The 144,179-nt window shown below is 36.8% G+C and overlaps 1 long non-coding RNA gene across 1 annotated transcript; it reads right to left on the reverse strand.

Moving 5' to 3' along the window:
- Nucleotides 1-8,131: 8,131 nt before the first annotated feature.
- Nucleotides 8,132-73,228, reverse strand: LOC147349342 (uncharacterized). The gene is made up of 3 exons (XR_015150382.1): nt 73,068-73,228; nt 58,640-58,737; nt 8,132-8,716 (listed from the first exon to the last, which is right to left on the reverse strand). It is a non-coding gene; the product is annotated as an uncharacterized LOC147349342 (long non-coding RNA).
- Between the last annotated feature and the right edge of the window lie 70,951 nt (nt 73,229-144,179).

Here is a 144,179-nt window from a genome sequence, read left to right on the forward strand (position 1 = left end):
ACTGAAGCCAGGTCTTTACTCTCCATGAAAAATATTTGAAGAGTCTTCTATCAGGAATTTTAGCAATCTAAGAGAAGGGAAGAGATGGAACAGTACTGGACAGAAAGGAAAGGAGAAAAAGGAGAAGAAAAGAAGGAACATGATAGTGCATCCTCAATTAAAATATCGTTAGATCACTCCAGACGAAAGCTTGTATCTGCATTTTCCACTCACAAGCTCAGCACTTTCACAGGCTGTATAGTGCTACAGTCTTAAATATGAGAAAGCAACAATGAATACTAGAAAGATTTGAAAGCTACTGATAGGCAATATGCTAATCAAAAAAAGATGAAAAGAAAGAAAACATAAAAAAAAAACTACATACAGAGGAAAGAAAATGTAAAAATAATATACACCAGAAATATATAAGATAAAGGAACTATGAACAAGAAAGAAATCCTTTGGTAAAGAAACATTCAGCAAATGTAAAAGGAATTTTTTACATTAACATTTTGATGTTAGTGCTAAAATACGCAATAATATGTTCTAAGTAAATGCTAAAGATATCTCCTAGATATTATGGGAAAGAGCGAAAGAGATGGATTAAAGGAGAGAAAAGAGCACAATATTAGGTCTTTCCAAAAGGCTCAAATAATGCCCCCAAACTGGACTTCTGGGTAGGAAAAAAAAAAAAGGAAGGGAATATTTTATTGGCTTCCCTGATAGCTCAGTTGGTAAAGAATCAGCTTGTAATGCAGGAGACCCCGGGTTGATTCCTGGATGGGGAAGATCGCCTGGAGAAGAGATAGTCTACCCACTCCAGTATTCTTGAGCTTTCCTTGTGGCTCAGCTGGTAAAGAATCTGCCCACAATCTGGGAGACCTGGATTCGATCCCTGGGTTGGGAAGATCCCCTATAGATGGGACAGGCTACCCACTCCAGTATTCTGGCCTGGAGAATTCCATGGACTGTATAGTCCATGGGGTTGCAAAGAGTTGGACACAACTGAGTGACTCACACTTTCACTTTTCACTTTCAGGGAAGACAGACCCAAACATCATGCAGAAATTATTGAAAACTGGGGGCAAAAAGAAGCTTCTAAAAGACTCTAGAGAAAGAAAATGAGTCCTAAGCGAAAGATCAGGAATCAAATTGCATTTACTTCTTTACAGTTCTAAAAATGATTTATGAAAGATGGTATTTCCTACCTAAAATTCTATAATGACCTAATATATCAATTCAGCATTTCTGGAGAATAAAGATATTTTAATTTGTACAAAGTTCCAAAAATTTACCTATAAACATCTTTTCTCAGAAGGAGTCAGAGAACTACTTGGGAAACAAGAGTTAATTACTAATATTATACTTCAGACTATTTAGGGGGAAAAAGGTAAATATGTAAGATATAGTACCATTCTCTTTAATGCAAACTTATATCTAGCTTTGGGATTTTGATTTTGATTTCATGGATACTTGAAGGTGAAGACAATATTAATGGCACCTTTGCTTTTTTGTGTTTTTCTTTTCCTATTTAATTTTATTGGTATTTTTTTCCCTTCAGTACATATAAAACAAAATTATTTAAATAAATACATGTTTTCCATGGTCCTCAAAGTTCACATAACTCATTTTTAGTCACTAGAAAAGTTCATTAATACTTTTTTGTAGAAAAATCTTACTGAAGCTTCCAAAGTTTCTGAAAGAGATTTCACCTTTAGGGCCTCCCAAACACTATTGGGACAGTAGAGTAAACTCTAGAATGGACTAGTAAAGATGAAAAGTAAGGAAATTCTGTTGGATTTCTCAGATTGTTTTCTCAAACAGAACATGATAAACTCTGATCATGTATTTATCTACCAAATACCATGAGTCTCTATTTTTTTCTTGTACTTGGTATTAGGCATCCACATAGAAGCGGAGATTATTGCAGGTTATTCCCTTTTGACTGAAAGATTGAATCTGGGAAAGATTGAACGTGGGAAGAGAAGGGGATGACAGAGGATGAGATGGCTGGGTGGCATCACCGACTCAATGGACATGAGTTTGAGTGAGCTCTGGGAGTTGGTAATGGACAGAGAAGTCTGGTGTGCTTGCAGTCCATGGGGTCACAAAGAGTCGGACATGACTGAGTGACTGAACTGAACTGATCATATAATGCCAATGAGAGCGATGAATTTTGTTGCCTCCCCCTACCCCAGTATACAGTGCCTTCCAAATTGCTTACACAGTCAATAAATGTGAATACATGAAATAATGGATGGATAAATGAAAGAAACAAAGCAGTATGTTAAGAAGCCCTCTAATGATGTGCAAAGGAGATTCCAGGATGACAGATACATGGGGCAGCCCATCCAGATTGTAACATAGGTGAGATGATTCTGAAAGAGACTTCCTCATAAAGATTAAGTCTTCAGAAGACCTGTTGCACCAAAAGGCCTTGAGAGATGATATAGGCAATTGGCAAAAGTTTGGGCTGAATTAGAGACATGCACATATGAAAACTGAACAAACAAAGCAAAATTAACTCCAGAAGAAAAATCAGAGTAAATAGGGAAGAAACTGCTAAGCCCTTATTCTCAATAGTGAGAAGTCAAAAGGTAATGTTCCAAAACTAAAAATAAATGAACAAAAACCCAAAACAACAATAAAATACCAAAAAGAACTAATAATAGAGGGCCATTATCTGGATACACTGAGTCAATTTTCAAACTAATCAGCTAAAAGAAATAGAAGCAATTGCTGCTGAGAAAGAATGGCAGTGGGATGCTGTTTCTCAAAATTAACCTGTTGAAACACTTGACACTTTTTACTATGTGCAAGGATAACTGATAAAAGTAAAAACTTCTAAACAAATAAACAAAAGAGTATTAATGTGTTTGAGGATGGCCTCTGTTTGCCAGGCACATGCCCTCAAACTTAATTCCACTGCAGGAAAGTGTCTACATCCATTTTCCTTTGGAACCATCACTGCTAGTTACCTTTTCCTTCTGAGGTTAACACCATTTTTTTCAACCTTCTCCTGACTGCAGAATCTCATTATTGTTCCATTAGATGTTGAAGGGCTAGTTCTTCTTTATTTTGAAAATGTTTTATAATTTGTGATGAAACTATATTAATCCTTGACTCTTTTGTTTCCATTTTTTCTCATGGTTTTTCATCTGCCAAGCTGCTGAGAATTATCATGGACTTTTTAAACATAGCATTCTTTCTGTATTTCATCCTGAATTACTTTTGCATCCAGTGGCGCTAAGAATCTGCCTGCCAATGCAGGAGACACAGGAGACACAAGTTCGATCCCTGGTTTGGGAAGATCCCCTGGAATAGGAAATGGCAACCCACTTTAGTATTCTTGCCTGGAAAATTTCATAGACAGAGGAATCTTGCTGGCTATAGTCCATGGAGTTGTAAAGAGTCGGACACAACTGAGCATGGGCACACCTGTGCGTATGCACACCAGGAACTTTACTTGTTACCTTTTACATTTGTTTTACATCAAAACAAGCTTTGTTCCAAATCTACTAATTGATAACAATTCAAGTAGGAATAAAAACATAGCACCTACATTTCAAGTTATTGAAGTGAATAGATTTATGCATATTTTCTTGTGCTTTTTTCACACCTTTCTTTCCAAGATGGCCACAACCTATCGAGACATATTCTTGTCTTTTCTCCATATCCACTCCTTTCCATTCCTAGAGCAGTCTTGAGAAAGACATCCCAGTTCTGTACCAACTAGTGGAATACTTGAGCAATTTGTTCAATCTCTTTAAGCCTTGGTTCTTTATCTGTAAATTGGAGATAATAATAGCATTTAAATCATAGAATTAAATGTTAATTGATGTAATACATGTAAATGGTTTTAGCCTATTTTCTGACACTGATGCATACTACTTTTATTCTTAAGGAGGTAGAAGACTAGAAAATATATTTCCAAAGTGAAAAAGAAAAGTAAAAATAGGTAAAATGACAAAGAAAAGAAAAAAAAATTAGTATGTTAGAAATGGTGCAAACTCAAGATTTATAGAACATTTGCTTTTATCACTTCATCATGCCTCTGTGACTGTGATCAGATTCATTCTTTCACATGATATTTATGATTTTTTTTCCTCTCTTTGAGGAAACTTTTCAAAAATTACTTTCTTGCAGGTAGGTTACATTTAGTAATATTTTCAAATATTGTTGTAGTAACTTTTAAAACAGTTGCAATTCTACAGGCTAGACTAGAAAGTGAATTTCTGTCAAACAAATCAGGTTTTTGGATAGAATTCTAATTTAATTCAGGGATGTGTTTCCACCTTGCTGATGACAACGTGCAGTAGAAGATGCCAAGATCTCAGCTTCAGCTATCATCAGCACAAATCAGGAAGAGTCAGCGATGCAAGCGTCAGCTCTTCACATAATGTTTTCTTTTTTTTTTTTTCCAGGATGCAACAGATGTGAACAGCAGGGAAACAACTTTTATGTCTCTAGCAGAATTCCATTAATTTAAGTCTTCAGAGACCACTTTTCAACTTTGTCATTGATTTTCTAATTCCTTTTTGGCAAGTATCTATAATGTGTATTGCCAAATAATAGGTTTACTCAGGTATATAGTCCACTAAAAAGTACATGCTGTGCAAAGTTATATCTTTATACTCCTTCACAGTAAAGAAATCAATTTAGACATAGGCAAAGCGGCATTTATAAAACATCATGTTGTCCTAAGTATCATATTTTAATTTCAAATGTGGACAGAAAGGCTTTATTGTTCAGTCTTGTGCATTTTCATGTTAGTTATTCACTGGAAAGAAAACAATGCTAAAATGTACACACTCTAAATATGTTCATGCACATTTCGATTTGGCTTAATTTTTATCTCATTTTGGGCTTTTTAATTGAAATTGATTCATCCTTCTAAAAATATTAATGGAAAGGGTTACAACTGAACTCAGAAAAGAGTGCTTTGAGGCTTTATAACCTTATAACCTTTAGCACTCCCTAGAACATTTTAAGATACTCTTTAAAAAAAGAAGAAATACGGAATGTTCTGCCCACACATAAGCATATGGGCCTCCCCAGTGACTGAAATCATGGGAAATTTTTCATTTTCCCCCCACAGCTTCAGTTAATACATGTAATAGAAATGGATATTAGAAATCTATTCTCATTTATTGTAATATGAATGCAAGCAGAGAAAACACTAAAAATCTGCAGTGTCTGCACATTTCCTAGCACTCTGGCTTTTGGGAGAGTAGGAATTATTTATGGACATTCTTGCACAGCTTTGATATTTAAAGGGCTCCATGTTTTTCTCCATCAGGAATTGCAAGTTTTAAAGTGTCCTATAGAGATTTCCATGAATTAACCTTCTTAAAAGTAAAGGGAAGACAAATCTGCTTTTTCATGGATTAAAAAGGACTTAGATCTGTGATGTTGGTGTAAGTGTTCTATTTGCATTTCTTTATACAAACTTACCATGTGATTTTATTAAAGAGAAATAGAGGTAGTTATCTTTAGTAGGAAAGATTAGTGAGAAACAAAACTATTCTGGCATTCAAGATTCCCTAAAATCTCTTGTTTATGCCTGTAGTTCTGTGTTATTTGTCTGCCACATACACTGAAAAGCAGAAAAGCAGTACTTTTTTCCAAAGAACTAGCTTACCTTTTAAAAAACATGCTAAAAATAGTGGAATTAATACTCTCTTAAATAAGGAGTATCTTCCCTGGCCTATTAGAATAAAAGGTAGTTTAATTGATATTCTGCTTTTTAACTGATTATAAAGTGTGTCAATTTCTACACGCACATTCCAATCACCAATGGTGACTCACATGTGCATTTTCTTTTTTTCTTTTTTTTTTCATATTGAACTCTAGGACTATAGAATAGTATCTTAAATAAATCTGCCAAGTCATCTGACCTTAGGGACAGAGCCAAGTGTTACTATCAGAATAAAGATGAACAAACAAAGAAAACACAAAGACTTGAGCAAGCAGGTGAGCCTTCCCATCTTAATTCATACAACTGAACATATAGCAATACAATTTTCATTGGGAATAAACTAGAAATCTATGTAGAACAGAATATGAAAAAATGGGACAGGTAAGTAAAATATTTAACATTACTATAACATGTGTCTGGTCCCATCGCTTCATGGGAAATAGATGGGGAAACAGTGGAAACAGTGTCAGACTTTATTTTGGGGGGCTCCAAAATCACTGCAGGTGGTGATTACAGCAATGAAATTAAAAGATGCTTACTCTTTGGGAGGAAAGTTATGACCTACCTAGATGGCATATTCAAAAGCAGAGATATTACTTTGCCAACAAAGGTCCGTCTAGTCAAGGCTCTGGTTTTTCCAGTAGTCATGTATGGATGTGAGAGCTGGACTGTGAAGAAAGCTGAGCGCTGAAGAATTGATGCTTTTGAACTGTGGTGTTGGAGAAGACTCTTGAGAGTCCCTTGGACTGCAAGGAGATCCAACCAGTTCATTCTAAAGGAGATCAGTCCTGGGTATTCTTTGGAAGGAATGATGCTGAAGCTGAAACTCCAGTACTTTGGTCACCTCATGCGAAGAGTTGGCTCATTGGAAAAGACTCTGATGCTGGGAGGGATTGAGGGCAGGAGGAGAAGGGGATGACAGAGGATGAGATGGCTGGATGGCATCACAACTCGATGGACGTGAGTTTAAGTGAACTCCGGGAGTTAGTGATGGACAGGGAGGCCTGGCGTGCTGCAATTCATGGGGTCGCAAAGAGTTGGACATGACTGAGCAACTGAACTGAACTGAACTGATAACATGTGTAGTTGGGAAGAAGCAGCTATTTTGCTGAAGAAGGAGATTCTTTATCTAGATAGTAGAAACCTTTGTTGATTGACAATACCTTTAAAGATATCTGAAGAGGGGTTTGGGAGTGGACAGGTATCTATACAATTAAAATCTCAGTTTTCCATTGCCTTTGACAAAGAATAATTACTTTCATTGTCAATATCAACCTTCAGAGGAATCTCCCTGATATTAGAATAAAAGGAAGACTTCCAATCATATTCTTTTTTACCTGTATATACTTTATATTATACAGCATAGGCTTTTTACTTGGTATATGCAATACAGGTATGAAACACAGATTTAAACTTATTCAAGATATTGTCTGAGGAAAAAAAATAAACAAATTTAGAAGAGTAACAAAAATACTGTGTGAAGCATTTTTGGTGCTTTTGCTTACCAAATTCTTTTCCTCTTTTGCAAAACTCAACCCACAGAATAAATCTTGTATGAAAATATAAGGTATTTAAAAAAAAAAGAAAATATAAGATATTCTCTCCAACTCTTACTGCTCCCATATTGTCAGTTACCCTAAATGGCCCTACTTCAAACTGGCAGTGTGTCTAGACAGTTATCTAAGGAGATTTTTGTCTTTCTTTGGTTATACTATAAGGCAAATTCTCTATTACTTTCCAGTAAAATACTACCTGAAGAGTGATACAGGCTTAGTATGTGATCTTCAAATTAGATTTACCTGTTTTGAAGGCAAATTACTCACCCACACTATCTATCTTTTCCCTTCTGTGTAGTCATGTCCTTATTTAATAAGACAATGGAAATATTTGGAGATTGCCTTTAGCGTAAGGCAAATAAACAAATACTACATTGTTAGAAAGAGGTGTGCAATATAAGCTTGAAACAGAATTATATATATTTAATGGACAAATAAACATATATTTGAAGAGTGTTTGAAATCATATTTGACATTTGCAGAATTAAACACAGGGGAAGTATCAGTGTGTGTTTGCCTCTAGAATGAATACATTTGATTTGATAAATCATAGTACAATTTCAGCTTTACTTTTCTGTAATTCTCTGATTATGTACTTTCAAAAATTGATAAACAAGGAGTAATTTGCAAAGTCCCAAATTATCATAAATTGTAGTTAATCTTTTGAATTCAAAGTTCCAGGAGATAGAGCTTACCACTGGACATTTTAGCTCTTAATTCCATACTACTGATTTCAGTCATTACAACCAAGAAATTGACCTTTATAAACTATGATTCCACTTCTCATCTGGAGTCCAGAGCCTCGCATTTTTTTCCCCCAACTAATACTTGTATTGATTATAGTCAATGTTGCAAATGGAAAACCTTCTAAGTCAAACAAGTTCTGTTAAATGATTTATTGTGTACCTTTATTATGAGAAAGTGAAATTGTTTGTTGCTCAGTCATGTCCAACTCTTTACAACCTCATGGACTATAGCCCTCTAGGCTCCATGGAATTCTCCAGGTGAGAATACTGGAGTGAGTTGCCATTCCTTTCTCCAGGGCATCTTCCCGACCCAGGGATTGAACCTGCATCTCTTGCATTGGCAGGTAGATTCTTTATTACTGAGTCACCAAGGAAGCCCTGACTTTTTCGCTAAGCTAGTTTCTTCCTGGAGAGTCATGCATTCGTGTTGTCTTGGCATTGATGCTTTATTACCTTACTGAGATAAGTTATGTTTTCAGTCATAACAAAATAAAGTAACTCCAAGTAAAATTCATTCATATATGGAGCTTTAAAGAATTTCAAGTAACAAATCAAAAGTAATAGAATTACTTATCTGAGAGAGAGGAAGAAAATAATAAAGAACTTTTCCTTGTTTCCATCCTTGTTCTTTCTGTTTTGGTCACTACTGTTTCCTCTGCTCAATGAATTTAACATAATCAGATATCGTAAGGATGTGATCTGTGCAAACTTCATTTTGCCTCTCATATAAATGAAACCTGTAATAAGTAAAATATTGTTAAAAAGATGGAGGCATAGGCAGGATAATATAAAATATTGTAAAACCTGAATATCCATTGAAGTCATAGAGTTAATAATAGCTGCATCTTTCTAGAAATCAAGCAGACATCTTTAGCACAAATCTACAGAAAAAAAGGCACTGGAACTGAAATCATCTTCAGATGATGTCACCACCCTTCAATAAAACTTTAGAAGCAGGCAGATAAGTTAAATAGTCCATAAAAAATGTTCATCGTATTGCTTTGGCCATTTTCAGAGCTCTTTGAAATAACTGAAAACAATATCATATGGTGCAATGGCTAAATTAGAGAAAACTCAGTCACAAAAGGCAAATGTTGACAAACAGGAGGTCTGGAATAAGAAAATACATGAGAAACTCATTCTGAAAACATATCTCAGGTTAGAACAGTAGTTTTTGTTTTAATTCTTCTGAGTTCTTTGGTCTCTCTCTCTCTCTCTCTCTCTCTCTCTATATATATATATATATATATATAATTCTTCACACATCCCAGCAGCAGACTTTGGCCTTGGGTCTGTCTCAGCGGAGTACAGAATGAGAGTGATTAGAGTGGTTGAAGATGGGGTGGATGACTGATGAGGCAATTTGCCCTTTCTATATCCGCACAAGCTTTCTGGAATCTAACCTTCTGTCCTGAAAAGAAAGGCAGCAAAATCCCTGAAATGTGACCTGAAAAACCCAATTATAATCGCATTCACTCATTCTTTCTTTCTACTACCCTCCTTCACCGTAACTAAAATCAGAGGTGTAGTTATACTCTCTCCATAGGACAGTCAGTTTCTAATTGCATCCATTTTCAATTAATGTTTGATGAAGCAGCTTTCTTCAAATTTCCATCCAGTCTATGTAAAAACCAGTTGCATTTGATCTCCACATTCAAATGATAACATTCTGTCTTGTGCTCAATTTTAGAGGTAAATGCTACAGCAAAAGAGAATAGTTTGTGGTCAGAGAGTTTGCAGGATGAATATAATTTGCCCTGAGTGAAACAGGAATGAATATCCATGAGATACTCATCAGTCCTCTTTTTAGCTCAGTTTCTGACAAAGGCAGATAGAATAGTGTGAACACATTTATTTTCCATGTGACCTGGTCAGTTACTTGGTAATGGCAGTGGCTGACATTTCTCAGGGAAAAAAATCTAACAACTTAACTTTAATTGAGTGCACTGTAAGATAGCCACCAACATGATTTTATTTTTTGAAGATTTCCCAGGATGGGAGAAATGTTCATAGATAGACCTGACAAGCATAGTGATTGCTTTTCCTTTGGGTAATAAAACCAGCTACATTTTTCTTGCTTTTGCCTGTAGTTCCTAAATGCAAAAGAAAAGCAATTATCACATGAAATATATGCCTAAGGTTACCCTCCCTGCATTAGTCAATAAGCATCTATTTCTCTTTCCATTCCAAGTTTCCCTTTGAAAGGACAGTAAAATTCCAGGCTATGTAATATATGTCTCTCAAATAAAATATTTGTGAGACTCAGTGGGTTTCTTTTTAATCTGTTTTAGTGACTCTAATCTAGACTGAAGTCAGTTTTTCTCTAATTATAACAAGAGAGATTACCATAAGCCTATTATTTTAAAGGAAAAGGACGTAGAAACAAAAATTCTCACAATCACCTTCTAACAGTTATTCTCTTTCATTTTTGAAGCTTAAATATAAAACAAGCATCTGAGACAGATAATTAACTGATTCAAGATTTATGTAAAAAATCCTTATCCTCTGTTTAAAATTTGAATTTCTTACTTACAGATTTTTCGTAGATGTTTCCTCTTTGCTTCAAACAGGAAATTTAACTTAATATGCCACTGTTTCCTACTTAATATCCATAAGAGATAAAAACAAAGTTATATTATGACTTAGGTTTTAACTATTTATACTAAATCTCAGGTTGAGAAGAAAAAGTGAAGTCACTCAGCTGTGTCTGACTCTGCGACCCTGTGGACTGTAAACTACCAGGCTTCTCCGTCCATGAGATTTTCCAGGCGAGAGTACTGAAGTGGATTGCCATTTCCTTCTCCAGGAGATCTTCCTGACTCAGGGATTGAACTTAATATCCATAAACGATAAAAAACAAAGTTAAATTATGATCTGCTGCTGCTGCTGCTGCTAAGTCACTTCAGTCGTGTCCAACTCTGTGCAACCCCATAGACGGCAGCTCACCAGGCTCCCCCGTCCCTGGGATTCTCCAGGCAAGAACACTAGAGTGGGTTGCCATTTCCTTCTCCAATGCATGAAAGGGAAAAGTGAAAGGGAAGTCGCTCAGTCGTGTCCGACTCTTCGAGACCCATGGACTGCAGCCTTCCAGGCAAGAGTGCTGGAGTGGGGTCCCATCGCCTTCCAAAATTATGATCTAGATTTTAACTATTTATACTAAATTTCAGACTGAGAAGAAAAAATATACCTCAAATGCCTTTGAGAAAAAGTAATGAGTTTGATTAGGTAGTAAATATTCAGTTTCTATTTTGGCATATCGATCAGTAACTCCATTTCTCAATCTTATATGAAAGGCCACCCTACCTGGATCTAGTGGATTTTTTAAATTTAGAGAGTCTTCAATAAACATGTGTTTAATAAATAAGTGAAAAGATTAATTTGTGGAGTATATGCCACACAGTACCTTTCCGAGTATTCACATATACTGAAACACACTTCTGCACATACATGAGGAACTGTATGCTAAAATGCAGAGAATCCAATGATGAATGAGACAAAAATTATCTTAGCTATGTCATTCCCAGTGAGGATGAGAAATCATAAACATATTTTTTAAAAGACAAAAAAATTACAACTTTTGATAAATTCAATAATATCAAATTAGTACAGAACTGGAGTGGGAGTGATCACATATTTCCTTTAGAGATAGGGAAAGTCTTCCTGAGGAAGTGAATCTCTAAGTTGAAATCTCAAAGAAAAAAGGAGCTAGCCAATCTCAAGGAAAAAAGGAACTAGCAAATTCTGGAACATTCATACTCTAGAATTACTCTTCTCCAGCAATGTTCTTCCTATGCAAGGCTCTTGAGCAGAGAACTGGAAAGGAGTCCAAAAGGAAGGTGAGAAAAAGTCCTGGCTTTCACAAATAAAAATATATTCAATTCTGAAAACTAAAGATGAATAAATATTACATGGATCCTAATAAAACTTATGCAGTACATTTTAAAATATATTGAATTTCACTTAAAAGAAAAATTAATCACTTGCAATTAGCATCTGTTCATTAATAACAAGTGTAGCCAAATTCAACTAAGTTTCTATATTGATCATGCTGTAAAATTGCCAAGGACAATTTCTGAACTTCCACAGGGCATTTGAAATCCTATAGTGTGCATAACTGAGGGAAACATATCTCAGGGAATAATAAAGTTATGTAGATATATAATTGACAATTGGTAATAATGCTAAATTAAGAAGTTTTCTCCAGTGACATGCTGTAGAAGCCCACCTCCCTATTTTAAGTATTAAATAATAAACCCAGATAATGACACAGGCATTACTGGTAGCATCTGTGACCTCTGGAAGGAACTAGAGCATTACCAGCTAGAAAGAATGTTTACCAACAGGTCTTTCTGTAGCTTTTACCTCTGCACTCCAGTTTGATCATCTGGAAAGGTACAGAATACTTTCAATCCTTCTTCAATGTAACATCCCCCTGAACATTTGAGGGAAAATATCAAATTGACACCCATTTTTTTTTTTTTGTGGTTAATGATTCCTTATATCTTTGCCTCTTTCTCTTATTTTTTACCATTTTGGTTAAGCTTCTCTACACACATTTCAGTTTACCTATATGCAACTTAAGGTGTGGTTCCAGGCAGTGAGAACAGTATGCCCCAAAGATGGTCGATCAGTTCTCTAATATTTCAAACTAGGAGCTAGATAATGGCAAGGAGCTCAGTCACCAGTAAATTGGCTTCATAGCTTTTAAGGTCTCTAGCATGGTAAACTGGAGAAGGCAATGGCACCCCACTCCAGTACTCTTGCCTGGAAAATCCCATGGACGGAGGAGCCTCATAGGCTGCAGACCGTGGGGTTGCTGAGAGTCGGACACGACTGAGCAACTTCCCTTTCACTTTTCATTTTCATGCATTGGAGAAGGAAATGGCAACCCACTCCAGTGTTCTTGCCTGGAGAATCCCAGGGACGGGGGAGCCTGGTGGGCTGCCATCTCTGGGGTCGCACAGAGTTGGACACGACTGAAGCGACTTAGCAGCAGCAGCAGCATGCTAAACATCATCCATTAACAAAATTCAATGAACATTAAGATTATGTGAACATAAGAATGAATTAAGTACTGTATAATTTGTTATCAGTAATTCTGAATCCACAGATACAGAGAAATATCAGGAAAGGAATATCAGATTAAACAAAAAAAATTTCAATTAAAAAATTCTACCAGTAATATGATATAGTGAAGCCTTTTTCACGGAAGTTGCTCTGTTCTTAATTAGTAAAGCAGTTTCCTATATACTATTCTATGCTTTGGGTTAATGCTTTACCTCTATCGAAGCATCTACATTTGCTCATTGATCAGGATAACTGAACCTGGTTTATGGGTGTGACATAGCAATTAAAAACATTTTTAAATGTCACTGAGGTATTTCTAGGTGGGCTGAATTAATTTATCTTTAATGTGTATTATACTAAATACAACTGTGACAACTTTTCAAAAACATATTGGCACTGAGAAAATGTGATATTTATATCAAAATAGATCACATATCTTGAGTTTAGGCTCTCAATTCTTTTCTACCTTGATTTTCTCATCTTAGAAATATATTTTGAATCTATTACCATACTCTTCCCAGTGTAGTTTTGCAATTATTCCTTATCTTTTGTGAAGAAATAAAGATCTGAATGACAAAATGAGTGATTATATAAATAACTGATTGGATAAATGCAATGAGTATTTGTTGAGCACTTGGTTTCTGTGAGAGATAAAGCTCAAGAAAAACAGAGCCTTGAGATTTCACTAAGCAATTGTTACAAATTGGATACAGTTGAAGTCAATTGAATTTGTAATAGTTAACATATATTCCTTGAAGTGTATATTAAGGTTGCCAGTGGGAATCAGGAGGTCAAAGGGTCAGAATAGATGCATGATTATTCTCCAGTATGGCTCAGCACACACTCTCATAACTGTAGATTTTATAAATTCCTAAAGTCCTGAGAAAGGGATGGTTCTAATAATCATCTAATAATCATCTTATGAATTACCAAAGAATTTAGTACTGTGGGCATTTGAGAATAATTGTGAATTGTTTGAATAGCAAACTGATTATAAGATTGTCCTCATCATAACAATAATTGAGCATGACAGCTTGATAATAATGCATCTGTGAATTTGAAAGGCAAAAATATATGCCATGTATTTCACAGATGTAATTGCCTTTGTTCATACAAATACTGAAAGCAAGATTTGTTTATCTCCATTTTTAAGAAGTACAAAATTGGTGATTTTTTAATTATTATTATTATTTGAAAATGAACCCCTCCCATACACACAGATATGAATCCAAGAGTAAAAATTACCCATTGTAAATAAAAGGAGCAAATGAAATTTGCCTTGGTGTTTGTCCACCAAAGGAATAAGTTTTACGTTTTTGATATATATTATTTCATATTTCTCTCTAGGCCTGCAAAATTCATAGTTTTGGTATATTTTAAATAAAGTCAGATATACATGAATATGCAGTATATATATTACAATACATATATTTTTCAATGTTTTTCAACACAATAGAATCAAATTCTTCCTTAATGCTTTAAAAAAATATTTTTATGTATTTATTTTTGGCTACACTGAGTCTGTTGCTGTGAGGGCTATTCACCAGTTGCAGCGAGCAGGGGCTACTCTCTGGTTGCAGTATGCACGCTTCTCATTGTGGTGGCTTCTCTTTTGTGGAGCATGGGTCTAGGGCATATGGGCTTCAGTAGTTGTAGCACATGGGCTCAGTATTGCAGCTCATGAGCTCTAGAACATAGGGTCAATGGCTGTGGCACAAGAGACTAGTTGCTCCGCGGAATGTAGAATCTTCTTGGACCAGGAGTTGAACTTGTGCTTCTTGTTTTGGCAAGTGGATTCTTTACCACTGAGCCACCAGGGAAGCCCTTTTTAAATTCTTGTTTTCATTTTTTAATCTATTTGGCTGTGCTGGGTGCTGCAAGTCTTAACTGAGGCACACAGGACCTTCGATCTTTGTTGAGGGCATGTTGGATCTTCAGCTGCAGCATGCAAACTCTTAGTTATGGTAGTTCCCTGACCAGGGATCAAACCCAGCCCCCTGCATTGGGAGCTTGGAATATTGACCACTGGACCACGAGGTGTCTCCTCGATGCTTTTTAAAGCTAAAACGTTTTGTGTACGCCTTTTCAGGAAAGTGTATATATAAAGATTCATTCCTTTTTAATTGACATAGTATGTGGCATTTATGTTCATACTTCATTCAGCCAATTTCCTACTAAAGTCAATTTAGACAGATTCTAATGTTTATTAAAAACAAGACTGAAACAAATACTATGCACATATTTTTCTACTTTAAAAAAATTTTTCAAGTTATTATTTTTGTAGAACCATTTCTTAGGATTGTTGGGTCAAAAAGTTTGGGAAATTTGTATAAAAACTGACTTGAAGTGTAAAGTGTAAGTCATTCAGTTGTATCTGACTCCTTGTGACCACATGGACTGTACCCCACAAGGTTCCTCTGTCCATGGGATTCTCCAGGCAGGAAAACTGGAGTGAGTAGCCATTCCCTTCTCCAGGGAATCTTCCCAACCCAGGGATTGAACTCAGATCTCCTGCATTGCAGGCAGATTCTTTACCTTCTAAGCCACCAGGGAAGCCTGTTCTAAGATATACACCTATCAAAATTATTACCCCCCATTCTTTCAAAAATAAATGTCCTTAAACTTTAATTTATAAAATTTCTACTTTACTAGAAAAACAAAATTGATAACCCGTCACTGTTTTTATTTCATGTTCAGAGAGACAATTTGTATTTAAAGTCAACATACAGGTAGTGAACAACTAGATTTGTCCTCAGGAGATGATTTTTGACTGATCTTTCAGACACAGACAGTGGGATTAGCAAACAGCAGTGAATAATGAAATAATGACAGTTTATTTGACTTTTGATTTCTCAGAACCTTTCAGTACCCTTTCATTTACTTCCTCTGTTGAGGGTGAGACTTAGGTCTTAAAAACCAAGGTTTGTGGATAAAAATGTTACTCACCCCTCTTACATCAAAAACAATCATTTTTACCCTTGAGATGTTTATAGTTTAGTGATGAGTCTCATATGTAAACCAAATAAAAATTTTAAATGTAAAACCATAGGGATGGCATTGTATAGAATTCACAGATACAGAAGTAAAGTAGGAGAAAATTAATTGCAAAGCCCTCAGTTAACAGGACAGCTAAAGATTTGCTTTTGGTTTTAAATCAGAGAATGCACCTTTAGATCTTCATGTTTATCCGTGTTATCAAAGAGAGCATTATAGGAAGTCAGAAAATTGTGCAGTCATCAGCAAGTAAGCTAAACTCATTGTGGCTAGTAAATTAGAAAGATAAGAAAGCAAAGTTTAGCCCACAAATAGAAACTGATAAAAGAAAGAAAGCAATCACTTTCCCTCAACACTGGTCACCAACAAAGAGTGCAAAGGGCAGCATTTAAGATCTGTGCAGTTTTAGGTTTGCAGCTATATTTACCATGCACTCTATCTCTGTTGTTGTTCTGCTGGCAGAATTTGACCTTCAGAACCACCTTTTAGAGATAATAATAATGATTTATACACACTTAAAAATCAGAGGAAAATAAGAGTTTTACACAAATAGTTTGTATCTTCAGAAAATTAAGCTCATGTCCAAATACAACACTATCAAGTAAGTAGGCAAAATGTAAATATCTTTGAAAAATACACCTCTAGCAGCCAAACTGAATATTTGGTGGGGAGTAGAAGCCGTCAACGGAGAAGGCAATGGCAACCCACTCCAGTACTCTTGCCTGGAGGGTCCCATGGGCGGAAGAGCCTGGTAGGTTGCAGTCCATGGGGTCACTAAGAGTTGGACATGACTGAGAGACTTCACTTTCACTTTTCCCTTTCATGCATTGGAGAAGGCAATGGCAACCCACTCCAGTGTTCTTGCCTGGAGAATCCCAGGGACGGAGGAGCCTGGTGGGCTGCTGTCTCTGGGGTCGTACAGAGTCGGACACAACTGAAACGACTTAGCAGCAGCAGCAGCAGAAGCCGTCAAAAGCCTAAGCATGTACAATAATTCAACACATGGAGATAGACATACACATATACATACTTAGTTTTAGCCACTGAATCTCTCATCACATTGATCTCAAACATATATTCACACATCAGGTCATGTTTATAATATGGATGAATTTCTTTAGCTCTGTTTCAAAACTGAAAGACTGTCTCCTTGGAGCTAATCTGACCCTGACTTAAAGCTCCGGACACACACTGAAAAAAACCCTCTTCTGATGTGTCAAGTTCTTTTACCTGAATATCTGACTTGATAACCCACCAAATACCAAGGCTTTCTGGGACGGAGTATTTGTTTTCTGATTGAGTTGCTGCTTCAAGTGGGATGTGGGATCTTTTCTTGTAGCATGTGGGCTCCAGAGAGCAGCGGACCCAGTAGTTGCCACACATGGGCTTAGTTGCTCCATGGCATATGGGATCTTAGTTCTCCAAGCAGGGATCAAACGCACATTCCCTGTATTGCAAGGTGAATTCATAACCACTGGACCACCTGGAAAGATCTGCTATAAGATTTTTAATGACCTCTTACTGATTACCAAAGGCCAAGGTAAAGAGTAAAATCACATGGACCTTCGGATATTTTAAATTTAGGAAGTGTAATTAGCCTAATGGAGAAGGAAATGGCAACCCACTCCAGTATTCTTGCCTGGAGAATCCCATGGACAGAGGGGCCTGGTGGGCTGCTGTCCATAGGGTCGCACAGAGTTGGACACGACTGAAGCAACTTAGCATGCATGCATGCATTGGAGAAGGAAATGGCAACCCACTCCAGTGTTCTTGCCTGGAGAATCTCAGGGACAGAAGAGCCTGGTGGGCTGCCGTCTATGGGGTCGCACAGAGTCTGGCATGACTGAAGCAACTTAGGAGCAGCAGCAGGGTCAATTAGCCTAAAGATGTCTTTATTTCTTAAATTCATACTCTTTACTGTATCAATATGAGCTTTTCTTTTTTAATTATGGAGGAGCAGATTGCTTTAAAAGGGGTACAGTTTAAACTCTGAAGTAATAGATGAAAGATTCACTGATTCAAAGCAAGATGCATGTTGTATGTGCTAAGGCACTTAAGTCATGTCTGACTCTTTATGACCCCACGGACTGTAGCATGCCAGGATCCTCTGTCCATGAAATTTTCCAGACAGGAACACTGGAGTGGGTTGCCATGCCGTCCTCCAGGGGATCTTCCAACCCAGGGGTCAAGCCCACATCTCTAGCATCTCCCGCACTGGCAGGCGGCTTCTTTACCACTTGCACACTACCTGGGAAGCCCATCGACTTTAGAGCATGGGCCTAATCCACCTCAAACATAAAAGGTGAGCGGAGATGGGGGTGTAGGGAAGGGATATTGAGTTGGCGTTCACAGGGGATTAATCAGGAAACCAGGTAAGGCCCAAGCAGTGTGATGCACACTTATGCTAGCACTGCATAGACTTTAGACAACTCTCTTCCAACAAGAGCAGGCATGTACTTTGGAAAATTAAGAGGAATGAATGGAAAGAACACATTCTGAAAAAATAAAAATAATAAAAAAAAAAGAACACATTTCAAACTTGCACAATAGAAAGCACATAAAACAGTAAGTGCCTATATAAACTGTAAAGATTTTCTTAGGACAGAAGCGACTCCACATTCTCCAAACAACTTCATTTCAAATGGTTGGTGAAGGTACATTCTTTATCTTCAATACTAGTTCATTTATTATAGGCAGTGTAACAATTGTCAGATATTTTAGAAATAGTGCTAATATGGGCACACACTAGAAAATCTTTAATGCTTAACAAGAGGAAAACTTTATAGAGTGTGAAAAAATCCTATTGCAATCATATCTTCATTTTTCCCTTGGTGATTTTTATGTTAGAATGACTGCTGTGATTTTAATACTAACACAATCTGTTCACCCAGACCTAGGAGAGAGTGATTAGAGTTTTATAATAATACACAAGATTCTTTATTAGAAAGATTTAACATTGTCAGAAAAACTTGAAGTTGCAGCTGTTTCACTCTACACAGGTTTATCCTCTAGGTATCCCTTTGCTGTGCTATGCTTAGTTGCTCAGTCATGTCCGACTCTCTGTGATCCCATGAACTGTAGCCAGCCAGGATCCTCTGTCCATGGGGATTTTCCTTGCAAAAATACTGGAGTGGATTGCCTTGCCCTCTTCCAGGGGATCTTCCCAACCCAGGAATCAAACGGGGTCTCCTGCTTTACAGCAGATTCTTTACCAGCTGAGCTACCAGGGAAGCCCAGGTATCCCTTTATTCAAATATAACTGATTGAGGATAGAAGTGTAAACAAACATGTTAATTTATTCATTTTGCATTATGTTTTTCCTGACTTTGGGCAATGACCAGATTTAAAGGTTAAGTTTTTTTCAACTTAATTAATAATTCCTCACAAAATTCCAATATGATGACAATAAATGGGAAAAGAAGTAATTGAGCACAAAAGTTTTGTTTTTATTTAATTATCTGCTATGCATTTTGGAGTAAGACTGTCCCCAATAAAGGATACAGCTAAAGGATAAATTTCTTTTAAAAATAAATTTAGGATAAATATCATTAAGCATTAATCACTGAATCAATTAAAATTTCACGTATGTATATATATGCATATATATCCAAAGCCTCTTTTGAGTACTTATGATGAACAAGTGGTACTGACGGAAAAGAAAAGTAGCGAATAGATTTGGATGTAAAATTTGCCTCTGCCTTTCAGGAATTTATATTCTATTACATTTTGGAGTAGTCCCAGACCTTAAAGAATGTACAGTCTAGCAGAGTGTTAAACTTAACACAAGTGAACAAAATTACAGGACAAATAACAGTTTAATGTAGTGTAGTAGAAAATACATGTGCTGCAGAAATTCAAAGACTGGTTGGTTTGTTAGAGGAAGCTTCTCAGAAAAGGTAAGACTTGGGTCAGTAGCATTTATCAGTGTATTATTTATGTTTGGTTGTATGAAACAGAGACTTGATGGCAGTATAGCTTAACCAAAAGAGAGATTATTTTTCCCATGAAACAAGGAATATAGAGGTAGACAGCTTAGGGAAGTAGAAAGGCTCCAAGACATTGTTACATCCTGGATACTTCTCTCACTCTGCCAGTCTTACCATCTTTAGCCTGCTGGTTATAACTAAGTCTGGCATTGCCAGCAGAGCATCTCTGTTCCAGACAGATGATAGGCAAAGGGAAGCCTGTTACTACTAATGTTAGTCACTCATTCATGTCTAACTCTTTGCAACTCCATGGACTGTAGGCCACCAGGCTCCTCTGTCCATAGAGTTCTCCAGGCAAGAATACTAGAATTGGTAGCCATTTCCTTATCCAGGGGATCTTCCCAACCCAGGGATTGAAGCTGGGTCTCTTGCATTGCAGGCAGATGCTCTACCATCTGAGCTGCCAGGGAAGCCCAGAGAAAAGCCTACCTTTTCTGAAAGCTTCTAGTGAATTCAGCTCTCATTATCGAATCATGTCATACAGTCATCTCTACATACAAGGGATCAGGGAAAACGTGTTCTATTTTAACTATCTACAGTGGCATACTTATGCAACAGAAAAAAAGGAATAAGGGTGAAATGTATATTCAGAAAGCAACATGCATTATCACTTAAGACATGTCCAAAAGTTTCAAAAAACAAAATGTAATGTGATGGTGAAATCAAACAGGGACCTGTGGGGCTCCTGGGCATGAAAGGCTTTCCATGTCCCCCCCTTCCTTTTAGGAAACAGATTCTAGCCTCCATGACCTTCCTTGAGTTCCAAAGGGCAGATGTGAACAGTTACTAGTCCAGGAAGGAAAGGGATAGAGAGTCAAGAGAGGAACAGCCAAGAAACATTAGTCTACCCTTGGGGAGGGTCCTGGTTCCCCCTCTAGGGATATACATAATAATATCTTTAAGTTCTTCATTAATGTCCTTTCTTTATAGGGAACTGGAATGCAAAATTATTTTTTCATTCCAATCCCAAAGAAAGGCAATGCCAAAGAATGTTCAAACTATCTCACAAATGCACTCATCTCACACACTAGTAAAGTAATGCTTAAAATTCTTCAAGCCAGGCTTCAACAGTACATGAACCATGAACTTCCAGATGTTCAAGCTGGTTTTAGAAAAGGCAGAGGAACCTGAGATCAAATTGCCAACATCTCTTGGATCATTGAAAAAGCAAGAGAGTTCCAGAAAAACATCTAATACTGCTTTATTGAATACTAAAGACTTTGACTGTGTAGATTACAACAAACTGTGGAAAATTTTTAAAGAGATGGCCGTACCAGACCACCTTATCTGCCTCCTGAGAAATCTGTATGCAGGTCAGGAAACAACAGTTAGAACTGGACATGGAACAACAGACTGGTTCCAAATAGGAAAAGGAGTACATCAAGGCTGTATATTGTCATCCTGCTTATTTAGCTTATATGCAGAGTACAACATGCAAAATGAGGGCTGGATGAAGCAGAAGCTGGAATCAAGATTGCTGGAAGAAATATCAATAACCTCAGACATGCAGATGACACCACCTTTATGGCAGAAAGCAAAGAACTAAAGAGCCCCTTGATGAAAGTGAAAGAGGAGAGTAAAAAAGTTGGCTTAAAACTCAACATTCAGAAAACGAAGATCATGGCATCTGGTCCCATCACTTCATGGAGAATAGATGGAAACAGTGGCAGACTATTTTTGGGGGCTCCAAAATCACTGCAGATGGTGACTGCAGCCATGAAATTAAAAGACACTTGTTCCTTGGAAGAAAAGTTATGACCATCCTAGACAGCTTATTAAAAAGCAGAAACATTACTTTGCCAACAAGGGTCCATCTAGTCAAAACTATGGTTTTTCCAATAGTCATGTTTGGATGTGACAGTTGGACTATAAAGAAAGATGAGTACTGAAGAATTGATGCTGTTGAACTGTGGTGTTGGAGAAGATTTTGAGAGTCTCTTGGACTGCAAGGAGATTCAACATGTCCATCCTAAAGAAAATCAGTCCTGAATATTCATTGGAAGGACTGATGCTGAAGCTGAAACTCCAATACTTTGGCCACCTGATGCGAAGAACTGACTCATTGGGAAAGACCCTGATTCTGGGAAAGATCAAAGGTGGGAGGAGAAGGGGAAGACAGAGGATGAGAATGAATCACCAACTTGATGAATATGAGTTTGAGTGAGCTCCGGAAGCTGGTGATGGACAGGGAAGCCTGGCATGGTGCAGTCCATGGGGTTGCAAAGAGAGGCTGAACTGAACTGAAGCTCTTCATGGGCTTCCCTGGTGGCTCAGAGGTTAAAGCGTCTGCCTGGAATGTGGGAGACCGGGGTTCGATCCCTGGGTCAGGAAGATCCCTTGGAGAAGGAAATTGCAACCCACTCCAGTACTCTTGCCTGGAGAATCCCATGAAGGGAGGAGCCCGGTGGGCTACAGTCCATGGAGTCACAAAGAATCAGACAGGACTGAGCAAGCAACTTCACTTTCAAGCTCTTCATATAATTAAACCCATCAAAGGAAGATGTCAGCATTCATCATACCAGAGATTACCTGAGGTTAGACTAAAGGAATGGAGAAGCTTATCAAAAGATTATCTGAGACCAGATTAAAAGGATTGGAGCACTTTAATTTATCAGCAACCCCACCTTTGAACTATCCCTATAAAGCGAAAATGTTGGTTGCTCAGTGTGTCTGACTCTTTGCGACCCCAAGGACTGTAGCTGGCCAGTCCATGGAGCTCTTCTGTCCACGGAATTATCCAGGCTGGAGTGGGTAACCATTCCCTTCTTCAAGGGATCTTCCTGACCCAGGGATCAAACCTGGGTCTCCCACATTGCAGGCAGATTCTTTATCATCTAAGCCACCAGGGAAGCCCATCCCTACAAAATGTCTCACTAAGTCCTCCCAGGCTAGGACACACAGTTTTTGAGGCCAGGAGACTGCTGCATCCCCCTTTGCCTGTCAAGGCAATAAAGCTATTCTTTTCTACTTCACTCAAAACTCTGTTTCCTGGATTTGATTCAGCAACAGTGCAGAGGCATCAATAAGTAGTAATGAACTATTAGAAGTTCCTTAACAAGGCAATTTGGCAGAGAACCAGTGCTTCATAAAACTGAGTTTGGCAGCAGTGATATGGAAAACAGAGAGGCAATCATGGAAGGATGCAGGAGAATGACCTAGAACAATGCTGCAGTCTCATATAAAATGTTAAGGAGAGTCTGTTTGTATACTGATAGAAATAAGGAAACAGTAGAGGAGATATTTCCATATCTGAACAGGATGCCATTTTACACAGGTGTTGAAGGACAGAGAAAAGTAAAGAGTACACATTTTCCAATCTGTGAAAGTTTTAAAGTATTAATAAGATTGGTCTGCTGATTTGAAAACTAAAACATAGGAAAGGTCAGATATGCGTCCAACTTTACAAAGCATCAGTGATACAAACTTGACCAAACTCATTTTCCAACTCAGTCTAGTACTACACCATTTTCATGTATCATTTTCATGATATATTATATTTTACATATATGTATTTTTAATAAGAATTTACATTTTATAGATATATAAATTCTTTTGACTTGCATGATGATTAGGAATCTAGAATCTAGTAAGTTTTAGATTATTTTTATGACTATTTCTTATCTTACAAAATATTTATAGTATATTTATGCTACTATAGTATAAGAATTTTGCTGGAAATTACATTCCTAGCCTGCAGGAACAAGAAGTAAACAAGATATATGGGCCTCCTGTAAAAGATTAGAGAGTGAAGAGAATTATCCTGTACTGATAGAGACTGAGAATACTTTATTTGCATACTTATCATAGAAAAGTTGCTACAAGCAAAGAAATTATTATAGAGGAGTTATTTAAAAAGTTCCGGTGTTGACTTTTTGATAAAATGCCATTCAGTGTTATAGTAGTTACGTTATGAAAGTTTTACCTCTGTTTCCCAGCCCTGTAGTGCTCTCTGTATCCCTACAATTCTCAAGACCAATTTACTCTAAAGAGAGAAGACATTTCACAGAAGACATACCTTGCTCTCAAGGTTTTCCTATTACAGATTCTGACCAAAGTAGCAAAAACCACTGATTTCTCATCTGCTTCTCCCACTTCACACTCATTAAAATTAACCTCTGCTATCTTCATTTTTTTAGGTCTTCACTTTTTTCTTAAGAATGGGTCAATAAATTTGGGTTGATATGTTTACTTTCAATAATGACATATTATTTCCTCCCTGATTATGTTTCTTTTTAATCATGCACCTTAATGGAATAAATAAAATGGTATTTCAGACTTAATAGGAAAATAGGAATTGTACATCTCTTCAGGTGCAATCACAACACATCATTCATTTATGCAATTAACAAATATATCTGAGTTATCTACTACATGTTAAACACCAAAGATACAAGTTCAAGAAAACTAGTCAAGATTCCTTCCCTCATGACGCTTAAAGTAGGGTGGAGACTAGACATTAACCACATAAACAAATGTAACATTCCAAACTGTGATAAATTCTATAAATACAAAGCACAAGCTTCCGTGAAAAATGATAAAGGTGAGACTTCTGAGGGACAGAACAGGGAGAGAGATTTACTTATGAATATTTCTGCACTTATATGATTTTTAACCCCAAATTTCACTAAATGGTCTTTTCTGTTTCTTATTCTGGAATTATTATGACACTTATAATTTGATATAAATACCTTAAATTTGGTATTTATAAGGAGGCAATGGCACCCCACTCCAGCACTCTTGCCTGGAAAATCCCATGGATGGAAGAGCCTGGTGGGCTGCAGTCCATGGGGTCGCTAAAAGTCGGACACGACTGAGCGACTTCGCTTTCACTTTTCACTTTCATGCATTGGAGAAGGAAATGGCAACCCACTCCAGTGTTCTTGCCTGGAGAATCCCAGGGACGGGGCAGCCTGGTGGGCTGCCGTCTCTGGGTTCGCACAGAGTCGGACACGACTGAAGTGACTTAGCAGCAGCACCTTAAATTTATAGCTAAAACAGTTTCTCCTCTATGTGTGTTTGAAGACAGTGCATCGATTGCAGTTTACAAATAATACAGTAGTTTTTTTTTTTTTTTTTTTAAGTTCATGCTGAAAAGAATTATCCTAAAAGTGATATAGCATATTTTAGGTCACAGTCTGAATTTTTCCAGTATATAAACTCTGGAAAGCATAATTTCTCCACTTGTTCATGAACGATGTTTAGCATTTTCAGAAAATCCTAAAAGTTTCTAATTTTGAGTGAGTTTAGAGAAGTAAACAGAGGCTATATACATGCCACACAAATGATTAAGGAGTTGGCAAATAGGTCTTTTGAGTAATGCTAAGATGAAAGAAACTGAAATAATTTAGCTTACAGTAGAGAAAATTTTGTGGTATATATTAATAGTTTTCAAATGTGTAAAAGATTAGGAAGGAAGAGATGGTAACCAGATGTTCCTGATCTCTACAGTGGAAAGAACAAGATTAAATCAGCTTAAAGTTTAACTGAAGAGATCAAGGACAGATATAACTTTCAGAAAATAAGGTACTATAAGCACAACAGCAGACCACCAAAGGCAATTACACAGTCTCTGACATCTGCCTGATACTGTTTATATACAGATCTGCTTAAGGGTTCCTCTTGCCTTATTTTTGCTCTGATTATTTGCATACAATATTGGGAACAAGATTTCCTGAGAGGAGTCAACTAAAAACCAAACTACTCGTAAGATTTACATAGTCAGAGAAAGAAGAAAAGCAACAGATTTCAAAATCATTACAATGACTTCATATTTGCCCTCAGGAAGCAGAACAGGAGTGAAGTCCAAAATGAACTGAGATCATGTCTTTAAACTCATTTATTTTTCCACCATGGAATCCAAGATTATTTGGAGGTTAATTCCTTTTGAGGCACCAGTATGGAAGAAATTTGACTCATGAACTCAAGGAGGCAAGAATATACAATGGATTAAAGACAATCTCTTTAACAAGTGGTGCTGGGAAAACTGGTCAACCACTTGTAAAAGAATGAAACTAGAACACTTTCTAACACCATACACAAAAATAAACTCAAAATGGATTAAGGATCTAAATGTAAGACCAGAAACTATAAAACTCCTAGAGGAGAACATAAGCAAAACACTCTCCGACATACATCACAGCAGGATCCTCTATGACCCACCTCCCAGAATATTGGAAATAAAAGCAAAAATAAACAAATGGGACCTAATTAAACTTAAAAGCTTCTGCACAACAAAGGAAACTATAAGCAAGGTGAAAAGACAGCCTTCAGAATGGGAAAAAATGATAGCAAATGAAGCAACTGACAAACAACTAATCTCAAAAATATACAAGCAACTCCTACAGCTCAACTCCAGAAAAATAAATGACCCAATCAAAAAATGGGCCAAAGAACTAAATAGACATTTCTCCAAAGAAGACATACAGATGGCTAACAAACACATGAAAGGATGCTCAACATCACTCATTATCAGAGAAATGCAAATCAAAACCACTATGAGGTACCATTTCACGCCAATCAGAATGGCTGCGATCCAAAAGTCTACAAGCAATAAATGCTGGAGAGGGTGTGGAGAAAAGGGAACTCTCTTACACTGTTGGTGGGAATGCAAACTAGTACAGCCACTATGGAGAACAGTGTGGAAATTCCTTACAAAACTGGAAATACAACTGCCTTATGATCCAGCAATCCCACTGCTGGGCATACACACCAAGGAAATCAGAATTGAAAGAGACACATGTACCCCAGTGTTCATCGCAGCACTGTTTATAATAGCCAGGACATGGAAGCAACCTAGATGTCCATCAGCAGATGAATGGATAAGAAAGCTGTGGTACATATACATGATGGAGTATTACTCAGCCATTAAAAAGAATACATTTGAATCAGTTCTAATGAGGTGGATGAAACTGGAACCTATTATACAGAGTGAAGTAAGCCAGAAAGAAAAACACCAATACAGTATACTAACACATATATATGGAATTTAGAAAGATGGTAACAAATAACCCTGTATGCTGCTGCTGCTGCTAAGTCGCTTCAGTCGTGTCTGACTCTGTGTGACCCCATAGGCGGCAGCCCACCAGGCTCCCCTGTCCCTGGGATTCTCCAGGCAAGAACACTGGAGTGGGTTGCCATTGCCTTCTCCAATGCATGAAAGTGAAGAGTGAACGTGAAGTCGTTCAGTCGTGCCCAACTTTTAGCGACCCCATGGACTGCAGCCTACCAGGCTCCTCCATCCATGGGATTTTCCAGGCAAGAGTACTGGAGTGGGTTGCACGAGACAGCAAAAGAGACACTGATGTATAGAGCAGTCTTTTGGACTCTGTGGGAGAGGGAGAGGTTGGGATGATTTGGGAGAATGGCATTGAAACATGTATAATATCATATAAGAAACGAGTCGCCAGTCCAGGTTCGATGCATGATACTGGATGCTTGGGACTGGTGCACTGGGAGGACCCAGAGGGATGGTACGGGGAGGGAGGAGGGAGGAGGGTTCAGGACGGGGAACACGTGTAGATATTAAAGAAGAAGGAAAATTTAAAAAAATAAAAAAATAAAAAAAATAAAATAAAATTGAGCAATTCTTCAACAGTTCTTGGATCTTGATAACACATAATAGAGCCTTTGAGAAACAAACTTAGTAATACAAAACTAATTTATTTTTCACGCCTTTATAAGTTAGTGATTAAGAATTAAAGTAAATGGAGCAAAATAGAGCCATGAACAATACAGGAGCAACAAATGGTGAGTATCTACCATGTTTTGAAGCTTGATATTTATGATAATAATAGCAGTTATACTATCGTGTACATGGGTACCAGTAAATGTGATACATAGTTTATTTAATCTTCACAACATCCTTGTAAATTGAGTACTGATTACCTCTAAATTACAGATAAGTAAACTAACTTAAATGAAAGGGTAAATTTGCCAAGTAAATGACAGTGCTTGAATGAAATATAGGTCCTTTTGATTTCAGAGGATAAATTCTCAACTGCTATAAAATACATTTACCAAAATTCAATGACGTTTACACTACTCTGTTGTAGAGAAACTTCCAGAAGAAATTCCTCTTGCCATTCAGATGCTAAAAATGACTTTCTCTTGAAGAAATGAAAGTAAAATTATAATTTATTATGATCTATTTCCTACTTTAATATGTGTCCTAAATTAAAGTCTGTGAAATTCAGTTTTTCAATTAATAGGATTATTACTGCCAATCTTTGAAAGACTTTATGTAAATTGATTGAGATGAAGGTTTTAATTACTTTAATCCACAGCACCAGAGAGGGATGGCAAGAGTTTCAGGTGTGACCAAATAGTTTATAAAATATAAGCAGTAAGCAAAAGGAATTGGATTAAAAAAATAGACTAATAATTAAACACAAAAGTTCATGATACTTCAGATTAAAAGAAATTTTCTCCATGATTTAATATTATGTCTATAATCTTCCCCATATCCAAATTGTCACTATCCTTAATTGAGCCTTTAAAAAATATCTAGAATATGTATTTTTTTTATAAAACTGTGCTCCCTCTTCCTATATCTTCACTGTTTAGTTGCATTTATATACTATTCTTGGATTAATTTTCTTGAAATATGGCTATAGTCATACTCACTGCTCAAAATTTCTTGATGATTTCCCATTGCCACCATAAAATATCATAATGTCATCATTATTGATTTCAACTTTCTTTTCTTTTACTTACCACATTCTATGTGCCAAAAACTATAATAAACACACTGAACATTCTGTCTCACTTTATTCTCATAAATATGTTGAAATCTATAGGTTACTATCATTATCTTATAGATGAGAAACTGAGGCTCTAGAGATGTTTCTGTAGATTGGCTGAAGCCATAAGACAGAACTAGGATTCAAATAAGCTTTTGCTCTGCTCCTACCAGAATAAACTCCAACTTCTTTCTCCTGGAATCTTAGATTTTAACTAATACATCCTAATGTCCTGGGTTTCATATAACTCTTCTTCAAGCATCAACATATCTCCAACTCAGCTCTTCTCAAGAGTGTGTTCTTGTTCCTCCAACTGAAAAAAACTGAACATTTCTGTGAACAGTAATACCACTATGTGCAATTTTTTTGTCATTAATTCCATAGCTGTTTAATTATGTAGTTTATTTCTTTTAAAGGCTAAACTATTTTATAATGACAAGATCTGTGTCTGACTGAAATACTCATACTTTATTCCACTGTGACCTGTTGGGAATATATTTGATTTGGAATGAAGAAATGAAATAGATGTCAATTATTATCAAGATTTTAGCTAGGCCTTAGACAGTACTACAAGAAATGAGAGATGTAGAATAAATGTTAAAGAAGGAAGTAGACTTTTCACTTCTGAGAATCTTAAGAAACAGGACAGATTTTTACCTTCCATGACAATTTCCAAGTGGTTCTATCTGAAGAATGGGGATGGGATGTAAAAGCACTGAAAACTTCTTTCCAATTATTTAACTTTCTAAATGAGTGAAGAAAGTTGAGTCCATTGAAATTAACTAAGCAGAAAATTTAGAAGAAATATAGCTATTAAGAATATATCTCAGCTTTTTTTGGGTGAATGATGAGTTTGGAGGGCTTTCCTGGTGACTCAGTGGTAAAAAAATACACCTGCCAATGCAGGAGACATGGGTTCAATCTCTGGATTGGGGAGATCCCCTGGAGAATGAGATGGCAACCCACTCTAGTATTCTTGCCTGGGAAATCCCATGGACAAAGGAGCCTGGTGAGTTACAGTCCATGGGGTCACAAAAGAGTTGGACATGACTTAGCAACTCAACAACAACAATGATGCGTTTGGAAAGAAAACTGCTCAAATCACTTCATTGCTTATCTCTTTCTGTTCATGGCAAAAACACAAACATAAAATATAAGACACAGGAAATAAATTAAATGTGTTAATATAGATTGTAGTAGTCTAAAATAATTTGCAGTAAAGCTGAGGCTATAAAGGAAAAAGGAGTTATTTCTTTAACTATTTAACCCAGAGACTCCGTGCCTCAGATTGAGTAAAGAAATTGCAGAGAATGTAGTTCTGAATGATGGTGAAGTAATACTAAGTGCAAACCTCTGATGGGTTCCTGATGAGAAAACATGCCTTAGTCACAAGTAATAAAGTCAATACAGAAGCTGTAAAAATCCATCACCAGAGGAAAACAATAATTTAAATGAGTGATAAAAAAGGCATTTCGTCTATGCATGATAAGAAACCACTGAACAAAACAAATTATACACCACTCCAGAATGGCTCAGTGCCCAAAGAAATTGCAAACAGCTTATGAAGACAGAGAAGAGAAAACCACAGAGACTCAGAAATGAAAGAAGAGTGTTCCTCATATCAATAATACAAATATTCTGTTCCTGAAAACCCCACCCAGAGTATACTGCTCAGTTGCCAAAATTGTATGTAAGGAATGCATGGCCATTAGTGATGAATATTTTGGATGAGAGAGCAGTACCATTAACAAGGCATAATCTGTCATACACATCTTGCACAGTACCTATATCACAGCAGTATCTCCAAGTTAGCATTTCCTTCTGGTAAAATTCAAATAGTTAGACAAAATATGACATGGCCTTTGCTGTTTAGAATAATATTTGTTTTTGATAGCCATTTTTGCAGGTGTTTTGTGCTTCTTAATGCCTTAAATAAAAGCAGTTTTCAGTTACTCAGATCTCATGAACTCCTCAGACATTAACGGCTATAACATCAGTTATACTTTTTATTACCAGTATTTTACATGTTTTTATTTCAGGTGTTTATTTTATTTTATTACAGTATTTACATATTACATGTTTTTATTACAGGTATTTTGTTTTTATTGCTTTGTAATTAGTATTTAGAGAGAAATTCTCACAAACTCAGAATCTAACATAAGAAGTTTAGAAATCACAAAGTTGTCAAGTGGTCATATATTTAAGAGAAATTCACAAGATTAATGGATAATAATTTACAGTATATAACTGAGTGGAAAATGTACTAGATAATAAGATCTAGGTTTATATGGTAATTCATTTATATTGAGAAAATCATCACAACTAGTTTTTAAATATGGACAATGATGACCCATTGAATAAGACTCTGGGGAATTTTGATCACTTATTAACATGGAGAAAAATGGTGAGAAAAACTTCTAAGAAAAAATTAGGTGGTTCAGAAGAGTTTTCTCACTTTGTGTCATTTGACTATCATCATTCCTTTATTCCCCTGAGCCACAGGTCCTGGAAATAACCATTATGTTTTCTGCTTGTACGAACTTGACTTTTTAAGACTGTATGTATAAATGAGAACATATGATATTTGACTCTCTGTGTCTGGCTTATTTCACTTAACATAATATTCTCCATGTCTATCCACATTGCTACAAATGGCAGGATTTTCTTTCTTTCTTTTAAGGCTAATATTCTCTGGTATATATCACATCTTTATCCATTCATCCGCTGATGGAAATGTAGGTTGTTTTTCCTATCTTGGCTATCTTGAATAATGCTGCAATGAACACAGAAGTGCAGATATTTCTTCAGGATCCTGATTTCATTTCCTTTATATACAGACCCTGAAGTGAGGTTGCTGGATCATATGACAGTTCTAATTTTCATTTTTGAGGAAACTTCATACTGTCTTTCATAATAGCTGTACCAATTTATCTTCCTATCAACAGGATACAATAATTCTTTTACTCCATTTCATCTCTAGCACTGACGACTGTAGTTGTATTTTTAATGAGTCATGTAAAAAGTATGTGGCAATATCTCATTGTGGTTTTGCTTTTTATTTCTTAATAATTACTGATATTAAACATATTTTCGTATACCTATTGATCATTTTTATGTCTTCCTTGGAGAGATGTCTATTTATGATCTTTGCCCAATTTTTATCAGATTCATTTTTGCTGTTGAGTTGTAGAAGTTTCTTAGGTATTTTAGATAGTAACTCCTCATCAGATACATGGTTTTAAAATATTTTCTCCCATTATATAGTTTGCCTATTCATTTTGTTGATTGTTTGAGTTTGATATAATTCCAATCGCTATTTTTGTGCTTGTTATCTATGCTTTTGGTGTCATATCCAAAAAATCTTTGCCAAAACCAATGTCAAGGAGTTTTTTACCCACATTTTCTTCTAGGAGTTTTGTGGGTCAGGTCTTACATTTAAGTCTTTAATCTATTTGAGTTGATTTTTGTATAGTATAAGATAGGGGTCCAATTTCATTCTTTTGTAAATGGATATCCAGTTTTCCCAACATTATTTCTCAAAGAAACTATCCTTTCCTAAGCTTGTATTCTTGGATCCCTTGTGAAAGTTAGTGAACTATAAATGTGTGGATTTATTCTTGTGTTCTCTATTCTGTTCTACTAGTCTGTGTGTCAATTTTATGCCAGTACCATAGATTTGTAGTATAATAGGAATTGGGAATTGTGATACCTCAAGTTTTTATTTTGCTTGCTTTCACTACTCAGGGTCTTTTGTGGTTTCACATGATTTTGGAGACTTTTTTTTCTATACCTCTGAAAAAAATGCCATTGGAATTTTGATAAGGATTCAATCTGTACATCACTTTGGTTAGTATGTTTATTTCAACAATATTAATTCTTGAAATCCATGACCTTGGAGTGAGTTTCCATTTATTTCTGGCTTCTAAAATTTCTTTCCTCATAGTTTTATAGTTTTCAGTACACTGATATTTCAAATTCTTGGTTAAGTTTGCTCCTAGATATTTTATTTTATTTTTTTGATGCTATTGTAAATGGGATTCTTTCCTTAGTATTTTCTTCAGGTAGTTCATTGTTAGGATTGCAACTGATTTTGTATGTTGATTGTATCTTCTGACTTCACTAAATTCATTTATCAGTTCAAATATGAGATTTTAGTGGAATATTTAGGATTCTCTATAGGAAACAGTATCAGACTTTATTTTTCTGGGCTCCAAAATCACTGCAGATAGTATTTGCAGCCAGGAAATTAAAAGACACTTACTCCTTGGAAGAAAAGTTATGACCAACCTAGATAGCATATGGAAAAGCAGAGACATTACTTTGCCAAAAAAGGTCCATCTAGTCAAGGCTATGGTTTTTCCAGTGGTCATGTATAGATGCAAGAGTTGGACTGGGAATAAAGCTGAGCACCGAAGAATTGATGCTTTTGAACTGTGGTGTTGGAGAAGACTCTTAAGAGTCCCTTGGACTGCAAGGAGATTCAACCAGTCCATTCTAAAGGAGATCAGTCCTGGGTGTTCATTGGAAGGACTGATGCTAAGGCTGAAACTCCAATACTTTGGCCACCAGATGCGAAGAGCTGACTCATTGGAAAAGACTCTGATGCTGGGAGGGATTGGGGGCAGGAGGAGAAGGGGATGACAGAGGATGAGATGGCTGGATGGCATCACTGACTCGATAGCCGTGAGTTTGAGTGAACTCCGGGGGTTGGTAATAGACAGGGATCACAGGAATGTGCTGTGATTCATGGGGTCGCAAAGAGTTGTACACGACTGAGCGACTGAATTGAACTGATATATGACTATGTCAACTACAAAGAAGGGACAATTTTATATCTTCTCTTTTGATTTGGAGAGTTTCAGTTATGCAAATATGTAAAACTTCAAGTGTAAATATCTAGTGGATAGCATGGTGCCTACAGCCAACAATACTGTATCATGTATTTAAAATTTTACAAGAAGGTAGACCTCATACAAAGTGTTATTGACACAGGAAAAAAATAATAAAAGAGAGTAGAAGGGAATTTTGGGAGTTGATGGATATGTTTACAGCCCTCATGGTTGTGTTGTTTTCATGGGTGTTTGCATGCATGTGTGCTAAGTTGCTTCAGTCATGTCCAACTCTGTGCAACCCTTGAACTGTAGCCTGCCAGGCTCCTCTGTCCATGGAATTCTCCAGGCAAGAATACTGGAGTAGATTGCCAGGCCCTTCTCCATGGGATCTTCCAGACCCAAGGATCAAACCAGCTCTCTTGCATCTCCTGAATTGGCAGGTGTGTTCTTTACCACGAGCACCACCTGGGTATACACCCATGAAGCCCTTCATGGGTATATACTTATTCCCAAACTCATTGAGTTGTATATAGTAAATAGATCCCTGGTGGTTCAGATGGTAAAGAATACACCTGCAATTCATACAATCTGGGTTTGATCCCTGGGTTGGGAAGATACTCCAGAGAAGGGAATGGACTTTCACTCCAGTATTCTTGCCTGGAGAATTACAAGGACAAAGGAGCCGAGCAGGCTACAGTCCAAGAGGTTTGCAAAGAGTCAGATATGACTGAGCAACTAACACACAACACATAGTAAGTAAGTTCAGCTTTTTACGTGACAAAAAAAAAAAAAGTAAAATAAAAATTACTTGAAGGCAAAAAAGAGAGAGATAATTGCATGATAAGTGAAGTAAAACATATAAACTAACCAACTAAAAAAAGAATTAGAGGAGGTGAATTCAAAAGTCACATGAGTCAAAAAAAGGAAATAAGGGGTAAAGAAGTTTTACAAATTAGGAGACAATTTAAGAGGACTTAGCATCAGCAAAATCAATTTTGTTAAAGAAAAAAAGGGTTTTTAATTATCCTTAGTGATATTGTGATGAAAAACACCATAAAGAATAGATTAAAATGGCAAAATGGCTACAAAAGCATAACTCATGGTCTAAAATCTCTAGCTTCAAAAGTACATAGAGTTTTTGTAAAAGGTAAAATGATCTGTAATAACACTGAAATACAAATAAGCAAAATACTATCAGAAGACTATAAAGCTTTAGAAAGCCCTATCCGCCATATAGGGTGATGGATCGCACGGCAGAAGCACGCCGGCTGCGACGGACCACGAGTCCGAGGTCGGGGCAGCAGCCGAGAGGAGCTACCCCACATCCGAGGTCAGGGGCGGGGGCGAGAGGAGCAACCCCACGTCCAAGGAGCAGTGGCTGTGCAGACACAGAAGGGCAGAAAGGAGCTACTCCACATTCAAGGTCAGGAGGGGCGGCTGTGAGGAGATACCCCTCATCCAAGGTAAGAAGGCGGCTGCGCTTTGCTGGAGCAGCCGTGAAGAGATACCCCACGTCCAAGGTAAGAGAAACCCAAGTAAGATGGTAGGTGTTGCGAGAGGCATCAGAGGGCAGACATACTAACCATAATCACAGAAAACTAGTCAATCTACTCATAAGGACCACAGCCTTGTCTAACTCAATGAAACTAAGCCATGCCATGTGGGGCCACCCAAGATGGGCGGGTATTGGTGGAAAGTTCTGACAGAATGTGGTCCACTAGAGAAGGGAATGGCAAACCACTTCATTATTCTTACCTTGAGAGCCCCATGAACAGTATGAGAAGGCAAAATGATAGGATACTGAAAGAGGAACTACCTAGGTTGGTAGGTGCATAATATGCTACTGGAGATCAGTGGAGAAATAACTCCAGAAAGAATGAAGCGATGGAGCCAAAGCAACAACAATACCTAGTTGTGGATGTGACTGGTGATAGAAGCAAGGTCCGATGCTGTAAAAAGCAATATTACATAGGAACCTGGAATGTTAGGTCCATGAATCAAGGCAAATTGGAAGGGGTCAAACAGAAGATGCCAAGAGTGAACATCGACATTCTGGGAATCAGCGAACTAAAATGGACTGGAATGGGTGAATTTAACTTAGATGACCATTATATCTACTACTGCGGGTAGGAATCCCTCAGAAGAAATGGAATAGCCATCATGGTCAACAAAAGAGTCCGAAATGCAGTACTTGGATGCAATCTCAAAATAACTATGATCTCTGTTCATTTCCAAGGCAAACCATTCAATATCACAGTAATCCAAGTCTATGCCCCAAACAGTAATCCTGAAGAAACTGAAGTTGAATGGTTCTATGAAGATCTACAAGATCTTTTAGAACTAACACCCAAAAAAGATATCCTTTTCATTATAGGTGACTGGAATGCAAAAGTAGGAACTCAAGAAACACCTGGAGTAACAGGAAAATTTGGCCTTGGAATACGGAAAGACAGGGCAAAGGCTAATAGAGTTTTGCCAAGAAAATGCACTGGTCATAGCAAACACCCTCTTCCAATAACACAAGAGAAGACTCTACACATGGACATCACCAGATGGTCAACACCAAAATCAGATTGATTATATTGTTTGCAGCCAAAGATGGAGAAGCTCTATATAGTCAGCAAAAACAAGACTGGGAGCTGACTGTGGCTCAGATCATGAACTCCTTATTGCCAAATTCAGACTGAAATTGAAGAAAGTAGGGAAAACCACTAGAGCATTCAGGTATGACCTAAATCAAATTCCTTATGATTATGCAGTGGAAGTGAGAAATAGATGTAAAGGACTAGATATGATAGATAGAGTGCCTGAAGAACTATGGATGGAGGTTCATGACATTATACAGGAGACAGGGATCAAGACCATCCCCATGGAAAACAAATGCAAAAACCCAAAATAGCTGTCTGGGGAGGCCTTACAAATAGCTGTGAAAAGAAGAGAAGCAAAAAGCAAAGGCGAAAAGGAAAGATATAAGCATCTGAATGCAGAGTTCCAAAGAATAGCAAGGAGTGATAAGAAAGCCTTCCTCAGCGATCAATGCAAAGAAATAGAGGAAAACAACAGAATGTGAAAGACTAGAGATCTCTTCAAGAAAATTAGAGATACCAAGGGAACATTTTATTCAAAGAAGGGCTTGATAAAGGACAGAAATGGTATGGACCTAACAGAAGCAGAAGGTATCAAGAAGAGGTGGCAAGAATACACAGAAGAACTGTACAAAAAAGATCTTCATGACCTGAAAATCACAATGGTGTGATCACTCACCTAGAGCCAGACATGCTGGAATGTGAAATCAAGTGGGCCTTAGAAAGAATCACTACAAACAAAGCTAGTGGAGGTGATGGAATTTCAGTGGAGCTATTTCAAATCCTGAAAGATGATGCTGTGAAAGTGCTGCACTCAATATGCCAGCAAATTTGGAAAACTCAGCAGTGGCCACAGGACTGGAAAAGGTCAGTTTTCATTCCAATTCCAAAGAAAGGCAATACCAAAGAGTGCTCAAACTACCGCACAATTGCACTCATCTCACATGCTAGTAAAATAATGCTCAAAATCCTCCAAGCCAGGCTTCATCAATACGTGAACTGTGAACTTCCAAATGTTCAAGGTGGTTTTGGAAAAGGCAGAGGAACCAGAGCTCAAATTGCCAACATCCGCTGGATCATGGAAAAAGCAAGAGAGTTCCAGAAACACATCTATTTCTGCTTTATTGACTATGCCAAAGCCTTTGACTGTGTGGATCACAATAAACCGTGGAAAATTCTGAAAGAGATGGGAATACCAGACCACCTGACCTGCCTCTTGAGAAACCTATATGCAGGTCAGGAAGCAACAGCTAGAACTGGACATGGAACAATAGCCTGGTTCCAAATAGGAAAAGGAGTTCATCAAGGCTGTATATGGTCACCCTGCTTATTTCACTTATATGCAGAGTACATCATGAGAAATGTTGGTCTGGAAGAAGCACAAGCTGGAATCAAGATTGCCAGGAGAAATATCAATAACCTCAGATATGCAGATGACACCACCCTTATGGCAGAAAGTGAAGAGGAACTCAAAAGCCTCTTGATGAAAGTGAAAGAGGAGAGTGAAAAAGTTGGCTTAAAGCTCAACATGCAGAAAACAAAGATCATGGCATCTGGTCCCATCACTTCATGGGAAATAGATGGGGAAACTGTAGAAACAGTGTCAGACTTTATTTTTTGGCTCCAAAATCACTGCAGATGGTGATTGCAGCCATGAAATTAAAAGACTCTTACTCCTTGGAAGGAAAGTTATGACCAACCTAGACAGCATATTGAAAAGCAACAAAGGTCCGTCTAGTCAAGGCTATGGTTTTTCCAGTGGTCATGTATGGATGTGAGAGTTGGACTGTGAAGAAAGCTGAACACCAAAGAATTGATGCTTCTGAACTGTGGTGTTGGAGAAGACTCTTGAGAGTCCCTTGGACTGCAAGGAGATCCAACCAGTCCATTCTAAAAGAAATCAGCCCTGGGATTTCTTTGGAAGGACTGATGCTAAAGCTGAAACTCCAGTACTTTGGCCACCTCGTGCGAAGAGTGGACTCATTGGAAAAGACTCTGATGCAGGGAGGGATTGGGGGCAGGAGGAGAAGGGGACGACAGAGGATGAGATGTCTGGATGGCATCACCGACTCGATGGATGTGAGTTTGGGTGAACTCCGGGAGTTGGTGATGGACAGGGAGGCTTGGCGTGCTGCAGTTCATGGGGTCACAAAGAGTCGGTCATGACTGTGCGACTGCACTGATCAGCCATATAAATCAGCCAGTCGCTTTCTGAACATGATACCAAGTGTTGGCAAGAGAATCGCTTGTCCTTGCACTGCAGCAACACATATTTATAGCAATTCTCATTGAAGGGACAGGCCAGTGGCAAGAATTTGGAAAAGAAATGAGGTTTATACCCCAAATTCAGAATTCTAGTGTCTGGTAGCACGTGTCACTGTTACTCATAAGCCTCTGAATAAGAATTTCTGAGACTAGTAGAGCAACAGAAAATAATCAGGGGAAAACTCAAAAACAAAGATGAGCATATAGGAAACTTTAAAAAATAGTATTAGAGGAACACCAAACTTAATAGTCAGAAGAGTAAATAGAGAAAACATTTAATTGGACAATAACAAAAATTTAAATATACTAGGGTAAAAATAATATTAAACCCATGATACTGCAGTTATTAAAAAAGATTATGGGCTTTAGAACTCAAACCAAAGTCATTTACCTACAAATACCTTTAGGTATAGCTGAAAAAGATTAGTAACTTAGAACATTTAAAGGGCTGTCTCTGGAAAAATAAGATGAAAAAAACCAAATTGATTAACATAACTAAAAAAAAAAATTGAGATGCACCGAGATTAGTTTTAGAAATCACATCTACCATCTATGATGTGGAGAGTACAAGTAAGAAAATAATTAGTTATATAAGGCTTTAAAAAATAAAGTTGTATTTCACCAAATCAAGAAAGTTCATGGTTTAGAGCAGGAAGACAAGGAGATAGAGTACCTTCAGTCTTAGACTTTTCAGAAATGAAATAAACATCTAAACAGGAGAAACTCTGCTTTAAAATTTTCAAAATAGATATCTGGGCAAAATAGTAGATTAGAGATAACTAAAAATAAAAAGAAAATGTCCAGACTCTAACATTAAGATATATACTTACCAAATTAAAGAGAGACTAGGAAACATAAAAGCAGAATAAGATCTAAAGAGAGATTCTGGAAAACAAAAAGATGATATTAAAAAAAATTATTTGTAGACATGATGGCTAAAAAATCTTCCATAATTGAAGAAACACATGAATTTTTAGATTTGAGACACAAACGTATGGCAAGGATAGATGGACAGATAGTAATACAACTGTAGAAATCAAAGACAATGAAAAATTCGAAATTAGCTGAAGGGAAAAGACAGATTATCCATAAACAAATGAAATTCTACAGCGAAAACAGGTATTTACCAGAAGAATTCATGAATAAAAGAGTTTATAACTAAGCGACTTTTCATTTCAAAAAAAAGAGAGATATCCTAAATGTCTACCACCAGTAAATTGAGTAAATAAGTATTTGAATACATGTCTAATCTTATACTATATAGGTGTAAAAATTAAAAAAAAAAAACTAATGTTTAAAGTGTCAACATAATAATTTTTATGCAGAATTATAGGTACGTACAAATTAAAATAAGTAATTATCTATAAATATGAGTCTGGGCATTTAAATACCCAAGTGAGTTTAGTGAGGTTTCAAACTATGCAGGCTTATGCTATCCGAAACAAGGGTGGGGTTATAAAAGGTTCAGCCAAAAAGTAAAGGCTACTCTGTTTTCCTCTAGCATTGCCCAGGGGAGGTGGGTGCTCGCCAGTGGACACGAGTTTCTGATCAGCCTGACAGACCCCACCCTAAAGTGACCACAGAATCACCTGGCATAGCCTCAAGCATTAAGGTCATTCAATAAACACTCCTCCCAATTACATTCAGTTTGAAGGAGAAATGAAGAAGGAAAAAGAAAAAAATCAAGTAGGAATAAATGTTGAGAATTTCATTGTCATTATTATTTATGTTTCCAGAGTAGTATAAGCATGAGTACTTGCTTAGAAAACAGAGTTACAGAGTGGATGGGGAAAGGATACTTAAAGTAAACCAAAGGAAGGACAATACTGCCTCTAAAATGTGCAGGGCAGGCAGAACAAAGGAAATGAGAAGTAATTTAAAATGCCATAGATATCAAGACCACATCACTGAGAATGATTGTGTATCTAGTTTTTTGTTTAGTGTTGTTTTCGTTTGTTTGTTGTTCTTGTTCAAGTGAAGTAAGAAAATCATGTTACTTTGAGGAGCAGGGGTAAAGGATATGAGAAAAGCAATTATGTTGTTCATATAAGGGAACAAGGAACAAAGACATATCAGAGACAAATACAAAGACAGTTGAGAAATCTGACCTACAGCCAGACATCCTGGAATGTGAAGTCAAGTGGGCCTTAGAAAGCATCACAGCAAACAAAGCTAGTGGAGGTGATGGAATTCCAGTTCACCTATTTCAAATCCTGAAAGATGATGCCGTGAAAGTGCTGCAGTCAATATGCCAGCAAACTTGGAAAACTCAGCAGTGGCCACAGGACTGGAAAAGGTCAGTTTTCATTCCAATCCCAAAGAAAGGCAATGCCAAAGAATGCTCAAACTACCGCACAATTGCACACATCTCACATGCTGGTAAAGTAATGCTCAAAATGCTCCATGCCAGGCTTCAGCAATATGTGAACTGTGAACTTCCTGATGTTCAAGCTGGTTTTAGAAAAGGCAGAGGAACCAGAGCTCAAATTGCCAACATCCGCTGGATCATCAAAAAAGCAAGAGAGTTCCAGAAAAACATCTATTTCTGCTTTATTGACTATGCCAAAGCCTTTGACTGTGTGGATCACAATAAACTGTGGACAATTCTGAAAAAGATGGGAATACCAGACCACGTGACCTGCCTCTTGAGAAATCTGTATGCAGGTCAGGAAGCAACAGTTAGAACTGGACATGGAACAACAGACTGGTTCCAAATAGGAAAAGCAGTACGTCAAGGCTGTATATTGTCACCCTGTTTATTTAACTTATATGCAGAGTACATCATGAGAAACGCTGGACTAGAAGAAGCACAAGCTGGAATCAAGATTGCCAGGAGATATATCAATAACCTCAGATATGCAGATGACACCACCCTTATGGCAGAAACTGAAAAGGAACTCAAAAGCCTCTTGATGCAAGTGAAAGTGGAGAGTGAAAAAGTTGGCTTAAAGTTCAACATTTAGAAAACGAAGATCGTGGCATCTGGTCCCATCACTTCATGGGAAATAGATGGGGAAACAGTGGAAACAGTGTCAGACTTTATTTTTTGGGGCTCCAAAATCACTACAGATGGTGACTGCAGCCATGAGATTAAAAGACGCTTACTCTTTGGAAGGAAAGTTATGACCAACCTAGATGGCATATTCAAAAACAGAGACATTACTTTGCCAACAAAGGTCCGTCTAGTCAAGGCTATGGTTTTTCCTGTGGTCATGTATGGATGTGAGAGTTGGACTGTGAAGAAGGCTGAGTGCCGAAGAATTGATGCTTTTGAACTGTGGTGTTGGAGAAGACTATTGAGAGTCCCTTGGACTGCAAGGAGATCCAACCAGTCCATTCTGAAGGAGATCAGCCCTGGGATTTCTTTGGAAGGACTGATGCTAAAGCTGAAACTCCAGTACTTTGGCCACCTCATGCGAAGAGTTGACTCATTGGAAAAGACTCTGATGCTGGGAGGGATTGGGGGCAGGAGGAGAAGGGGATGACAGAGGATGAGATGGCTGGATGGCATCACTGACTTGATGGATGAGAGTCTGGGTGAACTCCGGGAGTTGGTGATGGACAGGGAGGCCTGGCGTGCTGCGATTCATGGGGTCGCAAAGAGTCGGACACGACTGAGCAACTGAACTGAACTGAACTGAAAGGTCTAAGTGAAGATAGAGAGAATACATTTTATTGGGTCAGTCTGCATGGTATAATTCTTCTCTAGAAAGTCAGTGCAGTTCAGTCAGTTCAGTCGCTCAGTCGTGTCCAACTCTTTACAACCCCATGAATCGAAGCATGCTAGGCCTCCCTGTCCATCACCATCTCCCGGAGTTCACTCAGACTCATGTCCATTGAGTCGGTGATGCCATCCAACCATCTCATCCTCTGTCGTCCCCTTCTCCTCCTGCTTCCAATCCCTCCCAGCATCAGAGTCTTTTCCAATGACTTAACTCTTCGCATGAGGTGGCCAAAGTATTGGAGTTTCAGCTTTAGCATCAGTCCTTCCAAAGAAATCCCAGGGCTGATCTCCTTCAGAATGGACTGGTTGGATCTCCTTGCAGTCCAAGGGACTCTCAAGAGTCTTCTCCAACATCATAGTCCAATAGCATCAATTCTTCGGCACTCAGCTTTGTTCACCGTCCAACTCTCACATCCATACATGACCACAGGAAAAACCATAGCCTTGACTAGATGGACCTTTGTTGGCAAAGTAATGTCTCTGCTCTAGAAAGTGGCTGATAGCTTTAACCCAAGGTTGGTTATAAGTAGGGAAGAAAAAATTTTTAAATGTATGGAAAACGAAAAAGTTAGTTAGAAAGTAGTTGAGATATTAAATTACAGAGCTTTAGTATATAAGAAAATAAATGAAACTGGATCAAGTGTGCAAGTGCTACTGATATGAGACTGAAAATATCTAGGAAATGAAAATTCTGATGTGATCAAAGTGATAGAAATAAAGAAATGAGAAGTTTGCAAGAATAGGATAATATGATGAGAAATTAACTTCTCTCACACAGATATTCTCTATCTCACCACTGTGTTGGTTTTATCACCTATTAATATTTGGTAGGCTCTTCTTTCTTGAAGACTAGGATCTTATTTCTTGCATTTACTAAACATATCTCCAACCACCTAGAGTGCTTACTCATCAAGAGTATTCAATAATTATTTTTGAATATCTGAATAGTTACTGGAATTAAGATCTCATAGATACTATGAATCTTGGTATAGGTGATGAGCTAGATGAAAAGGTTTGCAAAAGTAAGATGACTTCATCTGAGAGAATTACATGGGAAACAGTGGAGACAGGGTTGAATGGAGTATCTCATTCTTATAAGAAACAGCATGGTATATTAGTTTACATGTAGCCTCTGGAATAGATTTTAAAAACAATGGATTTGGCACTGGCTCCACAATGCCTAATCAGTAGGATATTGTACAATGAACTTGATAATTGTGAGTCCTCATTTTCTTATTCATAGAAAAGATATATCACCTTCATAACATTTTTTGAGGATAAATTAGATCATATGCCTTGTGCCTGGCATATAGGAATGCACACTAGGTATTTTCAAATGCTCCTCAAATCACTGTGATGTAATCTATATCCTCTTTTCATACAATAATATTATTTTGCCAAGATATTAAAGAATTTAAGTTTAATAATATGCCAGCTCGCAAAGTCAAAAAATTGCACCTATTGAGCATTACTAATGTTTCTTTTAGTATTTTTCTCAAGAAGAACATCACCGTGGCGATGATATTGACAGACTCAACTGTGTATTGTATGTAAAGATGTATTTTGCACTACAGAGCTGGTGCTGACACTGTTGGTTTCAGTGCTTAGTAAAACCAACAAGTTCACAAAACACTTCTGAAGTGATAACTCTGGGTCTTTAAACTGGATCTCATCACATTGGAGGTTTTCCTTGATGGCTCAGATGGTAAAGAATCTGCCTGCAATGCAGGAGAACTGGGTTCAGTCCCTGGGTCTGGAAGACCCCTGGAGAAGGAAATGGCAACCCACTCCAGTATTCTTGGCTTCAGAATTCTGTGAATGGAGGAGCCTGGTGAGCTACAGTAGTCCGTAGGGTTGCAGAGTCAGGTACGACTGAGTAATTCACACTTTTACTTTCACGCTTACCTGGTGGTCTGTGGTGGCAGTGAATGCACTTAGTCATGTTTGACTCTTGCAACGTCATGAACTGTAGCCCACCAGGCTCCTGTGTCCATGGGATTTTTCAGGCAAGGATACTGGAGTGGGTTGCCATTTCCTCTAGGGATTGAACCCACATCTGAATCCATTTCCTGCATTGCAGGTGGCTTTTTTTTTTTTTTACTTGTTAAGCCAGCCCTAGTGGTGTAGTGGTTAAGAATCCACCTGCCAATGCAGGAGACACAGGTATGATCCCTGGGGTCTGGGAAGATATCACATGCTGCAGAACAACTAAGCATGCGTGCCACAACTATGGAGCCTGTGCTCTAGAGCCCAGGGGCCACAGCTACTGAACCTCGCGTGCCTGGAGCCTGTGCTCTGCAACAAGAGAAGGCACCACAAGACGGCCATGCACCACGAGGAAGAGGAGCCTCTGCTCACCACAACTAGAGAAAGCCTGCACGCAGCAATGAAGACCCAAAGCAGCCAAAAATAAACACATTTTAAAAAGAATGCACATTTTACCTAAAAGTTATGCAAGATAAATGTCTTGTTCTTAAGTAAAAAAGATAGTAGTTGCAGAGAAGATATGAGAAGCAGTTGTTTTTTAGCTGGTGCATTCTTTTATTGCACTATTTTCATCACCAATTTTTCACCCTCTCTATGGCTCATGGTTGTCCTGTACCCAAACATCACTTAATACATTTAGAGCCAAACAGAAAAACCAAACAAACAAACAAAAAAAAACACTTTGAAATACATGGAAATTGTTCATGTGCACAAGAGATGCATGAATAAACAAAAGATGCTATTTCTTCATCCATTTTCCTGGCATACATACAAAAGAAAGCATTTTAGCTTCATCCAGACATAGGACACAATTCAATTATTTTTTTCTATTATTTTTCTAGGAACTGTTTTGTCAAGTAAATTATTGTGTCTTTGCCTGAAATTAAAATGTCAAAGTATTACTTTTTAGAGCACATTAATTTACTGTGCCTTTAACTGAAAAATCATCATACTGGAACAAAAAGAGATTTTGGTAAAAACATAGTAACAATATTCAAGAGCTATTGCAGTAAGTAGTTGTTAACTGAACAGTTATTATGTTCATAGGCTTGGTTTTCTTTGTTTTTAGCTTTGTATATTTTACTGAAATGTAAAACTGAGTCATAGACATTAATAAAATACCTGTGATATTTTAAGGGAGTACAGATTTCAAAATACTGAGCTCTCTGAAAACAATGCACAGTAACTTTTTCTTAAGAGGGCCACACCGCTGTTCCTGGTGGAAAAGGAACAGTTTATCACATGCTTATCATATCTGTTGACATCAGAATTGGAGAAGTCAAAGATTTCTTTGCTTTCACTAAGGACTCAGAAACTAGTGAGAAAGGGCTGAAAGTTTTGTTTGAGGACTACTGCTGCTGCTGCTGCTGCTGCTTCAGTCGTGTCCGACTCTGTGCAACCCCAGAGACGGCAGCCCACCAGGCTCCCCCATCCCTGGGATTCTCCAGGCAAGAACACTGGAGTGGGCTGCCATTTCCTTCTCCAATGCATGAAAGTAAAGAGTGAAAGTGAAGTCACTCAGTCGAGTCCTACCCTCAGCGACCCCATGGACTGCAGCCTATGAGGCTCCTCCATCCATGGGATTTTCCAGGCAAGAGTACTGGAGTGGGGTGCCATTGCCTTCTCCGAGGACTACTGCTAGCTAGGTACAATTACTTTTTGTTAAGTTTATCTGAAGATTAAATAATATGTTGCTTCCTGATCCTACACTGCTTATATGACACACTTAGTCACAACAGCTGTCAGGAAGGAGCTCATGTCCTCTTTATCAATTTATTATCAAGAAGATCAATAGGATTAGAGTAGAGATTTTATCCACTTCAGGCTTAGGAACGTTGTGCACAGTGTTGCTATAGGCAGGGCATAGTCGTCACTGACCTATGAGATGAATATACTGTTTTTCCTTGCGATCAGAATACTTTCAGCATCATTACGAAAGCACAAAATTTGCATGTCAAATTAATTTATGCTCTCTTCACCTCACACTGATTAAGACAAATTAAGTTTCACACTCATCACCTAGAGCAATTAATAAGTAGTAGTATCAAATCCAATGACTTTCCTCCACTATAATTCTTTAAACTGTTCTTTCCACAATGCCTTCTTAATAGAAGCCTATAGTATTCATTGTAAAGCAATCATGTGAAATGAAAGTGCTCACAGCATGTCTCAGATTTTCTCAGTGTTGGAAGATACAGTCTGGGAACACATATGTATTTTATAGCTAACTGGGTTTCAAAGATGGATTCAATAATTAAACAAGTGTGGTCTTAAACATCTTAAATATTCTATAAATTTGCATCAAGGAAACCCAGAGGCATATCATCAATCCCTGAATTCTATTCATTTACATAAAAAAAAAATAAGTAGAGGAAGCACATCAAAGCAAATCCTAATATGAACAAAACATTAGGTTTTAAACTGCTCTACTTAAAAATATTATGTTTTCTATTGCCTTGAAAGGGAGTTAATGAAGGAAGAATTTTGCTGAGAGTCTATATTTTAAGTGTTCTTATAAAATTCCCTTTATGTTAAGGTTTCATAAACATAAATACATGGAGAGATACCATGAGAGACCTATAATAAAGCATATGTTAAATATCATAGGGGAAATACATTTTATTAATATACAAATACGGTTTTTATATTTTATGATATTATTAAAGAACATGAGGATGATATGGTAATAAAAAGTCAAATTAAACTGTTTTATAAAGTTATAAACAAAAATTATTAAAACCTACATAAAATAAGACTGCAAATAAACACTCTTTAGCTTTGTTATTTGGAAAGCATTTGCTAATTCATTAAGATAATATGTTCTCCTGTAAGCACAGAAATTTGTTTATAAGAGAGGGAGTATGGGGGGAGGGGAGAGTAATTAGAAAGGATTCCATCAAAATATCAAAGGCAAACTCCAAAAATGGTCTCCAGTATATCCACACCATAAGCATAACGATATTGTGGAATGTTATGATACTTTGTGGTTTTCTATCTTTCCATCTGGACACTAATCTGGAAACTAAACTTGAGGATCAAATCAATAATTTTCATTCCTTTGTCTGATTATCTTCTACCCTCGATGCTTGTAAAATGTTAAACCTCAAGAAATATCCTCTTTATTCAGTTACTAAAACTAGATGTTCATTTACATTGTGCCTTGTTATGAACCAAATGCTTGTGTCTCCCAAAATTCATATTTTGAAGCCCTAACTTCCCACTATGATGGTATTTGGAGATGGATCCCTTGGGGGGTAATTAGGTTTAGATGAGGTCATGAATCCACTGAGGAATTAGTGTCCTTATAAGAAAAAAATTACAAATAAATGAAGAAAAATATTTACCTCTGCCCTGTGAGGATACAGCTGGATGGTGGTCATCTATAAACAAGGAAAAAAGCTCTTACAAGGAATTGAATCTGTCAGCAGCCTCTCAGCTATCTATGGTACGTTGTTATAGCTATCTGAACTAAGACATGTTTGATCCTTAAACATAAAAATCTTACTTTTTTATTTAGTCATTATGTGTGTACTCAGCCACATCTGACCCTTTGCGACCCTATGGTCACCCCATGGACTACAGCCCTCCAGGCTCCTCTGTTTCTGGGATTGTCCTGACAATAATACTGGAGTGGGCTGGCTTCCTCCAGGGGATCTTCTAGGCTTAGGCATTGAACTGAGTCTCCTGCAGCTCCTGCATTGGCAAGTGGATTGTTTACCACTGAGCCATCCTGGAAGCACAGTCACTGTGCTTTCCTTCAAATGACATCCATTTCATGTACTCAATTACACTTCCATTTTTTAGCCAACAGGGAAGGGATCTAGAATATTCCTATTATCATCAAATATTAATACTAATTCTGATACTATATTCTATACCCTAGTCTTACAGAAGAGGCCCAATGTCAGTTAAAATTTTCATAACATTTTCTGTCTTTTTCAACTGCAGAACATAGTAATCTACCTATAAGTTAGAATATTTTTAATAACAAGTGTTTGGAAGACACCAAAATATTTTTCTTAATTTATATTTTCTTGGCATGTTATTCTCTTTATTTATATTTAGTTTTTTATACTACTTCAATATTGAAAGGATTCAACCATTATTATTGATGAACTTGCAAATTAGCTGGATCATTTCAGCTTAGTAATAATTTCAATCCCTTGAGCTTGTATCTCTATGGATCTCTATGCAATTTTCTTTTTGTATTTTTATATAAATCACTTCATAATTTTACTTTATGTTTTAAATGTTTATTTATATATTTGTTAAATCTTCTCACTTGAAAAATTTATTTATTTGGCTGCACTGGGTCTTCATTGCTGGGGGTGGGCTTTCTCTAGTTGTGGTAAGTGGGGGCCACTTTCTAGTTACGGTGTGGGCTTCTCATCGTGGTGGCTCCTCGTTGTGGAGGACAGGTGTTGTGGTGTGCACACTTCAGTAGTCATGGCATGTGGACTTAGCAGTGGTGCTGCATGGGCTTAGTCACCTCTCAACACGTGGGATCCTTCCGGACCAGGGATCAGACCCGTGTTCTCCGAATCAGCAGGCACTCTCAACCAGGGGACCACCAGGAAGCCCTGATTTTTTGAATGTATTTTGACCATGCTGTATCTTTCTCATTCTTTGTTGCGGTATGTGAACTTTCTCTAATTGTGGTGCACAGGCTTCTCCTCTTGGGAAACAGGGGCTCTAGGGTGTGCAAGCTCAGTAGTTGTGGTACACAGGCTCTCCAATTGTGGTTGCTGGTTGAGTTGCTCTATGGCATCTGGGATCTTAGTCCCTGACCCACAGCCCATGCATTGGTCCATCTTAACCACTGGACCACCAGGGAAATCCCCTGCAATTTTCATAGACATACAAATTAAGCACACTGTAATGCTTTATTGTCAATGTTCTATTAAGGTCTCATCTGTTCTCTTTCGTACTAAGATGCAGGAAAATTTAAACACATAAGAATATATTGTGCTAAGGATACAAATGAAGAATATTCATTAAATTTCTAGGAGAAATAAGGGCTTCAAGAGTACACTTTTTTCCATCTTTTATCTCTGGTATAAGTAACAGTAACTGATATATACTAGGTTCTTAATATATTTTCTAAATTGAGTAAGTAACAAAAAGTACAAGACACTTTACAAGATGTGATATATTAATAACTGAACACACTGAAGACTCAATCTTCAAAGAATTTATAGTCTAAGAAAAGATTTCATAGATACTTAGAGCTAATTACACTAATTAATACTGAGAATAAAATACAAATCTATGAAATTTAGATAAACACAAGTCCATATTTTAAAGCATTAAAATGATAGGCCTAAAATATACTACTGAAAAATCAGAACTATTCTTTATAACTTTGAGTAGTCAATGCAGGTCTGAAATTGTACTGTGGAGCTGTGAAGTCATGGAGCAACTACAGTGATCCTGAACTAGACCAGAGCGTAAGTAGATATGTCCTGCTATCCAACACTGGGAATAAGGTTTACTCTGAATCATTTACCAAGTTGTTTTCTATTAATGCAATTCAAATGACAATATCAAATTGCTACATGTAGTAGGTCTTTCCTGGTGGCTTAGTTGGTAAAGAATTGCCCTACAATGCAGGAGACCCAGTTTTGATCCCTGGATTGGAAAGATCCCCTGGAGAAAGAAATGGCAACCCACTCCAGTATTCTTGCATGGAAAATCCCATGGACAGAGGAGCCTGATAGTGATAATATCAAATTCCGACATGTAGTGAGAGATTTAATATTCCTTGCTTTAGAATTAGGTTAAGAAGAAGAAAGCATTTCTGAAATGGCAGAGTAAGGATCTCTGAAAAACTGTTCCTTTGTAGAAACCAAGCAGAAGACAAAAAAAAAAAAAAGTTTGTCAAAATCAGCTCTTTCAAAATTCTGGAAATCAAAAGAAGCTTTAAAAATCCATGAAGGGTTTATACCAAAAACCAAAAAAACAATAGCAAAAAAAAAAAACACCTAAAAAACAGCTAAATCTCAGTAAGAACAATAAATATGATGTTTTAACTTGCCCTATCATATTTTCCTCTTGCCAGCTCTGTGGTAGCCTTAAAAACCAGCCGTCTAATGGACATGGAGCTGCCATAAAAGACACAGAGAATTGTCACCAGTTTATCTATCTAGTATTGGGTTTTCCCTGGTGGCTCAGGTGGTAAAGAATCAGCTGCAATGCAAGAGACCCAGGTTTGATCCCAGAGTTAGGAATATCCCCTGGAAAAGGGAATTAGCTACCCACTCCAGTATTCTAGCCTGGAGAATTCCATGGACAGAGGAGCCTGGCAGGCTACAGTCCACAGGTCACAAAGAATCAAAATCAACTGAGTCTCTTTCACTTTGCAGTATTTATCTAGTAGATCTCAGGAAAAGTTCCCCTCACAAAGCTTTTCATCTGATCTGAATTGGAGCTTTCTAGTGGGAAAACTCTACCCTAGAGTGTTTGCCAAAAACAACCAGCATCAACTGTTTACTCTTGAAGTTGCCAGACAAAGTGACACTGGTTTAATCAAATAAGAGTGTAGCCAAAGAACTTAAAAGGAAAATATGTATTATGAGATGTCTATATGGGGCTTTGATAGGCTCCAAATTATTCCTGGGTATGTGTTTATGTCCCAGAATACCTAAGTGTTTCCTAACCTCTCACCTCTAGTTGAGGATCTACACAATCTAGAAATGAAGGATAAGGCATAAAATTCAGCAGGAGACTTAAAATCACACCCCATCAAACACAGAAAGCCTCTCTGCAAAGGTTGGGAGACTTACCGGTTCAAGGCATTTAATAAAATCTCTATTCCATCATTAGTTGACAACTAAGTTAGCTGAAACTTCAGTGGCCACACATGACAAAAAATATAAGCTTCATAGAATTAATCTAGGAAAATCACTGACAAATAACAACAACAAACTCTGATGATGAATAGAAATCTCATTTCCAGAGTATCCATATTATTTCAAGTATTCAGTTTCCTATTTAAAAATATGTAATATACAAAGGGGAAAAAAATGTATGGCCCATACAAAGAAAGAAAAAAAATTAATCCAACAACAAAAAAAATTATCTTTTAGGAAAACCAGGTGTTGGACTTACTAGAAAAATTGTATAAATATGCTATTATAAATACTTTCAAAAAGTAAAGGAAGTCATGTCTGAAGAATTAAAGAAAAGTATGAGAACAATATCTGACTGTATACAAAATATCAGGAGGTAAAAACAATTAAATATTGAAATAAAAATCCATTAGAAATACTCAAAAACAGATTTGAGCTGACAGGAGATTAACACTGCTGCTAAGTCACTTCAGTCGTGTCCGACTCTGTGCGACCCCATAGATGGCAGCCCACCAGGCTCCCCCGTCCCTGGGATTCTCCAGGCAAGAACACTGGAGTGGGTTGCCATTTCCTTCTCCAATGCAGGCAAGTGAAAAGTGAAAGGGAAGTCACTCAGTCACGTCCGACTCTAGCGACCCCATGGACTGCAGTGAATCGGGCTCCTCCGTCCATGGGATTTTCCAGGCAAAAGTACTGGAGTGGGGTGCCATTGCCTTCTCCAGATTAACACTGAAGGTAGGTCAATTAAGATTTTTTCAATTATTTCTGAGGAAGAGAAAGAGGAAAGAATACATAAAATTAACCAACTTCAAAGAACTCTTGAACACCTTGAAATGTACCAACATGTGCATAATAGTAGTCAAGAAGTGGAGTCCAGAAAAGAGGAACAGAAAGAACATTAGAAACATGATGTTTCTAATCATGGGAAAGTGAAAATTTTCCCAATTTGATAAAAGATATTCATCTGCATTATCTGAGAACCTCAATCAACTTCAAATAGGTTAAACTCAAGATATCCATACCCAAATACATCCTAGTCAAGTTGTGAAAGGTAAAAAATACAGAAGGGATCTTGAAGTCAGCAAGAGGGGAAAAAATCATATACAAGGTATCTTCAATAAGATTAAGAGTTGACTTTGCATCAGAAAGAGTGGAAGCCAGAAGGCAAAGTCTGAAAGGGGATATTAACCAAGAATTCTATATCTAGCTTCTGGGCACAGAATTTGTGTGTAGTATTGAAATTAAGTTGACATTAAACTAGACTATTATAAATTAAGATGTTACTTGTAATCCTCAGACAACAATTTTAAAAGATATATCAAACTACAATAAATCAACAACAAAGAAATGAATATAGTACCCAAGAAAAATATCTATTTAGCATCAAAGAAGGCAGTAATGAAGGAATAGAGGACTGATGAAGATATAAGGCACATAGAAACAAATTACAAAAGAGCAGATCTAAACTTTATCATATTAGTAATTACACTAAATGTAAGTAGATTAAGCATTCCAAACAAAAGATAAGAATTGGCTGAATTTTTTAAAAAGGATCCAATTTTGACCTGCCTATAAGAGACACCCTTTATATACAAAGACACAGACTGAAGATAAAAGAACGGAAAAAGATATATCATGCAAACAATAAACCAAAGAGAGTTGAAGTGGCTATATTATTGATAATTTCAGATTCAATAAACTTTCAGGCAAAAATTGTTACTAGGAAAAAAAAAAAACATTTTACAGTGAAAAGGGGACCAATCATCAAGAAGACATAACAATTATAAACACATATGTACTTAGTAACAGAACCCACAAAATGCATGAATTGAAAACTGACATAAATGAAGGGATAGATGGACAATTAAACAGTAGTTGGAGAAACTTCAATACTCCACTTTGAATAATAGAGAGCAAGACTCAGCGTAAGATTAACAAGGAAACAGAAGACTTGAACAACACAATGAACGAAGCAGATCTAAGATACAACTATAAAACACTGACCCAACAACAGAAGTAAACATTTTTAAACACATATAGCACATTCCCAAATATAGATCATATATTAGGCCATAAAGGAAGCCTTACTAAATGTAAAGTGCTATTTATTACAAAATTAAGATGGCATAAATCATGAAAAATGTGTTCTCTTATTACAGTGAAATGACATTAGAAAGAACACATACAAACTAGAGAATTTCAGAAATGTGTAGAAACTGAACAATGTAGTCAAATTCCCAGTGGGTTAAAGAAAAATAAAAAATACTTTGAGATGCATGAAGATGAATATACAACATGACAAAAATTAAGGAATTCACTTAAAACTATGTGTGGAGAGAATTATTATTTATGAATACCGAGAGGCCTCCCTGGTGCCTCACTGGTAAAGAATCCACTGGCAATGCAGGAGATGCTGGAGACACGGGTTTAATTTCTGGATTGGGAAGATTCCCTGGAGGAAGAAATGGTAACCCACTCCAGTATTCTTGCCTGGATAATCCCTTGGACAGAGGAACCTGGTGGGCTGTACAGTCCATGGGGTCACAAAGAGTCAGACACAATGGAGCACACACATGAATAAAACAGAAAGATATCTAATCAACTTCACCTTCCACATTAATAAATTAGTAAAAAAGCAATGTAAGCCCAAAGTAAGTACAAGGAAGGAAATAATAGAAATTAGAATGGAAATAAACCAGAAAATAGAAAAAAAAAATTCACTGGAATCAAAAGTTGGTTCACTAATCTTTCATTATTGAACCAAAGAATGAGAGACAGAATGTGGGAGAGAGTAATCAAACTACTAAAATAAGTACTTAGAAAGTAGTTGTTACTACTAACTTTATAGAGGTAAAAATTATAAGAATACTATAATCAACTGTATGTCGACAAAGTAGAAAGGAAATTTTCCTAGAAACAGACTACTGAAAGTGACTCAATATACAATATGAAACCTGAAATAAATTGTAACAAACAAAGAAATTAAATTTGTAATTTAGAAACTTTCCACAGAGAAAAACCCACATCAAGATGGTTCACTGGTGAATCTTACTAAACATTTAAAGAATCAACACCAATTTTTCAAGTAATCTTCACGTTATCATCCAAATAAAAGAAGAGGAAGAACTATTTCCCAACTCATTCTATTAGGTCAATCAGTTCAGTTCAATTCATTCGTTCAGTCATGTCTGACTCTTTGTGACCCCATGAATCGCAGCACACCAGGCCTCCCTGTCCATCACCAACTCCCGGAGTTCATTCAGACTCACGTCCATCAAGTCAGTGATGCCATCCAGCCATCTCATCCTCTGGCGTCCCCTTCTCCTCCTGCCCCCAATCCCTCCCAGCATCAGAGTCTTTTCCAATGAGTCAACTCTTCGCATGAGGTGGCCAAAGTACTAGAGTTTCAGCTTTAGCATCATTCCTTCCAAAGAAATCCCAGGTCTGATCTCCTTCAGAATGGACTGGTTGGATCTCCTTGCAGTCCAAGGGAGTCTCAAGAGTCTTCTCCAACACCACAGTTCAAAAGCATCAATTCTTCGGCACTCAGCCTTCTTCACAGTCCAACTCTCACATCCATGCATGACCACAGGAAAAACCATAGCCTTGACTAGACGGACCTTTGTTGGCAAAGTAATATCTCTGTGTTTGAATATGCTGTCTAGGTTGGTCATAACTTTCCTTCCAAGGAGTAAGCATCTTTTGATTTCATTGCTGCAGTCACCAACTGCAGTGATTTTGGAGCCCAAAAAAATAAAGTCAGTAAATAATATTAGATCAATATGACCATACTAAAACCAGACCAAGAAATCATAAGAAAAGAAAGCTATACACCAATATTCCTGTGAACATATATGCAGAAATTCTCAAAAAATACTAGCAAACAAAATTTGATAGCATATTAAACTAATTATGACACTGACTGTAAACGATGCTGCTGACATCTTACTTAGTGGTAAGAGGTTTTCTCTTCTAGAGAACAATTCAATAGTCACCTCTCTATCCATTCCTATTCAGTAGTATGTGAGAAGTTGTAGCTATTACAGTAAGACTACAAATGTAATTTTAATATATGCAGATTGAAAAGGAAGAAATAAAACAGTCTTTATTTGCATACAACATGACTGTCTATGTAGAAAATTCCAAAGAATCTTCAAACAAACCTTGAAACTATGTAAGTATAGCAAGGTCCCAGGATGCATGGTCATTCTACAAAGCTCTATTGCTTTTATATATGCCAGCAATGAGGAACTGGAACTTGAAATTCAAAAAAAATCAACCAAAGAATGAAACACTTAAGGGTAAATTTAAAAAGTATGCATGGTATCAGTATGCAGAAAACAACAACACACTGAGCAAAGAAATCAATATATAAATAAATGAGATAATCCATGTTCATGAATTAAATAACCCAACATTGATCATTCTTCATCTATACATTCAAAGCTATCCTTATCAAAATTTCAGTTGCATTTCTGCAAAAATTGGCAAAGTGATCCTAATATTTATATGGAAATTCAAGAGACCCAGAATAGCCCAAATCATTTGGAAAAACAAAACTGAAAGAGTCATTCTATCTGACTTTAAAACTTACTACAAAGGTAGAGTGATCAAGAGAGTGTGGTATATATATAAATGTACATATAAGTGGTCAGTTCAGAAAGGGGAACATATAGATTAATTCGTGGTTAATTGATTTTTGACATAGGTACCGAGACAACCAAACCAGGGAAAGAAAAACCTTCTGAACTATGGAATTGTGTGAGGACAACTGCATAGCAACATAAAAATAATGAATCTGGACTACCCACCTCACACCATAAAAAGTATTAACTACAAATGGCTCACAGGCCTAAATGAAAGAGCTAAAACTATAAAACTCAGAAGAAACCATGATCTTTGTGATTTTAGATTAGACGATGATTTCTGATCATCGTCTAATCTAATATAATCATTAGACAATGATTTCCTAGATTATAATACCAAAAGCACAAGTAACAAAAGAAAATATAAATAAGTTCGTTTCAATCAAAATAAAATTTCTTTTTCATATCATATATCGACTATTTTTTTTAAGATTCTTTTCCCATATAGGACAATAGAGTATTGAGTAGAATTACCTGTGTTATACAGCAGGTTCTTATTAGTGATCTATTTTATATATAGTAGTGTATATATGTCAATCCCAATCTCCCAATTTTTTCCTCCCCACTCCTCATACCCTGGTAACCATAAATTTGTTTTCTGTATTTGTGAGTCTACTTCTGTTTTGTAAACAAATTCATCCATACCCATGTTTTTTGATTCCACATGTGAAATCATACGTTATTTGTCTTTCTGTGTCTGAGTTACTTCACTTAGTGTAACTGATTCACTTTGCTGTATACCTGAAACTAACACAACACTGTATATAAACTATACTCCAATAAAAATTAAAAAAGAAATAAAACTCTTAGAAGAAAATATAGGGCATAAAGTTCATGATATTGGATTTGGCAATGATCTCCTGGGTATGACACAAAGGATGCAGAAAAAAAAAAAGTAGACAAATTGGGCTTCAATAAAATGAAAAACTCCTGTATCAAAGGGCACAATTAACAGAGTAAAAAGGCCATCCATGGAATGGGAGAAAATACTTATTTATGTATATCTGGTAAGGGATTACTATGCAGAATGTATAGAAACTCCAACAAAAAAATCAAGCAATTCAATTCAAAAATTGGCAAAGGACTTGACTAGATTATTCTCCAAAGAAGACATACAAATGGTCAACAAACACATGCAAAAATGCTCAACAATTTTATTCATTAGGAAGATGCAAATCGAAATCACATTGATGTACCACTTCACATCTGTTAGGATAACTGCATCAACAGTGTTGGCAAGGATGCAGACCTATATGAGGTATCTAGAGTAATAATCATGGAGACAAAAAGTAAAATGATGCTTGCCAGGAGTTAGAAGGAGGGGGGAGTGGGGAGTTTATCAATGAATGAATATGGAGTTTTAGTCTTAGCAAGATGAGAAGAGTTCTGAAGAGATGGTGATGGTTGCACAATATGAATGCACTTAATACCACTAAACTGTATACTTTAAAATGGTTAAGGTGGTACATTTTATGTTATGTGTATTTTACCACAATAAAAAAAAACTGAGGAAATGAAATTTCTTTTTCGGATTCAAAGGACACCACCAAGAATGTGATAAGACAAGGCATTTATATCCAGAATATAAAAAGAACTCATACAATCCAATAATACAAAACAAACCAATTAAAAAAAATAGGCAAAGATTTTGAACAGGTTCTATTTCAAAGAAGACAGACAAACGGCTAATAACTGCACCAAAGATGTTCAATATCATTAGTCACTGCTGCTGCTGCTGCTACTGCTGCTGCTAAGTTGCTTCAGTCGTGTCCGACTCTGTGCAACCCCATAGACAGCATCCCACCAGGCTCCCCCGTCCCTGGGATTCTCCAGGCAAGAATACTGGAGTGGGTTGCCATTTCCTTCTCCAATCATTAGTCGTTAGGGAGTTGCAAATGAAACCAACAATGAGATACCCACTAAGATGGTTAAAATTAAAAAGAGAGGCAATAACAAGTGTAAACAAGAATGTGGAGAAATTATAAACCTCATATATTGATCATGAGAGTGTAAAATGGTTTAGCTGCTTTGGGAGACAGTTTGGCATTTCCTCAAAATATTAGATATAAGTTACAGTATAAACCAGAAAATTCACTCCTAGAAATATATCAAAGACAAATTTAAAAAAATGTATACATTAAAGACCATGTACTTGATTGCTCATAAAGTCCTTGTTTATAATGATTCAAAAGTGGAAACAAACTGTAGTTCATAAAATAATGAATGGGTAAACAAAATGTGGTATACTCATACAATGTAATATTATTTTGCTACAAAAACGAATGAAGTATTGATACATGCTACAATATAAATAAACCTTGAAAACATCCTAAGTGAAATAAGCCAGTCACAACAGAGCACATATTATATGATTCAACATATACGAAATTTCCAGAAAAATAAAATCCATAAGGACAGTAAGTAGATTATATGTCAGAGGCTGGGAAGATAGAAAGCGAATAATATACATGTGATTTATTTTAGGGGTAATTTTAAAAAGTTCTAAAATTAGACAGTAGTGATAACTGCAGAACTCTGTGAATATACCAAAAACCAATGAGTTGTGCACTTTGAAAGGGTAATCTTTATGGTATGTGAATCCTAGCTAGCAAGTTAGCTAACTACCTGTTTAAAAGGAATAGAGAAGATGAGAGGAAGGCAGCTACAGTTCTCTTGTACTTGAGGTTAGATCCTCCTATAATTGCTCGAGTTTCCATAATGACAAAACAACCACTACCATGTTCATTTTCTGATCATGTGCAGCCAAAACATTGCATATTTATAACAAAGCACATACACGATTTGCTATGTTTGAAGAATGTTATGTCAAAAAAAATTAAGTTAACAATAAGTCAAAAGCAACTTCTGAATAAGAAGTACAGGTAACAAATTTAATTACAACAGTACATGAGATGATACTGTCAGCTCCCTGCTTTGATCCACCAGGGAGAAAAGGGAGCCAAAAACAAGGAAGACTAGAAACACTGACCTGTATACTCGAACCTTGGCTGATGATTTTAAACATTTCCAAAGACGAGCTCTCATATCTTTCCAGCATCAGAGCTTCTAAGGTAAGGAGGAGAATTTCTGGATAGGAGATAAGGAGAAGACATGTTTTGCTATGGACACAAAATAACCTCCAGGGCAAGAATCAATAAAAATACATCAAATGAGAAAGGAAAATAAAGTGTTAGGAAAGATTGCTTAAACTGTTTTCATTTGCAATTGCTTTTTCATATAATCTATACCAGAATGATTGCTTTCCCTATCATGTAGCTTATGGTGAATTGCAGACCATTGTTGTTTAGTCACTAAGTCCTTTTTGACTCTTTGCAGTCCCATGGACCACAGCACTCCAGGCTTCCCTGTCTTTCAATATCTCCCAGAGTTTGGTCAAACTCATGTCCATTGAGTTGGTGATGCCAGCAAACTATCTCATCCTCAGTTGCCCCCCTCACCTCCTGCCCTGAATTTTCCCCAGCATCAGGGTCTTTTCCAATGAGCTGGCTCTTTGCATCAAATGGCTGAGGTATTGGAGCTTCAGCTTCAGCATCAGTCCTTCCAATGAATATTCAGGGTAGATTTCCTTTAGGATTGACTGGCTTGAATTCCTTGCTGTCCAAGAGAATCTCAAGAGTCTTCTCCAGCACCACAATTCAAAAGCATCAATTCTTTGGCACTCGGCCTTTTTTATGGTCCAAACACTCACATTCTTACATGACTACTGGAAAAACCATGGGTTTAACTATAAGGACGTTTGACGGCAAAAGAGAAGTCTCTGCTTTGTTAATATACTGTGTAGGTTTGTCATAGCGTTTCTTCCAAGGAGCAAGCATCTTTTAATTTCATGGCTGCAGTTACTGTCCACAGTGATTTTAGAGCCCAAGAAAATAAAATGTGTCACTGTTTCCACTTTTCCCCCTTCTATTTACCACGAAGTGATGGGACCAGATGCCAAGATCTTAGTTTTCTGAATGTTGAGCTTGAAACCAGCTTTTTCACTCTCCTCTTTCACCTTCATGATGAGGCTCTTTAGTTCCTCTTTGCTTTCTGCCATTAGACTGGTAACAATTGGATATCTCATGTTGTGGGTATTTCTCCCAGCAGTCTTGATTCCAGCTTGTGCTTCATCCAGCCCAGTGTTTCTCATGATGTGCTCTGCATATAAGTTAAATAAGCAGGGTGACAACATATAGCCTTGACATACTCCTTTCCCTATTTGGAACCAGTCTATTGTTCCATGTCCAGTTCTAACTATTGTTTCTTGACCTGCATACAGGTTTCTCAGGAAACAGATAAGATGGTCTGGTATTTCCATCTCTTTAAGAATTTTCCAAAGTTGGTTGTGATCCACACAGTCAAAGGCTTTAACATAGTGAATGAAGCAGAAGTTTTAGTATTTTTTTTTTTTTTGGACTTCCTTTTCTTTTTCTATGATCCAGTGGGTATTGGCAATTTGATTTCAGTTTCCTCTGCCTTTTTAAAATATAGCTTGCATCTGGAAGTTCTCCATTCCTATACCATTGAAACCTATCTTGAAGGATTTTGAGCATCACCTTGATAGCATGTGAAATGAGCACAATTGTATGGTAGTTTGAACATTCTTTGACATCACCTTTCTTTGGAATTGGAGAGAAAGCTGACCTTTTCCAGTCCTGTGGGAATTACTGAGTTTTCCAAATTTGCTGCCATATTGAGTGTAGCACTTTCACAGCATCATCTTTTAGGATTTGGAGTAGCTCAGCTAAAATTCTATCACTTCTGCTGGTTTTGTTCATGCTAATGCTTTCTAAGGCCCACTTGACTTCACACTCAATGTTTGGCTCTAGGTGAGTGACCACACCATCATGGTCATCCTGGTCATTAGGACCTTCTTTGTACAGTTCTTTGTATTCTTGCCACCTCTTCTTAATGTCTTCTCCTCTGTTATATCCTTACAATTTCTGTCCTTTATTGTACCCATCTTTGCATGAAATGTTCCCTTGGTATCTAGTTTTCTTGAAATCTCTAGTCTTTCCCATTCTATTGTTTTCCTCTACTTCTTTGCATTGTTCACTTATGAGGACTTTCTTATCTCTCCTCGCTATTCTTTGGAACTCTACATTCTGTTAAATATATCTTTCCCTTTCTCCTTTCACTTTTCTTCCTTTTTCAGTTATTTGTAAGGCCTCCTCAGATAACCATTTTGATTCTTGTATTGCTTTTTCTTTGGGATGGTTTTGGTCACCACCTCCTGTACAAAGAATCTCCATCTATAGCTCTTCAGGCACTGTCTATTAGATCTAATCCCTTGAATCTATTTGTCACCTCCCCTATATAATCACAAGGGATTTGATTTAGATCATACTGGTGACTGCAGCCATGAAATTAAAAGATGCTTACTCCTTGGAAGGAAGGTTATGACCAACCTAGATAGCATATTCAAAAGCAGAGACATTACTTTGCCAACAAAGGTCTGTCTAGTCAAGGCTATGGGTTTTCCTCTGGTCATGTATGGATGTGAGAGTTGGACTGTGAAGAAGGCTGAGCGCCGAAGAATTGATGCTTTTGAACTGTGGTGTTGGAGAAGACTCTTGAGAGTCCCTTGGACTGCAAGGAGATCTAACCAGTCCATTCTGAAGGAGATCAGTCCTGGGATTTCTTTGGAAGAAATGATGCTAAAGCTGAAAGTCCAGTACTTTGGCCACCTCATGCGAAGAGTTGACTCTTTGGAAAAGACTCTGATGCTGGGAGGGATTGGGGACAGGAGGAGAAGGGGACGACAGAGGATGAGAAGGATGGATGGCATCACTGACTCGATGGACGTGAGTCTGAGTGAACTCTGGGAGTTGGTGATGGACAGGGAGGCCTGGCATGCTGCGATTCATGGGGTCGCAAAGAGTAGACACGACTGAGCGACTGATCTGATCTGATCTGAATGGTCTAGTGGTTTTCCCTGTCTTCTTCATTTTAAGCCTGAATTTTATGATAAGGAGCTCATGATCTGTTCCATAGTCAGCTCCAGGTCTTGTTTCTGCTGATTGTATAGAGCTTCTCCAACTTCACAGGATGTAATCAATCTGATTTCAGTATTGACCATCCGGTGACGTCTGTGTGCAAAGCCGTCTGTTGTGTTGTTGGGAGAGTGTGTTTGCTATGACCAGCATGTTCTCTTGGAAAAATTCTGTTAGCCTTCGCTATGCTTCATTTTCTACTTCAAGGCCAAACTTGCCTGTTACTGCAGGTATCTCTTGACTTCCTACTTTTGCATTCCAATCTCCTTTGATGAGAAGGACATCTTTTTTTGGCATTAGTTTTATAAGGTCTTGTAGGTTATAATAGAACCTTAATCTTCGTCAGTATTAGTGGTTGGCACACTGACTTGAATTTCTCTCATATTGAATGGTTTGCCTTGAAAATGAACTGAGACATTCTGTTGTTTCTAAGATTGTACCCAAGGACTGCACTTCAGACTCTTTTGTTGACTATGAGGGCTACTCTGTTTCTTCTAAGGGATTCTTACCCAGAGTAATAGATATAATGGTCATCTGAATTAAATTCACCTATTCCTGTACACTTTAATTCTCTGATTTGATTCCTAAGATGTCGATGTTCAATCTTGCCATCTCCTGCTAGAACATGTCCAGTTTACCTTGATTCATGAACCTTACATTCCAGGTCCCTACACAATACTCTTCTTTACAGCATCATACTTACTTTCATCAGCAGACACATTCATAACTGAACATCATTTGGCTTTGGCTCAGCCTCTTCATTCTTCCTGGAGGTATTTCTCTGTTTTTCCCCACAGCATATTGGACAACTCCTAATCTTGGGGGGGGGGTGGCGCTCATCTACTGGTGTCATATCTCTTTGCCTTTTTGTACTGTAACATGGCGTTCTTGAGGCAAGAATACTGGAGTGGTTGGCTATTCCCTTCTCCGGTGGATCACGTTCTGTCAGAACTCTCTAACATGACCTGTCCATCTTGGGTGGCCCTGCATGGCATGGCTCATAGCTTCATGAGTTACACAAGGCTTTGATCCATGTGATAATTTTGGTTAGCTTTCTATGATTGTGGTGTTTGTTCTGGAAGCTGTGGAATTGTACTTTTGCATCTTCTATCTGCCTTCCAATGGATGAGATGATACAGACTATTACAGTATTATATATGTACAAATGAAATATCTAAATTGTTTCCCAATCGAGTTGGTCAGAATAATCTGTAAAGTTATTGCAACACAGATTCCATAACCGCATCCCAAATTTACAGAATCATAATATCCAGAGATGATAACTAGTTGATGATAATGATGAAAATAATAACATCAACAATAATAATAAGAGTAATAATACACATTGAGTATGATTTTTGTGATCAGCCAGGTTTGAAAATCACCAGGTACCATTATGAACGATAAAACACTCACAAATCATAAAGTGCTTATATCTATAAGACATAGCTTGAAATCGGAATTGTGTAAATTAAGGGTATAGAGACAAGAAGTAGCTTCTGTAATATATGGCCAGTGGCAGCAATACTGGATAAGAATCTAACTTTCTTAAAATATTCTTCTACTGACTGGGCTCATTGCTTCCCTTTTTTTTTTTTCAGATCACAGATTGTCCATGAAATTTAAGACATAACATTACAGAGTACAGTAGTTGCTTGCATTAGCTTTCAAATCTGTCTAAAACCAAGGATCAATAAACATTTTCTTTTTGTACATGACAAATATTAGAAAAAAGTTTAAAATAATTTTAAATCTCCATATAGATTTATGAATTTGGAAGACTATTTTACCAGAGGTAAAAATGTGAAGCAGTAAATGGTGACTGCCTCTGGGGAGTGTGATGAAGCTGATATATGTATGTAGAGTGATACATTATATAAAGCTTTGTGATTTTAACAGTTTCTAAAAGTTCATATTCATAAATTTGTTTTCATATGTTTTAAAGAAATACAAAACAAGGAAAAAAATGGAACTTAGACAAGGGAATTTATTAGATCAGTTTTTCTATTGCTGCATAACAAATTAGCATAAATTTAGCAGCTTATAAGACATAAATGTATTATTCCATTGTGTTTGTGATTCTGGAATCTAGTTATATCTTAACTGGGGTCTTGGGAAGAATGCTATTAATATAATGGCCAAGTCTGGATCCTCTGTGGAGGAGAGAATAGGGAAGATTCTGCCTCAGAGTCACTAGAACGGACAGAGAACTTCATTTTCTTGTGATTATAAACTAAGGGCACTGACTTCTTGCTCCCTGTTGGTTTGAAGGTGCCTTCACCTCCGAAAGGCGTCCCTCAGGTCCTTGCCAACTAAGCCCTCTAAAATGGTTATTTACTTCTTCACAACCAGCAAGGGAGTCTTATATAACACAGTCACTGAATGAGCTCATTACTTTTCCCATATTTTATTGATTAAAAGAAAGTCACAGGGTGAATTTTGACTCAGTTTTTCTGGATCTTGTTGACAGAGTACATTTTGAAAGGAAAGAAAAAATTTATTGAGACTCAATTTTGTACTCTGCTAAGCACTAGAAAATATTTACATATAGTATTTCTTACAACATCCCTATAAAATAGGTACTGCCAATGCTATTTTCTGATGATTATTTTTCTCGCATGAAACAAGTAGCAAGTGTTAGAACATGAAATTTAACCAAAGACTTCTTCAAGTCAAGGTTTTTCTCTTTTCATTCTACTACATTATTATATTAGAAGGCTAGAGGCTAATAACTTGTTTCATTTGCTTGTCACTTTTGAACAAGATGGTATATGTTAAAAGGGCAGAAGTGAAAAGAAAGGGAGGTAAACACCACAGAAGCATTATTAAATTAACTCTTAAGATTTCATGTATATGAATCCACTTTGTATTATTTTTAACTACTTAATTGCAAATACACAACTTTGATATTGAAGACATTCCTTAGAAATGATCATTGTGGTTTAAGTAGCTCAATTGCTAAATCTGGGTTTTCTAAAAAACAGCTGAAGAACTTACAGCTTTCTCCAAATGGAGCTTTCTTTGACAATTAAATAGTAATAAAATCCACTTAGAAGTTTCAAATGTTTTCATAATTGGCAACAGTCTACATTTTATTTTTATTTTTTTTTTTTATTTTTTATTTTTTTTGTTCACAAAAATTTAACTCCAAATGGTCACAGGCTTAAATGTATTACACACGAAACTATACCTAGAAGATAACATAGGAGAAAACCTAGATCTTAGGAAAGATACAACCCTAAAGTCATGATCCATGAAAGGAAGAATGGATAAGTTGGGTTTCATTACAATTTCAATCTTCAGCTCTGTGAAAGATACTGTCAAGAGAATGAGAAGTCAAGCCACAGACTGGGGAAAAAAATATTTGCAAAAGACATACCTGGTAAGGACTGTAATCCAAAGAACAAAACGAACCAATAAACTGTGGTCAGAGATCAGATCAGATCAGTCGCTCAGTCGTGTCTGACTCTTTGCGACCCCATGAATCTCAGCACTCCAGGCCTCCCCGTCCATCACCAACTCCCGGAGTTCACCGAGACTCACGTCCATCGAGTCAGTGATGCCACTCAGCCACCCCATCCTCTGTCGTCCCCTTTTGTCCTCCTGCCCCCAATCCCTCCCAGCATCAGAGTCCCTTCCAATGAGTCAACTCTTTGCATGAGGTGGCCAAAGCACTGGAGTTTCAGCTTTAACACCATTCCCCCCAAAGAAATCCCAGGGCTGATCTCCTTCAGAATGGACTGGTTGGATCTCCTTGCAGTCCAAGGGACTCTCAAGAGTCTTCTCCAACACCACAGTTCAAAAGCATCAATTCTTTGGTGGTCAGCCTTCTTCACAGTCCAACTCCCACATGCATACATGACCACAGGAAAAACCATAGCCTTGACTAGACGAACCTTTGTTGGCAAAGTAATGTCTCTGCTTTTGAATATGCTATCTAGGTTGGTCATAACTTTCCTTCCAAGGAATAAGCGTCTTCATTTCATGGCTGCAGTCACCATCTGCAGTGACCCCGGAGCCCCCCAAAATAAAGTCTGACACTGTTTCCACTGTTTCCCCATCTATTTCCCATGAAGTGGTGGGACCGGATGCCATAATCTTCGTTTTCTGAATGTTGAGCTTAAGCCAACTTTTTCACTCTCCACTTTCACTTTCATCAAGAGGCTTTTTAGTTCCTCTTCACTTTCTGCCATAAGGGTGGTGTCATCTGCATATCTGAGGTTATTGATATTTCTCCCGGCAATCTTGATTCCAGTTTGTGTTTCTTCCAGTCCAGCGTTGCTCATGATGTACTCTGCATATAAGTTAAATAAACAGGGTGACAATATACAGCCTTGACAAACTCCTTTTCCTATTTGGAACCAGTCTGTTGTTCCATGTCCAGTTCTAACTGTTGCCTTTTTAGACTAATTGCTAAGAAGTTTAATTTCCCATGGGTGGCAACACAAACTTCAACAGAATATTTACTATTAGTTATAGTTTTAATCTTCTATCATAATGGCAGCAAAGTACTATTTTGAGGGTTTTCTGATTTCATTGAGTTCATTTTTTGAATCTATTTAAATGCTTAAAGAAGTAAATGAGTAATTTATCTTGTTAAAGTACAATAGTAAGTGAAAGTATAATTCTGTGTCATTTTTTGAGAAAGCTTTTAGCCTTACTATTTAACAATGAATAAATGAAAATAAAAAGCTAAGAAAAAATAAAAAATTAATAATTGTTTTAATTGGTATGTTTGGGAAGTCAATACACCACTGTCATAATGGACAACATAAGGAATGTAAGGTAATACTATAATGATCAATGAATTCTCATCATGTATTGAATTCTCCTCTTTGTATATGTACAAGAATGCATGTATATGTAATATTGCATGCAATATTTTCTGATTGAACCTGCTCTCTCAAACTTTTATTTATTTATTTTTAAAATTTTATTTTATTTTTAAACTTTACATAATTGTATTAGTTTTGCCAAATATCAAAATGAATCTACCACAGGTATACATGTGTTCCCCATCCTGAACCTTCCTCCTTCCTCCCTCCCCATCTCTCAAACTTTTAAAAGTTTGTTCATTTCTTTGAATTTCTGAGTAGTCAGAGAAAGGTTTCACATTTGCATTTTAAGGAATGCCAAAGATTCAATCAACTGTAAGCTGATTTTTACATACCCTTTGAAACAGTGGAAAAAGTTTCACTCTCCCAGGTGTAATATTTAAATTCTACTTAAATTCTAAAAAAAGAAAAAAATGACTTCAATTGCAGTTAACCTTAGGTTAATGTTCAATTGGAAAGATGTTTTACCTTAAAGTGTCTCTGAATTTGTTTTCAATTTGTTTTTTTTTATTTTTTTAGATCCCCTTTCTTCTCTCTTTTGTATTACATCAGCTCTTGAGACTCCACAGTATTCTGGAGAAATGGAATAATTCCAAGAAAGCATCTTGTATTTTAAGATGGGAATATTTGAATATATTTGCCTTCCTTTAGGTATCCTGCTTTATGTTTCAAATGCATGGTAGCAGTTCAACACTCAAATATCTGCCTTTTATAACCTATCTCCTAGGATATGTTCCAAAACAATGAGGTATATTGTTGACAAAGAATTAAATGTAATAATCAGGCAATTAACCAAGGGTATTTGCAGCACTACATAAAAAGACAAATTAAGAAGACTACCGTGGTATCCAGAAGCCATCTGTTAACCAATGTCAAATTGATGATAAAGAAAATTGAGTTCCCTTGGCAGTTGGTTTTTCTCCAGCTGCATGCAGCTATAAAAGAGCCATCAAACACAAATCTGCATTTGTTGTTAATTCAGAAATGCAGTAGAAAGGCACTGGGAAACCTCTAGTGACAACTTTTTATTCTGAAAGTTGACTCTAAGATTCTCAGAAAAGTTATACATTGGACTTTGGATCAGCATTTAAGACCATCTTGAGAGGATGAAACTAAGATGATCAGAACAATTCTCATATGTGTGTGCAAACACACAAATACACTAAAATATGTTCAAAGCATGAAATAATGAGTGAATTGCTTCTAATCAACCATAACGGTTAGTTAATAAACTTATATACGCACCCTATTTATCCCATTTATTATTGCACATATCCTAATGTCAGCCTCACTTTAAGGAAAGAGTCACAATAGAGCAGTACCAGAAAATAACCATAAATTTGGATAAATTTGGATTATTACTAAGCCCTGATAAAGACCAATTTGAAAGATATACTAAGGTGCCCTTCAGAACAATTATTATACTAATGTTCAATGGAAACTTGAAGAAGTTAACTTAATGCCTTGAAAGTGGTTAGGATCTGGAGTCAGGCAAAAGTGATGCTTCAAATTCATACTTCATTCCTTATTAGTTATATAACCTTGGGCATAATACTTAATCTGTTCTAATGTGTGTATAAAAATGAGAATGATAATAACCTTCAGGGATGTTTAAAGGATAAATGAATTAATGTGTGTCAAAATTTATTTCTGTCAAATAAAGAATTAAATGTCTTATCAATGGATTATTGAACCAATACTAATTGCTAAGGACTTTAAGCTTATTGTGGAAAGGTCACTGGGCTGGAGATCAGGAAATCTAGCTTGTTCTTCCAACTTTGCCATAAATTAGCTATGTGACACTATACAAACGATTTACATTCTCTGGACCACAATTTACTGTTTCCAAAATTAAGCTTGGGATGGCATGGAATTAAAATGCTCCTATTAATCCTAAAATCCTCTAATTCCAAGGACTTGAACTAGATTTCCAAAACGAATGCCAAATAAAAACTCAGAAATTTGTAGGAAATTCAAATCATTAGAATCACTTGTGTTTATTACTGATTTACCTTTAAAAGAAAAAATAGTGGAAAAAATTGAAGTTTAAATTTATTACACATATTTTTATTAAAAGCATGTAGTTTTAAGGGAACACATATTTAAATTAGTCACTAAAGCTGCTGAGTTGAACTAGATTAACCCAAAATTATGGTTGACTTGTACTAGAAGTTTAGAATTTTAAAAGCCGAAGACCAAACACACACACACGCACACACACACAACTACTTATTCACTCTCCAATTTATGTTGAATAAAACAGATACTTTTAAGTGACAGCAACATGGTTCTAGAACCTGTCTGTTGACTCTTATACAACCTTTTCCACATCATATTTCACTATTTTTACTTTTATTTTTAACAGTCTTGTAAATACATTCTCTCTGACACTTTCTCTGTTCCCAACACCATATCTGGAATTGTTAACTTTGACTGAAATTGCCACATTTAGTTTACTAGTGCAGTGTCGAACAAGCATTTCATAGCAAATGATATCAAAATATAATTTATGGTTCCTCTTACACTGCCAGTTTAAAATGCATGCAGAGAAGAGGCTTACCTCCACCCCCACTACCATGGTATGAAAACTCAATGATCCTCATCATTTTTAAGTTCATTCCTCAGTATCAAACATTCAACATTTTCAGGTTTTTTGTAGTTTCAGCTCAGAAATACTAATTGCTTCTTCAAAACAGTGATCAATATTTGCATCTTTACTAAAACAGGAGAACTTTTCTCCTTTTAGGCATAGTAAGCTTCTATTTCCATTAGTTAGATGCTATCAGTTCAGTTCAGTTGCTCAGTCATGTCTGACTCTCTGCGACCCCGTGAAATGCAGCACGCCAGGCCTCCCTATCCATCACCAACTCCCGGACTTCACTCAAACTCATGTCCATCGAGTCAGTGATGCCATTCAGCCATCTCATCCTCTGTCGTCCCCTTCTCCTCCTTCCCCCAATCCGTCCCAGCATCAGAGTCTTTTCCAATGAGTCAGCTCTTCGCATGAGGTGGCCAAAGTACTGGAGTTTCAGCTTTTGCATCAGTCCTTCCAAAGCAATCCCAGGGCTGATCTCTTTTAGAATGGGCTGGTTGGATCTCCTTGCAGTCCAAGGGACTCTCAAGAGTCTTCTCCAACACCACAGTTCAAAAGCATCAATTTTTCGGCACTCAGCTTTCTTCACAGTCCAACTCTCACATCCATACGTGACTACTGGAAAAAACATAGCATTGACTAGATGGACCTTTGTTGGCAAAGTAATGTCTCTGCTTTTGAAATGCTATCTAGGTTGGTCATAACTTTCCTTCCAAGGAGTACTGCTGCTACTGCTAAGTCACTTCAGTCGTGTGTGACTCTGTGCGACCCCATGACGGCAGCCCATCAGGCTCCCCCGTCCCTGGGATTTTCCAGGCAAGAACACTGGAGTGGGTTGCCATTTCCTTCTCCAATGCATGAAAGTGAAAAGGGAAAGTGAAGTCACTCAGTCGTGTCCAACTCTTAGAGACCACATGGACTACAGCCTACCAGGCTCCTCCGTCCATAGGATTTTCCAGGGAGTAAGCATCTTTTAATTTCATGACTGTAATCACCATATGCAGTGACTTTGGAGCCAAAAAATAAAGTCTGACACTGTTTCCCCATCTATTTGCCATGAAGTGATGGGGCCAGATGCCATTATCTTAGTTTTCTGAATGTTGAGCTTTAAGCCAACTTTATCACTTTCACTTTCATCAAGAGGCTTTTCAGTTCCTCTTCCCTTTCTGCCATAAGGGTGGTGTCATCTGCATATCTGAGGTTATTGATATTTCTCCCAGCAATCTTGATTCCAGCTTGTGCTTCTTCCAGACCAGCATTTCTCATGATGTACTCTGCATAGAAGTTAAATAAGCAGGGTGACAATATACAGCCTTGACAAACTCCTTTTCCTATTTGGAACCAGTCTGTTGTTCCATGTCCAGTTCTAACTGTTGCTTCCTGACCTGCATATAGGTTTCTCAAGAGGCAGGTCAGGTGGTCTGGTATTCCCATCTCTTTCAGAATTTTCCACAGTTTATTGTCATCCACATAGTCAAAGGCTTTGGCCTAGTCAATAAAGCAGAAATAGACATTTCTCTGGAACTCTCTTGGTTTTTCGATGATCCAGAGGATGTTGGCAATTTGATCTCAGGTTCCTCTGCTTTTTCTAAAACCCGCTTGAACATCTGGAAGTTCATGGTTCACGTACTGCTGAAGCCTGGCTTGGAGAATTTTGAGCATTATTTTACTAGCATGTGAGATGAGTGCAATTGTGTGGTAGTTTGAGCATTCTTTGACATTGCCTTTCTTTGGGATTGGAATGAAAACTGACCTTTCCCAGTCGTGTGGCCACTGCTGAGTTTTCCAAGTTTGCTGGCATATTGAGTGCAGCACTTTCACAGCATCACCTTTTAGGATTTGAAATAGCTCAGCTGGAATTCCATCACCTCCACTAGCTTCATTTGTAGTGATACTTTCTAAGTCCCACTTGATTTCACATTCTAGGATGTCTGGCTCTAGGTGAGTGATCACACCATCATGATTATCTTGGTCGTGAAGATCTTTTTTGTACAGTTCTTCTTTGTATTCTTGCCACCTCTTCTTAATTTCTTCTACTTCAGTTAGGTCCATACCATTTCTGTCCTTTATCGAGCCCATCTTTGCATAAGATATTCCCTTGGTATCTCTAATTTTCTTGAAGAGATCTCTAGTCTTTCCCATTCTGTTGTTTTCCTCTATTTCTTTGCATTGATCGCTGAGGAAGTCTTTCTTATCTCTCCTTGCTATTCTTTGGAACTCTGCATTCAGATGCTTATATCTTTCTTTTTCTCCTTTGCTTTTCACTTCTCTTCTTTTCACAGCTATTTGTAAGGCCTCCCCAGACAGCCATTTTGCTTTTTTGCATTTCTTTTCCATGGGGATGGTCTTGATCCCTGTCTCCTGTACAATTCATGAACCTCCATCCATAGTTCATCAGACACTCTATTTATCATATCTAGTCCCTTAAATCTATTTCTCACTTCCACTGTATGGTGGAGAAGTCTGACAGAATGTGGTACACTGGAGATGGGAATGGCAAACCACTTCATTATTCTTGCCTTGAGAACCCCATGAACAGTATGAAAAGGCAAAATTATAGGATTCTGAAAGAGGAACTCCCCAGTTCATTAGGTGCCCAATATGCTACTGGAGATCAGTGGAGAAATAACTCCAGAAAGAATGAAGGTATGGAGCCAAAGAAAAAACAATACCCAGTTGTGGATGTGACTGGTGATAGAAGCAAGGTCTGATGCTGTAAAGAGCAATATTGCATAGGAACCTGGAATGTTAGGTCCATGAATCAAGGCAAATTGGAAGTAGTCAAACAGGAGACGGCAAGAGGGAACGTTGACATACTAGGAATCAGTGAACTAAAATGGACTGGAATGGGTAAATTTAACTCAGATGACCATTATATCTACTACTGTGGGCAGTAATCCCTTAGAAGAAATGGAGTAGCCATCATGGTCAACAAGAGTCCGAAATGCAGTACTTGGATGCAATCTCAAAAATGACAGAATGATCTCTGTTCATTTCCAAGGCAAACCATTCAATATCACAGTAATTCAAGTCTATGCCCCAACCAGTAATGCTGAAGAAGCTGAAGTTGAGCAGTTCTATGAAGACCTACAAGACGTTTTAGAACTAACACCCCCAAAAGATGTCCTTTTCATTACAGGGGACTGGAATGCAAAAGTAGGAAGTCAAGAAACACCTGAAGTAACAGGCAAATTTGGCCTTGGAATACAGAATGAAGCAGGGAAAAGGCTGATAGAGTTTTGCCAAGAGATCACACTGGTCATAGCAAACACCCTCTTCCAACAAGAGAAGACTCTACACATGGACATCACCAGATGGTCAACACCGAAATCAGATTGATTATATTCTTTGCAGCCAAAGATGGAGAAGCTCTATACAGTCAGCAAAAACAAGACCAGGAGCTGACTGTGGCTCAGACCATGAACTCCTTATTGCCAAATTCAGACTGAAATTGAAGAAAGTAGGGAAAACCACTAGACCATACAGGTATGACCTAAATCAAATCCCTTATGATTATACAGTGGAAGTGAGAAATAGATTTAAGGGACTAGATCTGATAGATACATGCTATACTGAACCTAAAAGATCCATGAATTTAGAAGGAAATTCTAAAAAGCTAGTAAGCAGAATCGTTTCTTTTTGGTTAGTTACTGTTAATGCAGTAGCAAGTTTAAACTAAGTTTAGACCATTAAAAAAATGCATGCAAGACATAATATTATTTTGAATATAAAAAACAAATAACAAGAAACAATAAAAATTATGTTAACAAACCAGGTTGATTTTGTCCAATGCACAGCAAGTTGAACACAGCAAGTTAAAACACTGAGGTTTACAGCAAAGAGGGTTTATCTCCAAGGTCAAGGAGACCAGAGAACTAGTCTCGAATCTGCTTCCCTAAAAGCAAGGAGTCAGGGCTCTTATAGATAATAAATAAAGAAGCAGGGTGAGCTGAGGTGTGGGAAAAGGTATAGGAATCATTCCACACACAGACATACCTGAGTTACAGGTCTCTGCATTTCAAAAGGTCACCAAGCATGCCCAGTTGAAGGGTCAGTGGTCTGTGGTCCTATCCAGTCTCAATCAACTCATCTTGAACTAGATGCAGCTGACTCCAAGCTTCTGGAAAACAATTTGGGCAAATGGCTTATTGCTTAGGCTAGTTGCTGCTTGGCACACATGCAAGTCTTAAAATGACCTTGATTAGTGAAGGCAGGTGAAATGGACCAATCATTACACTATTTCAAGTAAAACACTGATCTTTGACAAAGGAGGAAACACAATACGATGGAGAAAACATGGTCTTTTTAACAAATGGTGCTGAAAGATGTAAATAGCCACATGGTAAAAAATGAATTTAGACAGACTTTATACCATTCACAACATAGATCTGAATATAAAACACAAAACTACCAGAAGATAAGATAGTAGGAAATATAGATGACCTTGGGTTGAGTACAGATATTTTAGATACTACATCTAAAGCATGATCAATAAAATAAATGATTGATAAGTTGGACATAATTAAAATAAAAATCTGCCATTCTGTGAGAGACACTACGAAGTGAGAAGATAAGCCACAGACTGGGAGAAAGTATTTACAAGAGATAAGTTTGATAAAGAACTGTTATTCTAAATGCCCTGGGTTGGCTAAAATGTTTGCTTGGGTTTTTCCACAATATTTTATGGAAAAATATCCAAATGAACTTTTGACCAACCCAATACAAAAGGCTCTTAACACTCAACCATAAAAAAAACAAACTGATTTTAAAAAAAGATCAAAAGCCTTAACAGACACCTTACCAAAGAGGATACATAAATGACAGGTAAGTATACGAAAATATGTTCAACATCATATGTCATCAGAGAAATGAAAGTTAAAATACCAATGAGATACCAACAAACACCTATTAGGATGACAACAGTCCAAACATTAACAGCACAGAATGGCAGAGATGATACAGAGCAACAGGAACTCTCATTCACTGATAGTGAGAATGCATATTGCAGAGTCATTTTGGAATATAGATGTGCACTTAATATATGATCCAGCAACTACACACCTTGGTATTTATGCAAATAAGTTGAAAACATGTCCACACAATAATCTGCACACAGATGTTTACATTAGCTTTATTCCTCATTGTCCAAAACTGGAAGCAACCAAAATGTCCTTCAATAGGTGAATGTATAAATAAACTAGGGTACATCTAGACAATGGAATAATATTGAGTGCCAAAAATAAATGAACTATCAAGTCATAAAAATACACGGAGAATCTTAAATGTATATTACTCATGAAAGAAACCAATCTGAAAGGCTACATACTGAGTTTTCTGACAGTTGAGAAAAGCCAAAACTATGGAGATAATAAAAGAATCAGTGGTTTCCTGGAATTAGAGAAGAAGAAGGGATAAATAGGCAGAGCACATAGAATTTTTAGAATGATAAACTATTTTGTATGATACTATGATGGTGGATATGTGTAATTATACATTTGTTAATACCCATAGAATGTACATGGATCATGGATAAAGCAAGGGAATTCCAGAAAAAAACATTAATTTCTGCTTCATTGACTTTATGGTGAAGCTTTTGACTATGTAGATCACAACAAATTGTGGAAAATTCTTAAAGAGATGAGAATACCAGACCACCTTTCCTGTCTCCTGAGAAACCTGAATACAGGTCAAGAAGAACAGTTAGAACCAGACATGGAACCACTAACTGGTTCAAAATTGGGGAAGGGGAGTACAACAAGGCAGTATATTGTCATGCTGCTTATTTAACTTATATGCAGAGTACATCATAAGAAATGTGGGTTGGATGAATCCCATGCTTGAATCAAGATTGCTGGGAGAAATATCAACAACCTCAGAAATGCAGATGATACCACTCTAAAGTAAAAAACCAAAGAGGAACTAGAGCCTCTTGATGAGGGTGAACAAGGAGAGTGAAAAAGCTGGCTTGAAACTCAACATTCAAAAAACTAAGATCATGGGATCTGGTCCCATCATTTCATGGCAAATAGGAGTGGGTGGGGAGTGGAAACAGTGACAGATTTTATTTTCTTGGGCTTCAAAATCACTGTGGATAATGACTCCTGTCATAACATTAAAAGATGCTTGCTCCTTGGAAGGAAAGCTATGACAAATCTTGATAGTGTATTAAAAAAGAAGAGACATCATTTTGCTGACAAAGGTCCATATAGTCAAAGGTAGGATTTTTCCAGTAGTGACATACAGATATGAGAATTGGACCATAAAGAAGGCAGAGTGCTAAAGAATTTATGGTTCTGGCAAAGACTCCTGAGAATTCCTTGGACAGAAAGGAGATCAAACTAATCAATCCTAAAGGAAATCAAACCTGTATATTGATTGGAAGGACTGATGCTGAAGCTGAGGCTCTAATACTTTGGCCACATGATAGGAAGAACTAACTCAGTGAAAAAGGCCCTGCTGCTCAGAAAGATTGAAGGCAGGAGGAAAAGGGGGTGGCAGAGGATGAGATGATTAGATAACATCATTCTTCACTCAGTGGACATGAATTTGAGCAAACTCTGGGAGACAGTTGTGGACAGAGTAGCCTGGTGTGCCACAGTCCATGGGGTCACAAAGAGTCAGATATGACTTCGTGACTGCAAAAAAAAAAAAAAGCAGTGGAATGAACACCAAGAAAAACCCTAATATAAACTATGAACTTTGGATAGCAATAATGTGTCAATGCAGTTCATCTGTTGTAACAAATGTGCCAATCTAGTGGAGAAAGGTGATAGTGGAGAAGTGGGGCTGGGGTGCTGGGAGGGCAGATAGTGTATGGGAACTCTTTATACTTTCCATTTAATTTTGATGTGAATATAAAAGTGTTCTAAAAATTAAAGTCTATTTGAAAAGGTAAAACAGAAGAATCTAACTTGATCCATTTTAAAAGGGGATTTTTTTCCAGAGAAATTGACATTTTTCCAAGTAATAAGGTAATCATCACATAAACAGTTAGTTTGGGGCATATTCAGTAGGAGGTAAGAGAAAGATTTTAATGAATTTTTAAAATAGATGCATATCCTATTGCAAAATGAATTACATTACGAAACAGAGGGAGAACAAAAACAAAGATAAGGCACTCATTGTAATTCATATAAGGCAACCCATCTCAAATCTATTTTGAAGAACCTCTAAAGATAAAAATTAATATAGATGATATATCCAAATATAGGCAATTCCATCAAGACCACTCAAACAAATTTTTACAGACTATGAACCAAAATATATCTACTTCACATTCATAAGCTAAATTGGATATGACTATATCATATTTATGGCTACCCATTCTAGTATTCTGCCTGGAGAATTCCATGGACAGAGGAGCCTGGTGGCTACATGTGCAAAGTGTAGGACAGGACTGAGTGACTAATACTTTCATTTTTTTCACATATCATAAGTATACTGTACAGGGAAAAGTGTGAAGGTAACATAAATGGTTAGAAGCAAAATGTGTCAAACTGTGAAGATTCAACATTAGGATGTCAACTTTCAGACTAGCTAATAAAGCATATTAGCTTTTATCCTTTAGAAGTCAATACAATGGTCAATTAGTGCGTGTGTGCTCAGTCATTTCAGTTGTGTCTGACTCTTTGCAACCCTATGGACTGTAGTCCACCAGACTCCTCTGCCCATGGAATTCTCCAGGCAAGCATACTGGAGAGGGTCACCATGCCTTTTTCCAGGGGATCTTCCCCACCTAGGGATGAAACCCGCACCTCTTGCATTGCAGGCAGATTCTTTACCACTGAGCCACTGGGGACATCTGGCCAATTAGTAAAGAAGTGCAAAGTAGATTATATACATACCATTGAAAGTTGAACAACATGGGTTTGAATGGCATGGGCCTACTTGTATATGGATTTTTTACAATAGCAATTCCTAGAGTACTACACAGTAAGTAGTTGGTTGAATCCTTAGAACCAAAACTGCACATAAGGAGTAACCATGGATATGGAGGAGAAGGGGGTGGCAGAGGATATGAGATGATTAGATAAGTTATATTTGGATTTTTGATGCACAGAAAGTCAGTGGCTGCAAACCTCTAAGACATATGGGTTTAACAGAGTCAGTTGAAAGGGGAAAAAAGTGACTAGAGCAGAGTAAAAGCAGTGTGCCAAAAATCCTCCAGTAAACAGCTGTAAATAAGTAAGTTGCTATGACAAGATTTATGAAAAAATGTTCCCTGAGAATTCTGGAGCCAAAAAAACTGTGGCTTTGATGTTACTCCTGGGGAAACAGTGAGATTATTATTCCATTGTTCTTAAGGTGTTTGCTGTGTAGGTCATCCCTAACTGAGATAGGCAATGATGATGTGTGGTATAAATATAAACTAGTCACTCTGATATGGGAAGCAGACAGGGTTAAGGGACAATGTTCCATGTTGGTTTATTGCAGAAAATGAAGAGATCCTAATACAATAGACAAGATTACACATGAAAGAATTACACAAAAAAGAATATTCTGATGGAAAAAGAAAGGGAAGTTACAGATTTTACATGATCTGTGCCTTCTGGGTTGCCATTTCCTTCTCCAATGCATGAAAGTGAAAAGTGAAAGTGAAGTTGCTCAGTTGTGTCCGACTCCTAGCGACCCCATGGACTGCAGCCCACCAGGCTCCTCTGTCCATGTGATTTTCCAGGCAAGAGTACTGGAGTGGGTTGCCATTGCCTTCTCCTCTTTGCTCCTTAGCAGACATGATTGAGAAATTTTTATCTGCTTAAACATTAAAGAGTTGTAAACCAAAGTTCAAGCATGGTTATTTTAATCAGTGAAATTGATAAATAATACCAGACTTGAAATTACTTGCAGATGAAGATACAGCCAAGGAAACACTGCTACCTATCAAAAGGAAGGAATGGGGCTGAGGCTCAACTATCTGGTACCTAATATGATTCTCGTGTCTTTGCAGAAAGAAAATATTGAAGAATATTTAGGTGTGGCAATCAGCGGAGGCCAAGAATTTGTCATGGTTCAAAGATAGCATGTGACTGGGTATATCTAGAATAGTGTCTCCTAATGGGATCTCTTCATTTTGCTCTTTCCTAAGGTAATTTCAGCTTTGGCAACTAAGATGTGTGCATAAAATCAAGGCACCAATCTTGCCAAGTTGTAGTTAGCCATATAAAAATAAAGTTTACAATAAAAATGAGTCAAGTTATTGACAAAAACACATGTAATCAAAAAAAGAAAAGTAGCTTGACACAGCTAGTACTAGATTCAGGCCCATCTTTGGAAGAATTTAAAACTTCTGAAGTCATGCCATGTCATCTGAACACAAAATCAGAAGCCAGAATGAGTTTTTATGCTACAGTCAACAAGTATTTGCAAAGTCAGGAGAACAAAAAGGCATATCTTAGCTTTTTTCAGTACAAGAAAAAGAAAGGATCAACTTACTGAATCTTCTCTAAATGAACATTATATTCAAAACAGCAAAACAAACATGAAAAATAGACAATTCCAAGGCAGAGAAGAACACAGTAAAAGATTACCTTGGTGTTTAGTTTACAGTTCTATGCCATGGTTAGTTATAAAACAGAGAACTATAAAATAAAAATAAAAATTGGTATCATTATAGAATGATTCAGAATCATTCTTCACCATGTTTTGGGTCTTATGTAAAATAGAAAATATGCAAGAGAGACAAGTATTACCCTAGCAGTTGAAGTCCTTTTTAATTTAATCATTTTTTTTTTTTGCCCATATAATAATCGTAAAATTTTCCCAATGGGAAGAAATTTTTTTAAGTGATGAGATTTGAGGGCATGCCTTTTGTCTCAATACATATTTAAAACAAGATACTATTCTGTGTCTGCAGATAGTGAGTTCCCATTTACAGAAATGGCCAAGAAAAAAATGCATTCATAGCACCCTTAATGTTTATTCTTGACAACTTGAGTTTTTAGTGCATTACATGTATTTTGATTAATAAAAAGATACATAGGAATCTTTTCTAAGGAAGAACAAATGTTGTAAAAGTATCTCCTCTTAATCTCTCCCAGCTCAGCAAAGAAACACCAACAGCAGCACCTCCACAATAACTGTATCCCTTGCAAATGAGTGGTTATAGTATTATGGTGGGAGGAGAATGGATTTGAAGTCAGAAGACATTTGGCTTATGAAAACTGTGAACAATTCCTTCTGAGATAGGTTTAAACGGGAACTCACATTATCAACAGGATTTTCTAATATTCTGCCTGACAGGTAATCTCCTTAATTTTAAATTAAAAAAAAAAAAACACACACACACACAGTCAAGACATTTGGTTACTATAACATAAATCCTTTCATAAAGTATATATATATATATATATATATATATATAATATATATCACTGTGTATATTATAAAATTATTTTCTTAAATGTAAAAGATACACAAAAGGCACTTAATAAATATTTTTGAAAGAACAGGTAAGATTATCTCTTAGTTGTTCACTAAAATAATAAATTTCAGTCTCCTCTAACTGACTTTCAGAACTAGTGAACAAATACATGGATATAGAAAACAATACATTGTATAATAACTCCAATACTTTGGCCACCTGATGCAAATAACTGACTCATTGGAAAAGACCCCAATGCTGGGAAAGACTGAAGGCAGAAGAAGAAGGGGACAACAGAGGATGAGATGGTTGGATGGCATCACTGACTCGATGGACACGAATCGAGTAAGCTCAGGGAGTTGGTGATGGAAAGGGAAGGCTGGTGTGCTGCAGTCCATGGGGTGGCAAAGTGTCTGACACGACCGAGCACCTGAACTGAACTTATACCAATTACAATGTGCAGAATCTTAGAAGTGGATTGTAACTTTCAATGGACTGATACTGCTACTGCTAAGTCGCTTCAGTCGTGTCCGACTCTGTGCGACCCCATAGACGGCAGCCCACCAGGCTCCCCCGTCCCTGGGATTCTCCAGGCAAGAACACTGGAGTGGGTTGGCATTTCCTTCTCCAATGCATAAAAGTGAAAAGTGAAAGTGAAGTTTCTCAGTCGTGTCCGACTCTTAGCGATCCCATGGACTGCAGCCCACCAGGCTCCTCCATCCATGGGATTTTCCAGGCAAGAGTACTGGAGTGGGGTGCCATTGCCTTCTCTGGACTTTCATTGGAAGTGGTCTATAATTTCCAGTTTTAGACATATGAACAAGAACAAAACATTAAAATAGGACAATTAATTAGTTGTCAACATGAACTATAAATCAAGAGAATAAACAGGCAAAATTAGTCATACTGTGCTTAGTCACTGAGTAATGTCTGACTCTTTGTGACCCTATGGACTGTAGCACTCCAGGCTCCTCTGTCCATAGGATTCTCCAGGCAAGAATACTGGAGTGGGTTGCCATGCCCTCCTCCAGGGGATCTTCCCAACCCAGGGATTGAACCCAGGTCACCTGCATTGTGGGCAGATTCTTTACTGTCTGAGTCACCAGGGAAGCCCTTACAAATCCCAACCCAGGGATCAAACCCAGGTGTCCCACATTGCAGGCAGATTCTTTACCAGCTGAGCCACAAGAGAAGACCATATAAGCCATAAAGAAATTGTAGGTTGATAAATATGAAGCTAAAAGTACAGTCCTAAGCCATTATACTAGAATTATTTCTCAAAATAAAATTTGAGAGATTATACCTTCAGGAAAAAGCCAACGGCTTCTTCTTCAATACAAGTTTAAGCATAAGTTTTTATACAATATGTTGTTGAATGTGATTAAAATTTTGTGTGCTCTTCATTGTATTAAAACCACAGGCAAAAGTTTTTCTAAGCCTCCAAATGCCACACTTTGAAGCCTGTAGAGTGAGGAGTGTTTCAAGAGATGGTGGGTAGAAAAACAGAAATCAACATCAGCAGAAAAACCTAGGCTAATATTGAATCAAGACAGCAAGCAACTAACTTAAGGAAAATGAAAAAGGAGGGATTTAAAAGAAACTGAACACAAACAAACAAAAAAAAATCACAATTTCATGACAAACAACAGCACTATCTTGTGTTCACCCAGCCCATTTGATATATACCAAAAATCTTGGTAGAAATTATTGCATTAATCCACACACCAATTGGTCTCTGATATGGATTAGACACTTATAGTATTACTCCTGCTTAACAGTTGTTAAAAGTTGTAATTTCAAAAGCAATTCAGCGACTTTCTGAGTAAAATCAAAATCTAAGCAACCACAAATTTTACTTTACAAATCTATTTCCTATTACCTGTATTAAGGATATGAAAGGTTTTAAATTTCTTCCCCTATTCAACTGACTTAACATTTTATTATTTGCTAGTGTCAAGTTTGTTATTTTCAAACAACAACAAAGCTCCCAGTGAAAACCATTATTTCTCTTTAACTTCTGAGGAGTTCAGAGTGAACATACAAAAGAGACATAAGCAAGGATGTATTCATCATAGGCTTGGAACATCCAGTAAACAAAATACATTACTTTTCAGCTCTTTTGAAAGGAAAATATGTATTATACATCTAAACATCAAACTGATGGAATAATATATACTGATTTGTGACGATGATTTTAAATATTCCGCTAACACCATTTTTCATATTAGACCTTCATTGAAAGAGAACACTAGCATAAACCACACTACTATAATAAAAGTCAGTGATTTCCTCTCGAGGCAGCAAGGCAGTGTTATTTTACTTCACTGTGGTCATCACAGGCATATCCAAGGTAGCCATTTCTTAAGAGTCATGCTGTAAAACTAAGTTAAAAAAATAAACAACCAACTTGTGTAATGACTGATGGCCTCAGGGTAGCTCCATGATAGATAGATACAAGACAGATGACAGAGATAGATTAAAAGATGAATGTCTTCTTTTGATTATGTTGAGTAATTGATGCTTATTAGATGAAAAACTATGATTTGTATTATTATTTTTTCAGCATCAGCAGAAGGGAAACAGAAAAATTTTAGCAGGGCAAGTTCAGCCTATATGTTAAGGATTCCCGAGTCTGCAAAGAACAATGCTCTCCAGTAATTATTAGCACAGAGAAGGTGCTTCTAGTTTTCCCAAACTTTATAACAACACAGTTATAATCATCATGCTTCAAATGAAAACATTCTGGAACCATCTTAAACTATTTGGCTTCTAAGCCATCCAGCCTGTTGACATCCAAAAATCAATGTTATCAGTGTCTCTTCTAGTGGGAGGATTACTTTAACAGGGGTATCTCCACAGTCATCCTTGGCAAACCTGGTCACGGGAATGCATGATTTACACAGCTGCACAGTTGGGGTTTGTGTTGAAAGAGATTTTAGCAGATGAGGCATAAAATTTGAAAATATGCAGCCAGGGAGATGGTAGGTATGAAACCCTCTGTTCTGCAAACATTAGTCTTTTTCAGATTTTGTTTGTCAGTCTTTCCAGCTAAATAGAGAAGTGACAACACTCTGAAAGAGTTTATGCAGATGCTGAAAAATAAATAGATTAGCTATTACTAGCTGGCATAAATGCTTAGCATTTAGATATTTCATTATATGTAACAGAATTGACTAAACACATTGGCCAGGATAATATTGGACAACAGATGATACAAATATGAATGCCGGCACATGAAAACATATTAGGGACAGATTTAGAAAAGATAAACAAAGGTACAAGAGCTTTATTTGAATTATTTTTTAAATGGCTTACATTTTAACAAGCAGTATTTTTAAATGGATGAATGATGCAGCAGTGATAAGGTATTAGGATATCTGTCAGGGCTACTATTCTCTTCTGGGGCACCATGCTAGCTTATGAGGTTGTGGACAAAATTCAGCTTCTTGTGGGGCACCATGCTAGCTTATGAGGTTGTGGACAAAATTCAGCTTCTTGTGGAGCACCATGCTAGCTTATGAGGTTGTGGACAAAATTCAGCTTCTTGTGGTTGTAGAACTGAAGTCCCTGTTTTCTTGACACATTACTGTCTTCAAATTCAAGCAAAGAATCATTGAATTCTTCTTGTGCTTTGGATTTCTCCAAATTCCCTTTCCGCCTTGCCTTGTGCTTTTAAGGGATCATGTGATTATATTGGGCCTCTGCTTCTGGTCAATCTTCTTCTTTTGAATTCAATTGATTAGGAAATTTAACTACATCTACAAAGTTCTTTTTGACATGTTAAATAATATATTCACTGCCTGATGATCAGAGTGTAGAATTCTATTGGGAGCTAAATTCATGTGCCTGAAATTTCATCGTCTATTACATATTTATTTGAAATGTAAGTAGACTTATATTAGATTATTATTCTTAAACATGACAATATAGTCATTATTCACATTATATTTTAGTGTGAGTTTAGTAAGAATCTTAACTTTTAAGAACTGAAATTTGCCTTAAGGAATAAGTGTAGCCATGAAAAGAAAAATACAGGACAAAAGTCTGATTTTATAGCATGGAGAAGTATTTCCCAGGGGAAAACTAAAGACCGGCCTGAGTGGAATACTGAAATGTGACATTCTTGAAAAGGATGCTAGAAGAAAGTAGAAAGAAGTAGAAGAATGAGTGGGACAGAGACAGTGAAGAACCAGAAAACAGTTTTCCCATGGGCTGTGAAAGATAGTAATGAGCTAAGTAAGTTAACCAGACCCTAGCCCTATATGTCCTTCCTCTTTCATCAGTAACTCAAACACCACACACACACACACATACACACGCACACACACGCCCCTAAATAGAAACAGAGGTACAAGAAAAGATTCCAATAAGTTTCTGCAGTTGAGAAACATATTTCTTTCCCTTGGAGCATCGTATAGAGTTTTCATAAGTTAACAGCAGATTTGGAATTGAGGAAAAGAGGCATTTAGAATAGAAGGAAGAAACAATATACAACTATTTCTATTGGTTTTAAAATGCCCCTTAACTTCCAGGAATAACTTTGTCTATCCAATTATTGTAATGTATATTTAAAGAAAGAAAGCATTTTGTCTTGGAACAAATACTAAGTTCACAATAATCCAATCATAACCTTAACAGGGTGAAAAACCAATCTCTGCTTCACTTCACTGCACTATAGTATTTAATCTTTTTCTATTGATAGTGCATGCAATTTTCATTAGAAGAGCTTTAAACATCAAAAGTAACATTTGGAGGCAGCAGCAGACTCACAGCAGCTTTTTAATATTTGGTCACTTTATAATTAGATTATAACTTTACAAGGAAGCATATACAGGACACTGGGTCACAGTTTTAAAGTCATAAAACCAATAAAATCTTCCAGGGTGTATTATTATTTTGAAATGACTTATAAGCAATTTCATTTTACTGCCAAAACATTTTTATCATTTCTTTCCCAAAGACAAATGTGTTCAGTTCGATTTGTGTCTGTCTCTGCATTTAATCATGTTTGCAGGTTTTTTTTTATTTTTTGAGTTTACAATTAATTCTCTCTACATTTATGTAACACTATTCAAAACTTTTCCTCCCTAAATTTGTCCTAGTGGATGATTGCTTATTATAATTTTGTAATGTTGTAATTATTATATATACATAGTACTCTGAGGATCCTGACAGAAGATATTATTTTATAATTTTATTTTTTTATTGCTCAAACAATTGCAAATAACGTATTCATAAAGTCTAAAACATGTAAACGTAACCCAGATTCAACTGCTGTTCAGAAAACCACTAGATCAGGAATATTTTAGGTAAATGTAAAATTAGTATTTTATATACTAGTGGTCAAACTGCATCTGATGTGCAGCTGAATTTAGTCACCTTCCTTTAAATGATTAATAGATCAGGCATTTGCACATCAACACAGAAAACAGCAATGGATAAGTGAGGTGAAAAAAGGTATGGTATTCTAAGGTAAGTAAAGAAAATAGTTTTAGGAAAACAATGGGTATGCGAATGAGGAACTTGGTAACAGTTCTTGTAATAATTGAATGGATCAACATATCATTTAAGCTCTAGGATTTTTGTTAGCATGTGTGAGAAAGTGAGGCTAAGCTATAGCATTGTGCTTTTCAGTTCTGAAAATATAGGAGTCTGTGGATTGAAGTGTGCTCTCCATGTCTTTAAACTATCATATGATTTTTTAAATTTAATTTTATTTAATTTTACAATATTCTATTGGTTTTGCCATACGGTAACTTGGCAGAAAAATTAACTCTTTTAAAACACTGGAGTGATTTAAAGGAAAACCATACACAATAATGGTTGATAATGCGAACTTCAACTTTATCTTTCTGCCATAAGTTAACTTTCTGCCCTGAGTAGTTTGATTAACATCACTGCTTCATTCTAGCAGTTCAGTCGCTCAGTTGTATCCAACTCTTTTCGACCCCAATGGACTGCAGCATGCCAGGCCTCCCTGTCCATCACCAGCTCCCGGAGTTTACTCAAACTCATGTCCATTGAGTAGGTGATGCTATCCAACCATCTCATCCTTTGTTGTCCCCTTCTCCTCCTGCCCTCAATCTTTCCCAACATCAGGGTCTTTTCAGATGAGTCAGTTCTTCCCATCAAGTGGCCAAAGTATTGGAGCTTCAGCATCAGCATCAGTCCTTCCAATGACTATTTAGGACTAATTTCCTTTACGATGGACAGGTTGGATCTCCTTGCAGTTCAAGGGACTCTCAACAGTCTTCTCCAACACCACAATTCAAAAGCATCAATTCTTAAGCACTCAGCTTTCTTTATAGTCCAACTCTCACATCCATACATGACTACTGGAAAAACCATAGCTTTGACTAGACAGAACTTTGTTGGCAAAGTAATGTCTCTGCTTTTCAATATGCTGTCTAGGCTGGTCATAACTTTTTTTCCAAGAAGCAAGCATCTTTTAATTTCAGGGCTGCAGTTACCATCTGCAGTGATTTTGGAGCCCAAGCTTCATTCTATACCAGTGGAAATATTTTGAGATAATTAACAAGCATATTTGTTATTTAAAATAAGAACATCAAGAAGTGATAACTGGAAAGAATATTAAACATTTATGCAATTAGTTACAGGAATCCTGATAGGAGGAATGAACATAATCAACAAACTAGTTCTGACATGCGAGAAACTTGAAAAATGAGAGACACAGAAAAAAAAAAAAAAAAGAAAGAGAAGTTTAGGAAAATTCACCCCCTCCTAGAGATAACTCATTTGCCAAACTTGGTCAGGGAGTGAGTATCAATAATTCCTTGTGGCGTACATGCGTGCTGAGTCACTTCAGTCATGTGCAATTCTGTGTGACCCTATGGACTGTAGCCTGTCAGGCTCCTCTGTCCATGGTGATTCTCCAGGCAAGAATACTGGAGTGGGTTGCTAAGTGCTCCTCCAGGGGATCTTCCTGACCCAGGGACTGAACTCATGTCTCTTATGTCTCCTACATTGCTGAGTTCTTTTCCACTAATGCCACCTGGGAAGCTCAATTCCTTATTATGAGTAGTTTTAAGTCCACAGTAGAACTCCTTTATGTGTTTCTGATTCAGACAGTGAACTCTGCATATATGTCTTTTCTTCCCCCTTAACAAAAGCCCACTGAAATGGCAGATATATTAAAAAACAAAACAAAACAAAACATTCATTGTGAACAGGAGAACCAGTAGATATAATCTTCATAACAGATGAAATAGAGTAAAGAAAGCTATAGCCCACAAAAAAAAGCAAATGAAAATAACAGACATGGGAGCAGTGATCTTTAGTGGGCCTGAAAAGATTCAGGGGTACAAGCCTTATGACAGTGGTTACATTGTGCAGAAGTCTGAATGGGACAGAAAAAAATTTAACTAATTTAAAGGCTTTGTAAGTAATTGCAGGACCAGGCTGCTTTATGCAAGCTGTCCACATGCAAGCCCTGCATTGGCAGAGACACTGGTTACTTTCAGACATAACTAAAGAACTCTCAAAAGAAAGTGAACAATGTCTCGGGGAGCGCTAGGGATTCTAGCACTGGTGTTAGTATGTCAGATATTTTCTACTTTTTATTTAATTCAATTTTATTTATTTTTGGAAATTATAATAAAAGCTAGCTTTTATATTTGCTACTTATTCACATGTCATTAATGGAAATGCTGAGAATCAGCCCTCCCATCCAAAGGAAAAACAATTTGGGAAACTAACTTACACAAAGGTAGAAGTCAGTGTCAGTCCTGTAAAATGAGAAACTGGTGAAGATGTGCCTCAGCCTATGCGATGGAATGTCAGTGAAAGAGGAAGCATAATCCACAAGTGTAAGAAAAGAATTCTAGGATGACAACAGTGCAGCTTACAAAGAAATTAATAACATTTAGTGTTAGCTTTGTCCAACATTTTTTCCCTTTTTCCAGCATGTAAAATGAAAGTCGCTCAGTCATGTCCAACTCGTTTTGACCCCATGGACTGTAGCCTGCCAGGCTCTTCTGTCCATGGAATTCTCCAGCCAAGAATACTGGAGTGGATAGCCCTTCCCTTCTCCAGGGGATCTTCCCAAACCTGGGATCAAACCTAGATCTCCTGAATTGCTGCTGCTGCTGCAGTGTGTGAAAGTGAAAAGTGAAAGTGAAATCGCTCAGTCGTGTCCGACTCTTAGCGACACCATGGACTGCAGCCTACCAGGCTCCTCCATCCATGGGATTTTCCAGGCAAGAGTACTGGAGTGGAGCACCATCGCTTTCTCTGAATTGCAGAGGGATTCTTTATGGTCTGAGTCACCAGGGATATGAACCTCCTATTTCATTTGGGAAATGTGTTAACATGTTACCCTTGGGGGAACATAGTAACAAATCAACAACTCTACAGGGCATTCCATTGGCAATGATATGGTATCCACTATCCAGAAGCAGTAATGTCATTGTTGCCATGTCTGATGGTATTTGAGTTAGCATCAATGCCCAGTTAATGCTACAGTATCTCTCCAACCATTGCACTGTAGTGACACTGGCTATAGTCCTGGCTTTTAGTGTGGGCTTATACTGTCCATACACGTTTCTCAGGAATTTTCTCCTGTCTCTGTAACAATATGATTATTGTAAATATTGACAAGATGACTCTATACTTTATATAGAAAGGAAAGAGATTAGAACAAAAAGTTGGTTTTTTTAAACAGCAAAGTTGGAAGACTCACACTATCTGATATAAAGCTGCAAAGATCACAACACCATGGTATCAATGAAAAGATGGACATGTCGATCAATGGGAGACAATATTCAGAAATAGAGAAACACAACTATGTTCAGTTGATTTTTGTCAAATATGCAAAGGCAAGCCAATGTCTAAAACAAATTTTTTAAACAAAATTTGGTGAATTATTTCATATCTGCATGCAAAAGAAGGAAAAAGAAGAAGAAGAAGAAGAAGAAGAAAAAAAAAACGCTTTGACCGGATCTCTCAGCTTATATATTGGGTTGGCCAAAAATTTCATTTGTTTTTAAAGTAAAAATAAAACACATATTTTTCATTTTCATCAAGAACTTTATTGAACAATGTATTCACCATTTTGTTCTACTACCTTCTGCCATTTGTCAGGCAAATTCACAATTTCGTCTTCCCCATACTTTTTTTTTTTTTTGAGCAAAGAACTGTTCCAGATGCTTTTTATAGTCTTCTAGAGAATTGACATGTTTTTCCATGAAGAGAGTTTTATAATCGAAGTGAATGGAAAACCCAAAGGTGCAGTGTCTGGTGCCTATGGTGGATGAACCCAAATTTCCCAGGCAAGCGGTAACCACTTTTGCCTGGTCATCAAAGAGACATGTGGTCTTGCATTATCCTGATAGCAATACTTGGAATTAATCATTTGGTTTTCCAGAATGGCTCATAATAGAGGACTCCCTTCCAATCCCACCATACACACACATCATCTTCTTTGGATGAAGATCGGTGTTTGGTGTGGCTGGTGTTGGTTCATTTCACTTGCTCCACAATCTCTTCCATCCATATTATTGTACAGTATCCACTTTCATTACTTGTCATGATTTGTTTTTTAATAGTGGAATGATTTCATTAAGTTTCAGTAGAAAATTACCTATGGAAATACAGTCAGGAAGATTTTTTTCGCTTAACTTATGTGGAACTCAAATATCAGAGTGATTAACCTAATCATGCTGATTTGAATGATTTTCAACAATTAATGTGTATATTTTGAGTATGTCAACTATCTCCTATGTGGTATAACAATGATTCTTCTCAACTTACTGTCTCAATTTGACCGCTATCAACTTCAACTGGTCTACCTGACCACAGACCACCATTCAGTGAGAAACCTCCAGTACCAAACTTCTCAAACCACTTTTGACACAACTGATCAGTTGCAGCACCTTCTCCATACACTGCACAAATCTTTTTGTGTGTGTGTTTCAGTTGCATTTTTACCCTTCTTCAAATCATAAAGTATAATATGCCAAAAATATTTGTTTTCTTTCATCTTCAATATTAAAATGGCCACACAAAATTTCACCAGTTTTGATAAGCGTTTTTAATTCATGCTGATATGACATCTGTCAAAATACAATCTAACAAAATTGTTTTTAATGAAACTAAACACAACTATGCACTACTAGAGTCATCTCATGGGAGAAAAAAAAATGAACATTATGGCCAACCCAATAATAGTTAACTCAAAACAGATCATAAACATATAAAATGTAAAACTTTCAAACTTACAAAGAAAAACATAGAAAATCATTTTCATGACCTTTGGAACAGACAAGGAATTCTTATATGGAATATCAAAAGCACGATCCCCCAAAGAAAATATTGATAGATTAGACTTCATCAAAATTAAAAACACTTTTTTTCTGTGAATGATACTGTTAAAAGAATTAAAAAACAAATTACAGATTGGGAAAAAATATTTGTAAATTATTCCTCACAAGGAACTTGGATCCATAGAATACAAAGAATTTCTAAAACTCAAAAACAAGAAAACAACCCAATAAAATAATAAAATATTTGAATAAAAAAAAAACCCACTTTACCATAGAAGATATACCAGTGACAAATGGGTATAGGTAAAAATGTTCACTATCATTAGTCATTACAGGTAATGTGAAGTAAAACCCAAAATAGACACCACTGCACATCTATTGGATCAGCAAACAACAGATATAAAAAGAACCTGATAAAGTCGCATGCCCTGGCAAGTTTGCAGAGCACTCAAATTTCATACATTGCTGCTAGCAATGCAAAAGTGATACAGTCAAGAGTTTAGCAAGTGTTTACTGATGTACAAAAATATAAAGGTTCGGTGATACATATAGTAGAACACTACTTAACCATCAAAAGATTGAAATCTTATTCAACAACATGGATGAATCTTGAGGGTATTATGCTAAGTGAAATAAGTCAGACTAAGAAAGACAAATACTGTTTATTTTCACTTATATGTGGAATTAAACAAAGCCAAGCGATAGAGAGAACAGATTGGTGGTTGACAGAGGTGGTAGCTGAGGGAGTGGATGAAGTAAATGAAGGGATCAAAATGCACAAACTTCCAGTTATAAAATAAATAAGTCATGGGGATAAAATATACACCATAGTGACTAGAGTTAATAATATTTTACTTAGAAAATAGAGAAAATGCATATTGTTATTAAGAGCCATACATAAAACCCCCTGTAAAATTTCACAAAGGTAAAAATCTTTGATGTATATAATACATATTTCTTTGTTGCTTTAGCAATACTAATAAAATTAATGACTCCTGAAGAAAAAGTAAACATACTTATCATATGACCCAACAATCTTCCTCTTAAGTATTTACCCAAGGAACTAATACTTATGTTCAAAAAAATCCTGTACATGAATGTTCACAGTAGTTTTAATCATGCGTTCTAAAAACTGGGAACAACCTAAACACCATTTGACTGATGAAAGGATAAATAAACTTTGGTAAATTAATACAGTACAATAATACATAGCAATGCGAAGGCATAAATTGTTGATACAAGCAACAATATACACACTGAAAAGTGAACGTGAAAATGCTAGTTGCTCAGTCATGTCCAAATCTTTGTGACCCATGGTTCTGGATTATAAGGGAAAGATGCTGGCTTAAATGGCCATGTGCTTCCTGATTTCATTTGTATGACATAATGGAAAAGGCAAAACTACAGAGAATGAAGTTAAGTGGTAGATGTCAGATTTTAGGGATGAGGAAAGGGGTTGGTTGCTAAGGGCACTGGGGAATATTCCAGATGATGGAATTGCCCTAGATCTTGCTCATTTTGGTAGTTACACAACTCTGTGTATTTGTCAAAACTCAAACAAATATATCAAAACTGAAACCAAGTAGAACCCTTCAGGACCCTCCCAAGTGTAAAGACTCCTCCATGTCCCCTGCTTCTGTTTATAGGAAAGCTAAAGTGTCTCAGACCTCCTCACAAAAGAGTATGCACAAACAGTTAATGATTTGCATGATAGAGTCATAGAATCTTCCTGTGTCTGATGCACAGTCCTGAGTTGTTTCATAAATACTATGACTATCACCAGAGGGAAAAAAGCTAATCTTAGGATGACCAGAATGTAGCCATGGCAAATATAAGCTGCTCCATCTTGAATAGTACTGAATCTATGGCTAGCACAATTCTAAAAACAGGCCTCAAGAGAACAGGAATAATAAACACTATTGCTCATAATAATGTGTATCTTTGTGGGCATCATCAAAATAATTACAGCTTGTTCTACAGGTATATATAAGTAGGTAACTAAAATTGTTAGCAAAGAGACACTACAGACCCATATAAACCCACTCTAAGAATGTGGTACCCTGTGTCAACATGAAGAAGTTACATAGGGAGACTTTTACTCATAATCCAATAGAAATGGGATAATGTCTGAGTATGGGGATTTGTAAGCAGCTCTTTGCAGGCAGCAGCTTTCTCCAGACAGCCCCTTTCATCTCATCACTTTAGCAAAACTATATATTTACCAACCTTTATACCAGATGCCCCATGCTTAACTAACCTTTCAAATCTTTCGATAACAACGTACCTTGCCTAACCTGTTGATTCCTTTTTTTTTTTTAATTAAAGAAGTAGAAATGAATAATAAATAATTAACAGACGACTAGATCTCTTTCCCTAGTTTCTTCCCTTGGCAATCTCATGAGCAGATGGTGAGAACAAGATAGCATCTAAAGATCACAAGGAATCAACAAGCTTGTACATAGTGGGAATTGGCAAAAATCCAACCCCCTAACTCAGGGATTAACTGAGATTACTCCCCTTTTTCCTTTACAAATTTCCATGGTAAAATCATTAGAGTTGGTTCTGGACAGGACACAATTCTGCCTTCTCCCTAGTCACCAGCCACCTAAATAAAGCAGTCTTTCTGTTCCTACCAGCACTTGTCTCTTGAGTGTTGACTTTTGAATAGTGAGCAGCCAAACCTGAGTTTGGTAACAGAATGAATGAATTTTACTTTACATAAACTTGAAATGAGTAGGTAAAAATTAACAGGAAAATTTTTTAAATATAGTACTTAAATTTTTAAACATTATCAGTGATAAAACTGGAAAGCAGCAAAACTGTTGAGGAAATACCATAATGTCAATAGATGTTTATGTTTCATTTATAAAGAGAAACAATAATGTACCCATATTATTTAGAGATAGTAAAGTAAACACAAAATTAAAAAGGGAAAATATTAATCCCTGGAAAGGTATTATGGAGATAGTTTTATATAATAAATATATACATATATAAACATATATGCACACACAGTATGTATTGTGTACATTGTATAGGTGTATTCATAAGAATTATATTGAGCTAAGACAACAAATGGATAATAGCAAACTGATCTTATTTAATGATGTGAGTTTAGTAATATTTACACAATCTTCATATTATTTGAGTAAAGAAACCACTTTTTGGGGTTTGTTTAAAGTTTATTTCTGGATCTGTTAGACCCCAAATCACAATTATTTGTGAATCTTATAAGTAAAAAGCAAACAGACAATTTTAGCAACATTCCTTACACAACCATACCTTAGTCTTCTTTCTCTCAGTTTGTGTTGTATGCTTCTTTGCAGTCTGTAAAGCAGTTCATGTGGGTACTTGGGGTGTTCTGAAAATTATAGCAAACAGTAATTATTCCACTAAAAGATGATTGTGTTACAGACTTTAAAATTCTCAGTACAGCAAAAACACTATGGCTCATGCCGCAAAGGACACAGATTGCAAGACCAGGCTGGAAAGACAAGCTGCTGTTTGGAAGTATAGCATGCATCTTTTACATCTTTATCCAACATTTTTTACACATTTTTTTCCTTTAAACTCTCAGGAACCCCTGCCAAATATTATTCGGGCCCTGATAAATATATTATTGTCCTTTCTAAATATATCATGTTTCTCATAGCAAAGATGGTTTCCATCATAAGGTATTATTACATAATATACCACTGTCATGAGAGATGCTTAGAAAGCTGTCCATATTTTATTGTTTTTTGTTTTGCATATTTCAATCCTATTGGAACCAATTTTCTGTCAACTTTCTTCTTGGAAATCAAAGAATACCTATTGAATCTGAAAAAGACTCTCTGACTGCTAAAACAAGCCAAAGTTACAAGAACCAGTAAGTTAAAATCACTGACCTCTTTATAAAACCTTCAGTTCTATTTTGGGGAACGCATTTTTTATTTAACGTGGATTTTCTACATTTAATACAGTTCTTTGCATGTATATACTGAATTCAATTAATTTCATGATAAAACCATAAAACCAGAAAGAAGATCCCAAGTGTGCCATTATGCAAACAAAACATTTGTTGAGAAATAATTCACAGTCCCTTTATCCTTTTCCTTATGATATAAGGCATGCTGATTAATATATCAGAATTCTGAACCTGTCTTTTTATTTGAACAACATTACAGCAATAAACCAGAGATGGAAAGCTTATTGAGGGAGGGGGAATAATTACATTCCAACAAAGAAATAGATTTCATTATAAGTACCCAGGGGGTTATTTTATAAGAAAGTAGAAAAATATGTTTTTAAAAAATATGGCTTGGCAATGGCCTTTATGTCTAGAATATTATTTTCTCAATATAACCCCCATTGAGGCAAAAGTAATATTAACAAATAATAAAGTTTTGCTGTAATTCTTAGTATTTTAATAAACATAGTTATAACATGCCAAGTAAATTAAACTCCTTAATCTTTTCCCTCTATTTTACTACACCATTGCATTGCTGTACTTGGAAAATGATCATTCCACAAGCAAAGTTACTAATCATCTTAGACTGATTAAAAAGAAAATGTCTTCTTGATTCCTCATGACCCCTAAGCTGAAGTCTTTGAATCAGAGATTAAAGCTTAATTATTTTGATGTACCAGTTCAGTGTTACCAACCTGGCCTCTTCACCACTTTGAAAGTATAAATTGCTTGAGTAAAATAGGTGAATGCTCTGTCCTTTGCTTTTATTTTTAAAGAACTCATATTTTCAATTTCTAGATGAAGAATAATACCTTCACTAAATTCTAATCATACTTTCTGCTGACAGAGATAGAATAAACCTGGAGATTATCTAGAATACTAAGGGAAGATACTGTGCATAAATCAATATCGCCTCTACCTGTATTACTAATCTTCTTTTAGACATAAAACACAATGTGTTTTTTTTTTTTTAATGTAGACCACTTTGAGATAAGGTTTAAAGTGCTCTCTTACTCTTAAAATACAGTTTTCTTTACTAAACTACTTTCAGTAGAACTGTTTTAAGTATAAAAAATAATCTGAGAACAGTCAGTGCCACCAACCCCATAACTATCGTCTACCCAGTACTTCTATACACAGGTAACCACGTCAGTTTCATGTGTGAACTTTCAGGAATATTCTGTGCTGCACAAATATTGCTTTACAGAAATTCCAACATGAAGCAACATGTTGAATTTTTTTCTTTAAAAATATAGCTTAAAAGAAGATCCATATCAATACATATAGATTTGGTATGCTATTCTGTTATATAAATATTCCATGATTTGTTTAAATCATCACTTAGGATGTGTACAGAAACAGGTAAGTCCTAATGTTGATTGCAGTCCACTTTTTAAAATTTAAGTATAGTTGATTTACCCTGGAGAAGGAAATGGCAACCCACTCCAGTATTCTTGCCTGGAGAATTTCATGGACAGAGGAGCCTGGCAGGCTATTGTCCGTGGGGTCACAAAGACTCAGGCACATAGTTGATTTATAATACTATATTAATTTCAGGTGAACAACATGATGGTTCAATATTTTATAGATTATACTTAAAATAATTATAAAAGATTGGCTGTACCTCCATGTAACTTATCTTTGTAGCTTATTTGTTTTATACATAGCCCATCTATTTTTGTTCTTCCTTATGGTGACTTATCTTCATGGCCTCTTGATTCTTTGTCTGCCAGCCATGCACAAGAAACATGAATCTCATGTAAGCTTGCTTGAGGTCAAATTTTGACACCACCAGTTTTTCACCATGCGAATGTGGGGTAAGTTATTGAGCTTATCTGAGCCTTAGTTTGTACTGGTATAATAATGCCTCCTGAGTTTTATAAATCATAAAAACCATGAAACACAGCCCTGGCACATTCCAAAGTGCCTTATAAATAGAGTGAATACTGATATGATCACTTCCAGAAGCCTTCTGGAACAGGAGGTAAAAGGCTCACTATATATTATAACAAGTTTCAAACATAGTATCCTCCAAAAGTAGCCATAGACCTGGCCCTGACCGACGCCAGTCTAAAGAATGGATTTCTTTTCACTGCTCTCCTCAGGATAGGCACGAGTATTCCTGACATCCAAAACCACAATGAGCAGGTGGGTCTTGTCACAATAGGATCCAGCTCTAAGAATGATTAGGCTCTTCCCATTCAGGGGGAGCAAGTTGCCAATATCTCTTAAATTGCAGATTCAAGCTCCAAGACCTCACTGCTGCTAAGTCACTTCAGTCGTGTCCGACTCTGTGCGACCCCATAGATGGCAGCCCACCAAGCTCCCCCGTCCCTGGGATTCTCCAGGAAAGAACACTGGAGTGGGTTGCCATTTCCTTCTCCAATGCATGAAAGTGAAAAGTGAAAGTGAAGTCGCTCAGTCGTATCTGACTCTTAGCGACCCCATGGACTGCAGCCTACCAGGCTCCTCCATCCATGGGATTTTCCGTGCAAGAGTACTAGAGTGGGGTGCCATTGCCTTCTCCTCAAGACCTCACAGGCCCAAGTAATCTCTATATGAAAATTAATTTACAGATCAAACAGTCCAACTGACCAGTTTACATTCAGATGACTTGTATGCATAACAGTTAATGTCTCTTTCCCCGCACTGTGGATTCAGCTGTGCCCTTCCTATAAAGTGGTATGTCATTCCCTTGTCCCCAGAACTAAACAGACAACCCTCATTGGGCTTGCATTTAATTGCTCTATAAGTAAAGGAGGGTGGCAATAAGGTGAGATTAGTCTCCAGTCCCTTTTGCATGCATATAACTTGGAGTGAGCATGAAGCAGAATCTAATCCTCACATTCTCGCGTAGTCTTGGTTCTTGTGTGGCACTAATGTTTGTGTTTTACATCATCAGCTTCTATGATATCCATGTGTAAAGTGGTTACTATTATTCCCATACTGTAGAAAAAGGATCAGAAGCTTAAAAAGCATGGATAATTTCCTCAAGATCAAAAGAGTATTACATGACAGAGCTAGCACACAAATCTGGGTTTCACTGACTTCCGGGTCTGTGTTTTTCCACCACATTCTTACATTGTCTCTAATGAATAAAGAAAGATATTCTGTGTGCAACTGACTGAATTCTGTAAAGGTCTAAACTAAACATTTTTTTTTTTCTCTTTCACCAGAGAAAAACGCTATGTCCAGGAAATCTAAATGTAATGCTACGTAGGACATTATGCTAAATGTAAGACACAGTAACTGTTGACACATTTCCAAAGGTGTCAGTCAGGAAGATGACCAAGTAGTGGTCACAGGCCAAAGGAAGACTGATAGACACTGGGAGTGAGTAAAGATGACAATACAGGGCAACTCACACAAAACAATGTAGGTGATCAAATTGGCACATTAAATCCACGGAAACTAAAGACTCTCAGACCTCTAATTAGAATACTGTATTCTTTCAAAATGTTTGTATATTTGGCTCCTACACACACGCTTTTAAATGATTACACTTGTTCTGTAATCTAGAGAAAACAGATGAACACTGGCTAGTCCCCAGGAGATAATACCCTGCTAGGCCATTGAACAAAACTTTTGCATAAAGGAGTTAAATGTATAAAGTTGTCTTCATTGCCTGGAAAATCCCATGGATGGAGGAGCCTGGTAGGCTGCAGTCCGTGGGGTCACTAAGAGTCAGACACGACTGAGTGACTTCACTTTCACTTTTCACTTTCATGCATTGGAGAAGGAAATGGCAACCCACTCCAGTGTTCTTGCCTGGAGAATCCCAGGGACGGGGGAGCCTGGTGGGCTACCATCTATGGGGTCGCACAGAGTCGGACACGACTGAAGCGACTTAGCAGCAGCAGCAGCAGCAGTCCTCATTAGAATTTTGCTCTAAATCAGTGTTTCCCAGTTATGGTCCAATCTTAACAATGATAACTTACAATGTTCAAATTGCCTTCACATCCATTCACTCATTTACATCACATTCATTTACTCACAAGAATCCTTTCCTGTTGACAAGGTGAATACCATATGCCATATTTTTGAGATCACAGCATTGAATTTGAAGTTAATGCATTTGCCCAGAGATTCTTTTTTCCATTATTGAAAAAGAATACAATTTCCTTACCCTTAGCCAAATGTTCTTCTAGTGATAATGGCAGTTATGATGACAAAATAAGAACATTACAAAAATACAATAGCCTTGAGTTTCCAAACACATGTGTGAAAATCACTACAGTGTGGGCTTAATGATGACATATTACTTCATCTAATCCTCATAACAAAGCTATGAAATGAATATTATCTTATACCAAGCAAGAAACTGAGGCTGGGAAAGGTTTAAACAACTATCCTAGATCACACAGTAAAAAAAGTACCAGAGTGAAAACACACTATAGATGCTTCTCAAGGTAAAATTTCTTATTAGAGACAAATGTCAAAAACAGTCAGTGTGCTGGTCCCTTCTTGTTTTAGTGTTCAAAATAAGATAATGACTGTGTTCCAGTTAGGACATGAATTATTATCTCATAACTTTCTAATATTAAAGTCCTATATCATTGTTCTTTAAATATCATAAAATATTAGTTTACCTCTATTAAGACAAGAATTTTTGGGGTGTTTGGATATAGCTGCTTTGGAGTATCTTCTTTTCTGACTGTAGTCAGAAGAGATAATACAAATGACAAATGACATAATCTTTTTTTAAGCAGAAGAACATGTCCTTTTCCACCTCTGTAAGCCCTGTTCTCCCTGTATTTCTCTCCATATTTCCCCAGATGTTGCCTTCTTTCTCTTGTCTCTTGTTCTGTCAGTGCAGATCACCGATATACTCAATTACAAATACTCTTTGACATCACAGGTCAATCAATAGTTAATAACCTAAAACACTAAAGTACTTTATTAAGTGCTATGAATACAGCAATGAATGAAATGAACATGGCATCTTACCTTATAAAGGTATTTACATAAAGACACTGACATTAAACAAATTCATTAATAACTGAATTATGGTCAAAAGACAAGAGGGGAAAAAATAGGATGTAGGATGATTTGTGATCTTTAGTAAGAGAGGTTCATCTAACTAATAAACTCAAGAAACATCTCCCTGATGAAGTAATTTTAGCTGAAATTTGAAATATGAATAGGAATATGCATACAAATATGGAAAGAAACTTGTCCAAAGGCCCTAAGTCATGGAAGTCCTAAATGAGGGTTGCTGGAACTAAAGATTAGCGAAGATGAGAGTCCACTACATCACTGAGGTAATCAAAGTCATGTACACTTTATTCATGATAGTCACTTTATTTATAATTGAAAAAACATTTGAAGGGCTGTAAGCAGGGGAAACAGTGGAAACAGTGGCTGACTTTATTTTTTTGGTGCTCCAAAATCACTGCAGATGGTGATTGCAGCCATGAAATTAAAATATGCTTACTCCTTGGAAGGAAAGTTATGACCAACCTAGACAGCATATTCAAAAGCAGAGACATTACTTTGTCAACAAAAGTCTGTCTAGTCAAGGCTACGGTTTTTCCAGTGGTCACGTATGGATGTGAGAGCTGGACTGTGAAGAAAGCTGAGTGCCGAAGAATTGATGCTTTTGAACTGTGGTGTTGGAGAAGACTTGAGAGTCCCTTGGACTACAAGGAGATCCAACCAGTCCATTCTAAAGGAGATCAGTCCTAGCTGTTCATTGGAGGGACTGATGTTGAAGCTGAAACTCCAATACTTTGGCCACCTGATGTGAAGAACTGACTCATTTGAAAAGACCCTGATGCTGGGAAAGATTGAGGGTGGGAGGAGAAGGGGACAACAGAGGATGAAATGGTTGGATGACATCACTGACTTGATGGACATGGGTTTGGGTAGACTCTGGCAGTTGACGGACAGGGAGGCCTGGCGTGCTGTGGTTCATGGGGTCACAAAGAGTCAGACACAACTGAGCGGCTCAACTGAACTGAACTGAAGCAGGAAAGGATTTTCTGTTTAAAAGCACACATGGGGGAAAATAGTTTAGGGACCCCCTAGACTATGTTTGGAGATTAATTATGCGAAAGTTACAAAATCTTAGGCAAGAAATACTGCTAGATAAATTAGAATGGCATCAGTGATTATGGAGAAATAGAGCACATGGTTAGGACAGAATTAAAGGGTTTAGACTACACACAGTAATAATCAGAAGAGGAAAAGAACAAGAAGAGCTGGGGCTTCCCTGGTGGTCCAATGGTTAAGAATCCACCTTGCAATGCAGGAGACACCAGTTTGATCCCTGCTCTGGCAAGATTCACAAGCCATAGGGGAACTAAACCCATGTACCCAACTAACAAGCACAAGACTTGCAACTCCTGAAGCCCATGCACCCTAGAGCCTGTGCTCTGCAACGAGAGAAGCCACTGCAATGAGAAGCCCATGCACCACATCCAGAGAAAAGCCCATGCAGCAGCGAAGACCCAGAACAACCAAAAATAAAGAAATAAAATTTTTTTTAAGTACAAGAAGAATCAAGAATAATCTCAAATATTTTAGTATAAGAAATTGGATACAGGGCTTTGAAATTTTTGAAAGATTAGAAATAAAGCTTAACACATGTTCACTCTAAAATACCAAAGAGAAATAAGGAAATTGAACTTAAAAACCTGTGAAACAAAAGAGAAGCATGTAAAACCAACTTGTGGTGTATTTATACAGCTCAGCAGTTAAAGCAAAAAACCTTTAGTACATGAAAAAACATGGATGAATCTTCAAAATGTTATGTTAAGCAAAAGTAGTGAGATGCAAATTACAATATTAACATTTAATTTATATAACTATCTAGAATAAATAAAGCTAATTTATAGTGTTAGAAATCAGATGAGTGGTTGTCTAGAGCAGAAAGAAGTGGGTAAAGGAGAACTTAGAGACAGTTCTCAGGGACAGTCTGAAGCCTTTGGGGATGGTGGCAATTATAAGCAACCTGATTAAAAAATGGTCAAAGAAGATACGAAGATGGTAAATAAGCACATGAAGAGATACCCGTCATGTGCCATCGGGAAAAATGCAAAAACAACGGCAAAGCATTATACACTCATTAGAATAGCCAAAATTCAAGACATTGACAGCACTAAATGCTGTTGAGGATGTGAAACAATGGAAACTCTCATTCATTCCTGGTGGGAATGTAAAATAGAACAGCTATTTTTGAAGATAGCCCAGCAACTGAATATTTTGGTGTTTATTTGCCCAAAGGAGTTGAAAATTCACACAAAAACCTACACAAAGATGTCTGTAGTAGTTTTATTAATAGCTGCCCAAAGTTGCACAAACCAATATGTCCTTCAGTAGCTGAACAAATAAGTAAATTGTGATACATTCAGAAAACAGATATTTAGTGTTGAAAAAATGAGATTTCAAGTCATGAAAAGACACAAAGGAATCTTAAATGTTAATTACTGAGTGAAAAAAGTCAACCTTAAAAGGCAATATTCTATATGATTCCATGTATGTGATATTCTGGAAAAGTTAAAACTATATAGATAGTAAAAATCATTGATTGCCAGGGTTTCAGAGGAAAGGAGAGATGAACAGGCAGAACACATAGGATTTTTAAGGCAGAGAAACTATTCTGTATGGCACTAAAATGGTCAATACCTATTATACATTTATCAAAACTCAGAGTGTGCAACATCAGTAGTGTAAAAAACTGAGATTGGTGATTATACTTTAGTTCATTTGGTATAATTGAAGAATCTTGCTTCTAAGACTGCTATAAATGATCTTCACGAAGTATTTTTAAAAGTTGCATGTTATATGTGATTTGTCACTCAAATAATCTGCTTCTATTCCTGGAAATGTTCCATATCTTCACAACTGTTTCAAATTCAGAGGAGATTATTAATCTCCCCTGTGTATCCAGTAGCATTCAGTATTTCATTCGCTACTGGAGCCTGAACTGATTTTCAAGTATAGATATTACAGCAGATTAATTTTATGATATTTCAACAAAATTTAAGTTTACATCATTGTGATTAGTAAACACAAAGAGTGAATGTAATAATATTCAAATGGTTTAGTATTTAAAGCACTTTGGTGAGCTCAAATGGGATAATATTGCTTTTGGAAGAGTTGTGAAGAGGTTTATATATGATCAAATGGCTTGACTTTATATAAACAGTTGCATTGTGTTTACACTTTAGGTAGAAGTCACCATGTGCCCCAATATCTGTCAGTTTTTGAGTGGCTCTTACAAAGAGGACATCACATGCTGAAAACATAACTACACAGTTTGGTTATCTGTCAAAACACAAAGCCATCAGAAAAGGGACAGAGCAAATATATCATACACCGGATATACAGCAGGCTGCTACTATGAGGAAGAAAATTGCTAGAGTTCTTTGCTTGATTAGAGCACAAGATGAATAGAATTTGCCTGATTTTAATCTTTAGACTCTAGGGATATTTTCCCATATTTACCACTAAGAATATTCACAAAATAAAACAATGGAATCATGCCCAGAAAAGAAAATTAAAAGTCCAACTTTAATTATTCATACAATTTAACATGGAAACTGGAAAACGAATGGCAGCTGGAAAACGAAATGAATGGAAAGGGAGAGCTAATAAAGATGTCTATTCTCATTAGAAATGTTTTATGAAAAATGAGAAAAATGAATATTGCTAATGTAAATATAAGTGTGCTTACCGCTTACCATGAAAACCAATTCAGAAGGATCAATAAGTGGAATGGCAACCACCTTAAAATTGACAATAAAGATATAAAGAACACCAGATAATTTTGTGATTGCAAAACTTTCAGACTTCAAGATAACTTTAAGAAAAATAAAGGTGTATTCTATCATTTTCTAAATAAAGGATGATTGGCCCATAATAAAATGATGAAAATTCACACCCACAGAAGAAAATGTTACAGCTAAGGACAAGATAATCAGTATAATCACAAATCTGACAAATCCCCAGAAAAAGAAATTATCCACACATCTTTTCTTCTTTAGTATAAGTAATATCTTCTACTCTATTCACCCCATAGTTATCTAGTATAATTCCATAAGAGAAAAGAGAATGATTTCACTCCTGTCTCAGTGGGTTAAAGTACTTCATCATGAATTGGTTTTACATCCATTAGACTGACCCTGTAAAAGCTGTGTGAATCTATATGTGATTCAGGCAAAAAGAAAGAAAATTTGCAACTTATCTTCAGGTAAAATTCATTTACTTTATTTTTTAGGGTTTATTCTTTCATTTAAAGTATCTAGAAATAATTTTTATGCTCTAATGCTTAACTACCTTAAATTTTATTCTAGACAATAGACATAAAATTTGTAACCCCCTAAGAACAGATGCAAGATCAGTTTTGTTTACATTTTCCACAGCTGTTTGTCTGGCAAAAAAACTCTCAATAATATATAGCTTTTTCCTTTCCTCAAGCTTTATTGAGGCCATCAGGGAAATGCAAATCAAAGCCACAATGAGATATCACTTCACATATGTTAGAATGGCTAGTATCAGAAGACGAGAGATAATAAGTGTTGGTGAGGATGTAGAGAAAAAGGAATCCTGGTACACTGTTGATGGAAAGGCACATTGGTATAGCCAGTATGGAGAACAGTATGGACATTTCTCAAAAAACTAAAAATAAAAATACTATATAGTCTAGCAATCCCACTTCAGGGATTCAAACAAAGAAAATAAAATCACCATTTCAAAGAGATATCTGAACCATCATATTCACTACAGTATTATTCACAATAGCAAAATATGTCCAAGCACAGCCAAGGAAAACACTAATTAAAAAAACACAAAAAAAGACCACCACCAACAACAAAAAACTAAATAATAGTCATTAGAAGATAATAACAGAACTAAGAATCCACAAAATGTAATATTCATAATGTCCAGGATACAGTCCAGAAGGTCATGACATACCAAGAATCAAGACAATGGAATACAGAATTAGAGAAAAAGAAATCACTTGAATGCAAAACCAAGAAAACCTAGATGTTAGTACTAACAGAAACAATATAGAAGTGGCCGCTGCTGCTGCTGCTGCTGCTGCTAAGTCGCTTCAGTCGTGTCCGACTCTGTGCGACCCCATAGACGGCAGCCCACCAGGCTCCCCCGTCCCTGGGATTCTCCAGGCAAGAACACTGGAGTGGGTTGCCATTTCCTTCTCCAATGCATGAAAGTGAAGAGTGAAAGGGAAGTCGCTCAGTCATGTCAGACTCTTAGCGACCCCATGGACCACAGCCTACCAGGCTCCTCCATCCATGGGATTTTCCAGGCAAGAGTACTGGAGTGGGGTGCCATTGCCTTCTCCAATAGAAGTGGCTACTACATTCTAAATGAAATAAAAGACAATTTATTTAATCAATAAAAATTTTACCCCCCAAAATGGAACATCTCAACAAATAAACAGAAATGATAACAAGTAAGGAATTCTAGGAGTGATAAAGTAAATATACAGTAGGAAACAGGAGGAATTCTTTTTGATACGTAGTAGGATAATATTTTTAAGAGTATACAAATCACAAGAAAATTTATAATTTGGAATTGACTAGAAATGTGCTTTAAAACACACTGAAATCAGGAAAATGCAATTCACAGACTGGGAGAAAATATTTATAATACAAATGCCTGATAAAGGGTGTGTAACCAGAACACATAAAGAATATTTCAATTAAATAATGAAAAACACTGCCCATTATGGCAAGTATGACATTTAAACAGATAATTCATAAAATAATATACCTATATATATATCCAATTGGTAGATATTAAAATCCTCAATATTGCTAGATATCAGAGAAATCAAAATTAAAATAATAAGATTCCTCTATATGCTCATTAGAATATTGAATAAAATTGACTTAAAATAATCAATGTGTATATGAAACAACTGAAACTTTCATACATTGTCAATGAAAATATTAAATATGACAATTTTTAACAGTGTGTTATATTTATCAATGTGTTAGATTATAGGGCTTCCCTGGTGGCTCAGAAGTTAAAGCGTCTGCCTGCAAGGCAGGAGACCCAGGTTCAATCCCTGGGTCGGGAAGACCCCCTGGAGAAGGAAATGGCAACCCACTCCAGTATTCTTGCCCGGAGAATCTCATGGATGGAGGAGCGTGGTAGGTTACACTCCACGGGGTCTCAAAGAGTTGGACATGACTGAGCAGCTTCACTAGATTATCACAATTTTTATATTATTATAAAGTTTAGCATCTACTTAATATTCAAATCACACACAACCTAGAAATTCTATTCCAAAGTATTTCCCCCCAAATAATGAAAATATCTAGCTAAAGACTTGTACATCATTGTACTTAACAATTTCAACAATTATCACCCCTAAATGCAAACAACACAAATATGTCCATCAGTAGGTAAATGATAAACAAACTGTGGTATAATCATATAGTAAAATTATGTTCAGCAACAAGAAATGGACAACAAATAACCAACACATCCCCAAAACGTTATGCAAAGTGGGAAGAAGAAGACACAAAAGAGCATAAATTGTATGGCTTCACTTACATGAATTTGTAGGTCAAGTACAATGAATATATACTAATAAGAATCAGACCAGAGTTTGCATTGCACTGGGCAAGGGTTAACTGTCAGTAGCTACAGAGTTGTGAAGAAAATTTTCAGATCAGATCAGTCGCTCAGTTGCGTCTGACTCTTTGCGACCCCATGAATTGCAGCACATCAGGCCTCCCTGTCCATCACTAACTCCCGGAGTTCACTGAGACTCACATCCATCAAGTCAGTGATGCCATCCAGCCATCTCATCCTCTGTCGTCCTCTTCTCCTCTTGCCCTCAATCCCTCCCAGCATCAGAGTCTTTTCCAAGGAGTCAACTCTTCGCATGAGGTGGCCAAAGTACTGGAGTTTCAGCTTCAGCATCTTTCCCTCCAAAGAAATCCCAGGGCTGATTTCCTTCAGAATGGACTGGTTGGATCTCCTTGCAGTCCAAGGGACTCTCAAGAGTCTTCTCCAACACCATAGTTCAAAAGCATCAATTCTTCGGCACTCAGCCTTCTTCACAGTCCAACTCTCACATTCATACATGACCACAGGAAGAAACCATAGCCTTGATTAGACGAACCTTTGTTGGCAAAGTAATGTCTCTACTTTTGAATATGCTATCTACGTTGGTCATAACTTTCCTTCCAAGGAGTAAGCATCTTTTAATTTCATGGCTGCAGTCACCATCTGCACTAATTTTGGAGCCCACAAAAATAAAGTCTGACACTGTTTCTACTGTTTACCCATCTATTTCCCATGAAGTGATGGGACCGGATGCCATAATCTTCGTTTTCTGAATGTTGAGCTTTTAAGCCAACTTTTTCACTCTCCACTTTCACTTTCATCAAGAGGCTTTTGAGTTCCTCTTCACTTTCTGCCATAAGGGTGGTGTCATCTGCATATCTGAGGTTATTGATATTTCTCCCGGCAATCTTGATTCCAGCTTGTGCTTCTTCCAGTCCAGCGTTTCTCATGATGTACTCTGCATAGAAGTTAAATAAACAGGGTGACAATATACAGCATTCACAAACTCCTTTTCCTATTTGGAACCAGTCTGTTGTTCCATGTCCAGTTCTAACTGTTGCATCCTGACCTGCATACAAATTTCTCAAGAGGCAAATCAAGTGGTCTGGTATTCCCATCTCTTTCAGAATTTTCCACAGTTTATTGTGAGTAATGTAAATAATTCTAACTTTTAATTGGGGTTGTAATTACAAGGAAGTAATACGTTTGCAAGGAGATCCAACCAGTCCATTCTGAAGGAGATCAGCCCTGGGATTTCTTTGGAGGGAATGATGCTGAAGCTGGAACTCCCGTACTTTGGCCACCTCATGCGAAGAGTTGATTCCTTGGAAAAGATTCTGATGCTGGGAGGGATTGGTGGCAGGAGGAGAAGGGGACGACAGAGGATGAGATGGCTGGATGGCATCACTGACTCAATGGATGTGAGTCTGAGTGAACTCCAGGAGTTGGTGATGGACAGGGAGGCCTGGCATGCTGCCATTCATGGGGTTGCAAGGAGTCGGACACGACTGAGTGACTGAACTGAACTGAATACATTTGAAAAGCACATTGAACTGTTTTAAAGTGCATGCATATTTACTGCATGTAACATATATCTCAATAAAGTCAATTAGAATGAAACTTTGATTTCATATACAAAACAATGCAATCCACTATATTAACAAAATAATAAAGGAAAATTCAATATCACAGTAATCCAAGTCTATGCCCCGACCAATAATGCTGAAGTTGAATGGTTCTATGAAGAACTACAAGATCTTCTAGAACTAACACCCAAAAAAGATGTCCTTTTTATTATAAGGGAATGGATGCAAAAGTAAGAAGTCAAGAGATACCTAGAGCAACAGGCAAATTTGGCCTTGGTTTACAAAATTAAGCAGGTCAAAACTAACACAGTTTTGCCAAGAGAACGCACTGGTCATAGCAAACATCCTTTTCCAACAACATAAGAGAAAACTCTACACAAGGACAACACCAGATGGTCAACACTGAAATTAGATTGATTATATTCTTTGCAACTAAGATGGAGAAGCTCTATGCAGTCAGCAAAAACAAGACTTCGAGCTGAGTGTGGCTCATCATGAACTCCTTAATACCAAATTCAGATTAAATTGAAGAAAGTAATGAAAACCACTAGACCATTCATTCATTCAGTCAGTCAGTTCAGTTGCTCAGTCATGTCCAACTCCTTGTGACCCCATGGACTGCAGCACACCAGGCCTCGTGTCCATCACTAACTCCCAGAGTTTAATGAAAAAGCATCATTATTTCAGTGCTCAGCTTTCTTTATAGTCCAAATCTCACATCCATACATAACTACTGGAAAAACCATAGCCTTGGCTAGATGGACTTTTGTTGGCAAAGTAATGTCTCTGCTTGTTAACGTGCTGTCTAGGTTGGTCATAGCTTTTCTTCCAAGAAGCAAGCATCTTTTAATTTCATGGCTGTAGTCACCATTTGCAGTGATTTTGGAGCCTCCCAAAATAAAGTCTGTCACTGTTTCCACTGTTCCCCATCTGTTAGCATGAATTGATGGGACCAGATTCCATGATCTTAGTTTTCTGAATGTTGAGTTTGAAGCCAACTTTTTCACTCTCCTCTTTCGCTTTCATCAAAAGGCTCTTTAGTTCTTCACTTTCTGTCATAAGGGTGGTGTCATCTGCATATCTGAGGTTATTGATATTTCTCCAGGCAATCTTGATTCCAGCTTGTGCTTCATTCAGCCCAACATTTCTCATGATGTACTCTGCATATAAGTTAAATAAGTAGGGTGACAATATACAGCCTTGCTGTACTCCTTTCCCAATTGGGAACCAGTCTGTTGTTCCATGTCCACTTCTTATTCTTTCTTCCTGACCTGCATACAGATTTCAAGAGTCAGGTCAGGTGGTCTGGTATTCCCATCTCTTTAAGAATTTTCCAGAGTTTGTTGTGATCCACACAGTCAAAGCTCTCGGCACAGTCAATAACGCAAAAGTAGATCTAATAGACAGTGCCTGAAGAACTATGGACAGAGGTTCGTGACATTGTACATGAGGCAGGGATCAAGATCATCCCCAAGAAAAAGAAATGCAAAATGGTTGTCTGAGGAGGCCTTACAAATAGCTGTGAAAAGAAGAGAAACAAAAGGCAAAGGAAAGATATGCCCATTTGAATGCAGATTTCCAAAGAATAGCAAGGAGAGATAAGAAAGGCTTCCTCAGTGGTCAGTACAAAGAAATAGAGGAAAACAATAGAATGGGAAAGACTAGAGATCTCTTCAAGAAAATTAGAGATACCAAGGGAACATTTCAATCAAAGATGGACACAACAAAGGACAGAAATGGAATAAACCTAACGGAAGGGACTATAAAAAACGCTGAGTGCCAAAGAACTGATGCTTTTGAACTGTGGTGTTGGAGAAGACTCTTGAGAGACCCTCAGATGGCAAGGAGATCCAACCAGTCAATCCTAAAGGAAATCAGTCCTGAATATTCATTGGAAGGACTGATGCTGATGCTGAAGCTCCAATACTTTGGCCACTTGATGCAAAGAATTGACTCACTGGAAAAGACCCTGATGCTGGGAAACATTGAAGGTGGGAGAAGGGGATGACAGAGGATGAGATGGTTGGATGGAATCACTGTCATGACGTACATGAGTTTGAGTAGGCTCAGGGAGTCGGTGATGGACAGGGAAGCCTGGGGTGCTGCAGTTCATGGGGTCTCAAGGAGTCGGACAAGACTGAACGACTGAACTGAAGTGAACTGAATAGAGGGAAAAACAGATAACCACCTCAATAGACAAAGAAAAACCATTTAACTATATCCAACACATTGTTTCCTGATAAAACATCTCAGTAAAATAAGGATAGAAGTGAATGTCTTCAACTTGATAAAGGCTGTTTCCAAAAAGTCTAGAGATAAAATTATCCTTAATGGTGAAATACCAAATACTTTTCCTGTAAGACCAGAAAGAGTAAAGCTGAGGAGCTACAAAGCAAAGAAAGGGGACGAAAAAAATACAAGATGTCAGAATAATTACCTCTTGGTACCCTTGGATATCAAAGATAATTATGATGCTTTTTTCCCTTAAATCAATGAGTACTTTTTGAATTATTATTCTTTATGTGTTACATGTATATAACATGTTCTTTTCTGTATGCCATAATATAATAAAAATTTTATTTGGAGTACATCTTAATTGCAAATACATCATATTTATCTTAATTCTAATAAGATAGTATATAATTAGATAAAAGATATCATAGAAGTTTGAGTAATATTAGCTCATTGTGGATTATTGTAGGGAATTGTTTATGAAATCATAAAATAACAATTTGAAATTTTGGATGGTAATTCAAATGCAACAGGAATAGCATCAGTTAGAATTATATACATGTATATATGTTGTGCATTGTTGGTGGCACTGTAAAGTGGTATACAGAAAGTATGGAAGACAGTACAGAATTTTCTCAAAAAGTGCAAACAGAATTACTATATGATTCAGCAAAGCAACTTCTGGGCGTATATATGTTTCCTTAGCTCTTAACTACATGAAGTGGTCCTGTCCTGCTAGAAAGGCTTTTACACAGTTCAAGGTGGAAATTATTCTTTGAATTGCCCAGATGCTTAGTAATAACATCCAGGTAAGTGGCTCCTAATACTACACTTTAAAATACAAAAATAATGACATTATATGGTGATTGGTTTATATAGCTCTTGTCATTTTCCCCTGAGTCTGTGTATGCATGTGTTAGGCATTCAGTCATGTCCCACTCTTTGCAACCTCATGAACTGTAACACACCAAGCTTCACGGTATTCTCCAAGCAAGCATACTAGAGTGCATTGCCATTCCCTTCTCCAGGGGATCTTCCCAACCCAGGGATTGAACCTGGTTCTCCTACATTGCAGCTGGATTCTGTACTTAAAACAGCAGAACTAAGATTACAGAGAATTTTTACTTTTATACACGTTAATCAAAATTTTTATTTCTCTTCTTCACTAAAATCTTACATATTGAATAACAAAACATCAAGATATTTTAAAAATAATCTTTATCATGTTATGGGTCATGGAAGTATATTTTTAGTAAAATTTGATTTACTACAAATCAGTGTTTTACTGACAGAAGAGTATCCTTGACTCCTACCTTCTACTTGTATAAACCTAGAGGATAGAGTTTTGATGGAGTCTTAAATTTGCAACATGATTGTCATGTTTTGGTATTAAGTTTTCACTAGCCTCATAAAATAAATTGGAAAATGTTCGCTTCTCTATTTTCTGAAAAAGTTTGTATAAAACTGCTATTACTTATTCATTAAATGTCCGGCATAATTCCTCAGTGAAAGCATCTAGGCCTGGAGTACTTTGAGAAAACTTTTTGATGATGAATTCAATTTTTATTATAGATATTGAACTCTTCTGATTTTCTATTTCATCTTGTGTCAGTTTTTGTGTTATGAATATAAGAAATATGTACATCGCATATATTTTTCAAAGTTACTGGTATTAAGGCTCCCTTATTATCATTGTAATAATGATATGATATGTAATGATATATCTTTGCAGTTTAAGAGTGAATTCAGATCAATATATGAGATGAAAAGATAAGAAATGATTATTTGATTACCACAATTAATTGATTGATGAATTCAATTTTTTTCAGTTCTAAGCATTTTCATTCCAAGTGAAAAATTAAGAAATAAAAGAAACAAATAAGACTAGTTGATATTACATATACACATAAATGTATGTGTATATATGTTAAACTTTTATATATTTATATTTTATATAGATTCATTTACTGAATGAGAAGTTTAGATATATATATATATAATATTCTTTAATTAGTATATTAATATAATACTTTCAAATGTAAATGGAAGTTCTCAACCTCTTGTTAGAACTTACAATTGGCAATGTGAATATAGAAATATATAGACATTGCCAGTTTGGTGAGTCAATTTCTATTTTTTTTTATATTGACTTAGCAATTAGGAATCATAGAAGGTCATACAAAGTGTTACAAATTCTTAAACAAAACAAAGCAAAATTAAAAAATTAAAAACCTCATACAATTTATCCTATGTGTTTTATAAGAATTCAGTTAATTTTTTGTTTATCATTTACTTTCTTAACTGGAGAAATAGAAAGATACAGGAGATTTTAGCAGGATGCCAGAGAAAAAAAATAAATTATTTAAAAACAAAATAAAAAGATACATAAGATACCGTCTCTCCCATTTTCAACACCAGATGGCCCACAGAGATGACTTCAAAAATAATTTTTTAAGAAAGTCCATTAATATCATGCATTGTTCAGATTAGACCACACCTTCTTAGAAGAGATGGCCATTTTGTTGTTGTTGTTGAAGTTCTTTCTTTCATAGACAATCCTCTAAGTTTTAAGAAGCATGAATTTAAAACTTTAGTTTTGCTTCACACTTTCTCCAAAAATAAAGTCCTCTGGAAAATCTGTGTCCTGATAGATACTTACATTTTCTCCTAATCATCATACAGATGACCTCTTTCCAAGTGCTTTGGGGAATATTAATATTATATCCAATACAAAGTACATGGAATGCACCTAGGAAATATTCTGCAAGAAATATCCATCCAGCGTAAGGGACAATGCCACACTTGACAGGGGGTTGGCACTGACACGTTATTAGTAATTATAGCATGAAAACATGCTTTTGTCTTTATTGCTTTAACACATCTGAATAAACACAGAACTGAATCATAAAACACAGAAAATATTTTCCTTATGCCAGGGCATCCTCTGTCATTAGACCCAGAATAGGCCCATTCTTCAAGCATTTTGTGTGAAGGGCTCCTTTGAGGGATATCTTGAGATCCTTTTTGAGGTTTTTCCTGCATTGCTTAGCATTTCATGTAGATGGTAGGCCCAATGATAATTTTCAATATTTAGAATAAATACTCATCTAATTACTTTGATAAAAACAATGATCATCCTCCTGTTATTGTTCAGTCGGTTGTGTCCGACTCTTTGTGACCCCATGAACTGCAGCACACCAGGCTTCCCTGTCCTTCACCATCCTCCAAAGCTTGCTCAAACTCATGCCAAATGAGTCAGTGTTGCCATCCAACCATCTCATCCTCTGTCTTCCCCTTCTCCTCCTGCTTTCAGTCTTTCCCAGCATCAGGGGCTTTTCTAATGAGTTGGCCCTTTACATCTGGTTTTGGAGTATTGGAAATGCTGCCTAAATATTGGAGCTTCAGCTTCAGCATCAGTCCTTCTAATGAGTATTCAGGGTTGATTTATTTTTGGATGGACTGGTTGGATCTCCTTGCAGTCCAAGCAACTCTCAAGAGTCTTCTCCAACACCACAGTTCAAAAGCATCAGTTCTTCAGTGCTCAGCCTTCTTGATGGTCCAACTCTCACATCCATACATGACTACTGGAAAAACCATCTTCCTGTAGGCAAGAGCAAAGACAGTTCCAAGTATAGTCTTATGAGGCCCTTATTCTTTTATTCCTTTTTTAAGGGGAAATTTTTTATAAAAAATTTTATTTTTGGCTGTGCTGCATCTTCATTACTTTGCATGAGCTTTCTCTAGTTGCACTGAGGGGGCTAGTCTCAAGTTGTGGTGTGCAGGCTTCTCATTGTCGCAGGCTTCTTTACAGAGCATGGGCTTCAGGTGCGAGGGCTTTAGTGGTTACAGCACACGGGCTTATTACCCTGAGGCATGTGGAATCTTCCCAGACCAGGGATCAAACCCATGTTCCCTGCATTGGCAGGTGGATTCTTAACCACCCACGGGACCACCAGGAAAATCCTCCTTTATTCTTTAAATCATGCTAAAATTTTTTTAGATTAACCCATCAATCAGAAAATTAATATAATGCCACCCAAGATAATTTTCAAAGTAACCCACTAAGATTTGTTTTTTAACCACACAATAAAATTCAGCTAGAAATATGGACTTTTATTATTTGAAGTTTTTTGTTTTGCTTTTTAAAGAAAACTTTTTGAAAATTTGGAAAATTAATCTTAACTATCATCAGGAATGTAATCTAATGTTATGCAAATCCCTAGATAAAATTCTAATGTGTCATTTTCATTACTAATACTCTTAAAATAGCATTATATATGCATTGTGAATAATGCAGAGATGATTTTTCAATCACCTTTATACTAGAAAAGTATTTAAACTTAGAGATATTAATAGAATAGCCACTCTTTCCTTTTCCCTATAGATTATTGAGTGCTTATGGGAACAAAGGAAATAAAAATGCCTTTTTCATATACTTATTAATAAAATAGGATGACTTCTTAGGTTCAGTAGTGAAAATATTTCATTTAATGATTAATTTAAATACATTTTGAGCACTTTTTGGTGTTAGAGTGTAGTTTAGACACTGAAAAGTATAATACTAAAATAACTCTTCAACACTTGCTACATCAGTTAGAACATCAGTTGCAAGATAAAGAAATTCAAATTAAAATGGTTTAAACAATAAGTGGATATATTATCTCAAGAAACCAGAAGTTCAGACATCAGGAATATTACACTGTTGGTGAATTTATACTCACTGTCAGGATCAAGAGTCCATGTTTTTTCCATGTTTTTGTTTTGACATGTTTTTCATGATTGCATGATGGCTACAATTTCGTATAGAGCCAACAACATCAATAAATGAAGAAAGGTTATTTCTCATTGACTACTTTCTACACCAGTGGAAACTCTTAGCTTGAGAAAATTTCAAATGCTTTAACATTGGCCAATAATGGTCACATTTCCTATCGTAATCTAATCCCTGGCAAGAATAATTTCATTATCACAAATGCTTTAAAGTAATAATTTAATAAGTTGCCATCTTGTTATAAAGAGAGAAGGTAAATGTTTCATATGGGGGTGGCTTATAAACATTTTCAAGAAATCAATAATTTATGTCATCCCATTTATATTCTCCACTTTAAAAGTAGCTTTGGAATCAGCATGTTTTAAAATAATTGAACATGCAGGTAATGTTTCTACCTAACCATGAACCAGTTGCTCTATACCCAGGTAACTCAGTAATGGCAGGACACTTCAACAAAGGCTCCTTGGACTGCAGATAGTATGATGTTTTATTAACATGTGGCCAAATAACAGAAATTTTTCCATCAAAAGAATCAGATTGGTAAAAACAGGCTTAAGTACATTGCCCTGAAAGAATTAGTTTCTCAGGTAAACTTGCTCTGACACCTGGTTTTCCTCCTTTCTTACACTTCTCCCAACTCGAATATTATCTATCATTTGAACTCCTTTCCAGCATTCACTATTCAACTGTAAGTTAAAAACTAGATAAAAAATCTAATTATATATTTTTTTTAAATCACAAAAACAAATCATGAGAAGCCTGTGCATCATTTTGTTCCGAATGTACCAAGAACTGTTTACTATTTTAGAAAATTTGTCTGCAATGGCAATTTTGCTCATAATTTTTGAGTCATCACCACAATTCAACTGTATTAGTTTAGATTTATAACAGAGTGTTTCTTCTTTTGTTATGTCTTCTAGTACAGTTGTGTCTGAGTATTTACATATTTAAATATCATGCTAGTAAAGTAATGCTCAAAATTCTCCAAGCCAGGCTTCAGCAATATGTGAACCGTGAACTTCCTGATGTTCAAGCTGGTTTTAGAAAAGGCAGAGGAACGAGAGATCAAATTGCCAACATCCGCTGGATCACAGAAAAAGCAAGAGAGTTCCAGAAGAGCATCTATTTCTGCTTTATTGACTATGCCAAAGCCTTTGACTATGTGGATCACAATAAACTGTGGAAAATTCTGAAAGAGATGGGAATACCAGACCACCTGATCTGCCTCTGGAGAAATTTGTATGCAGGTCAGGAAGCAACAGTTAGAACTGGACATGGAACAACAGACTGGTTCCAAATAGGAAAAGGAGTCCATCAAGGCTGTATATTGTCACCCTGTTTATTTAACTAATATGCAGAGTACATCATGAGAAACGCTGGACTGGAAGAAACACAAGTTGGAATCAAGATTGCCAGGAGAAATATCAATAACCTCAGATATGCAGATGACATCACCCTTATGGCAGAAAGTGAAGAGGAACTCAAAAGCCTCTTGATGAAAGTGAAAGAGGAGAGTGAAAAAGTTGGCTTAAAGCTCAACATTCAGAAAATGAAGATCATGGCATCTAGTCCCACCACTTCATGGGAAATAGATGGGGAAATAGTGGAAACAGTGTCAGACTTTATTTTTGTGGGGCTCCAAAATCACTGCAGATGGTGACTTCAGCCATGAAATTAAAAGACGCTTACTCCTTGGAAGGAAAGTTATGACCAACCTAGATAGCATATTCAAAAGCAGAGACATTACTTTGCCAACAAAGGTCCGTCTAGTCAAGGCTATGGTTTTTCCTGTGGTCATGTATGGATGTGAGAGTTGGACTGTGAAGAAGGCTGAGCACTGAAGAATTGATGCTTTTGAACCATGGTGTTGGAGAAGACTCTTGAGAGTCCCTTGGACTGCAAGGAGATCCAACCAGTCCATTCTGAAGGAGATCAGCCCTGGGATTTCTTTGGAAGGAATGATGCTAAAGCTGAAACTCCAGTACTTTGGCCACCTCATGCGAAGAGTTGACTCATTGGAAAAGACTCTGATGCTGGGAGGGATTGGGGGCAGGAGGAGAAGGGAACGACAGAGGATGAGATGGCTGGATGGCATCACTGACTTGATGGACGTGAGTCTGAGTGAACTCTGGGAGTTGGTGATGGACAGGGAGGCCTGGCGTGCTGCGATTCATGGGGTCACAAAGAGTCGGACATGACTGAGTGACTGACCTGATCTGATCTAATTTTATTATAAATTGATTTTTTTGTTTCTTATTTGAAAAATAAGTTATCATGAGCTGATAGCTTTCTGTTCTACCATGATATGAAACTAGGTGTGAATAGGAAGAATCCATTACTATGAGAATACAGTGAAAGTCAGGTCTGCAATGCGGGAGACCCGGGTTCAATCCCTGGGTTGGGAAGATCTCCTGGAGAAGGAAATGGCAACCCAATCCAGAATTCTTGCCTGGAGAATCCCACGGATGGAGGAGCCTGGTGGGCTACAGTCCATGGGGTGGCAAAGAGTCGGACACAACTGAGCAACTTCACTTTCACTTTCAGGATGGCTCTTGGAGGTTAGAGAAAGAGAAGGCTAAGAGTAAATAAATAGAAATGTCAGAATTTCTATAAAAGACAGTTGCAGAAGAGATTAGAATTCTCAGAGAAATGGATATGCTTAAGTAGACACTCTACCTAGGGTCAAAAAAATTCACCAACTAAGTTTTATACTGAGGGCTCAGTAAAAGACACTTGAAAAAAGAAAAAAGGAATGTCCTAGGGAAAGAGGCATTAACTATCACCAAGAAGCTCAATGTGATTTACTGGTATTGAACTTAATAGAAGATGATGTTTCAGAACAGTAAACCCTGATAGCAACGTGGATGATAGGAACCCTAAGTGACAGAGGCCAGATGGCAGTACTAAAATGACTTTGAGCGTCAAAGTGGCAGCCAAAGGGATATAACCCCTTGAGAATTAAGGAGATGGTTAATATATCACTATGTCCCAAGTCACAGCTAATGAGCTTCCAATAAATAAACTCTTCAACCTAAAAATTAAAAAAAAAAAAAATTAAGGAAAGGTAGCCAAGATGTTGAAGTTGGCTGTCCTTTTAAGAACCAGTCCCTTGCTCAGTTGTTTGACTTAAGCCAGTTTCAACCTTGAATTTCATGACCACAGGAAAGACTGAGTCTCCATGAAGAAGGGCTCTTCAAATCAATAGCAAATCAATAGAATAATGACTTCCCCACTCTTCTCCCCAGAGGGACCTACAATGAGTTTACAGACACAAACAGCCATGGAGAGAGCAATAAAGACTATGTATAAAATCCAACTGTAGGGACATCCAACCTCTGCTGCTGACAAAGTCAGCAATAGAGATTAATTCTGAGTTCCTGATATAATACCATCCTTTGGGCTTCCCTTGTGGCTCAGCTGGTAAAGAATCTGCCTGCGTTGTGGGAGACATATGTTTGATCCCTGAGTTGGGAATATCCCCTGGAGAAGGGAAAGGCTACTCACTCTAGTATTCTGGCCTGGGGAATTCCATGGACTGTATAGTCCATGGGGTCACAAAAAGTTGGACACAACTGAGTGACTTTCACTTCACTTTGAAGAGACAACCTGTTACTTGGCAAGTTAATTACATTAGATCCCTTCCATACTGGAAAGGGCAGAGATTCAGCTTGAGTAGAATTAATACACATTCAGTAGGGTATGCTTTACTCCTTGTGAGGCCTCAGATAGAATCATATCTGGTGTGATCCACTTATCCACTATCCCATATAACATGACTCCTCTTTGTAGAAAAGAAAGTATGAAACTTAACCCATATACAGAGGTTCAATTGGTTCTATTATCCATCTCACTGCCTAGAAATTGTTCACCTGATGGAGAGACAGAAATGCCTTTTAAGGGTATAACTGAGACAAGTAAGTTTGGATGTGATAGCTGATAAATATGGGGAGACCTTTGTCAATATTCACTTTTATGCTAAATCAATGATCATTTAATGTTTCTGTGTCTTAAATAGATAGGATAAGACATGGGTTTGGTTACCAAAGATAGAAGTCATTGTAGCCTTGCTTAGCATCAAACTCAATGTCTTTGTTGGAGAATTTAAGCTTCCTGTCCCCATGGTAATATGGGTTTAGATGTCTTGGTTCCCAGAGACAAATATTTCCCCACAGGGAATAGAAAGAGTACCACTAAACTTTAAGTTATGGTAATCACTCGGTCACTTAAGTTTCCTTACATCAAGAAACAAGCAGGCAAGGAAAGGGATTATCAGCTTGGAAAAGATAATTGACCATAATCATCATGAGGAGGTAGGGCTGTTCTTAGATTGAGGGATAGTAAGGATTATGTTTGATACTCAGGGCGTCCATGTGTATGTGCTTTGACATATGTTTGCCCACTTTTGAAAACAAATGGACAAATGCAATAGCTATGATTTGAGAAGATGTTAAGAATTCTAAAGGATAAGCGGCTTGGTAGGTACCCTATACTGGCAGAAGTGCTATCCAAAAGAGGGCATCTCAAATAGACAGAAGTGATGAAGACAAGGCATATCATTTTCACTCCTAAGACCAGCTACAGCAGGGGTTGTAATCTTATCCTACTCATCTTCTTATCTCTCAAGAAAAAAAGACCAAACAAAATCATAGCAGAGCTTCTCATTGAACTTTTGATATAAAATAAGAGGCTGAGAGCAGCATAAGAGTAGGACAGTAGTAGATGGGGGGTCCGGAACCCAGACTACTCCTTCTGGACTGAAGCACTCATGCCCTCACTTGTTGGGAGTGCTGGTGGCTAAAGGCTCCCAGCTGAGTCTCTTTCTATACTGAATGGAGAATACCAAGAGGAACTTGGGTTGCCACTACACCATATAGGAAGGGAGGAATGTGTTTGGAACACATTTTCTGAGGGGTCTTCTAGTACTTTGATGTCATGTGGTAAATTGAATGCAAAACCGCAACAACCAACACAAACAGGCCCCAAAAGAACTGTTAATAACTCAGATTCTATAAAAATGTAACTTTGGTTTGGGGTCACTTTACCAAAGAACGCTTACCAGCTATAGTACTATTGAGACCAAAACAAAATGTGGCAGAAACCATTATTTTTTGAAGACTGTCATACAAGCTTCACTATACCTTCATAGCAATATTCACAGACCTCCCTACTTGCTTCTCTAAATCAATAAGCCAAATGTGAAGACTTTTCTAAAACTTTCTTTAAGCTTCAGTTTCTCCAATACATCTAGATATTCCAATGGAAGCCATTTGGTTACTATTTCTTTTATACCCCAATTGGAGCCCCTCTGTGCTTTCATTACCCCATCTCTTCCCCATCCTTGTGACTTCTAAAACCTATATTAAATCCCTAATTACTATAATACTTAAATTGGAATAATATGACATGGAATGAATGATAATGGAAACTAAATTGTATCCAAAACTGTGAAAAGCTAGAGCAGGACTTAGATGTATATATTAGAAAAGAATAGTTTATTACAGAAGAAAATCTTTGACTTTGAAGTAGTCAAAGATTTCTTAAAAAGACAATGAGAGCAAAGGTAAAAGGAAAAAAGGTTAAAATGTTGTTTAATTGAACTTCAAATTAATCTAGATTAAAAATATCAAGAGATATAATTAAGAAAGTAAAAAAGGACTTTACAAACTGGAAAATACTTCCAATACCTGTACCCTACAATAGATCTATACACATATATATATTTAAAACTATATAAAGTTAATTGGAAAAATACAGACAACACATTTTAAAAAACAGGAAAAGGACTTAGACAATTCTCAAAAGAGGGTATCCGAACCACAGACAGACTTTAAATATATAAATTACAATCAAAATGCCAAATTACTGCAAACCAATTATAATAATCAATTATTTTAGTTGACAAAACCAAGTGTTGTTGAGAATGTAAGTAAGTGAAACTCATGGACTGTTAGTGAGAGTGTGAGATAATAAACCAGTTTTTGAAAATTGGCATGATCACTAAAGCTGAACATACCTAGAGCATGGTGTTTAAGTTATTTTTTTAAACTGAGATGATACATACAATCAGATCAGTTCAGTCGCTCAGTCGTGTCCGACTCTGGACCCCATGAATCGCAGCATGCCAGGCTTCCGGGTCCCTCACCAACTCCCGGAGTTCACCCAGACTCACGTCCATCGAGTCAGTGATGCCATCCAGCCATCTCATCCTCTGTCATCCCCTTCTCCTCCTGCCCCCAATCCCTCCCAGCATCAGAGTCTTTTCCAGTGAGTCAATTCTTTGCATGAGGTGGCCAGAGATATGACTCAGTATCAAAACATACCAATGATTCAAAGGTTAGAGGTAACTGCATAAGGCAACCAAAATGAACTCCCAAACATCTTAAACATAATGACTCACTTGTTGGTGCCTGATTCCAAAGGGCTGGGAATGTGCCTAGAAAAAGAGAGAACCAGACATAGATGATTTTTAGAATTAGTTATGGGGTCTGACAGAAAGCAACATATACAGTTCTTTGCAAAATCTGAGTAAACTGTTGAAAGGTTGTTGTTGAATCACGCAAAGACGCCGGGATTCTTGGCCCCCGGATGAGAAGAATTCAATCTGGGGCCAGAGACGAGGCTTGATCGCTCAGAGCTTTTGTGTAATAAAGTTTTATTAAAGTATAAAGGAGATAGAGAAAGCTTCTGACATAGGCATCAGAAGGGGGCAGAAAGAGTGCCCCCTTGCTAGTCTTCAGCTGGATGTTATATAGTCACTAGCAGTCAGGCTCCTCCGTCCATGGGATTTTTCAGGCAAGAGTACTGGAGTAGGGTGCCATTGCCTTCTCCGTAATGAAAGAAAGGAATGTCTTAAAACTCAGAATGGCACCAGGCCCCTCACCCATAAGATGCATTTTGGGATAATCTTGGCACCAAATGGTTCCTCTTGGGCCATAAAGTGATTAACTTGAATCTTGAAGAAGGGCAGATCACCATACAAATAGTTTTGTTTATATAGATTAGGGGAACAATATCTGAGTATAACATACTGGTTTCTCAAGTAGGTTCTGAGCCAAGAGGTGGAACCAACTTGAAGACAGAGTTTGGGGTAAATGAATAGTACATTAGTATAGCTTAAGCTAAACATTCCCATAAGAAAAATGCATTGGTTATCTCTAGGTTTGAGAATAGTTAACTTCGGGTGAAACCAGGTGTCATTATGGCAACACAGTATTTTTGAGAAACCTCCTTTTAAATTTGTATAGAGAAGGAAAAAATATCGCTAGCTTTTTCCTCCTGCCGCTTCAGTTCAGTTCAGTCACTCAGTCGTGTCCAACTCTTTGCGACCCCATGAATCACAGCACGCCAGGCCTCCCTGTCTGTCCATCACCAACTCCCGGAGTTCACTCAGACTCACATCCATCGAGTCAGTGATGCCATTCAGCCATCTCATCCTCTGTCGTCCCCTTCTCCTCCTGACCCCAATCCCTCCCAGCACCAGAGTCTTTTCCAATGAGTCAACTCTTCGCACGAGGTGGCCAAAGTACTGGAGTTTCAGTTTTAGCATCATTCCTTCCAAAGATATCCCAGGGCTGATCTCCTTCAGAATGGACTGGTTGGATCTCCTTGCAGTCCAAGGGATTCTCAAGAGTCTTCTCCAACACCACAGTTCAAAAGCATCAATTCTTTGGCGCTCAGCCTTCTTCACAGTCCAACTCTCACATCCATACATGACCACTGGAAAAACCGTAGCCTTGACTAGACAAACCTTTGTTGGCAAAGTAATGTCTCTGCTTTTGAATATGCTATCTAGGTTGGTCATAACTTTCCTTCCAAGGAGTAAGTGTCTTTTAATTTCATGGCTGCAGTCACCATCTGCAGTGATTTTGGAGCCCAGAAAAATAAAGTCTGACACTGTTTCCACTGTTTCCCCATCTATTTCCCATGAAGTGATGGGACCGGTTGCCATGATCTTCGTTTTCTGAATGTTGAGCTTTAAGCCAACTTTTTCACTCTCCACTTTCACTTTCATCAAGAGGCTTTTGAGTTCCTCTTCACTTTCTGCCATAAGGGTGGTGTCATCTGCATATCTGAGGTTATTGATATTTCTCTCGGCAATCTTGATTCCAGCTTGTGCTTTTTCCAGTCCAGCGTTTCTCATGATGTACTCTGCATATAAGTTAAATAAACAGGGTGACAATATACAGCCTTGACGGACTCCTTTTCCTATTTGGAACCAGTCTGTTGTTCCATGTCCAGTTCTAACTGTTGCTTCCTGACCTGCATACAATTTCTCAAGAGGCAGATCAAGGGTCTGGTATACCCATCTCTTTCAGAATTTTTCACAATTTATTGTGATCCACACAGTCAAAGGCTTTGGCATAGTCAATAAAGCAGAAATAGATGTTTTTCTGGAATTCTCTTGCTTTTTCCATGATCCAGCAGATGTTGGGAATTTGATCTCTGGTTCCTCTGCCTTTTCTAAAACCAGCTTGAACATCAGGAAGTTCATGGTTCACATATTGCTGAAGCCTGGCTTGGAGAATTTTGAGCATTACTTTACTAGCGTGTAAGATGACTGCAACTGTGTGGTAGTTTGAGCATTCTTTGGCATTGCCTTTCTTTGGGATTGGAATGAAAACTGACCTTTTCCAGTCCTGTGGCCACTGCTGAATTTTCCAAATTTGCTGGCATATTGAGTTCAGCACTTTCACAGCATCATCTTTCAGGATTTGAAATAGCTCAACTGGAATTCCATCACCTCCATTAGCTTTGTTCATAGTGATGCTTTCTAAGGCCCACTTGACTTCACATCCCAGGGTGTCTGGCTCTAGGTCAGTGATCACACCATCGTGATTATCTGGTGTCGTGAAGATCTTTTTTGTACAGTTCTTCTGTGTACTCTTGCCACCTCTTCTTAAAATCTTGTGCTTCTGTTAGGTCCATACCATTTCTGTCCTTTATCGAGCCCATCTTTGCATGAAATGTTCCCTTGGTGTCTCTAATTTTCTTGAAGAGATCTCTAGTCTTTCCCATTCTGTTGTTTTCCTCTATTTTTTTGCATTGATCACTGAAGAAGGCTTTCTTATCTCTTCTTGCTATTCTTTGGAACTCTGCCTTCAGATGCTTATATCTTTCCTTTTCTCCTTTGCTTTTCACTTTTCTTCTTTTCACAGCTATTTGTAAGGCCTCCCCAGACAGCCATTTTGCTTTTTTGCATTTCTTTTCCATGGGGATAGTCTTGATCCCTGTCTCCTGTACAATGTCACGAACCTCATTCCATAGTTCATCAGGCACTCTCTCTATCAGATCTAGGCCCTTAAATCTATTTCTCACTTCCACTGTATAATAATAAGGGATTTGATTTAGGTCATACCTGAATGATCTAGTGGTTTTCCCTACTTTCTTCAATTTCAGTCTGAATTTGGCAATAAGGAGTTCATGGTTTGAGCCACAGTCAGCTCCTGGTCTTGTTTTTGCTGACTGTATAGAGCTTCTCCATCTTTGGCTGCAAAGAATATAATCCCTCTGATTTCGGTGTTGACCATCTGGTGATATCTATGTATAGAGTCTTCTTTTGTATTGTTGGAAGTGGGTGTTTGTTATGACCAGTGCATTAAGAGAGACAAAAATGTCTGACACTTGCAGGCTATTTCCTCCATTTGGAGACCCCTGGCCTTCGTGCCTGTTACCCTCTCACTGTGTTGGATTAATTTATAGATTTTAAAGAGAAGAAATAATCATAGGGGAAGGGGGTCAATGTAACCTACTTAGACTTTTAAAATTATTTATAAAAATTATTTCAAAAGTCTTTTAAAGGACTACTGAATTATTGTGAAAAATCAAAATAAATTTGAGCATTGACAAAGCTGTTTAATATGTTTCTACTGCCTTTAAAAAATGCTATTGCTAACATAGACAGCATATTGAAAAGCAGAGACACTACTCTGGTGACAAAGGTCTATATGATTAAAGCCATGTTTTTTTCCAGTTGTCATGTATGGATGTGAGAGTTGGACCATAAATAAAGTTGAGCACCAAAGAACTGATGTTTTTGAACTGTGGTGTTGGAGAACACTCTTGAGAGTCCCTTGGACTGCAGGAGATCCAATCAGTCCATCGTAAAGGAAATCAATCCCAAGTCTTCATTGGAAGGACTGATGCTGAAGCTGAAACTACAATACTTTGGCCACCTGATGCAAAGAACTGACTCACTGGAAAAGACCCTGATGCTGGAAAAGATTGAAGGCAGGAGGAGAAGGGGATGACAGAGGATGAGATGTTTTGATGGCATCACCAACTCAATGGACATGAATTTGAGCATGCTCCAGGAGTTGGTGATGGACAGGGAAGCCTGGTGTGCTTCAGTCCATGGGGTTGCAAAGAGTTGGACATGAGTGAGTGACTGAACTGAACTGAACTGTTAGAGATTAAGGTGTATTATAATCTTTTCAACCCACAAAGTCTATAAGATTTGAAATCTTGAAGTTGCTGGATAAAGTCAAACTTCTTGGTTAAGTGAAGACAGTTGATGAAACAACTATAAGGTCTCACAGTTCGGTACAAATAAGCAGAAGAGTGGAAGATACAATCTAGAGTAAGGAAGTTCAAAGAAAGATTATACAAGCACAAAATTCAAATTATGTATAATGACCTATAACTCAGAATAAAGAGAGATAATAAAAGGAGTTTAAGTGTTATTGCTATTTGTTTTTGTTTGCTATCCTTCTCCTACCACTAGTATATTAACCCTGTGCTGGTAATCAAAACATTTAGGAAATTCTTATGCATTAAAAAATGACTGTGGTAGACATAAAGTCAAGTGTACTGAATCAATGTTAAACAACGTGCTTCTAGAATCTGATGTAGACTCATGTAATATATTCACATGATGGCAATCTTTTAATTCACAAAGATAAAATTATAGAATAAATAGGATCAGAATCGTGTAGACATGAACATAATAGATAAATTATCAATGGATTTTTTTTTTTGGCTAACTCTGATATGGTGGTGGTAAAACATTGAAATTGGGCAAAGTTTTCTTACAATAAGTATCAGGAAGCCCTTATTCAAAGTGGATAATAAACTTAAAGAACTATTTGTTCCAAGAAGTGGCAGTGGCAGGAAATTAAACTGGATTCAAAATGACTTTCATCAAATTGATGGATGATAGAACTATAAAAAGTTACTAAGAAAAAATGGTGCATGATTCAACTTTCAGGTTAAAGTAAGGAAGATTAATCCATACCACTAATAATAGGTAACTTGTGGTAATTATCCACAACAGAATTGCTTTGAACTGAGGTGTCTAATAAAAAGTCACCAGTTACATATGCCTATTTAAATTTAAATCAATTAAAATTGAATGAGAAAAAGTCAGTTCTTCAGTTGCAATGCACACACTTCAAGTTCTTAATAGCTGCATGATGCTAGCAGCATCAGTACTGGACAGAGCGAACAGTTTATAGATCATTTTCATTATCACAGAAAGATATACTGTGTAGTGCTAGGAAAATGACCAGGAATATTACCCAAACTTTTTTTGTTTGTATACTACTCATATACTATTGCATTTTATATCTAACTGAAAGATAAATTATGGGGTTAAATATAACTTTCCAAACTCAATCTTAATGATTGAGTCACAGAAAAATAATGTTCTGTTAAATGTGAAAAGAAGTTCCATGAAAAATGGTGGTGGTTTATTTGCTGAGTCGCATCCTACTTTTGAGACCTCATGGACAGTAGCCTGGCAGGCTTTACTGTCCATGGGATCCTCCAGGCAAGAATATTGGAGTGGGTTGACATTTCCTTCTTCACTGGACCTTCCCAACCCAGGAATCAAGCCTGTGTCTCCATTACAGGAAGATTCTTTACTGACTGAGCTATGAGGGAAGCCTGGAAAAAATTCTAAAGTAACATCTCTGGAAAAATACTTCATTATTACATTTTAACTGGTATTGAAAAAATATAGCAAGCATACTGTTCACATTTGCTTACCCAAATATTCAAAGAGAAAAATGTTTTTCTTAGACTTCTCCATTGAAAAAAATACTGGGAAACCCTATGGCATTATTCTTCATACCTATAAATGCAGATCTCTTATATGTAAATTTATTCATCCAACTTGTAATTTGGCTCTGTTTTGAAGTATCATTTAATACAAGAATGATTAAGCTATAAAACTATGAGTTTATGATAAAAATATTATCTTCATTTTACTTTTCACAACAATTATGCAGTACATAGATTGTAAGTCTTATTTTAAAGACTAAATATTCAGTAATTTGCCCAAGGATAAATAATTACTAGTCATGCTAGAGAGGACTTATACTAAAATTTGTTTCACTCCAAATTTTGTTCCTTTTGTACTATTTTAAAATTTTAAACACTTTTTTCTCCAAAATATTGTGCTATAGATCAATATGCAAAACAGATAAACAGACACTTTCTCAAGCTGAATCTGTATGGGTGAATCAGAGCCTACCACCAAAGTGAACATAACCAACTCCACTCTGGCCCCCAGAGAGACTGGTTATCATTGCATTAGGTTCTGTCACAGGCTAAGCACTATGCTAACTGGTGCATATATAACAAAATATGATCTTTTGCTTAAAGACAGCTTAAATCTAGAGAAAGAAAAACTGAGATATCGAACCTTAAGTTGGCCGTTGCTCTAGGGCAATTAATGGCACCCTTGGTGAGAGGAAAGGGGCATATGTCTACCATGAGTTGTCAGAGATGACTTCTCTAATGAGTTTCGACTGAGATGTAAAACGTATTTATTGAATTTCTTGTCAGAAAAGCATTAGAGAACTTTTCAGGCATGGATAAAGACATGTACAAAACCGAAGTGGAATGAGAAAACTGGCAAGTTTAGAACAGAACAACTATTTTGGTAAAGTGGGAGGACAGAATGCCAGTTGAGATAGTTCTCTATATAATATGTCATGAGTTTCTAATGTGTAAAATTGAGCTAAGGGGCCACTTAAGCAATTAAAGCACATAATGGCAAAGCACAAAATGGCACAGTTTTATTTGTGTGTTGGAAACATAACTAAGTATAGATATTAAACTGATCAAAGGGTAAGAAGTAGGGCAATCGGTAAAGAGACATTTGCAACAATCCCAGAGAGAGACTTTGGGTAATGGATAATGAGAAGTGTCCAGACTGTGGCAGAGACAATGACAGTAGAAAGCAATTTGAAGGAAATCAAAAAATAAAGATGCTGAGGTTTAGATGTACTATTATTGAAGATGCTTGTGGAATATTCTAGTGAAGACATGCAATAGAAAATTTGACTCAGAAGTCTGAAGTTCACAAGAAAGTTCAAGTCTGGAGATTAACTCTAAAATCAACAATATTTAGGTGGAGATAGTATATTTAGTAATGGATAAAGAGACCCCTGTAAAGCATGGATGATAAGAAAAAAATCTATGACTGAGTCCTGGAAAACACTAATACTGTAATGGTTGGTTAGGGGAAATAATCGACCAATTGCTTTTTTCACTGAAGATGCCCCTACTCTAGTACTATGAAGATCATCATGGTCACTGAGGTCACTTGCCAGTTTTTATATATTAGTATTAACATTTTTATTAGCATCAAGGTGGGTAAAATACAAATACAGCATTCTAAAAATGCATTTTCCCTATCATAATGTTATAGCTTTATCTTCTGGATGAGTGATCATTATGTAAGATTACCCAAGCTAAAAAGCAAGAAATTATTGATTTATGATAAATTTCCAATCTGTACCTTCCTAAGGTCACTTTTCATATCTTTAGTTCTATTTATATGTTTGAGCAGGTAATTAATTGGTAATTAACTTCATTACTTTAAAAATTAGTATCTTTTAGAGGTTGCTGTCAAATCACTAAATTACATAAGATAATTCTATATCCACAAGAAAAAGAATCACATTCTATTTTATTTCAGTTTTCAAACTGTGCTCAAGTATATTTTTAAATTAAATTTGGCATGAGAGGCAGACTGTAAACATGTAAAAGTGAATTTATTTGAATAAGAACAAAGTTTCTTCTAAGATTGCAGCATATGTTTTGAACACAAAGCAAAAACAAGGATCAAGATACGCTCAAAATGCAAATCAAAACTAAAATGAGACATCATGTTGCATCTGTAAGGATGACTTTTACTGGAAACCCAAAAAATAACAAGTTTTGGTGAGATGTGAAGAAAATGGAACCCTTGTACACTGTTGATAAGAACAGTGCAACTGCTATGAAAAACATTATGATGTTTCCCCCCAAAAGTGAAAAACTGAACTATAATATAATTCACCAATACTACTTCTGGGTATATTCAAAGAAATTGAAATCAGAATCTCAAAAAGATATTTGGCTCTTATGCTCAAAGCAGTATTATTCATGTAGCAAAACTATGGATGGATAAAGAAAATGTGATATATGTATGTGTGTGTGTGTGTGTGTGTGTGTTTATGTCTGTGTGTATGCATTAATGAAGAACTACTCAACCTTAAAAAAGAAGAAAACCCTTCCATTCCTGACAACATGAATAAACCCGAGGCACATTATGTTAAGTGAAATAAGCCAGACACAGAAAGACAAATACTGCATGATCTCACTTATATGTGGCGTCTAAAACAGTCAGAGTCATAAAAACAGAGAGTAGAATGGAGGGTGCCAGAGGCAGGGAATTGCAGAGAATAGGAAGATATTGGTCGAAGGGGTTCAAAGTTTCTGTTACACAAGAAAAATAAATTTCTGGATATTTAATTACAACATGGTGAACGTTAACAATACTACATTGTGTTCCTGAAATTTGCTAAGGGTATCTATATGAAGTGATGGATATACTAATTAGCTTGATTGTGGTGGTCTTTCACAAAACGTACAAATACCAAGTCATCAAGTTGCACACCTCAAAAATTTTAAATTCCGATTTTTCAATTATATCACCAAAAAAGCCGAAGAAAGGCTAGTCAATCAAGATATTTATGTTTAAATTTTGAGGAATCTGAAAGATTATATTTGATAGAAATTAACAAAGTGCATGTGAATGTCCAATGACAGAACTTTTCATCAAAAAACCGTTTGTTCATGTGGCATCTTTTTCACAATAGCATTTGACCAACATTCGTACAACGAAGCGCAACTACTTGGCTCCAACGTTCTGTGATGTACAAAATCAAAATATAACTGCAAATAACAAGTTATTCAAAAGAGTATTTTAGAGCAAGTAAAGATAGTTCCAAAGCAGACAATTTTTAAAGGTTTTAAATAGTGGTAGTATTATTACAGTCAGCATAGGAACTTTCAGAATTAAGCACTGAAGAAAATAACACTTACTTGGATGTGCTCCATCATATTTGCTGTTTTTTAAAAAAAGTATAATTGATTTAGAAATACAATCAATAACATACACCAAACCAGTGGCTAACAGTGTTGCTGAATAGGCTTCTTTTGTCAGACGTGCTTATGAAACAGACAAGAAATAGCTGAAGTTAGCATATAAAATATTTGCATGTAAATTGTGCTTCTAAAACTATTAAAAATAGTTTATTTTAGTAGATTAAGTATTACCCTCTTTAAAATTTACAAAATCAATTTGCATATCCAGACCTTTAAAACTGGTAATGAAATTTTAAATGGTACATCCTGTAGATGAGTAATTATCCACACTCTAGTTTATTAAGGTCTAACATCGATTATTTTTATTTTATTAAACCAGACATATTTTTAGTGAGGAAAACCATTTCTGATGGTACTTTCTTACACACCATTATATGTTACAGAAAAAGACAATTTTAATTTCTATATGTTATTATTTAAAAGTTTACTTTGAGACAATGAAATGGCAGAACAAAACAACTAAAAGAAAAATAGGTAACATAAGTAAGTTATTTCCCTTTTGCTCTTCAGTTAAAGGCTATGTTTAAGATCCTATGATTTTAGTCAATATCACAGTTCATACTTAAACAGAGCAGTTCCATAAAAAATTTAGAAACAAAAGGAAAAATGCCCAGTATAAATTCTATGTCTAGACATTATTCTAGTTTATACCATTAATGTAAAAATATGTTTTAAATCAGAAATACAAATGACAAACATCTAAGTATATATTGACTATAACCTATGAGTTAAATATTCAATTAAATAGCAATTAGGTACAGTTTGGCTGATGAAGTATCATACCTTTTAATAATGAGATTAATAATGTTGCCTAGAGTATAGTGAATATGTCCTCCTAGGTATTCATAGGTTGGAATTAAATTAGTACCTCTAGTTTGAAATCATCTTGGCAGTGTTTATCTCCCCTCTCTCAGCTTCCTCCACCATGCCTCCAAAGATCAGTACAGTTCCTAGTATACAGCAAGACTTTAAAAAGAGGTTGCTATTCTGTGATTAAAAAAATTTCATCTCTAAGAATCAATAATTATAAGGAGTAAAAACTGGGCCACACAGTTGTGAAAAAAGATATTTAAAGAAAAAATATTAGAAAAAGGCAAAACAGGAAACAGTAGATGTTTGACTACAGGTGAATACATGACTACACAGTATTTCTATGTAAAAAAATCTGATTCAAATGTATTCTTTTTAATGGCTGAGTAATACTCTATTGTGTATATGTACCACAGCTTTCTTATCCATTCATCTGCTGATGGACATCTAGGTTGCTTCCATGTCCTGGCTATTATAAACAGTGCTGTGATGAACATTGGGGTACACGTGTCTCTTTCCCTTCTGGTTTCCTCAGTGTGTATGCCCAGCAGTGGGACTGCTGGATCATAAGGCAGTTCTATTTCCAGTTTTGTAAGGAATCTCCACACTGTTCTCCATAGTGGCTGTACTAGTTTGCATTCCCACCAACAGTGTAAGAGGGTTCCCCTTTTTCCACACCGTCTCCAGCATTTATTGCTTGTAGACTTTTGGATCGCAGCCATTCTGACTGGTGTGAAATGGTACCTCATTGTGGTTTTGATTTGCATTTCTCTGATAATGAGTGATGTTGAGCATCTTTTCATGTGTGTGTTAGCCATCTGTATGTCTTCTTTGGAGAAATGTCTATTTAGTTCTTTGGCCCATTTTTTGATTGGGTCATTTATTTTTCTGGAGTTGAGCTGTAGGAGTTGCATTAAAAAGAATACATTTGAATCAGTTCTATTGAGGTGGATGAAACTGGAACCTGTTATACAGAGTGAAGTAAGCCAGAAAGAAAAACACCAATACAGTATACTAACGCATATATATGGAATTTAGAAAGATGCTAACAATAACCCTGTGTGTGAGACAGCAAAAGAGACACTGATGTATAGAACAGTCTTATGGACTCTGTTGCAGAGGGAGAGGGTGGGAAGATTTGGGAGAATGGCATTGAAACATGTATAATATCATGTATGAAACGAATTGCCAGTCCAGGTTCGATGCACGATACTGGATGCTTGGGGCTAGTGCACTGGGACGACCCAGAGGGATAGTATGGGAAGGGAGGAGGGAGGAGGGTTCAGGATGGGGAACACATGTATACCTGTGGCAGATTCATTTTGATATTTGGCAAAACTAATACAATTTGTAAAGTTTAAAAATAAAATAAAAGTTTAAAAAATTCTGTGAAGCTATCTAAAATTATATCTTATGAGAATATTTAATGATATGAAAAAATACAGTATATGTGAAGTGTGCAATAGAGAAAATAAAATTGTATAATCCAATTTGCTAAAAATTAAGAAGCATACACAAAGCTTAGAAAGTTTGAAAGCACACATGAGACAGAGGATATAGATAGATGATGATCGATGGCTAGATAGGTAGAAGTGAGCCAGACAGAAAATTGACTATTCCTTAGCAGAATTACAGGTAAATTTTATTTTCTTCTTTTTTGCTCTCCTAGGATGAATGTGTATCAGTTTTATTGTGTTTTTTTTTTAAGAACGTGCTGTAAACTCAAAGACATGCATTTTATTACATAATTTATCACATTTTAATTGTTTAGAATAGTAACAGCTGTAGTTGTGACATTTAATAAATATTTTATTTTGGTGAAATCTGGCCCCTTCTCCATTTGGCCCTTCTTTCAATCCTATATGTACCTTTAGATCATGATTTACACAGAAATTAGCAGAGTATAGTTTTTAAATAATGATACTGCTCTTGAATACAACAATTCAAAAGTAAAATGTAAGTTAATAAATTCTTCATAAAAATGACACTGTTTCACAGAAGGGCACTACCAGAGATTGCTGGTTGATTAAACTTTCAGTAAGATGCATTTGTTTTCTAGTTTCATACTTATTGATTCTGTAGTAATAACTGCAATGCAGAATTACTGCTTGTACTACCTCAGCACAACAAGCCTGTTGTTTTCTTATCAGAACATTATGTTTCCTGTTTTACTTCTTAATTTCCTAGATATATCAAGAAAAAGAAAATGAGGTTAAAAAAAAAAAAAGAAAACAAAAAACTGGCACCTGAGGCTCCAACTTATATCACCTAAAAATAAAATGGGAGATGTAAGAGTTTATATGAAAACAAAGAAAATTTTAACACATCAGAAATTGAAATTACAAAATTATATGATACTGAAATAAAAGTATTCACTTTAAGTATTTTTATTTCTGTATTAGAAAAATATCTAATATTTGGGTACAACTATCTCCTTTCCGTGTTACTGATTTTCTATAATGACTCTTGTAATGGAAAACCTGGAACAAATATGAATGCTAAACTGTGTATTGCTTTATTTTTTTCTTTGGTTTGCAAAATTTTCTGCTAATATGCATTCGGAATCATGGTAACGTATTCAGCTTCCAGGGATATGAAGATTCAATAGGAAAAAATAGTTTATTTTCAAATGACATCACAATAGACTTCTTTCTAACACTTCAGTATCTTAAAATACAACAGCAAAGGGAACAAGCAGTAATCGTGCTCTCTGTTCATTCTACATATAGTCATACATTAATTTGGGGGTTATTTCAGCTTTTCTTTTTTAAAATTAGGACATAGAAAACTCAAGATGACTGTTAAACATTATCAGTATAGTGTTAGGAAATATAGGCAACCTATAATTTTTAAGGTGTTTTAGCCTGTTTATCTCTCATTCACTATATACAATTTGAAACATTTTGCAGGTAAATAGAGAGTTTTAATTATCCCCTACATTAGTTTAAAGTAAGATTAATCCATTTCTTAGATCTGGACAGTCTCAATTAGATGTTATAGATTTTAACCTTTGTATTAATTAGCGTAGGATAGACTAAACAAAACAAAACAAAACAAAACTGAACCCAAATACGCAAGAGATCAGCATAAGAAAAGTTATTTCCCATAGTTTTTTTTTTTTTTTTTTTTGAAAGTTGCTCAGTCATGTACAGCTCTTTGCTACCCCATGGACTATATGGTCCATGGAATTCTCTAGGCATGAATACTGGAGTGGGTAGCCTTTCCCTTCTCTAGGGGATCTTCCCACTCAGGGATTGAACCCAGGTCTCCCTCATTGCAGGTGGATTCTTTACCAGCTGAGCCACAAGGGAAGCTCAAGAATACTGGAGTAGCCTGTTGCTTCTCCAGCAGATCTTCCCAACAGAGGAAACAAACCATGGTCTCCTGCCTTGCAAACACATTCTTTACCAACTGAGCTATTTCCCACAGTAGCCCATGGAATTTCCAAGTATACAGAGTATGGGAAGTGTCTCCACCCCAAAGTCTTTAGAATTAAAACCGAGGACAACTTCTCTAATATCAGTTTGCAGTTTCCAACACTGCTCTGGGGGTCATATTCCAAGTCAAGCAGCTCTCAGAACCCTGACCTTTTGGATTTTTATAGAGGCTTAATTACACAGGCATGGCCTGTGTTGGCCATTGGTGATTGAACTCAATCTCCAGCTCCTCATCCTTCCCTGGAAGTCAGAAGTTGTAGTGAAAGTTCGAATCCAATATCTTCTGCTTCTGTTCCAATCCTAACAGAAGCAGAAGATAAAAGAAGAAATGGCAAGGATACACAGAATAACTATACAAAAATAGATCTTCATGACCCAGATATCCATGATGGTGTGATCACTCACCTAGATCCAGACACCTGGAATATGAAGTCAAGTGGGCCTTAGGAAGCATCACTACAAACAAAGCTAGTGGAGGTGATGGAATTCCAGCTGAGCGATTTCATCATCCTAAAAGATGATGTTGTATAAGTGCTACACTCAATATGCCAGCAAATATGGAAAACTCAGTAGTGGAACAGAACTGGAAAAGGTCAGTTTTCATTCCAATCCCAAAGAAAGGCAATGCCAAAGAATGCTCAAACTACCACACAATTGCACTCATCTCACATGCTAGTAAAGTAATGCTCAAAATTCTCCAAGCCAGGCTTCAACAGGACATGAACCATGAACTTCCAGATGTTTAAGCTGGTTTTAGAAAAGGCAGAGGAATCAGAGATCAAATTGCCAACATCTGTTGGATCATTGAAAAAGCAAGATAATTCCAGAAAAATGTCTACTTCTGCTTTATTGATTACGCCAAAGCCTTTGAGTGTATAGATCACAACAAACTGGGGAGAATTCTTCAAGAGATAGGAATACCAGACCACCTTATCTGCCTCTTAAGAAATCTATATGCAGGTCAAGAAGCAATAGGAGAACTGGACACAGATCAACTGATTGGTTCCAAACTGGGAAAGGAGTACGTCAGGGCTGTATATAGTCACTCTGCTTATTTAACTTATATGCAGAATACCTCATGCAAAATGCCAGGCTGGATGAAGCACAAGCTGGAATCAAGATTGCCAGGAGAAGTATCAATAACTTCAGATATGTAGATGATATCACCCTTATGGCAGAAAGGGAGGAAGAACCTCAAGAGCCTCTTGATGAAAGTGAAAGAGGACAGGTAAAAAGCTGCTTTAAAACTCAACATTCAAAAAACAAAGATCATGGCATCCTGTCCTATCACTTCATGGCAAAAAGATGGGGAAACAATGGAAACAGTGACAAGCTTTATTTTCTTGGGCTCCAACATCACTGCAGATGGTGACTGCAGCCATGAAATTAAAAGATACTTGCTCCTTGGAAGAAAAGTTATGACCAACCTAGACAGCATATTAAGAAGCAGAGACATTACTTAGCCGAAAAAAGTCCATCTAGTCAAAGCTATGGTTTTCCAGTAGTCATACATGGGTGTGAGAGTTGGGCTATAAAGAAAACTGAGTGCCAAAAAAATTGATGCTTTTGAACTGTGGTGTTGAATACAAATGAGATACTTTACTACTTGCTTGTATGGAACACATTTTTATTCTGGTGTTCTGAGTTTTTCAATGAGAGGAAGGCATATAATAGAATTCATTTCTGAGTATATTGATGCCTAGTTAGCTCCATCAGCTAATACTAAAGTTTATTTCTCTTGTCAGAGAGTACTCCTTTCCTTTGCTTTCAGGAATAATGTCTGTAGTTCATTGGAACCCTATATGTGCTCTCGTTGGTTCACACCTTTAACTCTTTCTTTGAGCCCCAAACCTATTAGATCACTAAAGAAAGACTGATCCATAAATAAATCTAAGTATGCTGCTGCTGTTGTTCAGTTGCTCAGTTGTGTCTAATTCCTGGCAACCCCATGGACTGCCAGTCTTCCCTGTCCTTCAACATCTCCCAGAGCTTGCTCAAACTCATGTCCCTTCACATCAAGTGGCCAAAGTATTGAAGTTTCAGCTTCAGCACCAGTCCTTCTAATGAATATTCAGGATTGATTGCCTTTAGGATTGACTAGTTTGATCTCCTTGCAGCCCAAGGGACTCTCAAGAGTCTTCTCCAACACCACAACTCAAAAGCATCAAGTCTTCAGCATTCAGCCTCCTTAATCCATACATGACTACTGGAAAAACCATAGTTTTGACTAGACAGACCTTTGTTGGCAAAGTAATGTCTCTGTTTTTTAATACCCTTTCTAGGTTTGTCATAGCTTTCCTTCCAAGGAGCAACCATCTTTTAATTTCATGGCTACAGTCATCTGCAGTGATTTTGGAGCCCCCCAAAATAAAGTCTGTCACTGTTTCCTTTGTTTCCCCATCTATTTGCTATGAAGTGATGGGACCAGATGCCATGATCTTTGTTTTTTGAATGTTGAATTTTAAGCCAGCTTTTTCACTCTCCTCTTACACCTTCATCAGGAGGCTCTTTAGTTCCTCTTCACTTTCTTCCATAAGAGTGGTGTCATTTGCATATCTGAGGTTACTGATGTTTCTCCTCACAATCTTTATTTCAGCTTGTGCTTCATCCAGCACAGCATTTCACATGATGTACTCTGTATATAAGTTAAATAGGCAGGGTGACAGTACACAACCTTGAGGTGCTCCTTTCCCAAATTTGAACCAATCTGATGTTCTATGTCTGGTTCTAACTGTTGCTTCTTGACCCGCATATAGGTTTCTCAGGAGGTAGGTAAGGTAGTCTGGTATTCCTATCTCTTAAAGAATGTTCCAGTTTGTTATGATCTACACAGTCAACAGCTTTAGCTTAGTCAATGAAGCAGAAGTTGATGTTTCTGGAATTCTCTTGCTTTTTCAATGATCCAACAGATGTTGGCAATTTGATCTCTCCAGTCCTCTGCCTTCTCTAAATCCTGCTTGAACATATGGAGGTTCTCAGTTCATGTCCTGTTGAAGCCTGGCTTGGAGAATTTTGAGCATTTCTTTGCTAGCATGTGAGATGAGTGCACTCATATGGTAGTTTGAACATCCTTTAGCATTGCCCTTCTTTGGGACTGAAATGAAAACTGACCTTCTTCAGTCCTGTGGCCATTGCTGAGTTTTCCATATTTGCTGGCATATTGAGTGTAGCACTTTAACAGTATCATCTTTTAGGATGATGAAATAGCTCAGCTGAATTCCATCACCTCCACTAGCTGCCAAGCAGAGGCGGTACTGACTGCCTCAATATGGAATGTCTTATCTTCTCAGAAGGATCTTGGTGAGAAATGAATCTAAATCTAAGGATAAACTGGTTCAATGATGGGTAATCATCAGAATTCAGGCCTGAGATTGTAGTTCCTTTAGAGGATGTGCCCCAAGCCTCAGATTCTTGCAGGTGGCTGTGCAGAAAGGGCAATTTACTCAACCCTTAGAGCCAGTATTCCACTTGGTAGTCATACTTGAATTTGTTCCATGTGATGTAGAAAAATGGAAAATAACCTTCTGAAACAAACTAGTGGAAGATCAAGTTACCCAGGGAATGAAAAATTAGTTTAAGCCCTACCAACTGCAGTGTGTATATATTCATTGTCATCATTTTAATCTTCTATTTGGTTTATTTTTTATATTAAAGTCATGATAACTAGATAGGATGAACCGGGATAAAATATTTTTTAGAATCAAATTACTCTGTCAGTTTCTTCTTCTTAACAATAAAATTTCACTCTCATTGTGGAAAACAACTTATGTTCAATTTTTCACCAAAGTGTACATGTTCCTGCTGTCATTAAATTTGAAGTCATAAGACTGTTATATTTATAATACTGCAATGTTGGTTGAGTGAGAGAAATAGATGAGTACCATAGATCTGAGGATATGAGATATGATTCTGTCATTCATAACTAAAGTCATGCTGTGTGTATAACACAATCTTTGTGTCCTGCCTGTTTTGAAATACAGAATAAAATGTGTATAGAAAGGGATGCCATATTTATATAATTGATTAATTGTGATTATTTTTAGAGAAATAGATTTCAGGGCCTGAATATGTATATTGTATACCAGATTGACAGATTAAAAACAGTATGATAAACGATACCGTGTTTAGTCAGTAACCAACAGTTAACCAAAAGGAAATTGGATATAATCATTTTAACAGACATGTCAATACTTTGCCATGGTCGATGCCAAATGGTCACCTCCGCTAACAAACTTTCTTCCTGGTAGGAATTTAGTGTTTTGTGAAACAGAGCCATAAAGTAGTTAAACAGACAGATCCTGGAGTCAAACGGCCTGGGTGTGAATCCTAGCCCACCTCCCAACTAGCTGTGTGAACATGAGCTATCTTTAACATTTTCATGTTTCATTATTCTCTTCCTTAACTAAAGTAATGCCTGCCACATTTGGTTGTTATGAACATTAAATATATTAATAGATACAAAACTCCTATAAGCATGTTGTATATTGAGTTGCTCAGTCATGTCTGACTCTGTGATGCTATGGACTGGAGCCTACCTAGCTTCTCTTGTTCATGGGATTTCCCAAGCAAGAATACTGGAGTGGATTGCCATCTCCTTCTCCAGGGGATCTTCCCAACCCAGGGATCAAACCAGGGTCTCCTGCATTGCAGGCAGATTCTTAACTGTCTGAGCCACCAAGGAAACATGGAAAAACTCTTGCTTAACGAGAATGTGAAAATGACTGGAACATGGAACTTGTCAGAAGCGAATTCATTCTCAATGGAATTGCATTACCTCAGAAACAACAAGCCCATAAAATCATTAACAATTTAGAAATTTCAGTGATATGGATATGAACATTCAATTGGTATTCTCGAAATTTTTCTGTAAGTCTGATATATATTAAAATGAAAAGTGGAAACGAAGCACTCGTGTGCCAACAAGAGAAGAGTATGTGCTCATAAACCAATGAATGCCAGGAATTTCACCATCATGAAGATAGGTGAACTGTGAAACTTCCAAGTTGGTCATTCTCCAACCTAATCACTTCAGATGTGGCCACTGAAGATGCGATATGATGATTTATAATAAGAAATATATATATATATATATTCATTTATATTCAAAATCTCCAGAAAAACAGCCATGAATGAATACTGTCTCCTCATTCTGTAGTTAAGAAAACGAAGAAGCTGATGAATGAGTTAAACAGATGATACCACCAGTTGAAAAAGAATTTTTTCAAGACCAGAGATATACCACAAAATATAACTACTTTTTACTTTAGGTGAACTGATGAGAAAATTAAAATAATTAATTATTACTGCTCCTCCAAGATGTCAGTTACCAAAAGCAGATAAGATGGATGATTATGAGTGCCGTACTCAGGTCTTCTACTTAGAGCCTTTAGACATGGCTTAGCAGCCCCTCATTAATGGAGACTCAGATCAGATCAGATCAGTTGCTCAGTCATGTCCGACTCTTTGCGACCCCATGAATCGCAGCACGCCAGGCCTCCCTGTCCATCACCAACTCCTGGATTCACTCAGACTCACGTCCATCAAGTCAGTGATGCCATCCAGCCATCTCATCCTCTGTCGTCCCCTTCTCCTCTTGCCCCCAATCCCTCCCAGCATCAGAGTCTTTTCCATTGAGTCAACTCTTCGCATGAGGTGGCCAAAGTACTGGAGTTTCAGCTTTAGCATCATTCCTTCCAAAGAAATCCCAGGGCTGATCTCCTTCAGAATGGACTGGTTGGATCTCCTTGCAGTCCAAGGGACTCTCAAGAGTCTTCTCCAACACCACAGCTCAAAAGCATTCATTCTTAGGTGCTCAGCCTTCTTCACAGTCCAACTCTCACATCCATACATGACCACTGGAAAAACCATAGCCTTGACTAGACGGACCTTTGTTGGCAAAGTAACGTCTCTGCTTTTGAATATGCTATCTAGGTTGGTCATAACTTTCCTTCCAAGGAGTAAGCGTCTTTTTATTACATGGCTGAAGTCACCATCTGTAGTGATTTTGGAGCCCAGAAAAATAAAGTCTGACACTGTTTCCACTGTTTCCCCATCTATTTCCCATTAAGTGGTGGGACCAGATGCCATGATCTTCGTTTTCTGAATGTTGAGCTTTAAGCCAACTTTTTCACTCTCCACTTTCACTTTCATCAAGAGGCTTTTGAGTTCCTCTTCACTTTCTGCCATAAGGATGGTGTCATCTGCATATCTGAGGTTATTGGTATTTCCCCCGGCAATCTTGATTCCAGCTTGTGCTTCTTCCAGTCCAGCGTTTCTCATGATGTACTCTGCATATAAGTTAAATAAACAGGGTGACAATATACAGCCTTGATGAACTCCTTTTCCTATTTGGAACCAGTCTGTTGTTCCATGTCCAGTTCTAACTGTTGCTTCCTGACCTGCATACAAATTTCTCCAGAGGCAGATCAGGTGGTCTGGTATTCCCATCTCTTTCAGAATTTTCCACAGTTTATTGTGATCCACACAGTCAAAGGCTTTGGCATAGTCAATAAAGCAGAAATAGATGTTTTTCTGGAACTCTCTTGCTTTTTCCATGATCCAGTGGATGTTGGCAATTTGATCTCTGGTTCTTCTGCCTTTTCTAAAACCAGCTTGAACATCAGGAAGTTCACGGTTCACATATTGCTGAAGCCTGGCTTGGAGAATTTTGAGCATTACTTTACTAGTGTGTGAGATGAGTGCAATTGTGTGGTAGTTTGAGCATTCTTTGGCATTGCCTTTCTTTGGGATTGGAATGAAATCTGACCTTTTCCAGTCCTGTGGCCACTGCTGAATTTTCCAAATTTGCTGGCATATTGAGTGCAGCACTTTCACAGCATCATCTTTCAGGATTTGGAATAGCTCAACTGGAATTCCATCACCTCCACTAGCTTTGTTTGCAGTAATGCTTTCTAAGGCCTATTTGACTACCTAACCTTAAAGTAAGGTATACCTTAATCAGTGAATTAGATCACGGTACAAAACTGATCCATAGCAAAAGCCTCATCTTTAGTGCTGAGGAGCAAAACCATGAAGAAATATAAAAACGCTTGTTTTTTAAACCTACTCTAGAGGCTGTATTTGGTTATGCTTTATTCTTTTTACATTTTTGTCATCTTTAAGTGGATCCAAATCTAAGTAATATCTGCAAACAAATTAGTAATGAGTTTCCCCAGTGGCTCGGATGGTAAAGTATCTGTCTATAATACAGGAGATCTGGGTCTGATCCCTGAGTTGGGACAATCCCTTGGAGAAGGGAATGGCTACCCACTCCAGTATTCTTGCCTGGAGAATTCCATGGACAGAGAAACCTGATGGGCTACATACAGTCCATGGGGTCGAAAAGAATCGGACAGGACTGAGTGACTAACTATTTCACTTTCACTTTTTTCAAAGAGAATAAAGCATTTAAATCAGTACTCTTTTGGTCTCAGAATATTTCCAGTGTGTGGGGGTGGCGTGGGGGTGGGGCTTTCCTCTAAACACTTAATTTGAATAGTAGGGTGGAAATGGTTAATGATGTATTTCTGGAACTGCTTATCTAATCTAATGACAATGCCAAAGGCCTACTTTAGAAAGTTCAACATATTCTTTTGATTAATTTTTTACTATATCATTAATAATTACAAATGAATTCTGAATGAAAAATGGTGTGTATCTTTCTGTTAGCACATTTTCTTGACCTGTATTTCCAGAGATAACATTTTCCAGTTCATTCCAAGTTTTGATAGTCACCTCTCTTAAGGTCAAGATAAAGATACAATAATGAGAAAATAGAACAAACAGCAGCTAATGGAAGAAGCAGTCCATAAAAAGCTGTAATGGTAATTCCACCCAGACAGCAAAGGAATGCAGCATTTTCACTGAGCGCTACCTGACAGATTCAATAATCAAGGGAAAGCCTTAATTGATGACACTTCATTAGCATAATGAGTCGAGGCTGGGAAAAGAGAGTCCCTTATTAATTAATCAAGCAAAGCACGAACTGTTTCAGTCTCCTACACTCTGCCATTTTCCATTAATCAAGAAAATGTGTATTAAACTCATTTGAAATCCTGGCATGTGGAGTATCATTCCAAGGAAGAGCAATGGCAAAATGGTTTGCCCAGCTGCACACATCTGCTCTGGACTTATGTATGCCTCCATAAGCCTTCAGATCTGCAAGGCTGAAACCATGCACAGAGGGCCCAGAGTAAGTGGTTCTCTAAAACATGTAAATCACCATCTCATTAGGAAAATACACAAAACCCCATCATCTTCACTAGGAAAAAAAGAAAGAGAATTAACTTCATTTGCCGTTCCTTCACCTATTGTCCAAAACCTCTATTGCATGAAATATTATCAAATATGCATATAAATGAAATCTTTATAATAACCTGTTCAATGTCCATACAAGATTCTGGATTCAGTATTTCTGGCTGTTCATACTCTATTTGGTCATGGGAGAAATGATTATTGGTGGTGGGCTCTGGTACAAAGAAGTCATACGCACCCTAGCGTCCCAACTAACCATAGGCACAGGTGTTGAGAATCAATGCTAATGAGGTTAACAAGCCAAGATCAAAACTATGGAATCCCTATAGCAGAATGGACTTCAAGGGAGGTTAAAACCACAACTCTATTATTGTAAGGTCACTTCCCAGTGATGTCTCTTATAATCAGGGGAGAGGTGACTGTCAACATATTAATAAGATAATGAGAGTTAGCATAGAGTTTTGAAAACAGAGCACTGGAAAAGAAATCTATAGACTGGAATTTACTAGCTTTGACAGCTACTAGCTACCTACAGGACTTAGTTCAACCCTTTGGTGAGTAGGAACTTAAGTTTACCTAACTTATACTGTAATGAGTTTGAACTAGATGAACTCTTAAGTCAATTCTGACTTGTAGTCTCAGATCAGATGCTATTAAGTAGGTCATTCAAAGCAGGTAAGGCTCTGATTTACTCATTGACCTACCATGCAATTTCAGAATGATGATTTAATCAAACTCCTTACTTGCTTCATATCTATCTATGGTAGTGCTTCCATGTACTATTGTTCCAATTGTACACCATCCAGATACAGGGGACATTCTTTGCAAAGATTAAAAGTGACCAGTGCTCTGTCAAGTTATGCTATGCCTGAGCTTAATGGCCATATATGATGGCCATGAAAAGCCAGCCTTGTAATCAAGGTCAATTTCATATTTATTTATGTTTGTTCCAGTCCAAAAAGGACTTGAAGAATTATACAAATCTTAGTGGTCCCAGAATAAGTGGAAAAATAAAAAATCTGATCAAGCAGAACATAATTTTATCCATTGCCTATTTATCAGCATTATTTTTAAGTGCTTGATATTCAAAAGAGAAATTTGTTTGACAGAAGAGTGATTCATCTAAATATTCAAGTGGGTGCATTAAGCCCAGTAACAAAATAAATTCATATCTGAAGCACTCCTGGCATTCTAGAACTTAAGTGCAGTGATATACAGATCACCAGAAAAGAGCCATTACCACTCCAGGGGCTCTTTCATGTCAGCCAAATTGGTCCCAAGTGCTGAGCATTAACTGTTTGAGCTCTGAGTGGAGACGAGCACTACCTCCTTGCAGTGCAATAACCTGTATCAATTTGGAAAGAGCGTGGCTTTATGGTGAGAAAGATTTTATAGTAATAATTGCATTTTGCAATTCAAAAATGGCTGAAGCCATCACCTAATAACATAGAATGATCACCAGGATTGCATGCTCTTCCTTGCCATTTTTTTTCTTATAAATATTTTACTGATTTTTGTTTTTAGGCCCATGAAGATTCCCTGTTGTCATAAAGCTGATTTAATGTATACAATAGACTTTGCTTTATGCATATAAAATGAAACCTTCTCTCTGGTATAGTAGAAGTAGAAAAGAAAATGCTTGTTATGAGCAGGATCTATTTTTGAGTTCCAACTATTAACTTTTCAGAAAGACTTTCAGATCTTTTCACTATTGCCTGAATATGCTTGCAATGTGCTGTTTCTGTGTACAAGTATTATCAGTAAATAAACATCAAAACTAATTTTAAAATGAGAAAGCATTATACATCAACTGCAAAAGTTAGCATAATTAAACACAAAGGAAAGAGCCAAGACATAGAGTGATCACAACTCTTTTTCTTAGATACTGAGAAACAGTATCAGATATAGATGTTTATTTCAATAAATAGCAGATAGCTGCATTTTGGTAAAGAATGATTCTCCCCTACTGCTGTGAAAATAATAAATTCCTATCAAAAGGTAAGAATTGAGATAAATTAAAAAGATGGAACCCATTATCTTGAGAGTATAAACTAAGGCTGAAAGAATTGTTTCACATAAAATAGAGCAAAATACAGGGCTATTTAAAAAATTCTATAGACGATTAATTTAATAGAGATTTCAGTGTTTTCAAATTTTAAGTATGTTTATTTTAAAATAAGGGTTGAATTTCAGAGAGGTGCTAAGTTTAAGGGATTGCCCTGCAACCTATGAAATTATTTTACTTATTTTGAAAAAGCCAACCACATTCACCAAATATGAACTTAGTTCTTACTTTTGGAAGATGCATTATCCTTTTCAGGCCAATTAGAATATTAGAATATAAAATTCTAATAAAATTAGAATTTTATGTGCCATAAGAGCAATGCCAAAACAAGCAAAACCACTCATAAAATATGTGTAACATCTAAAGTACATCTGTAGAGGAATGAAATAAAAATTATATAAAAATCCAAAGAATATTATTACAGAGAAAGACAACTTTAGAAT

The sequence above is a fragment of the Bos grunniens genome, chromosome 21 (assembly GCF_055505025.1).
Source record: "Bos grunniens cultivar Pamir isolate PY7600 chromosome 21, Bosgru_T2T1.0, whole genome shotgun sequence".
NCBI lineage: Eukaryota > Metazoa > Chordata > Mammalia > Artiodactyla > Bovidae > Bos > Bos grunniens.